At 40.0% G+C, this 144179-nt stretch overlaps 5 protein-coding genes across 15 annotated transcripts; 3 read left to right on the forward strand and 2 right to left on the reverse strand.

Annotated features, from left to right (window-relative positions):
• Positions 1-21214: 21214 nt before the first annotated feature.
• On the forward strand, positions 21215-21973 carry LOC103700644. The gene has a single exon (XM_008782550.3). It carries the CDS (start codon positions 21360-21362, stop codon positions 21732-21734), a length of 375 nt encoding a protein of 124 aa, XP_008780772.1. The 5' UTR covers positions 21215-21359; the 3' UTR covers positions 21735-21973.
• Positions 21974-32736: 10763 nt separating this feature from the next.
• On the forward strand, positions 32737-57206 carry LOC103707766 (protein SEMI-ROLLED LEAF 2-like). 6 transcript variants are annotated; one of them, XM_039128251.1, is made up of 22 exons: positions 32737-32855; positions 32991-33057; positions 33199-33688; positions 35313-35387; positions 38093-38195; positions 38286-38313; positions 41640-41754; positions 42247-42375; positions 42934-42981; positions 45158-45360; positions 45444-45640; positions 45715-46007; positions 46080-46229; positions 46354-46794; positions 46916-47065; positions 48080-48155; positions 54099-54226; positions 54456-54644; positions 54772-54912; positions 55019-55150; positions 55952-56128; positions 56245-57206. In XM_039128251.1, the coding sequence occupies exons 3-22, from the start codon at positions 33554-33556 to the stop codon at positions 56389-56391; spliced, it is 3057 nt and encodes a 1018-aa protein (XP_038984179.1). In that variant the 5' UTR covers positions 32737-32855; positions 32991-33057; positions 33199-33553; the 3' UTR covers positions 56392-57206. The 6 variants fall into 6 exon arrangements, with proteins under 6 accessions (XP_038984179.1, XP_038984175.1, XP_038984178.1 ...); XM_039128247.1 differs by having other exon boundaries at positions 32738-32855; positions 55952-56152; XM_039128250.1 differs by lacking the exon at positions 38286-38313 and having other exon boundaries at positions 32739-32855; positions 38093-38208; positions 55952-56152.
• A 2313-nt stretch (positions 57207-59519) lies between these two features.
• On the forward strand, positions 59520-77070 carry LOC103707768 (ATPase family AAA domain-containing protein At1g05910). Of its 3 annotated transcripts, none has more exons than XM_017842982.3 (11): positions 59520-59642; positions 59885-60137; positions 64123-64227; positions 64371-66167; positions 66250-66438; positions 66529-66671; positions 70507-70752; positions 71499-71685; positions 71920-71985; positions 72083-72332; positions 76605-77070. In XM_017842982.3, exons 2-11 carry the CDS (start codon positions 59928-59930, stop codon positions 77033-77035), a joined length of 3624 nt encoding a protein of 1207 aa, XP_017698471.2. In that variant the 5' UTR covers positions 59520-59642; positions 59885-59927; the 3' UTR covers positions 77036-77070. The 3 variants fall into 3 exon arrangements, with proteins under 3 accessions (XP_017698471.2, XP_038984181.1, XP_038984182.1); XM_039128253.1 differs by having other exon boundaries at positions 76629-77067; XM_039128254.1 differs by lacking the exon at positions 76605-77070 and adding an exon at positions 76469-76591.
• A 1361-nt stretch (positions 77071-78431) lies between these two features.
• LOC103707769 lies at positions 78432-101492 on the reverse strand. 3 transcript variants are annotated; one of them, XM_039128255.1, is made up of 11 exons: positions 101155-101489; positions 89455-89525; positions 86703-87225; positions 83172-83322; positions 82826-82933; positions 82115-82709; positions 81450-81683; positions 81267-81336; positions 80730-80902; positions 80034-80106; positions 78432-78906 (listed from the first exon to the last, which is right to left on the reverse strand). In XM_039128255.1, the coding sequence occupies exons 2-11, from the start codon at positions 89455-89457 to the stop codon at positions 78758-78760; spliced, it is 2079 nt and encodes a 692-aa protein (XP_038984183.1). In that variant the 5' UTR covers positions 89458-89525; positions 101155-101489; the 3' UTR covers positions 78432-78757. The 3 variants fall into 3 exon arrangements, with proteins under 3 accessions (XP_038984183.1, XP_008790625.2, XP_008790624.2); XM_008792403.3 differs by lacking the exon at positions 89455-89525 and having other exon boundaries at positions 78432-78902; positions 101155-101492; XM_008792402.3 differs by lacking the exon at positions 89455-89525 and having other exon boundaries at positions 101155-101492.
• A 25066-nt stretch (positions 101493-126558) lies between these two features.
• LOC103713760 (histidine protein methyltransferase 1 homolog) lies at positions 126559-134230 on the reverse strand. 2 transcript variants are annotated; one of them, XM_008800778.4, is made up of 8 exons: positions 134095-134230; positions 133223-133393; positions 132663-132725; positions 132284-132350; positions 132057-132157; positions 128522-128566; positions 127735-128205; positions 126559-126988 (listed from the first exon to the last, which is right to left on the reverse strand). In XM_008800778.4, exons 2-8 carry the CDS (start codon positions 133355-133357, stop codon positions 126818-126820), a joined length of 1053 nt encoding a protein of 350 aa, XP_008799000.2. In that variant the 5' UTR covers positions 133358-133393; positions 134095-134230; the 3' UTR covers positions 126559-126817. The 2 variants fall into 2 exon arrangements, with proteins under 2 accessions (XP_008799000.2, XP_008798999.2); XM_008800777.4 differs by having other exon boundaries at positions 134006-134151.
• Between the last annotated feature and the right edge of the window lie 9949 nt (positions 134231-144179).

Consider the following 144179-nt stretch of genomic DNA (forward strand, 5'->3'; position numbering starts at 1 on the left):
TCACGAGCAATCAATTCGATTGATATTCAGATGAAGAAGGAACAATGGGAATTGATCAATTGGACTTAAAACACAAATCCTACTTAGAGTAGGATTCCTAGAGTCCTAATTGGATTAGGACTGGGAATCCTATTTAGAGTAGGACTGGATTCCTACTGGAGTAGGATTCCTACAATCCTAATTAGATTAGGATTTTGAATTCATTTTTTGGATTCCTACTTAGAATAGGATTCCTAGAAATCCTAATTGGATTAGGACTTCGGATTCAAATAGAGTCCTAATTGGATTAGGACTAAAATTAAATATGTCCTAATTTGGATTAGGGTTTCTTAAGTCACAATTAATTATTAATCTAATGAATCAATAAGACTCCTAATTAGATTAGGATTGACGAGTTCAATTGAGTCAAAATTGATTTAAGTTCTAATTGGATTAGGACTTACCTAGATTGGATCCAATTTCGTTTCCCCTTGGACTAAGCCTAATTAGATTAGGGCTTAGCCACATTAGGGCAACCAAAACCCTACTTAATGAGGATTAGGGCAACATGAGAGGGAGGGGCTCACGCCCCTCCTCTTTTGATCTCTTGGTGCGGCATGAAGAGAGGGGGCCGGCGCCCCCTCTTTGGAAACTTGTCTAGGGCTCCAAATTTGTAGGAGCCCTAGATGGCTTTATAAGGAGGCATGAGGCCGGCGCCCTAAGAAGAGCTCTCCCTCTCCTTGCAGCCGTGGCCTCCCTCTCCTCCTTCTCCATCTTCAGTCGCAAGCAAGGAATCAAAAAGAAAGTGATTGGCGGCCCTCCTCCATCCTTGCTTTCTTCTTCCAACGCAAGGAAAATAAAAGGGCTGCAGTCAGGCTTTGGTTCTTCTTCAAGATCCATCCTTCTTCTTCCTCCTCTCAAGTACATTCAAGAGTTGAAAGAAAGAGAGGAGATCAGCCATCAAAAGAAGTCTTTGCAAGGGAGCTAGCACCCCGAGAAGACGAGAGAGCTTTGATCGGATCTTTGCTTCGTGTGGATACCTGTAGAGGCCGGACACTTGAACGGCTTCAAGCGAACCCTCTTCCTAAAACCACGAACTCAGATTTGCGGTGATCATCTATCCGCACAAGGTGAAGATCTGATCTTCTTAAAGTTATAAAAAGTTTTTAATTACCTATCTACGAACGGTCATGAAACAATGTTCATGCGATGAACGTCGATCCCGCACATGCCTCTTCCGCTGCCATCTGATTTTGTTTTTGAAATATCAGCGGCATGGGCCGGTTCCCAACAGTGGTATCAGAGCCTAGGCTTCGTAGATTAAGGTAAGAATTAATTATAAATAGGCTTATTAGATCTGAAAATTGAATGATCATGCATGCTGAAAATTTCTGCATGCAGATTTTTGCATAAGGTGCTGATTTTTGCATGTGCTTGGATTAAGAGTTGGTCAAGGATCTAATGAGCAAGAGTTGATGGCGATTGGATTAAGAGTTGGTCAAGGATCGAATCAAGAACGCTTGGAACCAATTCAAGAGTTGAAGACCAGTTGATCGATTGACGTGCATGTGCTTGTAATACGACCTAACTAGAATCCATGATCATCACCTATTTAAAGTTTAGCTTTAATTATTGCTGCGATTATAACTGCCTGCAATGTGCCGTTTGCATGTGATGTGAATGAGAGTCGGGTAGATAGGTTTACATGTGATGTAGCAAACCCAATTGAGACCTAAATTAAAACCTCCTCAATCAAGTCGAGAGTGAACCGACATGAGCAAGTCATATTAGATTAATTGATCTAATTGGTGTCTAGAAAAGCATGAAAGGTGGTTACTTAATTAGGACCTTACTCTCTGAGTAAGATGAGCCTCCCACCTGCTTACCTGGCCAATTGTTCGATTACCTCTTATGAAGATCTCAAGTTGCAAACATTAAGACTTGATTAACCAATATTAAGTCAATAGGTCTTCCACCGTAGTAGAGCTGCTAAGGTCTTTCTGATGTTGATTTGTCTCGGCTGGACACAGTGGGCAAGTTGCATCGGGGGACTGGACCTCTCTATAGACATGAGATGTTGTAGGGTAAAGGTGGGGTTGGGCACCAATAACTGTTAGGTGAGGACCCAATGACGACTTTATTCCTATGGTTATACGGTGGGTCAGACTTAATTAAGAAATGGGACCAATAACTGTTAGGTGAGTCTTCATGGCTTAGAGACCAAGTTGCACTGCAACATGCTTGAGAAGCATTGTACAAGAGTTGTACACTCATCCATCTATGTGTCACCAATAACTGTTAGGTGAGGTGCCATGTAGATTGGTGAGACCGCAGTACCTACTAGAAACCCTAGTCGCGTAGGATTTCCGTTTACTTACCAGGGGAGTGTAAGGAATTCAAGAAAATAGTGGGAGTTACATTTGTTCTAAAAGACCTTAGAACAGATTAATGATCAAGTACAAAAGTCTAACTAGAATCTTTACTCTCTGCAGATACAATGTCAGCTTCAAACCCTTTGACCCGTATTCTTGAGACCAACCGACTGACCGGAACTAATTACAAGGACTGGCTTAGAAACCTCAAAATCGTTTTGGACTGTGAGAAAATAGGTTACATACTCGATTCAGATATCTCCACACTACCAACACGTCCTACTGATGTTCAGCGACAGATGCATCAAAAGTGGATGGATGATGACATTAGAGTTAAATGCTATATGATGGCATCCATGTCAAATGAACTCCAATGCCAGCATTGTTGCCCAGTAGATACAACCCAAAAGGGGGGGTGAATTGGGTCTTTTAAAACTTTTAGACTACTTCTAAAACTTTTTGATTAATTATGCTAAGTTGTATAGATGCACAGTGAAATTTAAACTTAGCAACAGTTTGATGTATAGAATGTGACTTGATTGAATATGCTTGCAACTAAAGGATGCGCGGATAAGAGTTAAGCAAGCAATTTATCTAAGTAAGTAAGTGAGTAAGTTAGACAATGACAAGAGGCATTACAACACAACAAACATATAGTGGTTCGGTGCACCCCAGCACCTACATCCACTCCCCAAGACCTCTTGGGAATTTCACTATAATCCTACAGATTACAGCCGGTTGTTTTACAAGCTCACAACCCAACTTGTTGTTTTATAGGTCACAACGAACTCGGTCGGTTTTTCCAGGCTCACCGACTAGAACCACCCCGATTGTTTTCCCGGGATCACAATCGAACCCTTACACCGTTGGTTTCAACCTAGGCTCACCAACAAACCTATTACCGTTGGTTTTCCCTTTGGCTCACCAACAAACCTTAACCCTTGATTCAATCCCTTGATTGAATCAAGTTACAAGATATTAAAACAAAGGTTTAAAAACAAATCAAAGCTTTTTAAACAAGCAAATATAACAATATAACCAATAGAGTAAAGAGAAGCCCTCAAACGAGTTTGAAGATGAGGGAGCTCGGCTTCTTCTTTACTTGACCCTCTTCTGATTTGGCACGAAGTAGAGGATCACCGAGGCAGCACACGGATGGAGAGGAAGCTTTGGGATTCACTTGGATGCTCTTCTTCTCTCTATTTCACTTTGGATGGCCCTTTTGTGCTTATAGGAGATTTTCCTTGTAATCTCTTTGAGATCTCTTCTCTAAATGTTCTTTCCCACTTCCATACTTTCTTCCCTAGCTCTCCTCTTGATTTATAGCTTTAGATGGCGTGGAAACAAGAATCTAGCCGTTAGAGACAAAAATAGAGCCGTTGGACACAGTCTGTACCTCCTGACAATATTTCCGTTGGGATCGGAGTCGACTCGCGCGATCTGGAGTCGACTCGCCTGTTGCAGGAGTCGACTCGTGCTTGACTGGAGACGACTCGGCCACTGTTCCGAATTTGAATTAATGTGCTCGCTTTGTCCTAGAGTCGACTCGGACCAAACTGGAGTCGACTCGCCAATAGCTGGAGACGACTCGGGCACTTAGGGGTCGGCTCATTCTCAGGAATCCAGAGGACATATTTTCTGATTTTCTTCCTCGAGTCGACTCGGATTCTCTTGGAGTCGACTCGGCTCTCAGAGCCCGAAAACTGATCCTCTGTATTTTGGGGTCGCGCTGCCTTGGAGTCGACTCGAACTGTCTTGGAGTCGACTCGCCTCTCAGAGACGAAAATACCATCTTCTGTCTTTGGGGTTGCGCTGTCTAGGAGTCGACTCGCGTATTGCGGGAGTCGACTCGAATCTCAGAGTCCGAAAAATGTTCTCTGACTTTTTCCTTGTGTTCCTCTGAGAGTCGACTCTCACTTTCTTTGGAGTCGTCTTGCCAACCATCGGAGTCGACTCGCGTTCCACTGGAGTCGACTCGAATCTCAGAACCGAAACTGCTCTCTGACTTTTCTGCCTGTGACTCCTAGGAGTCGACTCATACTACCCTGGAGTCGACTCGGTGAACATCGGAGTCGACTCGCGCTCTTCAGGAGTCGACTCGTTGACAGGTTCTGAGATGAATCTTTCTGTCCGGCTGTCTGTTGCTCCTTGGAGTCGACTCGGAACTGTAGGAGTCGACTCGAGTGCCTTTCCTTTGAATTTTTCCTAAAACTTGCTCTTCTAAATTGAAGCCTTTGAACTTGAATCTTGGGCCAATGAGGTGTGGCTTCTTCTAACTTTTCTTGAGAGCTTTGGAGGCCTTCTGTGTTCTTCCAACTTGCTATGTTCCTTGCAAAATAAGTATCTTTCTCCTTGCAACACAATCATTAGTATTTATACTTCAAGGTTTTGTGATCATCAAAATCAATCTTTAAATCAATCTTTGGGTCAAATGAACTCCAATGCCAGCATGAAATTATAAAGACTGCTAGGGACATACTGGCACACCTGCAAGAGTTGTATGGTGAGCAGAGTCGCACAGCTCGTTTTGAAGTGTCCAAGAGGCTCTTCAAGACAAAGATGCGCGAAGGGCAGTCTGTCCATGATCACGGTCTGACTATGATCAAGGACCTAGAGGAGCTTGAGAAGCTCGGAATGAACATGCACACGGAATTGCAAGTGGATTTGATCCTACAGTCACTTCCTGATTCATTTGGTCAGTTTATAGTTAACTACCACATGAATAAATTGAATGCACTAAAACTGAACTAATAAACATGTTGGTAACTGCTGAGGGAGCCTTGAAAGGTTCAAGGGCAATGTCCTTGCTGCTGAGTTGACTTCTGGTTCCAAGAGAAAGTCTGCTTGAAAGAAAAAGAAGCCTGCTAAGAAGCGGAAGAAAGACAAAAAGCCAAAGAAGAAAGTTCAAAAGAAAAAGGCTAATGACAAAGGAAAATATTTTCACTGCAATGTCGACGGCCACTGGAAGAGAAACTGTCCTTCATACCTCGAGAGCCTGAAGAACAAGAAAGGTGACACACCTTCAGAAGGTATAGACTTGCTCATAATTGAAACTAATCTAACGGTTTCTTCTACTTCTAGTGGGTTATAGATTTTGGTTCTAGTGCTCATCTGTGCACTACCGTGCAGGGTCTAAAGGAAAGTAGAAGGCTGGCAGAAGGTGCAGTAACCCTTCGGGTTGGCAACGGGGCAAAAGTTGCTGCTGTGGCTGTGGGCACCTACCATCTGCAACTACGTCTGGTTTTAGTTTATTACTTAGAGACTGCTATTATGTACCTGCTGCTAGCAGAAATTTGATTTCTGTTTCATGTCTAGCACAGGAAGGTCATGTTTTTACATTTGACAAAGACTGCTGTTCTATTTATTTCAGAATAAAATAGTCGCACGTGATTTTATGATTGACAGTCTCTATCATTTGCATATGGATGTATCTATAAATGTGTCTGAGCAAGAAGTGAGTGCCGAAAGATCCAAAAGATCTAGGAATGAGATAAACCAAAAGTATTTGTGGCACCTCAGACTTGGCCATATTGGAGAGGACAGAATGAACAAAATGGATAAAGATGGGCCTCTTGGCTCATTGACTTCCGAGTTATATCCAGTTTGCGAGTCCTGTCTTCAAGAAAAAATGGCCAGATTGCCCTTTGAAGGACATGGAGAGGACCACTGAAATACTTACCCTGTACATACAGATGTATGCGGCCCATTCGATTGCTAGCCAGGGGACGTTATTCTACTTCAGTACCTTTACCGATGATTATTCACGGTATGGGTATGTGTATCTTATAAGACACAATCTGAATCTTTCGAAAGTTCAAAGAGTTCAGAATAAAGTAGAAAAACAAACTGAAAAATCTCTTAAGGCTCTTCGATCAGATCGAGGAGGAGAATACCTTAGTGGAGAATTCCGGGACTATCTCAAGGACAATGGCATAGTCTCACAATGGACACCTCCTGGTACACCTCACTCAACGGGGTGTCAGAGAGGAAATCGGACTCTATTGGATATGGTCCGATCCATGATGAGCTTCACCGATCTACCGATGTTTCTTTGGGAGATGCCTTACTTACCGCAGTATATCTACTGAATAGGGTTCCCTCTAAATCCGTTCCCACCACACCGTATAAGATATGGCATGGGAAGAAACCAAGTCTTGGTCATCTCAAGATTTGGGGATGTCCGGTCCACGTCAAAAGATTACATGCGGACAAACTAGAGGCTAGGACCATAAGTGCTCGTTTTATAGGATATCCTAAAGAGTCATTAGGATACAATTTTTACATCTCAGAGGATCACAATGTGTTTGTGAGCCGTCATGCCATCTTCTTGGAAAATCAGTTACAGAGGCAGTGGAGGAAAATTGAGCTTGAAGAGAAAGTCTCTGAAAAGCAACGAGTCATGAATCCTATCGAACCCATTCATACAGAGCCAGTACACGATGTCCCTCGACCACCTCGTAGATCTAGTACGGTCTCCCATCCTCCCGATAGATACTTAGGTATACTAGAAGAGGATACCGAGGAAATGTTCCTAGTGGGAGATATGGATCATACACAAGATCCCAAAACCTACGACGAGGCGATATCTGATATCGATTCCGAGAAATGGCTGGAAGCCATGAAGTCAGAGTTAGACTCCATGCATTCCAACCAAGTCTGGACCTTAGTAGACCCACCAGAAGGTATTGCACCTATTGGATACAAATGGATCTACAAAAGGAAAATAGATTCGGATGGAGAGATAGAGACCTATAAGGCAAGGCTTGTGGCGAAAGGGTATAGTCAGCGCGAAGGCATTGACTATCAGGAGACCTTTTCACCTGTAGCCATGCTAAAATCCATCCGAACATTGCTTGCCATTGCAGCATTTCATGATTATGAAATCTGGCAGATGGATGTGAAAACTACTTTCCTAAATGGATATCTTGAAGAAGATATCTATATGGAACAACCTTTGGGTTTCACTTCCAGTGATGGAGATTACAAAGTCTGCAAGCTGTAAAGGTTCATTTATGGACTAAAACAAGCATCTCGGAGTTGGAACACTCGTTTCGATGACGCAATCAAAATGTTTGATTTCATCAAAAATGAAGAAAAACCGTGTGTTTACAAAAAGGTTAGTGGGAGCGCTGTTGTATTTCTCGTACTGTACGTGGACGACATCCTCCTGATAGGAAATGATATTCCCATGCTAATCTCGGTCAAGGTCTGGTTGTCAAAAGAATTCTCCATGAAAGACCTTGGGGAAGCATCCTATATTTTGGGAATTAAGGTCTATAGAGATAGATCTAAAAGGATGCTTGGCCTACACAGAAGATGTACATAGAGGAAGTGCTGAAAAGGTTCAGCATGGAAAACTCTAAAAGGGGTCTCTTACCCCTAAGACATGGAATTCATCTCTCCAAGAAGATGTGCCCCAACGCATCTGAAGAGATTCAACGCATGAGCAAGATCCCTTATGCATCAGCAATAGGGAGCCTCATGTATGCCATGCTATGTACACGACCTGATATAGCTCTTGCTGTGAGTGTCACAAGTAGATATCAGTCGAATCCAGGTGAAGAACACTGGACAGCTGTGAAGAATATTCTTAAGTACTTGAGAAGAACTAAAGATTTATTCTTAGTCTTTGGAGGATCATCAGAGTTAAAGGTAGAAGGGTACACAGATTCAGACTTCATGACTGATGTCGATGATAGGAAGTCAACATCTGGATATGTGTTCTTGTGCAATGGTGGTACGGTGAATTGGAAGAGTTCTAAACAACCGATCATTGCTGATTCTACTATGGAAGCTGAATACATCGCCGCCTCTGAAGTTGCTAAGGAAGGCTTCTGGTTCAAGAAATTTATTGCGGAATTAGATGTAATGTCATCAGATGCCATAACACTCTACTGCGATAATAATGACGCCATAGCTCTTGCTAAGGAGCCAAGGTCTCATCAGAAGTCCAAGCATAGAGCGGCGCTTCCACCTCATACGCGACTATGTGAGAAGAAGTATGTCGAAGTACAGAGAGTAGACTCCGCGGACAACGACCCATTCACTAAACAGCTAAGTCAGCAAAAGACTGAAGCCCACCTTGAGAAGATGGGACTAAGATATATGACTGATTGGCTTTAGTGCAAGTGGGAGATTGTTAGATGTATGCCCTAGAAGCCAATTTTTGGCTGACACATTATTAATTCTGGGACATAATTTGTATTTGACTTTATTATTAAATAAATAAAAGGCATCTTTTTCATTCATATTTTATGTGTCTATGAATCGTCCAAGAATTAATAAGATGATGATGCATATTCTCAAGAGTTGAGAATTTGAGCCATGTATCATTGGTGATTAATTTCTAAATGCTCCTGATCAATGGATCATCACGAGGACGGTGATCGATCGATGAGATCAGTGCACAGATTACTTTCCTTCTGGATGGACGAGACTTGAGTCCACAGTGGGACACTGAAGTGATAGTGCAGGTGCTTGTTAGAGAACAAGGGTACTGAGCGTGACCAATACAAGAAGTCACTTGGATGTCTATCCACTCGTCAGTGACTTGCTTGATGTTGCAGTAGTGTGACTGGTCCTTTGACCTGCGGTGCTTCGGCTACTCACAGTGAGGTTATTGTAGTTTGACTGCACACATACATGGTCTCTAGCCATATGGGTCCATGCAGTGTAGATTGGCTGCAGTAAGTTCACTGTAGGAGTAGGGTATGCACCTATAAGGAATCTATCGACCTTGATAGAAAGGAGTGATCCTATGTGATTTATAAGACTGAGTTCTAAGACCTGGCCGGGCAGTAATATAAAGTGGAGAAAGAGTTTTCCACTATCGAACTCGAGTCGAATAAATCTTGACATATGACAGACGATGGGGTTTGACGAGTTGTCCATGACCTCCGTCCTGTAGGGATCCACGATAGTAGGACTGTATCACATGATAACTGCACCTAGAGGTTCATCATTCTATTCTGCTGGGTAGCCACTACATGCTGCTAGGTGTCACTGGTGGATGGTGGGACTCATAGGGATTATCTCGATGATCGATAAACCCTAATGAGTTGAGTTGGAATCGTTCCAACCCATTGAAAGGAGTTTTCAATGATATTGTGATAGAGATCAAATATATCTCACTACCAGTCAGAATAGAACCTATGGGGTCACACACACTAGAAGTATTGACCGATCCGATGGTTGAAAGTGATTAGGAATCACAAGTAATCAATTCGATTGATAAGTTGAAGAAGGAACAAGGGAATTAATTAATTGGACTTAAACACAAATCCTACTTCGAGTAGGATTCCTAGAGTCCTAATTGGATTAGGACTGGGAATCCTAGTTGGAGTAGGACTGGGATTCCTACTTGGAATAGGATTCCTACAATCCTAATAGATTAGGATTTTGAATTAAATTGGATTCCTACTTGGAGTAGGATTCCTAGAAATCCTAATTGGATTAGGACTTCGGATTCAAATAGAGTCCTAATTGGATTAGGACTAAAATTAAATATGTCCTAATTTGGATTAGGGTTTCTTAAGTCACAATTAATTATTAATCTAATGAATCAATAAGACTCCTAATTGGATTAGGATTGAAGAGTTCAATTGAGTCAAAATTGATTTAAGTTCTAATTGGATTAGGACTTACCTAGATTGGATCCAATTGGTTCACCCTTGGCTAAGCCTAATTGGATTAGGGCTTGACCACATTAGGGCACCAAACCCTACTTAATGAGGATTAGGGCAACCAGAGGAGGGGCTCAGCCCCCCCTTTCCTTGGTGCGGCATGAAGAGAGGGGGCCGGCGCCCCCTCTTGGAAACTGTCTAGGGCTCCTAATTGTAGGAGCCCTAGATGGCTTTAAAAGGAGGCATGAGGCCGGCGCCCTAGAAGACTCTCCTCTCTTGCAGCCGTGGCCCCCTCTCCTCCTCTCCTTGGTTCAGCCGCAAGCAAGGAAAAAAAGAAGGTTGGCGGCCTCCTCCTCCTTCTTCTTCTTCCAACGCAGGAAAAGAAAGGGCTGCAGGGCTTGTTCTTCTTCTTCCATCCTTCTTCTTCCTCCTCTCAAGCACAATCAAGAGTTGAAAGAAAGAGAGGAGATCAGCCATCAAAAGAAGTCTTTGCAAGGGAGCTAGCACCCCGGGAAGACAAGAGAGCTTTGATCGGATCTCTGCTTCGTGTGGATACCCGTAGAGGCCGGACTTGAACGGCTTCAAGCGAACCCTCTTCCTAAAACCACGAACTCAGATTTGCGGTGATCATCTACCCGCACAAGGTGAAGATCTGATCTTCTAAAGTTTAAAAGTTTTTAATTACCTAATCTACGAACGGTTCATGAAACAACGTTCATGCGATGAACGTCGATCCCGCACATGCCTCTTCCGCTGCCATCTGATTTTTTGAAATATCAGCGGCATGGGCCGGTTCCAACAAAAAGCATGTTATCTCTTTTGTAATAAAATATATATGGTGCTCCATTTTCTTAATTGCTAACTTCTATGTTTTATGCATCTTTAATGCTTATACATACTTTATTTTTATTTTTTGAAGAATATGGATTCATTTGGAATCAATGATGGAGATTTGTGTCTGGCAGACAGTGCAACAACACACACCATTCTCAAAAGTAAAGCATATTTTTCTCAGCTAAAACTAGCTGAAGCAAATATTAACACAATATCTGGTATTTCAAATCTAATTGAAGGCTCCGGAAGAGCCTATTTGGTGCTGCCTGGAGCAACAGTATTATCAATAAGCGATGCCTTGTTTTGTAGTAGATCCCAAAGGAACCTTCTAAGTTTAGAGATATACGTCGAAATGGTTATCATATTGAGACCATAAATGAGAATGATAAAGAATATCTCTATATTACATCGCTTATTTCTGGCAAGAAACATATGGCGGAAAAATTGCTATCATTCTCCTCTGGATTATATTATACTTATATCAATCCAATAGAATCCAATGTTGTGATTAATCAGAAGTTAAGCAATCCAAAGACTTTTGTTCTTTAGCATGACCGCTTAGGTCATCCAGGTGCAATAATGATGAGAAGAATTATTGAAAATTCATATGGACACCCATTAAAGAATCAGAAGATTCTTTTATCAAATGAATTATCATGTGCTGCTTGTGCTCAAGGAAAATTGATTGCTAGGCCATCCCCAACTAAAATTGAGATTGAATCTCCTACGTTTTTAGAACGGATTCAAGGGGATATATGTGGGCCTATTATTCCATCATGTGGACCATTTCGATATTTTATGATATTAATAGATGCCTCAACACGTTGGTCACACGTTAGTCTATTATCCACCCGTAACGTGGCATTTGCGAGACTCCTAGCACAAATAATCCGGTTAAGAGCTCAATTTTCGGATTATACAATCAAGAAAATTCGTCTTGATAATGCAGGAGAATTTACATCCCAAGCTTTTAATGATTATTGCATGTCAATTGGGATTACTGTTGAGCATCCTGTGGCCCACACGCATACACAAAATGGTCTGGCAAAATCTCTGATTAAACGCCTGCAGGTAATTGCTAGACCATTACTTATGCGAACAAAGTTGTCTAGTTTTGTTTGGGGACATGCTATATTACATGCTGCAGTACTAATTCGAACTAGGCCAACTGCTCATCATAAATACTCCCCATTACAGCTTGTTTCTGGCAAAGAACCAGATATATCCCATCTAAGAATCTTTGGTTGTGCAGGATACATTCCAATTGCTCCACCACATCGCACAAAGATGGGTCCATAAAGGAGACTGGGAATTTATATTGGATTTGAATCTCCGTCAATTATTAAATATCTTGAACCATTGACTGGAGATCTTTTTACAGCACGTTTTGCTGATTGTCAATTTGATGAAACAATATTCCCCGGATTAGGGGGAGAAAAACAAAGCTGGAAAAATGGAAACTCTCATGGAATGCATCATCAATATTCTCATTTTGATCCTCGTACAAATCAGTCTGAACTGGAAGTTCAGAAAATTATTCATTTACAAAAGGTTGCAAATCAATTACCAGATGCATTCACTGATGCTAAGAAAGTGACCAAGTCACATATACCAGCTGTAAATGCTCCTGCTCGAATTGAAGTTCCAAAAGGAACAACTACTAAACATTAGCAATGAGTCTCTTGCACGCCAGAAGCGTGGTAGACCTCTTGGTTCTAAAGATAAAAATCCAAGAAAGAGACGGGAGCAAAATAAACAAGTTGGCACTACTTTAGTCTTGATCCTCCTGAAGAGGTTATGCACAAAAGCCAGTAGAATACATAACTAAAGAAACAACTCCAGAAGAGTGTCAAGCGCCTGAAAATCATAAAAGAATTGCAAATATGGAGAATGAAGAAATCTCAATAAGTTATGTCACTACAGGAAAAAGATGGAACCGAAATAAAGTTGTGGTTGATGAAATATTTGCATATGCGGTAGCTACTGATTTAATAAAAGAAAGCGAGGATCTTGAACCAAAGTCCATTCAAGAATGTCGATATAGAAATGATTGGCCAAAATGGAAAGATGCAATCCAAGCCGAATTAAATTCGCTTGCAAAGCGAAAGGTATTTGGACCTGTAGTCCAAACGCCTGAAAATGTACAACCTGTTGGCTACAAGTGGGTGTTTGTACAGAAAAGGAATGAGAATAATGAGGTTGTCAGATACAAAGCACGACTTGTAGCACAAGGTTTCTCTCAGAGACCTAGAATTGATTATGAGGAGACATATTCTCCTGTAATGGATGCAACTACATTTAGGTTTTTAATTAGTCTGGCAATTTCTGAAGGACTTCATATGCGTCTTATGGATGTAGTCACAGCTTATTTATATGGATCACTTGATAATGATATTTATATGAAAGTCCCTGAAGGACTAAAAATGCCTGAAGCATGTAGTTCAAAACCCCGAAAAATGTATTCATCAAGATACAAAAATCTTTATATGGATTAAAGCAATCTGGACGAATGTGGTATAATCGTCTTAGTACATACCTCCTGAAGGAAGGATATGTTAACAAAGCTATTAGCCTATGTGTTTTTATAAAGAAAATCAAAATCTGGGTTTGTTATTATTGCAGTGTCATGTTGATGATCTCAACATCATCGGAACTCCTGAAGAGCTTTGCAGAAGCAGTCATGTACTTAAATAGAGAATTTGAGATAAAAGATCTTGGAAAGACAAAATTTGTCTCGACTGCAGATCGAGCATTTATCAGATGGAATATTTGTTCATCAATCTAATTACATAGAAAGGTGTTTATAACATTTTTATATGGATAAGCTCATCCATTAAGTGCCCCAATGGTTGTTCGATCCTATGATATAAAAAAGGACCCTTTTCGTCCTCGAGAAGATAACGAAGAGATTCTTGGCCCTGAAGTGCCGTATCTCTGTGCAATGGTGCACTAATGTAATCTTGCTAACTATACGCGACGACAAGCTTTTCGGTTCAATTTATAGCAAGATATAGTTCGGCACAACACGGAGACATTGGAAGGGTGTTAAACATATATTCGTTATCTTCGAGGAACAACTGATTTGGGATTATTATATTCAAAACAACCAAAATCGGAAAACTGGTTGGATATGCAGATGCTGGATATTTGTCTGACCCACATAAAGGGCGATCACAAACATGATATTTATCACATATGATGGTACTGCTATATCTTGGCGATCTATTAAAGCAAAACTATCACTGTCACTTCTTCCAATCATCGCCGAATACTTGCGCTTCATGAAGCAAGTCGAGAATGTGTGTGGTTGAGATCTTTGCTTCAACATATCTATGAAGAATGTAATCTTCCAACTATCAACGAGAAGTCAACAATAATATATGAGGACAATACTGCATGTATTGCTCAAATAGAAAAAGGATATATTAAAGGTGATAGAAACCAAGCAACATCTCACCAAAATTCTTTTTCACACATGAACTCCAGAAGAAAGGTGAAATAGATGTTCGGCAGATTCGCTCAAGTGAAAAATCTAGCAGACTTATTCACCAAAGCATTGCCTGCAACAATATTTAAGAAACTAGTACAGAAGATGGTATGTGTCAACTCAGAGCCATTTGTTGACATGCTCACATGAGGGGGAGGCTTATATGCACTGTACTCTTTTTTTTTTCCTTCGCCTAGGTTTTGTCCCATTGGGTTTTCCTAGCAGGTTTTTAATGAGACAGTTTGAAAAGCATATAATGAGAATATTGTACTCTTTTTCCTTCACCTAGGATTTTTGTCCCACAGGGTTTTTTTGGTAAGATTTTAATGAGGCATATTTCTTAAGAGATGAATATCCAAGGGGAGTGTTATAAAATCTGACTTTTCATCTTCATCTCTAGATGGATATTCATCTGAATTATCCATGACTATTCATGCTTCTCATAACCCTCCAATTTCATCATTAATGATGAATTAATATATTTGTGGCCTTTAATCTTATGGCCTTTGATCTTTCTCCTTTGGCCTATAAATGGAATGATATGTAAACCTTGTATCGGGAGCTGAAAAGTAAGAAAGAATAAAAGAGCCATTTATATCTCATGCTCTCTTGTGTTTTCTTTCTCTTTATTTCTATTACTTTACTACTTTTACTTTTAGTTTCATACCAAATCTAAATTTTTATATTTTTCATCAAGGAAAATATTTGATCATGGCCTTCTACATTATTTTGCCACAATATTCTTTTGTTTTGCATTGTGAAATATTAGGTTGGCTGATCATGCAGATTAGTTAACTCGATTTACTAATATAAACTAAGATTATTTCTTAACTAGATGGATCTTATAGACTAGATGGCTTTGTGTTACGATATAACGTACATAAAGTACATAACATGTAATATGTGTATAAAAAAGCTCCGTTGATCGAGAAATAGTTCATAAGAAATACAAAATTTATTAGAAAGAAAGATATTTTATAAAAATGACATTTTGATGCCATTGGATTAAAAAACAAGCGAAGAAGAAGAAGAAATAAATAAAAAATGTTAAAATGCATATAAAAAAACTTTTCCCTATGATCCAACAATGAGAAATTCTTGTTCTTTCTGGTTCGAGTTGTACTCTCAAATGGAGAGAACTGAAAATTATTATGTTTTTGAAAAAAAGTAGTTTTTTAATTAAATTGCATTTTCAAATGAAAAGACAGCAGATAAATACAAACAAACTGGTAAAATATATATACATAAAAATGCCCCCACGCAGGATCGAACTACGGACCTTCAGTTTAACAAGACTGACGCTCTAGCCACTGAGCTATAGGGGCTTCGGACAAGTCCATATTGATAATTTAATAAATGTAGTTTACTAATGTCCAAGGTCATAAGCATAGAAGCCTTCCAAAACATTGGCTTGTTGATGAATGATCTATGACTTTTTTTGTATAATGGACCTATGGACCCATATTTGAACCATCACACTCATCCATAGCTGACTATAAAGTAGTGTATAATATGTCTTAACTTGCCCAAACCCAATACGAAGACCTGATCTATTTTTTATTACCCGAACCTAGACTTGACCTAAAACATAGAAATGCTTGCGTTGATGAATAATCTAATGGCTTGTTTGTAAAAGGACATATAGACCCATATTTGAACCATTTCACTCATCGAAAATTGATCATTTTGTGTATAATATATGTTCTAACTTACACAAGCCTGATCCAAAGACCCAATATATTTTTATTACCCGAACTTGAACCATTACCCAAATCCAAACCCAACAGAGTCCTTCAATAGGATGAATATTATTTAGATCCAAATCTCGAACAGGTCTAGGTTTAAGTTTATTGAAACTAAGAACTAATCCAACCAGATGACACCCCTAGCTAGGTCAATCTCCACCATCTTTGGTTGCTTCACCACCTAGCAGCATTTAGCAAAGTCAAAGAGAGAAAAATTTTTTAAAGACTTCTTATCCACAAAAAAAAAGGGCAAGGGGACCGCAAGCTAGATCATCTAATTAAAGAAAGCGTAAGGCTCATTGTGTGAGATCACAACAAATCCCATGTCTTAAAAAAAAAAAGAAGACATGTGTGCCAAGGACCACCAATAACCCTTTATCTCAGTTCTTTCATTGTTGGGAAATAACATATAGGCAACGAGTGGATTAAAAAAATACATAGATTGGGGACCTGAAGGCCTTTTTTTCTCCCAAAAAAATTTCTTTCTTTCCTTCCTTAAAAACCACATCAAAAATTAATAATAGTATATTAGATCTAAAAATTAGAAAAATATATGTTTATCATATTACTAGTAGAGTCGGAGAATTCCTCTCTTGCACGAGTATTACAAGCACTTGATTTAGTGACTTATATACTTAGTTTTGATCATTTGTCTTGACTTTTGGTACTTCCCACGTATTACACATGCATGATTCTAATGGTGATAAACTTATTTTTGGCGGTTTCTGAATTTTAGTTTAGTTGTTCAATATATGGAGACATGAGGATGCAAAGGCACTAGTGCACGAGATATGGTTGCTTTGGAATCCACTTCTTGATAGGTAAGAATGGAAAAAAAAAATGAATCAAATAAACTCACAACTATCAATTAAACTTGTTGACAAAATCACAACCATCAATCTCTTTGTTTTTTAGTTTGTCAATTATTTCCCAAATTATGTATCTTAACAAAAGATCAATAACAAACAACATGATCATATCCATCCATTAGATGTTTTTTGAAGCTGCATGTAATTTTGGGCTGCAGCAAATTCACACCCTTGTGACCATTTTTCTGGCTATACATCTTTATAGGATAGAGAAAAGTAGCATCATATATGCCATATGCCATCCATGGACACCCCATTTCGATACAAACAGATTGACCGGCATCTCAGCTGAGAAGAAACCTTTTTGGACTTGTTTGGTTCAAGGGAAGAGGATGGTGAAAAATATGGTCAAAGAAAAAAATAGAGAAATACATCATATTTAGTAAGAGTTTTCAAGAAAAAAAGAAGAAGACTTTTCCATAGAAATATATTTCTATATTTATGGAAAGAAAATTCATATAGGATATAAAAATTCTAATTCTCGTCAGCTGAAAACTGAAATTTTTTTTTTGCCAGAATGCCTTTAAGCTTTTAGATATAATAGGATAATATTTTTTCTTTATTATACTATACAACTTTTTCATAAACATAAATACTCAACTAAATATAAATTATTGTAAAAATATTATTTTTGATTAATTAAATTATTAAAATTATTTTTTAATATTATATTTCAAAATATAAATATTTTATAAAAAATTCAAATGAAAAAAAATCTTTCTCCGAACCAAACGACTCCAACTCTATTTTTTATATATTGTAGTTCTAATTATATTTCTTCACAGGCACTGATCAGGCCGGTCTCTGCCGAGAAAATCTAGGAGGCGTTTTGATCTCTAGCTGAGGATAAGCTCCGGATCTAGATGACTTTCCTCCAATCTTCTTTAGGAGATATTGTTCATTGATCAGATGGGATGTGGTAGAGACTATTCAGCAGTTTTTCTGCACAGCAGCGATACCTGCGGACTGGAAGAGGAATTTGTCACCCAGATTTCGAAGAGACAGAATGCCACGGAGCCATGCCACTATCAGCCGATCATCTTGTGCATCACTTTGTACAAGGCTATGACGAAGGTATTAGTCGCTAGACTGAGGAGCATCTTACCGAGACTTATTAGCCCGAAGTAAAGAGCCTTGTGGGAGGGCGGAGTATCACCAACAATGTTCTCATCGCCTAGGAGTTCGTGCACGACCTCCAGAGAGCCTTGAGCCGGAGGAGAATAATGGGGGGTCAAGTTGGACATGGAAAGAGCCTACGATAGGATGAGCTAGGATTTCTTGTGGTGCTCGCTAGTGAGTTTTGGATTTTATGAGGATTGGATTGGTTGGGTGCTGGGATGTGTTAGGTCTCCTTTCTTTGCCATATTAGTGACGACTTGCCTACACAATTCTTTGAGTCCTCGATTGGGTTGCAGCAAGCACACCCACCATCTCCAATGCTCTTCATCCTATGTTTGGATGCGCTATCTGGAGCCCTTCGGCGTGCTGCGGAGACCCAGGCCTTGGAGGCTTATAGATCGGTGCCAGCATCTATTCAAATATTGCATCTTCTATTCGCCGATGACTGCATGCTCCCGGTGCGGCTACAAGGCAAGCAACAAGGGTGATAAGAGAATTCTTAAGGATTACTATGCAGCCTTCGGTCCGCGAGTTAATCTTGCCAAGTCTGCCATTAGCTTCAGTCTGAAGACCAAGTCGCAAGTGAAGGCATCTATCAAGGAGATATTGGGTGTGGAAGAGCAGGAGGGCACTATGAGGTATCTGGAAGTCCCCATCACAGGTCGCCGCCTTCGATGCAGAGACTGCTCCGATGTCGAGTTGAATATCAAACATAGGCTTGAGGAGTCGTAGATAGGTGTACTTTCTATGATGGACAGAGTGACCTTAGTTGGTCGGTTCTCAATTCGATCCCGGTCTACCTATTATCGAACACTATTGCACCGGTATCGTTGTTGAGGTCCCTAGAGCAGCTGTTCAGGAACTTCATCTGGGGTAGACGAAAGGGTAGAGGGGCATTCACTTGGTGGCATAGGAGGTGGTCTATCAGCTGATCAGACAGGAGGGTCTGGGGGACCACTCACTAACGACAAGGTGGGAGGTGGTGGTGACAAGATATGTAGCCAAGTACATCCTAAAACCTAATAGCCTGTGGAGTGATCTACTGAGAGCCAAGTACAGAGCTCACACGGCGGCTACAGATTCTAGGCATAGCGCCACTGCTCTTTCACTTGGAGGGAGATCTGCTCTCATCCTTTGTTGGTGCTTACTGTGATCAGATGGGTTATTAGTGATGGTCAGTCCATTGATGTCTTGGAAGATAGCTGGGTGTCCGAGCAGCTGCTCTATCGGGTGCCGACCATGATCGATTCACCGAGGTTGGCGAACTGTAGAGTCAGCAACTTGATCACTCTAGAGAGAGCAGGTGGAACGAGGTACTTATTAGGAAGGCGTTCGGAGAGCAGCTAGTTGATAGGATTCTAGCTATTCCGCTACCTATTGGGGAGATGTTGGACAAACTAATTTGGGCAGTCACAAGAAGGTCCAAGGTGTGGCCCACGGATCTACAGGCGGCGATGGGAGGGGGAGCTGCCTAATAGATGGATGGTGGATGGATTTGAAGGATGCATGTTCACCCCTCGAGAGGCCTTGTTCATACGTAAGGTGGCTTGGGGTTGTCTACCGATCAGGAACGTGTTGGCTGGGAGGGGTGTCAGGATCACCCGACTTGTGGTAGGTGATCTAACATGGAGGAGTTCATTAGCTATATTCTGCTTGGGTGTCCGTGGGCAACACAGATTTGGAGGAGGGCTTCATTTCCTTCGCCTCAGTCCATTTGGTCTGCCGATGATCTGCTACGCCATATTAGGGAAGCCATGTAGAGACCGAGGACGGTAGAGTGGGGTATCACCTGGGCCTATTTGGCGTATCATATATGGTTGGACAGGAATGTCTAGGTCATTGAAGATAAGTAGGCTCTCTCGAGGAGTATAGTAGAGAGAGCTCTTCTCTAGGTTGAGAGCACCCACCCCCGGCCATCTTAAGGTGAACGTCAATGGCAACGCTTCTAGTGACGGAGATAGAGTAGGCATAAACTTTGTGATCAGGAGTCATGACTTAAGGTTGATTGCTGCTGGGGGACGACGCACCGTTGGATCGACAACCATGGGGACAGAGCTCAGGGCAGCATGGCAGGGATCACCTATGCAAGACGGGTACTGAGGGCTGAGCATATCCTCCTAAAATGGGATTCAGCTATGGTGATCGAGTGGATACGAGATGAGGGACGGAGGGGGATGGGGTGGAGGGGAATGTGAACTCTTTGCTCTGTGACATCCGTTGGATGGTGGGGGATTGTAGCTTCTTCCAAGCCGTACATGTGTACAGGGAGGCAAACAAGGCCACCGACTAGGTTGCCTCCTTTGCTACCCAATACCTCGAAGAGATCCTTTGGACATATTAGGGGGCCGCTTCTCCAGTGCTATGTCATCTTCTTTTTCTTAATTCTACTGGCTGTACTTACACTAGATTAGTGTGAGCAGCCGTTGTACTAACAGGAAAAACTATATAACAAGAAATCTGGAAACTTGATACCTCTCCTCCCACTCCCATTCTCGACCATGGGTGCTCGGACTTCGAGGAAAAAAATGTAGCCCTAACCACCCTGAGAGCTTTTGCCGCTACCGAGAGGGAGTAGCTATCAATCATGTTGGGGGAGCCATGTCCGCCCGATTGCTGTGAAGTGTCCTCAAGGAGCAGGAGGACAAGAGTTTGGGGCCGTCCGACCTCAATTTGGAGCTTAGTTTGGATTAGATGTCTTGGATTAGTTTTCTCCGTAATTTTTTTTCTTTTTTTAAAAAATATTGGGTTGAGAACGATACCCACATGCCATTTTTTTTTTTGCATGCATATTTTTCTATAAATTTAAATTTATGTGAATACCCTCTTAAAATATATATCTATTTCTGTACCCTTATAAAATACTGTTTTTGCACAAAAACTTCTAATATAATGGTTCTTCTAACACGGTTAATAAAAATTATATTTATTTTAGCTAAAAACAAAATAAAATAAAATTTTGAAATTATTTTTTTGTCTTTCATTGTGATCATCTTATAAATTATTTTTTTTTTGCATATATACCCATTAAAAGTATTTTAGTCATTTTAATTAGAAATTGTTAATTTTTAATTGTGTTAGATGATGTGGGTAGATATACAAAAATATGGATAAAAAATAATAGAATAGCAATATATATATATATATATATATATTATTTTTATTTTCTTTTACTTAACCAGCTAAGATGCAAGATCACGTGCGCACTCCGCTGACGGGGTGAGAAATCCCTTACGCTCATCGAACGGTGTCGGCAACATTGTCCCAAAGGGAAGGGCGTTCCCGCAAATAACAATCCCTCATCCCGGCCGTCCTCGCTCTCTCCGTCTTTTCCGATGGAGACGCCGTCGCATCTGCTGAGGCTGGTTCTCAGCTGCCGGAAGATAACGGCGCAGGTGACATTCCCGGGGACGGAGACGATCGTGGCGATGGCGTCGTCCGGCGAGCAAGAGTTCGTGGCCCAGCAGCGCGCCCGCCTCGGCCGCTTCCCCCGCTCCCGCAGCGAGTGGGACGCCCGCGTCGCCGCCCGTGTCGGCGAGAAGCTCGGCCTCCGCCTTAAGGAGGTCGGCGTCTCAGCCGTCCAGATCGACCTGGCCGAGGAGCTCTCCCGCCCGCCCCACTACCGTCGCCCCCTCGCCTCCCTTTTCGGTTCCATTCAGCGCGCCGGCGTCCACGTCGCCGATGCCGAGAAATTGCAGTGGCCACGATGATGGTGCACTCACATCGCAAACTTCTTGTTCGTTCTCTTCCCTTCTCTCTATATCGAGTAGGGTTAAGATTAGGGATTGGGAATTGGGATTCCACCGGTGTGTCCGGTTCTGTGCTTTCTTTTTTTTCTTTGTCAATTTTGTTATATACATCAAGTGATCGACTATAGAGACCGATTCTGAAGCGATGATAAATTTCGAACGTTTACAATGAAATTTCTGAAAATGTTAATCTCTTTTTATGATTCTTTTTCCTCTTTATTTTAATTTCAAGGGAAAAACCTGGCCTGTTTTGTTCCCTTTAATATATATATATATATATATATATATATATTATTAGGTATTGCACGAGTAGTGCATCTGATTTATATATTGAAGTTGCAAATAACCAACCTTTTTATTTGAAGGAAAATTCCTGATTTCTTTTGTTGGATGGTTTCATGTAATTGTGAATTAAATTCTCTGCTGTGAACAAGTAATTGTGCTATTTACCGAAGAAGGTGGCATTCTAAAAGATTGAGCTAGGGAACTTGTCTTATAATGTGAGATGCAAGGGATGGTTTGTTTATATATGCACAAGAGGCCTACATATAGCATGAGTTGCATGTAACTACCTCTTTTTTAGACGGGACTCAAGTTAACTAATTCATAATCCAAACTAGTACCATCAGCTATATGAATCCTTTCCCTCTTATTTCACTTTATTTAGGACCATATTTTCTAAAAGATATAGCGATGCAAAATCGTTATTTACTGCTTCATACCTTATAATTTTCAATCTATCTATAGCCCCGTTTCTTGTATCAATCACTTCTTATATTGGTGCATCTCGACCTACATTGTATATATCCAAACTATGTAGGTCGTCTTTCTCTTAATTTGTCCTTGATTGATACTATCTCTATTTTTTTTTACAAACGACTTCATTTTTTATTTTATCTTTTCTTATATCATCATATATCTATCTTAACATTCTTATTTTTACCACTTATTTTATACATGTTGTTTTTTAACCTTCCAGTATTCTATATCATAAAGTATAGTTGGTCATATGGTTGTCCTATAAATATTTCATTCAATTATATAGGTATTTTTACGCTCATAAAATATCCTAATTGCACATGTTTATTTTGTCCACTCTACTTTAATTCTATGAATAACATCTTTTTTTTTTATCTCATATTACTTACAAATAATCAATCTTAAATATCGAAAATGATCACTTTTAGGAACTTTATGATCCTTAATTTTCACTCCATTTTAATCTTTATTTCTAATTTTACTAAAATTATATTTTATGTATTTCGTCTTGCTCTTATTTAACCTGAAATAATTAGATTTTAATGCACTTTTCCATTATTTCAACTGATTATTAGCTCCAACCTTAATTTGATTTCATCCATAACGATCATATTATCCATAAATAGCATGCATCAAAGAATATCATCCTAAATATGTTTAGTAAGTTTATCAATAACTAGTGCATAATAATAATGGTTTAGAGCAAATCCTTGATGTAAATTTACTATGATTGCAAACTCACTATTATTACTATTAGTAATTCTTACATTTGTAATTCTTACATTAGTAGCTGTTCTTGATCATATTAATACAACTACCAGAAACTTTCTTTTCTAACACAAACTATAAGATCTCTCTAATATGCAGATGTTGTTTTTTCTGTATTTTTCCATTTATCTCTAAAGGAAAAAATAACTTCCACAGTTGACTTTCTTGGCACAAAACTAAACTAGTTTCTAATATTTTTTTTATCACACTTCAAGCTATGCTCAATTATCCTCTCTCAAAGTTTTATAGTATGGATTATGACTTTAATACCATGATAGTTAAAATAATTTGAATATTTTCTTCATTCTTATAAATTGTGCTATAAATTTTTTCCTCCGTTCATCAAGCATCTTCTTGGTTTTCAAGATTTTATTAAATAAATTTATCAACTAAATTACTCCTACGTCATTTAAGCACATGCAAACCTCCATATGGATTCTATCATGTCCAACCACTTTTCTATTTTCATCTTTTTCATAGCCTCCTTCATCTCATATACTTTATATATATATATATATATATATATATATATATATATATATATATATATATATATATATATATATATATATATATATATATATATATATATATATATATATATATATATATATATATATAACATCTCTACTCTTAGCGGAACTAATAAGGTGGGCTCAATCGTTTACATGACTTTTATTGAAAATTTTATTAAAATAATTTTTTCCATCTTTCTTTGATCTCGTTCTCAGTCAATTTTTTTATTTTCATCTTTGATATATTTAACCTATGTCAAGTTTCTAGTTTTCTTTTCTTTTGATCTTGCATCTTATAAATATTTTTCTCTCTATCTTTAGTTTCTAATCTGAGAAATAACTTTTTATGCACTTTGAATCTGGTCTCTTATACCGTTTTCTTAACTTCTTTCTCAACTATCTTATAACTTTCATTCACTTCTTTTTTGCTATTTTTAGTAGCTTCTATAGCACTTTCTTACGCCTTGACTCTAAATGAACTTTCTCATTCTATCACCAAGTTTTTTTAATGAGTGATCCTTTTCCTTTTAATTCTCCTAATATACTTGTAGCTACTTTTCAATTCTATTAGCCATATCTTTTTATATGATATTAATTTTACCATCTAGATCCCATTTTTCTTTCTTAATATTTTATTCTTAAAAGCTACTTATTTCTCTTCTTGTAAATTTCACCGCCTAGTCCTTAAGTTCCTATTTTTTTAGTTTTTCTCCTTCATTTCTTAATATATATCCAAAACCAGCAATCCATATTGATTGGTTAGACTCTTACACGGTATAATTTTACAATCTTTATATAAATATGATTAACCATTTTAGTAGGGAAGAAATCTATTTGACTAATATTTTGTTTATTTTTAAAAATTATCAAGCGAGAGTCCTTCTTCCTAAAGCAAGTGTTAGTTAATAGTAGGCCATATGCTATCAAAAACTCCAAAATATCATTTCCTTTCTCATTTCTATGTATCTGTCATGGAATGATGGAAATCATATCCTCTTTGCACCCTTTCAAAACTACATTTTATTTTTTTTTCATGTGGAATCTATTCCTATATTTTTTTTCTTTTCATTAGGAATCTTTTGAATTAATCCATTCTTGTTCTCCTAAAAAGTGTTACTTTGTAGTATCATACAATTCTACTTGAGGACGATAAGCACTAATAATATTAATAGACTCTTCTCCTAACACTAATGTTACCAAGATTATTCTATCTCTCATTCTTTTAATATTATTGGAAAAAATATTAGACACTTCGACCTTGGGCCAGACTTGCCCCTTCGACCCCAGATGTTGATGAAGAAGAACAACCTTAGCCCCAGCCAAGCAGCTGACCAAACGAAGTGAGCGACCTCAACCCCAGTCGAAGAGCCATCAGTCAAGGAGAACAATCAACACATATCGACAAGGATTGACAGTCATACTAATTGATAACTCTGATGGCTAATAGTTGTGGCAGCACCACGACCTGCACCCTATCAGCACTGCTCGCCGCCCACGCGAATTGGCACCCACGCCTTGGCCGCACAACCGCCGTTACTTGACCATCATTGCACGCCATGTCAGGCCAGGTAACGACAAAATGGGCTCTCCAATATAAAGGAGCAGCTCGGAGAATCTTAGGTATGCATTCAATATTACTCATAGAGCCTACACTCAGCTGAAATTCTCTCTTCCACACTATTGCCTCCTAGTTCTGACTTAGGCATCGGAGGGTCTCCCGCTAGAAACTCTCCAGCAAGCGGATCTTTTGTAGGCCACACACAGAGGATAGCCACACCCCATACCTCGGTCAGCCTGCTTAGTTTCATCTCCCGTCGACCTCAGGGTAATCCAAGCTGAGCTTTGACCTCAGCCCAATTTCGATGGCAACAGATTGTCGCTAGAGGAAGGGTCACTAGTCTCCAACAACATTGACATCCATTGAAGGGAGAGACAACCAACATGAAGACATGAGGAGCCCCCGGCGCACCACGTGCTTCACAACGCCGCGCTCTGATTGCAAACCTGGAGCCTACTCCACCAGAATGATCTGTTGCATCTGTGGGTAATGAGCAGTTTCTTCAACAGGTACGGATGCTGGCTGCAGTAGTCCAGGGCTTGCAGTAGGCAGTGGCGTGACCGGAGCCAATCCAACCAGAATCCGGCTGACCCAGTCACCGCTCTCGATCGCTGGTGCATGGCATGCGCTTGGTTAGCTACTGCTCCCAATGTTGATATTCGAAGCATTTTCACCAGAGCCGATATAGTCTGTAGAGCAGTCCTGACCGAAAACAGCATACTCCGAGCCCTCCATTTCAGTGTGAATTGCATCCAGAGCCTCTCACCTGTTTGCCTCATCGAGTCTCTATCTCGACGGGTTCCAACCTCGATTGAATAATCGAAAAAATGGGTTGGCAGATTTAGGCCCTTAGGGGACAGGCTCCGAGAGCCAACAACGATCTTAATTTTTCTTGGAGCCTCCCTTCACCAGGCGGATCATGGAGGAACTGATTCTACCTCGGTTCAAGATGCCCCAAGTAGAGCCATACGACGGCGCCTTGGATCTTTTGGACCACCTTGAGAATTTCAAGGCTCTCGAGGTGAACAACCTGAGCCCACTCAAAATTTCTCTAGGACCACAGCCTAGAGATGCATTAGGGACTATAGTCCAATTCCTCTGGGACCACAATCCAGATATGCCTCTGGGACCATAGTCTAGAGATGAACAAGTCGAGCTGCTTCGAATGCCTTTGGGACTACAGTCCAGAGATGCACCTGGGACCATAGTCCAGAGATGCACATGGGACCATAGTCCAGAGATGAATAAGTCGAGCCTACTTGGAATTCTTCTGGGACCATAGTCCAGAGATACCTCTGGGACCATAGTCCAGAGATGAACAAGTCGAGCTCACTCGGGATCCCTCTGGAGCAAGACTCTAAAGAAGATCAACAGCTAAGGAAACACCCCAATCCGACATAGGACCTCCTTTAGCTGAGCTCACTCGAGATTCCTTGGGTGCCAAACTTTAGGAAGATCGATGAGGAGCCCAAGACAAGCTAAAGTTTTATAAGGAGAAGAGTTCAGTGCGACAACCTAAGCTCAAGCCAAGAGATGAACAACACAAGTAAAGGCTGAAGTCAAGAACTTTGGAAAATTCTTTACTTTTCATTATCTTTTAGGATATACATTAAACTCGGTAGGGCCCGAGTGAAGAAAGCTATAACCAAAGGTCGAAGCTTGGGGCGACGACTTGAAATCAAACAAAAAACAAGCAGCAAGAACAAAAGCCAAAGTCATGTACTTTAGAAAATTTTATACTTTCATTAGTTTTGATATTTTACACTAACCTCAGTAGAGGTAAAATGAAAAAAAAGTACGTTGAGCTTGGTAAAACAAGCAAAGAGATAGAAAAGCGGGACTTCATTCCTCGCCTTTACTGTTGTCACTTGCCGAGGTACCCAATTTTCTTCGGTTGAAAAGAAGAGTTTCCGATCTGGCCTTGCAAGATGCAGATCTTCGTGAAGACCCTCACCAACAGAACCATCACCATGGAGGTCAAGTCCTCGCATATGATCTGCAACATCAAGGCAAAGATCAAGGATGAGGAGGGCATCCCCCAGATCGACTCCTTCTCCCTCCTCGGTGCCTTCGCCTGTTGTCGCCTCCACCAACCTCGCCCTCTTCACTGATGCCGAGGTCGTTGCCTCCGCCATCGACATCGCCGCCTTTGCCACCCTCACCTTTGCCGTTGGTTCCATTGTCGTCGTCGTCATTAAGGCTAGAGAAGTCTAACCCCGAGAAAAGCTGCTGGGCCCGAGCTCGGCATTCCTTGAAGCCCTTTCCAAAGGTGTCAGTCATGTTCTCCAAAGTCTCCTCTCAGAACTCCTCCAAGGAGCGGTACTCCTCAACCGCTCTGGTTGATTTATGCTCGGCTTGGGTGACGAGCTTCCTGGCCTCGGTGACTTTTTCCTCATACTTGGCCTCACCCGAAGGTGACAGCTCCTGAGCTCGAGAAGAGCGGCCGGATGATCGACTCCCCTCTGAGGTGTTAACCTCACTATTGCTCATGGAGGGAAAGCTGAAGAAGGAGAAGAGACGAGGAAACAAGAAAAAAGACAAAGGGATGTAGTTGAGCAGCCAAGAAATAAAAATCCATCGGAAATGGAGAAGCATAGAGGATGCCAGTGCCGGAGGGACGGAGATTTGCCGAAGCACCACTTGGGAGCCTAAACACTTGAGCGCGTGGGCGGAGCAAATGAAGCAAGAAGTATAATCTGAAGGAAGGGGCCACCCTTATATAAAGATGCGGATGACTCCGATCGAAGCGTCGGTCTGGCAGCCTGGGCTGACGATCCATGTGTTAGCCAAAGGTACAACATGAGCAATTGCCGAATTGCTGCATTAATGGCGCATCGGAGTCATCCCACAATGATGATGCCATGGGATAGCCTCGCAATGATGACATCTTGAGATGGCCTGAACTCGGTGATGTTTTGGAAAAACTAATCGACGCATTTATTGCCCCTTGACAACGACTCTGTCCTCGATTGAGATGACGACTTGACTTCCATTGTACAAACCGGAATGCAGTTGGGCCTCGAAAGTGGGGGGCAATTGATGAGAGAAATATTGGACACTCGACCTCGGACAAGACCGAACTCTCCATGACCTCAGCATAAGCTGACCTCAGATAACTTCGACCCTAACCGAGGAGCCGATCAACCGAGGTAAACAACTTCGCCTCCAACTAAGGAGCCCATCAACATATCCTGACAAGGACTGATAGTCCTAGCAACCGACAGCTCTGGCAACCTGCAGTCGTGGTAGCATCGTAGTTTGCGCTTGACAGTGCTACATGTTGCCCAGGTGGACTAACTCCTGCATTGTTTCCATACAATCGACCGTTATCTGGCCATCAATGCACGCCACATCAGCTTAGGTAACGACAAAATCGATTCCCCTATATAAAAGGGCAGTTCAGGGGATCTCAGGTACGTGATAACATGCACTACATGATATTCATTCCTCATAAAGAACTACATTCTACGAAATCTTTCTTTTCACACTGTTGCCTCTCTATTCTGACTTAGGCATCTGAGGGTTTTTCACCGGAAATTCTCCGGCAAGTGGACTTCTTGCAGGCTGTCTTCGGAGGAGACCAATGCCCGACACCGCAATCAGTCTGCTTAGCTCGTCTCCAGCCAACCTCAGAGTCGTCTGAGCTGCCCTCCGACCTCGGTTTAGATTCGGCAGTAGCAGTATCGGAGGGCCCAACTGAAGTCAATCCAGTAAGCCTTTATTTTTGTATACAAAGCGGCATCTCTCCGCGAATCGACTAGCACACTCCAAACCTCTATAGTCGGAGAGAATTTTGGCATCAACAATTCCTACTCCATCTTTATTCCTATCTTTTCTAATATATCAAAGTTTACAAACCATCTTACCAACTTTCTTTGCCTTTTATTTTACCAACTTAGTCTTTTGCCAGTAAGCTACGTCATTTCTTCTCCTTATTATTATAATATAATATTATAATATCTATAATATGATAAGATACTATAATAACATCAGTGGAGGGTTATCGTACTATCTCCATGTTAAACAACGAAATATATGAACTGCAATTGCAGCTTTTATATACGAGCAGGTATAGAGTTAGTATTTTGTAGTTGTAGCTACATCTAGAAACGTTGGCATCTAGAAATATAAGCATCCAAACAGCCCAACCATTTTAACTCGTTCAAACCAACAAATCACATGAAATACGTCAAATCACATGGGATACGTCTCATGGTATTGTTTTAATTTTCTTAATATATAAGACAAATCTGACATTCAGGAACGCCAGGGAATGGAGAGGACGGAGTCGTCGTTGGAACCCCGCAAAAGGACAGACATTAACTGTTAATTCCAGTACCGAAAGGTCGACAGCCACCTGCCCGCCTCACGCACGCCTGCCCACCTCACCGATTTTCAAATAAATGTATTTATTGGGTTCAACCGGAAAGTGGACCATAATATTAATGATCCAACCAAACTTTAGGTATAGCAAATTACAAAATAGTCATATAGTTCTACTTCTAACTACTAAGTTGATCCAAATTAGTGCACGCTAGGGCAAGACAGCATAACTTTGTGAGCTAGAACAAGTTCCTTTCTTTCTTTGCAGCAGTATACTGCTGCAGATCATCTATATGTAAGCCGAGGATTGGTGCAAATATATATGTAAGTCATAGTTAATTTCATCGGTCCTATATGTAAGTCGAGGATCGGTGCAAATATATGGGGATACGAAGGTTTAAAGTAGTTTTGAGAAGAAAAAATTTGAATCAAAAGAAAATGATCTATTTGAGATTTTCAGGTTTCTTTTGTTTGGGAATGAAATGAAAAATCGTATTGTATGTTGCATCTTTTTAACAAATCAACTTTTGTCTCCTCTCTTTTCTATATTGAATTGACTTAGTAAGGATCCAAGTGTCGTTCTACAAATCACTAACTACCACATAAGATCGGTGGCCTAAACAGTGCCACCAATAAGTTTGAATCTTGGATCTCCTTTAAGAATAGACTTGGTATAGAGGTACTCAAGGATTTGAGCTAATAGTTATTGGCTCCCAAACATTGAAAATGAAATGGTCGTTATGTTTTAAGACTAATGAGCTAGGCTTGGCCAAGGGGTTGTTGGTACCTCATTCTCATTGAAAGAGGTCTGCAGTCTGAGGCTTGGAAAAATGAGAATTATGCATATATGACACTTGGAAAAATGAGAATATATGACACAGATGTGGAAGATTTGGTTCTTAGCAAGACTTACTTTGATGGTTGAGGAATAAACATGATAGAGTTGGATTCAATAATAGGTGGTGTGATTCATCTTGGTTAGCTCCAATAACTAAAATTTAGGAAATAAATATTTGCATCCTCCATGTATGATTAACAAGATGATTAAATGGAATTTTAGCCTAGGTACCAAACTTTACTTTTAACCATGTGGGTTTTGAAGGAAAAAACCTACATTATTTTTGATCTTTTCCAAAAATGAATCATTATTCATTTATTTTATTATTTTTTATTCATGCAAGCCCAACACTTTTTTTTTTTGCTAAAAAAAGCCTAGCACTTCAAAAAAATACTATTGCCCCAATTCTCAAATGCACGCACATATTTAACTCGATTAATACAAATAATCGACAATGGATACCTATCTAAAAATATTTTTTACAATAGTCATGAGAGCAGGGATACAATTTCAACAAGGTCCAAAATAGATTGATTCATGCAAAGAAATAAATTTCACTTTTGCAAAAAAAAAAAGATTTAAATGCATACATGCATGCTTACACACACACACACACACACACACACACACACACATATATATATATATATATATATATATATATATATATATATATATATATATATATATATATATATATATATATATATATATATATATAGATAGATAGATAGATAGATGGATAGATAGATAGATTAAAAATTCTTCGACCAAAACATAATTAGTGTAATGAGGTCTTTCTTGGTTAGCATACCAGAGACTGTAAGATTTGATTGACTGAAAACTTGGGTATATTGATTCCATTCATTTTCAAAGGTTCATGGCTGACCAGGGGTGGAGGATGATACAAACGGGAGAAGAGGTCAAATGTTTTGAAGGAAGAAAACTTATAGCCATAACAAGGAGATGCAGTTCGTTCACTTCAGAAAACATGAAGAGTGGATTGAACGTTCTGAAATGAAAGAAACATATTTGACATTAGATCCCACCATATAGACTTCATTACCAAAGTTCCTTAATTGGAAAATCCAACTAAACAAATCTGCATTGAATCCAGTCACGCAATTCGTGAAGAAGACGGTAGGTTGTTCAAGTCATATGACCATCCTCCCTCCTAGCTTTAACTGATATTAATTGCAGCAAGAGTCTCCATTGAGACCAAGACACTACAGAATTCAAGTGTCCGGCTCCTCCTGCCCAAGTCATGACTCTTGGTTGTCTACTGTGAATTTTATCACTATATATTTCTTCAAAAATGTTACTCCATAAAAATCCATTTATGAATTTTATATAAAAAATATTTTTAATTATAGAGAAAAGTCAATTTCTTTTTCAATATATATTATTAGTATTGTACCAAAATTGTGACGATTCTGGACCACACTTAAAATGCTAGCTCGAAGGTATTATTTGAATTCGTTCACCTATATAAATATCCTGTATTATTGAAACTAAACACACGTCCATGACTCCATGTTACAAAGCAAGCAATACTTATTTATTGAAATATTAGATATATATACATATATAGTCTATCATTTAGGCCACGTCTCCTGTGCACAGTTTTGCAATAAAAATATATTCCACTCTTTCTTATAAAATTGATAATTAAATAGATTTTTTTATACAGAATACCTAATTGAGTAATTTAGCAATTAGTTAATTGATAATTGAGGATCTATTAGAAATTTTGTTAGTTAACTTTTCGATATATCGGTTCCGGATGCGGAGCTGAGAGCCTCTTGAGCGGGTCTTTATCACGTCCGGTATGTTTTACAGTCCAGTTCCATCATCTTAGAGGGAAACTAGGCTACGGTCATCAGTTGGATCCGGGCGGTCCAAGGAGTAATGGTTACATCCACCTTTTGCTCCGAAATATCTGAGCAACAGTGAGGGATGGAGGATCTTCCAAGCTAAGCATGTTTTTCGTGAAGCTAATGGGCCAGTCACTCCAGTAGTACCCCATGGGTTGGCGATGAAGAATTGCTCTTGGCACTCCGAAGTATTTTATTTTTTAATTTTATTAGGTGTATCTGTATTCATCACGTATGAATGTATGATCTATCCGTCTTAGGAAAAAAAAAAAAAAACTGACCTAACCAGAAAATTACTCACCACCCGCCGGCGCTCTCCACCCTCTCTCACCACACAACAACAACCAAAAAAAATCAGGATATCAAGTCGCGCCTCCTTGTCCCATGGACCATCTCCTTCGGCTGGAGGGTGGCCGGGAGCCTGAGACATTGTGTCGGTCGCCCCAGGTAAGAAAATTGGGAATTTAATCCCCACTTTATTTGCTCAATAATAATCCTATATTTTTAATAAACTAACTTATAACCGTTGCATTTATTATTCTTCTCTACTTATATTATATACATGTGTACGTACATATCCAGATAATGAATGACAATAGAATATAAACGTTGAGGGAGATCTCCTTCTGGAGGCAGTCAAGTATCCCAGGCGAGTCCCATCGATCGCTGCTTTTTGATTTCAATTCCTTTTCCCCCCCTCCCCTTCTCAGCCATAATCAAATCGCGGTCGGGAAAGGAAAAAGCACTCGACTTTTATTTTTTTTAACAAACTTTGCTCATCTGATTGCAGGCTGTGATTCTGTAAATTTCAATTGCAGGCCGATCCCGATCGTCAAAAGAAGAGTTTATTTTGATATCTGAGTTCTTGGATTTTGTTATATGTTGAGAATTTCTTCCTCAGTTTTGTTAGATTTTTTTTTGTTTTTTGTTTCAATTTTATATAGAAGAAAAAAGTGATGGGCATTGATTGGGTTTTTTGAAAATCTGGGAAATTCCTTGAATCCGACTTTGAGGAACTCTTGTCTGATAAAATTGCTATAAGAATTTTGGGATTTCTTCAGTATTTTTTGATTCAAAAGTTTGATTCGATAACATTGAGGAAGGGGAAATAAAAGGGTGGGTGGAAAGGGAAAGGAAGAAAGAAAATGGGGGTTATGTCGAGGCGGGTGTTGCCTGCCTGTGCAAGTCTCTGTTGCTTTTGCCCTTCGCTTCGGGCACGGTCCCGACTACCGGTTAAACGCTACAAGAAGCTCCTAGCCAATATCCTCCCTCAGTTTCTGGTGAAGTTCTTAACTTTTCTGACTTATTTAGTATTTTTTAATAATTATCGATCAATATAACTGATTTAATTGATTGGAAGCTCAGTTGGCTTTGCTTTTTTTTTTTTTCCCTGTACATATTGGATTTGCTTAAGTAAGTTGGTGATACTTGTGCATTGTTCTTTTTTTTTGCTTTTTCGATTCTAGTAGTCTTATTCTTACTTAAGAAGTCCTTTTAGAGCTTCACGGTGAAAACTTGTAGCATACTGAAGACCAAGATGAGCCGCAGTGTTTATGTAGGTGATTCTTTTGTTATAGTCTTGTCTTGCGTCATGCATGTATGTCTTGGATTTTTTTTCAGTTCTATTCTTAATTTTATGCTCATTTTGAAGCATAACACAATTGAGATATAAAGCGGTGCATATTTAGACATGCCATAAGAATGACATTAGTTGATTCAAATCTGCAAAGAATCTTGGTGCGACATCTTGAATCAGTCCTTAATTGCAGCCTCTGTTTAGCATGCTAGCCTAGAATCCTCGTGTTTGCTGTCCCATCTATGATGGCAAAAGCATATCCAAATGAGCACCTGTGTTTCTTGACAATCACTTATACAGCAATGCCATGAGGACTCCCCCTTATGAGCAGATTTATTAATTAGCATTATAAACCTGATGACATGCAAGCCCCATGCAATAAGCTTTGGTCCATGACGCATCTTTCAGAATCTAATTAATTCATGAATAAATGTTGTCATCAAAGATTTCCTAGAAAGATACATTTTATGCTGTCTTCTTGTACTTGCTATCCTTGAGTCAATTAATGACGCTGCATTAATCTCTCACAACCCATATTTGTCTCATCCGAAAGATTCTGAATTTCTGATAGTAAAGACCCGAATCAAAGTGTCGTAACTTCTACTATGTTACAAAGCCTCCTTTTCTTGGGCTTGTATGCTGTAACTATAAAGGAAAAACCCTATCTTCTCCTCCTTGAAAAATGTCTAACGAGAGTTACCACTCAAATCCCATCGAAATGTCACTTTAAATGTTCAAGTGTTTAATACAGTTTTATGAGAATGGCCTGTTTCTTGCAATTTGTTCATGGTTGATTTTGCTTGACATCTTTTAAAACAAGTAAGCAATGTTGGTCTCGGTTCTCTCTGTGTTTGCCACTAAAAATTACATAAATCTCTGTTCTCGTGTGTATATTCATGAGTTTCACCCATTTGTTATCCAATTGGGTTAATTTCTGAATACTAGAACTGTCAAAATACTCCTGTCATTCTTTGTCTAATAAAAGTTAACTGCTTCCAATACAGTGAGAATTTGTAAATCTAGCAAATCTGTATCTATATTTTTATCTTGTTCAAACATTCAACTTTTAACTCCATATTCTTTATAACCTATTACTAGTTTTTTTAGGAATAACAAGTAGTTATTCTTTTTCCAATAATAATATGTTAAATACTCGCCAAGGTCAAAATTTGGTTTTTCCATGTAAAATTTCTTTCCTTTGAAGCTCAAGAAGTAGTCTCCTTCAAAAAATTAATCCTATTATTGTTTGCATGTGTGTTGGGAGTGAGATAACTATCACATTTACTTCACTCATACTTGCTGATTAAGTTTCCTCTATAAATTTGTAGGATGGAGAACCAAATGATAGGATGATTAGCAAGCTTTGTGAATATACTTCAAAAAATCCAATGCGGATACCAAAGGTATTTCCTATGCCTATTGCATTATACTTTTGTGCTCTCTTGTTTTGAATTGATGTGTCAAATTTAAGTCCTGGATAATCATTGAAATATTGACATAACTTTTTAATTACTAATGTGCTTTGAGTTCAACTTTCAATCTGCTGTCTTATCAGGAGCTATGCCAGGAAATGTTACCTGGACACTTTATTTTTGTCTACTATAATGACTTTCTGCACACCAGATGTGCATGGTGTAAGATGGAGTTCCCTAAAAAAATCTTAGCAGATCTTTTTGAATGTTGTGTTCAAACAATGTGGAGTGTTAGATACTCATAATTCTCTGGCAAATAAGTGACTATCACTTAAAAGTTTGTTGGTATTATTAAGCAAAATATTGCGGCATAATAATTTTCTGTTTAACAAATCAGTAGTTTTTACTAGTAAAATTGATTAATAAGTTAATACGCTTGCTTCTTAGTAGGCTGAAAATCATGGCCAAACAAATTCAGCAACTTTAACTGTATTATTAAGAATTTTCCTTTTCAATCATTTAAATAACATGATTGAGCATCCAATATAGAGAAATTTAACCACATAATTATCCACCATGATCACATCAATTAAGCACACCTATATTTAATCAATTTGTCCCCAAAATAATATAAATTGCAAGGTCCTTTATACAGATCCTTCATTTTGGTTCAAGCCTATCTGATCTTCTTTGTAATTCTTTTCTCTTTTAATTTCTCTCTTATTGCTTAATTCACGTCCATTATTGATGACCTTTCCTTAAAGATTTCCTCCCTTTTCATCGGTTTTTCTAGTTTCTCTGACAACTCTATACTGGTATACCCTGCCAATTTTTCTCTTGAATCAATATTAACTATGGAGCTCCATCAATTGTACACACATTTAAGGCTGGCATTACTTAGTATGGCCTACTATTTTCTTCTTTGCTATGATCATCCTATGTTTATCCATCACCTTTATTATGCAACTTACACAACACTGCCAAGACTATTAATGTTGAATAGATATTACCCTTTGGTCTCATTCACAGCCAACGCTAAGCCAATAAATACATAATGCACTTTGTCTCCCAGCCATAAGTTATCTGTGGTATAACTCTATATAAGTCAATCCATCCTTGTGATTATAGTTTCAAACTTACTTGTCAATACCTCTAAGGCCCTCTATGGCTTGTGAATAAGAAATAACTGAATATTTTTCTCCCCTCTGCATTCTTGTTGTATTCTACTTTTCCTGATTTTCCAGGAAGAACTCTGAAATTGCATTTGGATGGGAACCTGGGATAAACTGAATTGTTGCAAATGCTGTTTGGTTGGATAGACAGGAATGAGGGACTGATGGTTTAGAAATCAAGAGGAATAAAACTTTTCCTCCAATTGACCCCCACCCCAGAATAGTTTTATTTGGCTTAAAGTGATTATATCCCATTGAACAAATAAAACAATGTGGGCTAAATAAGAATATATTTTTGGCATTTGGCTGAATAAGCCCCTTATTTGGCACTCACGGTTTATTGATTTATTCACTAAGCAAACAGGGCCCAACATGGTCTACCGTTCCGGTCCGGCCTGGGACCGGTACCGGATCATCGTGGAATCCGATACCGGTAGTTTATCGTTGGAGAACCGGTATGGGCTGGTACAGACCGGTATGGAGCCGGTATGGGACTGGTACGTACCGGTCCGGACCGCCACCGGTACACCGACTGGTACCGGTACGGCGGATTTTGGGGCCAGGATACTTATAGTGCATCAATTGCCACAGCAATTTGCTTTGCAAATCCATAGAAATCTCATTCCATCTACTTTTGCTTCAGTTCGATTAGTATTACTGAACACTTATCCACTGTAGCTCTCCTTCACAATAGCATTCATGCCAGCCCATGTTCCATTAATCAGGAGAAAAAAAATCATCTGCAGATAGTGCACATCATGGGCTAACTTGTAGAACTAGAACTCCTAGTCCCATCATCAATAATTGCCTGAAGATAATGGGCCTTAGTATGTAAGTTTTAGTTGGATCTAGTCAGGATATTCATTAATCATCCGAAGCAATTTTTCAGAAGCAATTATCAAATCCATGTTATGTACCACCTTGACAATAATAAAAGTTATATTATGATAATTGTAAATGTAATCATCAAACCATGTCCTGACTACTTGATGTTGGTTTTATCTCATGAATGCTCATTCATCAAATCACTTTTGTTAGTGGTTTCATAGTTTGAGCTTATTATTATCAGCCTAACTTTAACCCTCCAGCCTTTTGCTTCTAGGATAAGAGAAATAGGGTTTTTAACTTGAAGTTGATTTTTTCGCCCACATTTTGCCTAATAATGTGGGACCAAGTTGTTAAAGTAGGACCTTAGCCCAGCTATGTTTGGCACAGTATTCCTCCCCTTGTTAGACTCAGCTATCATAATAAGTTTCCTCTATTTTGGTTGAACAATACTGGCATTTAAGTTTTACGCTTTTCAAAATTCGAGGTCCCACTAGAGCATAATTAGTATTCTGCTGATTGCTTTGGGGCATTACTTGTAAAATTGTGCAAGGCATGTGAAATTTAGTCTACCATGTATATTGTGTTGATTTAGATGACATTAAGCTTCACAAAATTTGTGCTATATGTTTAATTTTAAGGAAGAATAAAAGCCTCAAAAATATTAATTTTTAGTCATTTATGTTACTTTCCCTGCAGATTACAAAGTGCTTAGAGCAAAGATTTTATAAAGAATTGCGGAATGAACACTTCTGTCTTGCAAAAGCTGTGCCGTGCATATATAGGAGACTTTTAGCTTCATGTAAGGAGCAGATGTAAGTTTAAGGCATGTTTTATATACAGAAAGGTGCTTTAACGCATATTTTGATTAACAATGCATTTTTATTTGCAGTACCTTTGCCGGCAGGATTATTGATTGTGTATGTTTTCATCTATTAGTTATTTTTTGAGTTCATATTGTCAGAACTTGCTTAATTCTGCCGTCAATAGTTTTAAATAATGTACTCCAATAAATACTATTTTCTGGTTCTGCTTTTAGAGGCATTTGGACGCATGCTTTTATTTCCACATAGATTTTTAATAGGACCAAACAATCAGCTTACTAATGTGTTTAAAAAGTTTGGACTTTGTCTTGCAGTAACTAACAAATTCAGGATGATTTCAGACTTTTAATACTGATATACAGAGACTGGCTTTATCATCTGTTATGCATATATTCATTTCCTCCATTCGTATTTACCTTATTTCTTGTGTTTATCCATTCTAATATATTTTATCTTTCCACTTATAAGTGCCAGATCCATGTAGGCGATAAGGTGATTTTGGTGCAGATAGTCTTGATTGTTGGACTCCAGTTTTGAGGATTGAGTACACTGGCACAATGTTTAATGGATAACCCATATAGTGGCATTAGTATGCATAGATTTTTATGTATAGCAACAGTTGACTAAGTGTGCCTTATCAAAATGCAGATATTTTGATTCCTATTTAACAGATGTAGTGCCAGTGAATTTTGTGATCACTACTGCTAGTTACCTTAGCTGAAAAACTGTTTTTACTATGTGATGTAGATTGTAGACCATCCCTGCCTGCAGACCATAACCATTGAAGACCTCAACTTTAGCTGTATCACAAACAAGTTGCTGTCAAAGGATATGATATGGTGAACAGCACACTGAGTCAACTAGTAACCAATCTTGGGAAAGTATTAGGCATGACAAGACGGGTTTATATGTATGCATAGTTTATATAGAATGGTAGTTCTGAAGGATCATCTCTTCATGTATGCATAGTTTATATAGAATGGTAATTCTGAAGGGTCATCTCTTACTGATAAGGCTGTAAGAGATACATTTATGAAAAAATTTCCTACTTACGCTTTAAATCTTCATTCTATCAGAGGATATGTGACGAGTAGTTTGCATTAGGTGGTTGGATTACAGTAAGGAGTTAGATATTTCAAGGTTGTGCATTGGGTAGTTTGTATTATGTGGTTGGGTCACATAAGGAGTTAGATATTTCAAGATTGTGCATCGGGCAGGGTACCATGGTGTAAACAATTATAATTTATGATGAAAAATCATGGTTTCAGTAACTTCGATATAATCGCAAACTCAAATTTTTGGTCCACCTCAAAGTTAGGGTCCCAGGACAGCAACTGTTAGGCTATCCTGCTAAGGTGGTTTAGGTATAACCAGCGCTTATAGTGTCTCTTCCAAAGAGTGGCTGTGGTTTAACTTTCATGGTAAACCTTCATTGACAGTCCATATTACACAACTTAGTGGATTCCTTGTGATCAAGGATCTGGGCTTGGAACTTTAGAGTTATTTTTTTTTTTTTTTTTGGTGGAGTTCTATGATAACGATGATGATGGTGACTGTTGCATCTGCGCATTTTGCTGTTGACTGAACTTATCAGGTGGTGGTCTACTTTCGGCCTTTTTTTTTCCTGGTTTACTATAACCTGGTGGGAGTGGGAACAAATGATGGAATTTAGGGCAATATTTAGCATGATGCCTGGTAAACTAACTATGTCTGCTTTATCCATTTTGATGCATTGGATGTTGTCTGAAGGTTCATTAATAGGTGTAGTTTATTTGCAGAATATTTAGCTTACTTGATTTGGGTTAAGGGTTATTATAAAGTTTTGATTCTCTTGATTTGCTTAGATGGGTTTTGGTTTTCGGTTATACTTACAATGGATTTGGAGCTAATGACAATCCATATTTGGATTCCTTTTTCTTTCTTTTTTTTTTATGTGTTTTGGGGGGGGGAAGGGGGGGTTTCATGGTTGGCGGGTAACGGACCTGCCGGTGATGCGAGTATAAGAGCCAAACATATGCTTTTAGGTTCTAAAGACTCTTGATCTAATAAATTTTAAAAATTGCTTAGTCCAAAGCAGGTGAGGATTTTCTACCATATCTTTGTTCATGTATGGCATATCTTTTATTTTTTTTAATATTCTTTCTTTTTTTATAAATATGGTGGTACGGCATAATATAGTAAAGCAAGGAATGCTGAACCAGCCCGTATCGGCCGGTTCAGCCCGTATCGGCTGATTCAGCCCGTACCGAACTGGCCTGGTTTCTAACCGGGTTGGTTCGGCTGCAAAAAATGGTTCCGGTCCCAAGGGCCAGATACTGGCCGGTACAAGGCCAAACCGGACGGAACCCGACCGGCTTCGTTCGATTCGGCTAGGACTCATTACGAATCGGCACCGAGTCCGGTTTGATCTGTGGCATTTAATGCCACAGCCTGGCCACAGTGTGCCGTGCGTGCTGGTCTTTTTGGTCACAGCATGGCGTGCGTCTTTTTGACCGGTTCGGTACCGGTCCGAAATGGACCGGACTGGTACCGAACTGGTCTCGTGGCCAACCGGTACCGGTTCGGCGATCCTTGTAGTAAAGTACTTTTTATGGACAATCTGAAATTATTCATGATAGTTCACAAGTTAGATTTTCTTTATTTTAATAAGCAATTATATCCTTTTATTCATCCCACTAAGTTTGACCTGCTATTTTGAACGAAGACATGGCTGCATCAGCATCATTCTTGAATTGGTCACTTAGTACTTGATACCCTTGAAATATTTGAATCTGTCCATAGCTACATATTTGGATTACACATATCAAGCTTTTCTAGATATACTTAAGAAATATTTTATTTATTATCATCTGCTTATCCAACTCATTCATGATACATGTATAATCTAGATGATTGGTATTTATTAGATATTAGATAGACCGTGCTTATGTTTCCTTTTAGAGTGCTTGGTGTGCTGCAGCTTATGTCAATTTTGTTGTAGGGAGATAGAGCTCCCTTGAATTTATTAGTAAGTTCTTTAACTATATGAACAAGCATTGTTAGACTGCGATGATGAGAAGCCACACTTATACTTTGTGATATGTATAAAAGCTTGCACATTAAAGTGGAACTTCATGCTGAAGATTGTTAACCTATTACAAAGTTCTTTTTTATCTTTAAGCAGAATAAATTTTTCTCTATGATGTACATAATTAGAACTCTAAAGTAACCTGAAGATGCAACTGTTTTTCTCAATGTGTTAGAAATTTGGATGATCCATATTCAGTAACAGTACTGGTAAGGTCTCAGTTTGTTCAAGTGCATAACTGAATTTGGAGGCAGCATGTATTTGCTACTCTTGAAATCATTATTATTATAGTGCTTCAATGGTTCTTTGTTTATTTTGTAATTTCTATACATCTTACATCTATTTGTGTATTCAGGTCATTGTTTGCTCCTAGCTTATTGGGCATTGTACGAACACTTCTTGATCAAACACAAGAAGATGACATGTGTATTCTGGGTTGTCTTATGCTTGTTGACTTTCTTAACAGTCAGGTAAGTTGTATGGTCATCTATATGAGTCTCCATTAGTTTTAATATCATAATGATTACTATCATTAAGTTAAAGAGATATTGTGGTACATAGATGTATAAATAAATGCCTACATACATGAACACAGTTATGTATAGCCAGAAGGGCTGTCAATGGGTTGACTGGAAGGTTGTTATTGTTATTCCATAATCCATATACACATTAATGGACAGGCATTAAATTTAGGAGAGCCTTAGTTTCCTTTTTGGGTTAAGATAATTTAGGTCCTCACATATAATGGATAAATCTTGTTGATTTGGTTTCATTTACTAAAAGAACTCTCAGCAGAGAATGCCAAGGGTATGCTTTCCATGAAACCTCATAATATACAATCTCCTCTCACTTAGAATGCTTTCAGTGAAACTTTATAATAAATTTTAAATTTGTTTCTGACCATCTATATCGCATTTGCTTGATGTAAGTTGCCTAATAACTTTGGCATGTTCTTGTAACAGGTGGATGGCACTTACATGGCCAACGTAGAAGGACTCATACCCAAACTTTGTCATCTTGGTCAAAATGTAGGGAGAGATGTTGGGGGACTCCGAGTGCGCTCTGCAGTGTTGCAAGCTCTTGCTTCTGTGGTACTGTAATTTGATAGATTAGAGTTCTTGCCTCAAAATATTTGTTCTGTAATGTTGACATAGTCTAAATAGCAACTTCTAATTCTCATATTTTGTCACCAGTACTCCTTTGGTACATGATCATATCAGTATCAATGGAAGATAGTTTAATTTAACACTCTTACTGCAATATAAAATTGGCCCAGAAAAATTACTATCCGGAATTTACTTTTCTGTACTGTTCAGTATTTTTGGAAAAGATGCCTATATTTCACGCATATTCATCATTCTTTGTAGTGATATCTCATTTGTATACCATAACTTGCTTGGAAGTTATATTAACACATGGCATTTGAAGCAGAATGAGCAAACATGTAATTATGCGAGCTTTCATTGTGGCATTATTCAATAACTGGTCTTTCTTAAACTTAGTCAAGATTAGGGACTTACGAGTTTCTTCTTCTCCGTCCATTTGAAGAACTATAATTCAGATATTCCTAAGTAGTTTTTGTCGTGTACGAATATCTCAGATGCCATTTCCTTGATGATTTTCTTATCTTCTTTGTATTTTATATCCAGGTGCAATTCATGGGCGAGTACTCCCATATCTCAACAGACTTTGATGATGTAAGTTAATTTATTCCTTATATATCTTTTACATGTTTCACATCAAAACTAGATTTTCCTCATTTCTTCTGTTAAAAAGTAGGTTTTTAGATGCAGTGCTGACGAGAAGGTACTTATGTGTTATCAACTCCTAACTACAGTAGATGGAACCCTCCCCCCCCCCCACCACCTTATGAAATTTGCGGAGTAGACGCTCTAATTATAATGATAAGGACAGTTAAAAATTTATGCATAGATGAAAAGAGTGGTGGTTTTCCATCATTTGTCATAAAAAAAAAGATGCACAGAAAAATGTGAAAGAAGGCGACATTGAGTTCTTAATCACCTGCAAACCAAAAATGATAATAGGACACAGAAAAGTGGAAACCTTAAGGGGCTTCCTTTCATTAAAGCATTATTCAACTAACATGCCTATTGCAGAGGGGGTCTTCCACTAAATTTGTTAATATGGGCCATTTTTCTAAAATGAAATGTGATGCCAATTGGATATATCAATGTCACGAAAACCAAAAGATATCTTAATTTCCAAGTCTGCAAATTAATGGATCAGAAAGAGGAAGGTGGATGATTTGCTTAATAACTTTTGTCCTAAATATTTTAGATTGTCTAAATAATTGCTGGAAAAAAGAAGCCAAAACATGTTAAACCTCTCAAAAGAGGGATAAAAAACCACCCATCTATGAGCACCTAATGAAGTAATATAGAACCAGTATAAGTCAGATAACCAAATAGATAAAAACAGGAGTTTTACAAGTCATAATTGGAAAGAAATTAATATAATTTAGGAAGCACAACAATGGAAACATCTTGCTGATCATGATTCTGTAAAAATCTTGTCATGTACTATTTACCATTAAAAATTGATGATATTTGATGGATTAAGCAATTCTCGAACTCTACTGTGTAACTTATCTTGGGATCTGAAAGTATCACCACCAAGAGACAAGACTTGATAAAGAAACACCATGGGATTCAAGGATAAATAGACCTGCTCATCAAACTTTTTTTTTTAGACAAGGACCTATTTGGTGCACTCATGGTCTCAATGGGCCAACATATGCTGGCTTGTGCTGGTTGCAATGTACCTTTCTGGGCCTATGTAGGCTCCTGGATATGGGTTATCATGGCATGTATCAAGTCATTTTATAAAGTTTGCTGTTTTAAAATGATTTTTATCTTCTCTTTTATCTTTTCTTTTTTCAACAGCGTGGCTCATACCTTGGCATGGCATGGGACTCCTACAGACCTAGTAGAATTCATGCAGATTCTTAGACATTTTGTGATGAAAACTGGCTGACCAAACAACCTATCAGAATTTGTATGTCAAAGATAACAAAGATTGGTTGACTTTATGACCTGATTAGTCGAGCTACCTGTTTGAGTTGGGTTTGCATGGTAGTTTTTTAGTTTGATATTAGTTTGTCTTGACTTTTCAACACAGATTCTAAATGGGTCATGAGGGATTTGGGGGGTTGTTTGATCATGTCTTTCATGGGCTAACTTTTAGTTCTTAGAATCAATAATAGAGGTTCAATTCTGTTTCTACTAAAATTCGAATTGGATTCTATCAATACTGAGTATCAAAACCCTGTTATAAGCAGCCCTTATAGTCCACTCTCTACCACCGTGACTACCTCTTTCTTCTCTGGCTTGTGACCCCATCTCCTCCCCTTTGGCATGCATTGCCTTCTCTTTCTCTCTTCTAATCTTCTTCTTTCAGCCATGTGCGCTTGTCATGTGGCTATGCTTCTTCTCAGTTTGCTACAGAGCTTCAGCTCCTCCACAGCCCTGGTCTTGTTATGCAGCAAGCATGAATCTGGTTTTCTCTCTCTAGTTTGATATCTAATAATGACTGTGTTCTTGTGCTTGCATGCATGGAGGACTTGTGATTTTTCCTGCCCTTACATTGCTAAAACAGTGAAGCCATTCTTGGCCATGATTGATTCTCCTTAAGTTTCCGATGCTTCGATAAGAGGAGCTGCTTTTGAGCACTCACTGGCATCTTTTTAAACTTGAACCTTCTCTTAAATATTCCTTGAAATTAAGACCTTATCTCAATTAATTCAATTTCAGATTCTTTTTCTTGTTTCTATTTATGCTGCAATAAGCATTAGGCAGTTGGTTTTGCTCCATAGTTTGTTAATCTCTGTTTCTTCTTTTGTGTTGGTTGAAACAGATTGTCTCAGTAACCTTGGAAAATTATAAGGCTCATCAAATGGGCTCAGAAAATCATAAGCAAGATTTGCAATACATTCAACCTCCGAATCACTGCATGGAAGAAGGTATCAGAATTGAAGATGACGTTTCTTCCTTCCAGGATTCCTGGAAGAAGGTTCTGTTAGTACATAACAGTGTAAAAGTTGAACCGGGTACCACAGTGTGAGGATTCATCTTTTAGATGATTTTCTTTATCGGATTTTCACACTACTTTTATCATTTTAAACAGCTTCATTGGTTAACAGGGATATTTCCAAAAGCCTTATATACTGGTCTAGAGTTTGCTTGCACAATATGGCCAATCTTGCTAAGGAGGCAACTACTGTGAGGCGTGTTTTAGAACCCCTATTTCGTAACTTCGACAGTGAAAATTATTGGTCTCCTGAGAAAGGAGTTGCTTGTTCTGTTTTAACTGAAATGTGGGCTCTATTGGAGAAGTCAGGTGAAGCACTTCTCTGTGGCTTTCTTGTTCCCTGCATATACCATGGAATTTAAACTTATTTTTTTGGTCTTCAGGACAAAACAGCCATTTGCTATTATCTATCATAATCAAGCACTTAGATCACAAGAATGTCGCCAAGCAGCCTCTTATGCAGATTAGTATTGTCAATGTGGTGACACATCTTGCACGGCATGCAAAGTCGCAGGCTTCAGTAGCTATAATTACTGCAATCAGCGACTTGATGAGACATTTGCGCAAATGCATGCAATGTTCAATCGAAGCATCAAACTTGGGTGTTGATGTCGATGACTGGAACTCTATTCTTCATTTTGCCTTAGAAGAGTGTCTTGTGCAACTGACAAACAAGGTTATTTACTTCGTAAACATACAAGTTATATCTCACTTTGTTAAATTCACTTGATAGATCTTTGATGAACAGGTAGGGGATGTTGGACCTATTCTTGATATGATGGCTGTCGTGCTGGACAATCTCTCTTCTACTGCTATTGTTGCAAAAACTACAATTTCTTCTGTTTATCGTCTTGCACAGATAATAGCTTCTATCCCTAACTTATCATATCGCAAGAAGGCAAGTTTCTATTAGTCCTCGCCACCACGTCCGCTGTAAGAGAGTGAACATGCATATGTTCGAGTATTTTGATGCTAGAAACTTGGTAATAGATGGTTAATTCTGTCTTTAACACATATTTCAGGCTTTTCCAGAAGCTTTATTTCACCAGCTTCTCTTAGCAATGGCACACCCAGACCATGAAACAAGAGTTGGCTCCCATCGTGTTTTTTCTGCCATTCTTGGGCCCTCAATTATTTGTCCTTGGTTAATTTCATGTATTCCAGTTACATTGAAGGGATATGATCCACAAGGTACACTTTTGGTAGCTCTCTCAGGTTTTTGTTCTTCAAGGGGTATATTGAAGAAGTTGGGGAAAGAAACTACTGTTAAGAATGAACGCCTAGAAAAGATGGGGAAGATGAATGCGGCAGTGGAACGTACACTGAAGGATAGATACCAACAGATGAATGCAGACATAAGCCAGTGTACAGTTTACCCCTCCCAGAATGATCCTCATAGCATCAACTTCTCTCCCTCCCTTTCTCTGTCTAATGGGAGAGCTGTTACTAAAACTAGACAAGAAGTATGAATTTCTTAATTTCTACGTGCATTGATAGTGTAATATGCTTCTTGTTCTTTCCGAGATCTTAGCTGCAAAGTGATTTACAATTTCATTATCATGTTCTTTCTGTCTATTTGTCTAGGAGCCAACATTTATGAGATTGAGAAATCACCAAGTGGGTCTTCTGCTCTCATCAATATGGGCTCAGGCAACATCACAATATAATATGCCTGCAAATTATGAAGCAATGGCACACAGTTACAACCTTGCTTTATTATTTTCTCAATCGAAAGTGAGTTCCTTGTGGGCAACATCCTACTGTTAATGCCTGATAATCTAAAAGTTGTACCTTTAATGTTTACCTTGTTCCATTATTTCCAAGTGTGTGCAGAGCATCTGATGGCATTGAGTTATGCCTATGCCTTTTTTATGTATTGTACATACAGATCCTTGTTAGACAGTTCGCTAGATAAATTTTGCCTTGTGCTTTCTTGATACCCTCATCATCTTTCTCCTCTTTTGTTTTTTCTTTTTTACTTTCTACCTTTCGATACTGTTGAGGAGCTGACTGCATTTTTTTAAAATCGGGATTCAATGTGCACATGGGACCTAAATGTTACCTTGTTTTCAGATTCATAACATGTAATACATGTACAAATCAGAATGAGCACATATATCTGTGATCTTGTTGGATCCTATCTTTTGAATTAGGATCTTGCCCTTGTGAAGCCATTCCAGACTGGCACTAGTACCAATATTGAAAAAATGTGGACATGAATATATGACATGCCCATACCATACCATCTATTCCAATAATAGGATATAATTTGTCATACAGTTGTCAAGGCATCTAGCAAAGAAACATTGTGCTTGTAAAAGCACCCTGTTTTCACAGCATAAAACTTAGAAACTTTAGAAGCAAGGGTTTTCATTTTAGCATAATGCCAATAAGGGGGATGGTGGAATACACATTTATCAGATTATTTGTCAAGAGAATCTATAAGCATACACCGTATATGCTAGACAAATGGTACTCTAACATAATCGGTAACATGTAGAATCAAGTTTGTCCTTTTGCTTTGTAGCTTAATATGTTTATTATGTTCAATGTGAACATTATGCCTTGGATAAATGTAGTTTAATAACCAAAATGTTGCATCTTAAAACCTATTGGTGCCTTACGTCTTCTGAGTCTGGATTTTGATTTTTCTAAGATTATTTTATAAGCAAATTTCTACATCTTTCTGATTATTTTCTGGAAATCTATGTAAAGTATTTGCTTATCTGTTTGAAATGTTCCTGACAGAACTCTAGTCATGTGGCTCTAGTTCGTGGTTTTCAGTTAGCATTTTCACTGAGGAGGATCTCCCTTGACCATGAAAGTAAGTTGCTTGACCATGACATGAGAGTATCATCCTCCAAAGGATACAATGAAGCATGACATTAATAAAAAGCTGGCAAGTCATTTTTTATTCCTGAAATTCTTGGCATAAAACTTTGGAGGTATGACTGTTTTTAGGAAAATGTATAAATGCATATTTCAAAAGTTTGGAACCTATGGACCTTCACATTTGAATGTTGACGCCCTTGTTCCTGTTATATTCCCCATATACAGAAGTTTCTCCCTCCTTTTTTGATTAGTGATTCTTTTATCGCATTATGAAGGAAATGAAATGATAGGTATTCAAAATTAGATTGCTATTATGGAGGAACAACTTATCATTTTTGAGGTTTTTTTCTAACTGAATACCAATCGTTGGAAAACCTCTAATTTAGTCTGCTTCAGCCACCAAAAAATGTGGCTCGGATATGTTGAATCGGAGAAGTTCTGCTCTGTCGCCTAATTTGGAACAAGGCATAACACCCGCCATCCGTTCATTTACTCATTGAGTAAAATATGTTCACAAATATTTTCACCAGTGGTGCAAAGAACATTATTTTATTGCACAGCCAGATGATTGGTGAATAGGAATTCATAAAGCCAACAACAAATAGTTAGATAATGCAACCAGGTGATCAAACAGGATGCCAATGGGTTGGATGCCTGGATCACAGTTGGGTCTTGTTGAACCAACCTACTTTCATTGTTCGTAAACTACAATTTGGACTTTACTTTACCAGACCATATTATTTGGACTTGTTTGAGCTAACCTACTATGGCGAGGGGGTGAAAAGGAGTGGAGAAGCCTAAGATATGATAAGTAAGGTGTGATGTATTAGTTTAATTGCAACTTGCTGACTGTTCAGTTATTCATCTTCCATGAATGCTCCAAACCAAACAGTAGTGCATTTAAACAAGAAAATCCTATCTTATAATCTGCTTTGATTAGCCATGGACCTAACTTAATAATGTTAGAAGAGCTAGCCTGGTCAAATGGTTCTCACCTTCTGACTCTGCTGGATACATTGATGAGATCAGCTTGTGAGCTGATATGTCAAACTGCATATTAATTTTTAGTGATTAAGCATGGCTGACTTAAGCAGAGTATTTTAAAGCCAAGTAGGCAACAATAGGGCCATTGATGTTGTATGTTTTAATGTTATTGAATAAATAAGGTCCAAGCGTGCTAACTTATGTTGTAGATGAAGATGTTGATGTGGATGCATTTTAAAACATTAAAAAATGGTGAAGAATGCAAACAGGGGAAGCTAGGACTTGCACCAATCAAGGAAAAGTTTAGGGAATCTACTGAGATAGTATAAGCAAATTAAACAGAAACAGGGGCTTAGAATGCGTTGGATGGGTACAAAAGAGAAGGAAAAGACCATAATATAACATTGATGGAAGTTACATGGTTAATTTGCGAAAGCCTGAAGTCACTGTTTAATAGAGTTTGTTATGGAATTGATTGGTAAAGAAGACTTCACCAAGATTTACCCATATAGCTGAGAACTTGAGATCAAGGTTTTTGTTGCCGACCTCTACTTGCTAGTATGGGGCATATATCATATTGACCCGGAATGGTACTTGGCAAGGTACGTCGAACCGGTACTGGGACCTGTATCGGTCGGCAGACGGGTCGGTACGGTACAGTACCGACACACGGTATGGTAAGGCGTGCCGATCCCGTACTGGCATGCTCATTTTTTTTGAAGTTTTTCAAGTTGATTTAGTTGGCCCAGGGCCGGCTCGAGCCTTAGGCGACTGAGGCGGTCGCCTAAGGCCCCCGGCTCGAAGAAGGCCCCGCTATGTCGTTGCCCAGTGCTCATCCCACCGCTGCACCGCAGTTTTCACATCCGTAGGCAGTAGGCGGCGACGACGAGGCCTGGCTACGCCGCTGCAGTGCCTTCCGCCCTTTCCAACACGTTACAGGTTAGGGCCTACAGGCTACAGGTGAGGGAGATGGTTACGACAACTGACAACTTGGCTACAGGTGAGGGAGATGGTCAGTGACAAGCAACGGTCAATGGACAAGTCTTCCCCCCCTCTATCCCTCTTCTCTGCCACTGCCAGGGCTTTTTTTTTTTTTTTTTTTTGCCGAACCCTTCTCGGCTTCTTCTTGAGTTCTCTCCCCGAGTCCCCACTCCCCAAACTGGCAAACCCCCTTCGGAGTTCGGCCCTTCCCTTCTCGGCTCAAAGGCTAACGGCTTCTCAGCCTTCTCTTCGAGTCCGAGACTCCGACTTCCTTCTCGGCTTCTCATCCCAAGCGGCGGCGACGGGCGATCGAATCTACCATTCCACCCTTCGCTCCTTCGCCTTCGGACTTTGAAGAGAAGCCGATTGATTAATAGATCAAGTCCTCCTCTCCTCGACTCCTCTGCTCTAATCCTTCTAGCTTCTGGTTCCGAAGTTCCGGTTCTGAACCTTGACGGCAGCCACCTCCCGGCTCCCGCCTCCCAGTCGACTGGACCACAGCCACAGGAGACAGCTGGTAAGCCCTAAGGCCCGCCCCCTTCTCCTTTTGGTTCTGGACTAGAGGCCTTCTTCGGTTCTTCCCCGGTTGGGCCAATTCTCTTAAAGCCCTAAGGCCCTGACCCTCCACTTCTTCTGAATTTTCGACTTGTGATTGGCCTTAATCCCTAGATTAATTTGTCATCTCTGGTTTGGAGTGATAGTTGGGAATAGTCTGTTGGAGATGAGTCATGGACCTTATGGTTTGGTCTCACATTGGGTCAAGTTGGAATGCTTAATTCTTATGTCTTTGTGCATATTAGTCTACCCGCAACTAAACTTATGAATTTCTAGTCAGTAAATGTCATCTATAGTATGGTACCTGAATTATTGGCTATGTTTGGTGCAAATGTCATCTATGATAGCTTAATCTTTTAGTTGGTTTTCTTTATGAAATTCTCTTTCTTGATGAGCTTAATCTTAAGTACAAAAGTTTGATTAGTAATTTTATATCTAAAAAAGCTAGACGGATTATTTTTAAATAAATTTTTAAAGTATTTTATACTTATTAAAAATTTATTATTATTATTATTATTATTATTATTATTATTATTATTATTATTATTATTTAAAAGGCCTCTCTTAGTGAATTCGCCTTAGGCCCCCAAATGCATTGGGCCGCCCCTGAGTTGGCCATCAATCTTTTTGAGCTTTTTTAATAATTTTAAGTGTAATTTGATATATTTTTGATGTCTTTTATGCTTCTATGGTCCCAGTTTAATCTAAATGATGCATCTTATTGTCTTACAATGATACAAAATATAAAATAATTTGTGAGATATTGTATGCTACAAGAAGCAACATGAAATATCCTCAAATCAAGTAGTGAGGTGAAAAATATAAAATAATATAATCAATTACATATATTTAAAGTACAACATATATATCAATATCTAAAATCTTGCCGAGTGGCGATACTCTCGTAGATATTCAGATCATCAGCATAGTCAGAAGGCACATCAGCCCACCCCTCTAACTAAGCGGCGTTGTAATCTTCTATGTTTATCCTTTAAGGAACACACTCTGGGTTATAAGCACTCTCGGATCTCTCATTGAAACTCTAGCTCTGAGAGGTGTCCTTTGGCTGGTAAACTAGTTAATAAAATGGCTGTAAAGGAGCCCATCCGAATAAGCCGACAGCATAATCCAACCTGTAAGATGCTCCTGGCTGCGTAGGGTAGTAGCCATTGGAAGATGTCTCAGACGCACCATATTCATATCCTTATTCGAATGGGTCATAGGCTGCCTGTGGTTGTGAGTAATAAGATCCAGTATACGACTCGGAACTTGATATGTCTATGGATCCTACTCCATATGCGAGGCATGATCTCTTCTTATTTTGCAATTTTCGAGCTATTTTTTCAAAATTTCCTCCAAAAAATGAGAGAATGAGATAGGAGAGAGGAAGCACACCTTATTTAGGCTTGGATCTTTCTTCTAAAGTGCTGAATCAGTGTGATTTTTACCATGAGAAAAAGAGAGATGCAAATAGCTCTCAACCGCTTAGAAATGATATTGGGAAGACTCATTTTATCACCAGTACAAAGGAGATGGAGAGGTTCGCATCGAGTTCGAACGGAATCGGCCGGTTCCGAATGGTTTCGGCTGGTACAGTCTAGTTCAAAATCGGTTTCGGTCGATTCGGAACCGGTTTCGTTCGGCTCGAGGCCATAATCGACTCCAATGGACGAACCGACTCAATTTTCCATCGGGTCGGCTTGGTTCGGACCAAATCGGGCAGTTCGGTCTAGTTTGGCCATTCTTGGTACATGGGGCTTGGTATGCCCTTGTACTGACACATGGTACAATTGTTTTTCCAACTCTAGTAGCATACTATGTGTTGGTACGGGAGTGAATCATACCAACTTGACTAGTACAAGATCTAATACCGAGATCGAAAACCTTGATTGAAATTATGTTCGATGGTTATGATTTAGAGAAAATGATATTGTACAAATTTTTTTCTAAATTGATGTAGATGATTACCTTGAATTTCTATTATAAAGAGGTATTCTCTTAATTTCAAAAATTTGTTTTATAGACGTCTTGATGAGGAAAACTTTAGTCATATCATAACTCTAAACCAGGCTGCAAAGTCTGCCAAACCGGTATGGACCAGTCCGGCTTGGGACCGGTACCGAATCAACGTGGAATCCGGTGCTGGTAGCTTATCGTTGGAAAGCTGGTACGGGACCGGTACGAGATCGGTACGGGATCAGCGAGGAATCCAGAACCGATACGGGACCGGTCCAGGCCGCCACCAGTACGCCAACCGGTACCGATACGGCGGACGTTGCCAGGCTGAGTTTCCACCCTCTCTCTTTGTTTTTTTATTTTTATTTTTATAAAGTACTGTCGGATTTGCAAACAACTTGAGCAGAGAGGCATATCAGAACTCTCTAGAAAACTAGGCTCATTTTTAAGTTTGTAATATATATATATGTATGTATGTATGTATGTATGTATTGTTAATGTAGTCACATACTACTTATGTGTACACTACTGTTTCATATCTAACTTAATGCCAGTTTTCCCCTCTTGTTAAATTTCTTGAAAATCAATTTCGTTGCTAACCTGAAACTCAAAAGTTACTGCTGATAGGTGCTTGTATGTCATGAAACTAATAGTACATGTGACAGAATTGTTGATTCTTACTTGGAAAGGGTTCATCCAATTTGGCATATTCTATCAACCGTCATTACATAAGTTCCTGCCTATGTGCGACAATCCAAGCCAAGATTTGATGCCACTTGCTATTATGTCCAGTTAAAATTGTCTTATGACTTGATTGTTGAGTTAATTTCTATAGGCTTTATATGTTGATTCATGATTTAATCCATAATCTTTTTGTAGCACAATTGTTTTACTGGAACCCTCTATTATAATTTAAAAGTGAAAGTTGCAAAAGAAGTCCAGGATCTGTACTTCATCAAAAGGGTCATATCAGCTACAATTATTGAGAAAACTTCTAACGAAATTGACAGTATCCATGGCTGTGGAGGATCTGGTGTTTTAACTGCACAAATGATGTAAGCCTTTAGGAAAGTGGAGAATATTTCAGTAGAATAGATGATCAATTGTGGGTTCAGCAACCACCGAAGATGTCCATTAGTTCTCAAGCAACCCTTTCTGGTATTGCAAAAGATTGCCAATAACATCTTTTGCATGGATGCATTCACGTCATGTTCTGAGTTTTTAATTAATTTTCTACAAAATAAAGAACCACTTTGTGTATATTTTTCTCAAAATATAATAACTGAAATCACTTTGTAGTCAGTGGGGTCTACTTTTATGTGTAAAAGTGATGCATACTGGTTTCTACCAAGAATAATGCTGTGATAATCTGCACTTTTTAGAGGTGGAAAAAAGTTGCCTGCCTTAAGGGCCTTGTTGCTATGATTGTTGCTCTTCTGACTTGTCATCATAAATGAAGATCGTTTGCAGCCATCTCGCAGAAGGTCCCTATGTACCTTGGCATCATCCATGCTTCTATTTTCAGCAAAGGCCTGTGATCTTGCAGTCTTAGTTCCTTCCATGAAGGCGACCATCACAGAGAAAATGGTTTGTGGCTTATTAACTTGTTCCTGTTTGAATATATGCTTATGCCATGGAAGAGTTTTCTGTTAGGCTGATGAGTATCGCACTACATAGTATTGAATCTATTGATACTCATGTTTTAGAAGAATCACAGCATCAAATTCCTTTTTCTAATAGACCTTGTTTTCTCTTCATTTGCTAGTATTGGTTCTTTCCAAGTTATTTCCTCTTATATATGTAGATCATGCTACAGGTCGATCCTCATCTTCATCTGATTGATGATAGCAGATTGCAAGAATCTCCTATCAATAAGGCAGTTTATGGGTCTGAGGAAGATGAAGTTGCTGCATTGAAATTCCTTGTAGTAATAGAAAATAATGATAAGCAACTAAAAGAGACTGTGATATCCCATTTACTAAAGAAGTTTGAAAACTTGCCAGAGGTAACATATCTACATATATGTATTGAGACTTGACCATGTTTTAAGTATTCGTAAGATCTTAAATATCCTAAATTAATTTGTATTGTTATCTTGGTTACAAAACATTGTTTTTGAAATTAAATTTCAGGAAAAGTTAATGGACATAAAAGAGCAGCTCTTACAGGAATTCTCACCTGATGATGCCTTTCCACTTGGTGGTCCCTTGTTCATGGAGACACCGCATCCATGTTCACCATTCGAACAATGGGAATGCCAATCTTTCGACATGGTCTACCACTTTATCTTTCACTCTACGCTTTGACATTTTAATTGGCTATCAAAATTTATACCACATAAATAAATTTTATCTAGCATTTTGGAGGCTTTTGTTTCAGGTCAATGATGCTTCTGCACTTTCGGATGAGGAAAATCTACTTTTAGACACGTGCGGAAGTCAGTCAGATAGGAAAACATCAGAATCCATAAATGCATATGATGTTTTAAGTGTTAATCAATTGATAGAATCGGTATGTATCATTTTTTTAAACCCAAAGCTGGCGACATAATGAATCAACAATGACCAAACCTTACATGATCAGTTTAAATTGGTTTTTATTGCATCTTTTCATTAAACTTTTTGTAAAATGATTAAATTTTAGTGCTTCTTACCTGTGTTCAACAAGATGCTACAGAAGATTAGATATCTGAAACATAAGTATCGCATGCAAAACATTAACCTAAAAATAGCTCAGCAATTGTTTATTTCTTACAGTTTTCTTTTATTACTGTTGAAACATCCTTTGCATTTATGTGAATTGTAGCCTTAAGTTTGCAAGCAAGGTTCACCGTCTCGGTACCGGATTCCGTACCGGTGCCATACTAGCACAATATCGGTACGGTGCTGTATAAAATTTTTTTTTGGCATACTGAGTGTCAGTACGCTATCCGTACCGGATATCGGTACCGAACCGGTACAATATGGTATGCCAGTACCGCCTGGTTCGGGCTGGTATGGCGTACCTTGTTTGCAAATATGGAATGTCTAATTGGTGTCCAAATCACCTTAGAGTAAAACACTGCCATGCATGTGTTGGGTTCACGGCATGAAACATATTGGGTACTGTTTACATTCTTCTACGTATTCTGCCACCATGAGCCATTTCAAATGTAGTATCTATTTAACACTGTGCCTGTTTATTGTTATATAAATGCAATCTTCACAACTTGTGTTTCTCTAGTTCTAGGTAATTGGGGGTTAGCATGGTTTCTTCTTGTGATCTGTAGCCATTTATGTTTCATTGCCTTATTTCACTGAACTATTCTTCCAGGTTCTCGAAACAGCACGACAAGTTACTATCGTACCAGTTACTTCCACCCCTGTGCCATATGACCAAATGAAAAGACAGTGTGAAGCCCTTGTCATGGGTAAGCAACAAAAGATGTCAGTGCTTCAAAGTTTCAAGCACCAGCAAGAAGGATCAAAGGACCTGATAGAAGAGAATGAGGTCAATTCCTTGGATAGTTACAAGGCAAGCTTGTCTATACATGCATCTAAATTAGGTTATATCTTGTGTCTAAAGTGTTATATCCCTCTCTATTTCACTCCACTTCCTCTTTGCAGTTAGTGCATTATCCCGAGGGAGAGACGAAATCAATTGGCAAGGAGCAAATTTGGGGCGGTGATTCAGCATCTAGTGGGTCCAAGGAGTCCTTACGGTTACCACCTTCAAGTCCGTATGACAAATTTCTAAAAGCTGCTGGATCTTGAAAAAAGATCCATAGCATCGTACATGTTGTAACTAGATTCAGACATTTTGATGATACAATGTATCATAGATCTGTTCTTTTGTTTCCTGTTCCCAGACTCCTTTTCTTTCTTTTTATTCTTCTAGGATATAGGACTTTCCTATTAGAACAGGTTGTTCAAAAGGATCCCCTGTTCTTCCATCAAATATTCTGCTTTTTCCTGGATACTCGGGTTCAAATACCCATGGATTTTTTGTTTGCTTACAGGCTTCATATAATTCAGAAAACACTAGTTTTCTTGAAGCCTCTTGTTCATATCTCTCATCAAAAGGTGCTATTCTATAATGTTTCTTTAGCAGATCCCCCGCTAATCCGAGCGAGCATTCAAATATCTGTCCCACATTCATTCGTGAGGGTACTCCTAATGGGTTGAAGATCATATCAACAGGTGTCCCATCTTGCAAATAGGGCATATCTTGTCTAGGCAAAATTTTTGAAATGATACCTTTATTCCCATGTCTTCCGGCTACTTTATCACCTACTTTGATTTCACGTTTCTGTGAAATATATACACGAATCATTTCTGGATTATAACTGGAACCCTCCTTTTTCTGAATCCATCTCACATCAATAACGCGACCCCTTCCACCTATAGGTAGTTTTAGAGAAGTTTCTTTTGCAGTGGAGACCTGAATGCCAAGTATGACTCGTAATAATCTATCCTCCGGGGAATACGGACTTCTCATGTGCAAATTCCCAGCTGGAGAAGTCTAAAGTAGAAACTAGGCATTAAGAGTAATTTTATTCTATTTGAATATAGCAACAACATTCATGGAATTTTATAGTTGATATCTGCAAGATTGCTCTTGTTTACAATTAATACAAGTTTGCGAGTGGGAGATGCTGTTAACCAGAAACAATCTTATCAGGGTGATAAGTTGTGACTCGTATAGCAGCACTACAAAGAAAAGTTGGCATTTGAGGTTGCTGATAAGGCCTTACAGTGGCGGTTTATTTCACCACTGCAACTGCATATTTGTAGACCTTTGCTAAAAGTTTTTAGCGATGACGCAAATATATATATATATATATATATATATATATATATATATATATATATATATATATATATATATATATATTTATTTATTTATTTATTTATTTATTTTTGTTACTGGCTGTGCAAAAAAAAAAAAATGGTACATTTTTGGCTGCTGATAAACTTTATTGGGGTGCTGATACGTACAAATTTTATAAAGCATAACACTAAGTGTAGGACGCTATTCCGAGTGGTTATGGCCATGGATGGGAATTTCTATTAAGGTGGTCGATTTGTTGCACTTGTTGCAATGGTTTCGGGAAAGCAACCAAATCACACACCTGACAAGAAATTCCTTTGCTCGCACGAGCCTGTCTCCTCCCAATTTGGTTTTATGTGGAGAGATGCAGCATTTCTCATAAAGACGCTACTTTCTTTTTTCCTTTTGGCATTATTGGTAGGCATGATACAAGAAGAGGATAAAAAACATGGGTATCAGTTGTATGAAGGCTAATAACACACCCTCTAAAGTCTAATGATTAAAGACTCCAAATCAAAAGTTGAGCAGATGCGGCACTTGTAGTAAATTGATAGGTAAGTGAAGTCACCAAAGTCTTGCAAGGCTCCGAGCTGATCCATGGAAGTTAGATCTTGGTTAGAATTTGTATATTTAGTGCTAACTTCCTTTTATTCCATTCCTCATTTTCCTTGTATTTTATTGACTGTTGAAGATATTGGCATATACTTTGACATATAGTCAAAATTCAATGTCATACTTGTCAAGTTCAATGAAGAATATTTTCATCTTGGACGTGGATGCAGTCGGTGAGATATGGCTTAGAGGAATTTCAAAAGGAAATGTTTAAAAATATTGGCCTATTAGTACTTTTGACATGTTGAATATAGGTTCCTACAAAGATTATTGGAAAGATTCTTCACAATAAACATACGGCAGTATAAAGTTTAACTTAGTTTTGAGGATAATACAGAGTGTATACTAGCTTCTATTATGATGAGGTCAATTTAGCCCATCGTTCAGTCATAGCCATGTCCACTGAGGCATTTTTTTAAAAAAGGAAGAAGTTATGGAAGTTACAACTCTTTAAGAAAGACATAAGCAAATGTATCTATTTTATAATATCATGCAACTCCTTTAGAACAGAGGAACCCCACTTACAAATACCTATATTAGTGGATCGAAAATAAGCCATCTAATCGGCTGCATGGTTTACTTCCGATATATAAGATCCTATCCTCAAGGAGATATAGCATAGCCCGGATATCCGTGAAACAAGGATGGTAGTCCATAGAGGTAGATGGGAAGTGATAGACTCTATGCATAGTTGTCGGAGAATCTCATTCTAATCGTGCATTCATGGAAGGAAATGCTAAGGTGGTGAGGTGCAGTCCCATATAGATAGCAAAGCTTGTTCTACCAAGTAATTATTTATCTTGAAAGTGCCCATATTCTTGTGCGAGCAATGATCCAAATGTCTCGCATTTAATTGAATGGCGACAAATTTGTGAAGCCTAAAATACATTGTTTGCCAATTACTTAAACATGATAGCAGAGCTCAGGTTTGTTAGAGGTCGTAAAATTTAGCGTTGTATACTTTGATATCTCTATGATTTTGCTGACATGGTCTCTACCTATTGGTCTCATTTGCTATGAGCTGTAGAATTTGCATCATTAGGCCCTACTTACTTGAGGTTAATTCTTTAGCAAATTTATCTCCAAAATATTTGTAAGATAAAGCTAAAATCCATATAACGGTCAAAACGGTCGAAACGGGACATGGACCAATTCTCCATTGGTTCCTCAGGCCTTTACGACAGCTTGCGTCCGCATTACCCTTTAGTAACTGATAAGGGTCTCCTATTTGGGTCCAAAATCCAAGAGAGACGCCAATTAGAACACAATTTTATAAAATCACAACCGTCCAATCGAAATCTCACGGCCAGAGACGTCCCATTGCATTACTGTTCGCCAAAGAGCACCCGTGGTCCGTGGAGAAAAGGCGTACCGCGACGTCCCTTTTTGGTAATTTTACTAGAAGCGCACGTGCCAATGACACGTGCCGTCACAGAAGGGTTTCTTTCCTTCGGGGCGAGGTAAGAAAGAGCCCTCGTCGCCCCCTGCCCCAAAGCAGAGCTCTCTCTCTGTCTCTCTCTCTATCTCTCTCTCTCTCGCGGAGAAGAAGACGATATCCGGTCGCTAATGGAAGAGATTTGAGGTTAGGTTTTCAATTTTCTCTTCTCGTGATTTTATGTTTTCCATATCCGTTCGCTTTCTCTGATTCCGAGGCTGGGAAATAGCGGTCTTTTTTGATCATCGGAATCAGAAAAAAGCAGCGATCTTGGGTGCTTCATGGGGCATTATACTCGAATGGTTTAGGGTTTATCTGAGGATTTGATTCTAGGGTTCGGAAGGTTGTCCTCCTTTTGGGTTTTAATTCGCTTTTGATCTCGCTGGCAGTTGGGCTTGCAATGCTGGGATTGAGTCAGGGAGCTAGCGTTTGATGGATTCGAAAAGAGATGGAGAGGAGGTCAGGCCGTTGCGGACCAGCGATAGGCTCCGGCAGCGGCCGAAGTATTTTGGCCGTGCCTATCTGTATTTTAAGCCTCCGATAAGGAAGAAGATGAAGACCAAGAAGAGGACTGCGGCGTCGCAGATTGCAAAGAAGCTACTGCGGCCGAGGAATCGGCCGTCCCAGGCTCCCCCCTCTGATGTAAGAGATTCGACATTGCCAATTAGCTCTAGATGGTTCTTTTTTAATTATATGATGGTAGTTAGAAAATTTGTGCGAAAGCTAATTTGGCGCTAATTCTGAAATCATTGGCTTTTAGTTTAAATGGTTGTCTTCCAGTTACAATTTCATTTTTGTTATGGTCTCTACTTATCTACACATCAAGGAATAATGATCGAGGCATATAGGTAGTCTGTATTGCATTGCTATTAGGAGGGGGCAATAATACATCATGAATAGGATATGCATGGGCGTGCAGATACACCATCGACATTGTCTCTGGTCAAGTAAACTGCTGCACGTGGAAGGAGCCAATCTGATACATGGGCAGCAGCTACGGACATTAGAAAGAAAAAGGGGGCGTGGGGGAAGACAGTGCTCACTGAGCTTCAGCATGCATCCTAAGTGGGAGATGGCATTGCCCTTTGATGGGATTAACTGCGAAGGGTTGATATTTAATAATAATTAATGAGTGAAAATCTTCCTTTTGCTCTGCATTACCATTTCTTAATTCAAGTGCAGATGCTGTCACTTTAAAATAAGATAATATTCTACAAACTGCGGGTCCAAGTGAAACTAATATGAAGATTGAACTTGTAGAGAAACATTTGTCTTCATTTCCTGAAGCACCTAACAAGTTTTCATTAGTCTGCTCATAGATAGAGCCAAGACACAAAACTATGTTTGCCCAACAAATATAAATCAATTACAAAATGTAATTCCAAATGTCTCCACACAGTGTAACTCAACTAAAGTGGATTTTTAATGATTATGAATTAGGAAAGCAGATAATTTTAGCACCTTTTTTTAACTGGAAGTTCCATATATAATTGAATTTTCATGGTTGATCATCTGTCACCAAAGATACCTTTAATAATTGACATTCATGAGAACATTATTCAGTTTCTTTTATTAAATCTTGTTCTTGGAAAAATTGACTTTTTATCCAGCCTAAAGAAATAAGTTTTAGAAATTGGCCCTTTTCTTGTACATTATACATGTACTATAGGTGCACTGCAATCATGCATGCATGTGAAAGCAACATGCAGGCACGTGTCCTTCCACTTTTGCGTAGAGGCAACCAAAAACCTGTAAGTGTGCATGAGATTCATCTCATCAAGGTGTTCTTCATTATTAAGGACTTCCATCATAAGGATTAAATGACTTAGATATCACACTCGGGATTGTTGCTCAAATTCAAGAAAGTTAAACTTGATGGTGTTTTAGTTTGTACCTCCATGCTTTATGGTTCCTCTGGATACATACACATACAGATTTATGTTAATAGAGATAAAGATAAATTGGTTGAAGCTGGCCTTATTGACATATTAGCTTAGTTTATTGGCATTGTAAGTTAGCTCCACATTTGCTCCATATACCTTTAAAGTTAGGTTATGCTTATTGTGGTTAATTCAGAAATTTTATTGAATCATTTGCATATTACGCTTGCATTAGTGAATCAAACATATTACGCTTCTTTCATATATTTCTCCAAGTAATATGGAATTAGAATCGCTTTGGTGCATTTATGTTGTATCTTTTATGCTTGATATGCTCATTTCATCCTATTATTTGTGCTTGTGTGATGTAACATAAATATTAAATGGGTCTAGTAATAGTTATTTTTTTTCTCTATTTTGAATTTTTGAACTATTTTATGGTTAATCTTAAGGATGTCCTATGTGTCAGATTAATTGTTGAAAGCATAATTTCACAGCCAGAGATCTATCTTTTTAGAAAACATTTTCTTACCTTTCCTCTTTATTCATTTCTCTTTTATGTGTATTAAATGCTGGGCTTTTCATCACTTCAAATTGCAGATATATCTTGTTTTTCAAAAATTTGATCGATAAGGATCCATTTTTAAATAGGAAAGTTTATGGATCATATTGATTGTTTTCTCCTTTTGATTCTGAACTTGGCTAAAACACTGATCCTCTCTCTGCGTCTCTTGCTCAAATCTGATTCGAGATCACATTTGCCTTTCATGTATATCTGATATCATACTAGTTGTACTTGAGCAAGTTAGTCTCATACCATGGATGTCGGTTTCAGAGCTTGGGAAGCTGTAAGGACAATATATAATGAATGATGCCTAGTGAAGATCTTAGGTGAGAGAAATTCTGATGAAGCTAGTTTGGTGGATGAGGGGATCGACAAGCAACATTCTATTGTAGAAGTTCAATTTTGTAAATTTTCTAAAGAAGCAACACTAAGGGTTTAAGATCATGAGAATCCTGCAAAGAAGAATGAGAAAATTCATAGATACGATTCATCACAAAAGTTTAACTGGCGAAAGCACTATAGAATTGCTGCTTCTTATTACATGTTAATTGTATGATGATCCATTCACTTTTGATGACATGAATTTATTATTTTCTTTATCCCATAATGGTCTGATGCATTAACAGCATGATTGAGATCAAAAGACACGATTGTCTAAAGTTACCGCATGTCTATTATAAAGTGAATTTATGAACTTTGGATATGATTGAAGGCTAGGAGTGATTCTTGCTATCTTAGTGTTGTACTGTGGAAGTATTTATAGGCATATCTGCCAGAAAGTTATGAGGTAGATTGGTTGCCAAACATTTAATTTAAAGCTAAGAGATTTGACAATTGCTATAACCGTTGAGCCTTGTCTATATGTGGTTGATTACTTGATACTATGGATCAATTTATATAATATCTTTAATTTTTTCAAAATTTAATTCACTTCATTACTCTGGTTGCATTTGATCTTTCTCTTTGGGGTTTAGATAGATCAAGGAAAAAGAAGAATCATACCAGTTGTCCATGATAGCTTTTGGAAGCTGTTACTTTTGTAATTATCTAAGAGCTTTAGATAGAAGTTTATTCTTCTTCGTTAAACATGTGAGGTTTCATGTAATTATCTTCCTTTTACCAACCAAAATCCCTATCCTCTTTCTTTTTCCCTCCTAAGATCTGATTTACACTAAAATTTAGTGTTCATGTGAAGAAGATAAGCAAATTATTGTTACTTTTTTCTATCATTGTTGGTTTGTCCAATTGTTTGGTTGAACAATTGCCTTATTTTTTTGAATTTTAGGAATTATGCGGTTCTTATCGAGATCAGCCTGGGGTTGTAATGGGATAGAATTGTTGGGGGAACCCTTTACCAAGTATAGCAACCAATCAGAATTAGCTATTTTTTGCAAAGCTTAAAAACATTTATGCTGAAACATTTTTTTTTTCCAAAAAAACACCAACATTTTGGATGAAGCACTAAAGTCTTCTCAGGTAACAAATGTGAACTCGATTGCTTGTATGATTGACTTTATACTGCACGTACATTATTATGAGATAATCACTGACCATCCTTGGGCCTCATTTAGTGGAGTATTTTCTACAGAAGTTTGTGAGCAAGGTTTGCCATACTGATCGATACCGTACTATACTGGGCATACCGTATTGTATCGATACCGAAACGGTATGAACTCTCATACCGTACCAACAATCAGTACACCTTGCCGTCTTGTAACGTACCACGTAACAACACTGTAATAGGATAGTACTGGTATAGGTTCCGGTATTGAGATGGTGAACTTTATCTATAAGGAACCCTTTTTTCTGCGTTTTAGCCATATATTTTCTCCTCCTGTTATGCTAATTCTTATCTTGTCAGATTTTCCCCCTTCATGGGCATAAGATGGAGCTTTGGTAAAGTTTGCATCTTAAACTTAGTCTCATCAACGTTGTTGGTGGAATTCATGCTGTATGAGTCTTACATCAGATGAAAATTTTGAAACTTCTTGTGCTTTATAGTTCAGCTTATGTAGACTTTGGACAAGTATCTTCTGCCGTTGCTTACTTTTCAAATATGACATATGCACCTGCTGCTTCTACATGCTTACTACGTTTAAACTTTGCTTCATTCTGTTATTTTCTTATTATGTAAGACTTAGCACCTTTCAGCTTCTAATATCTGCTATTCTTCTTTCAACAGTCTATTGCTGCAAATCTTCGCCGTTCAACAAGAAAAAGAAAGATTTCTATAAATCTGGAAGATTATGAAACAGACAGTTCCCGAACAGATGATGATGATTTAATGGTGAGATTTTTAACTCTCCCATGCCTGGAATGTTTGTAGAGGTCAGTTATTAGCTTGGTGTCTTAGGAGCTTGAAATGTGAAAATCTTCTTGCTGTTTTGGCTAACTAATTGTTCACAACTGCTGGTTCTGATTCTCATACAGGCACCCAGATATCGCTCTTCTAAAAATAAGGTAGAAAACAATGCAAGTCATGATGAAGTATCAGCCTCTCCAAGGAACAGAAAGATCCCAAATACTAAATCCCTTCCCCGCCGTGAAGGTTTACGGCCTAGAAGATCACTGAGGAGAACAAGAATGCGACCATATCAAGAATCAGAAGATGAACAGGAAAGCTCTGAAGCGCAAGCTGCACAGGATGAGACAGAAAATGGAAATGATGTTGAGGAGGATGGTGGAAATGAAGAGGAAGGTGACGGGGAGGATGAAGCAGAGGAAGATGGGGATGATGAAGATGGTGAGGAAGAACAGGAAGGTAGGAGGAGATATGACCTACGGAACCGTGCAGAGGTTCGCAGACTTACTCCTGAGAAAGAGGGGAAACAGCGACCACGGTCCCCTCGCAGAGTACTGCATCATGGAATGGGCTCCAAAAACCCTAAGTATCTAAGAAAAGGTGGATCTCGAGTTCATAAGCGACATCGTTTGTCATTACCTGATGATTCTGACGATTCTCTTCTTGTGGATGAAATGGATCAAGGTCCAGCTATTCCATGGATGAGAAGTGGTAGTAGAGGTGGGACGCCATGGCTTTTGGGGGGTTTAGATATGCACAGTTCAACAACATGGGGACTGAATGTAGCTGCATCTGGGTGGAGTCACCAAGGTGACAATATTGCTTCTCTTACTACCGGTGTTCAAACTGCTGGACCGAGCTCAAAGGGAGGGGCAGACATTCAGCCTTTACAAGTTGATGAAAGTGTGAGTTTTGATGACATAGGGGGTTTGTCAGAATATATTGATGCATTAAAGGAAATGGTATTCTTTCCCCTACTATATCCCGATTTCTTTGCAAATTATCACATCACTCCTCCAAGGGGAGTACTGCTGTGTGGTCCTCCTGGCACAGGAAAAACACTAATTGCTAGAGCATTAGCTTGTGCTGCCTCAAAGGCTGGTCAGAAGGTTAGTTTTTACATGCGCAAGGGAGCTGATGTTCTCAGCAAATGGGTAGGAGAGGCAGAGCGACAACTGAAATTGCTCTTTGAAGAAGCTCAAAGGAATCAGCCATCCATTATTTTTTTTGATGAAATAGATGGCCTTGCTCCTGTTAGATCAAGCAAACAAGAACAGATTCACAATTCTATTGTTTCGACTTTACTTGCTTTGATGGATGGTCTTGATTCCCGTGGGCAAGTTGTTTTGATAGGAGCAACCAATAGAATTGATGCTATTGATGGCGCTTTGCGCCGCCCTGGTCGCTTTGACCGTGAATTTATTTTTCCTTTACCTGGGTATGAAGCACGTGCTGAAATATTAGATATTCATACACGCAAATGGAAGGAACCCCCGTCGAGGGAGTTGAGGATGGAACTTGCTGCTAGTTGTGTTGGATATTGTGGAGCAGATTTGAAAGCTCTATGCACAGAAGCTGCCATCCGGGCATTTCGTGAGAAGTATCCTCAAGTGTATACTAGTGATGACAAGTTTGTCATAGATGTTGATTCCATTAGGGTGGAAAAATATCATTTCTTAGAAGCCATGTCTACAATCACACCTGCTGCTCACAGAGGATCCATTGTGCACTCCAGGCCGCTGTCTTCAGTTGTTGCTCCATGTCTGAAAAGACATCTCCAAAGGATCATGGAACACATGTCTGATATTTTTCCGTGTCTTTCAGCTTTTGATGTGAGCAAGCTGTCTATTCTTTCTTATGGTTCGGTGCTTTCTCTTGTTTATAAGCCTCGCCTTTTGATATGCGGTGACGAAAGTGTCGGGCTGGTAATGATCTTGAAACTTATTTAATAAGCAAATTTGTTAGTTATTATTAATGCAACAGTCTAAGAACTTTTCAGTTTAACAGGATCATGTTGGGCCAGCCATCTTGCATGAATTGGAGAAATTTCCTGTTCACCCTCTTGGGCTTCCTTCTCTTCTTTCTGATCCAAGTGCAAAGACTCCAGAAGAGGCTCTGGTACATATATTTGGTGAAGCAAGGCGAACAACACCTTCTATACTTTACTTACCACAATTTCATATTTGGTGGGAAACTGTGAGTATGCAAATTCAGTAGGTAACTTTTAAATGATGAATTTCTGATTAATAATATATTTTTCCTGATTGTTATATGTATATATTTCAGGCACATGAGCAGCTTAAGGCTGTCTTGATGACCCTTTTGGAGGAACTGCCATCCAATCTTCCCATTTTATTACTTGGAACATCTTCAGTGCCCTTAAGCGAACTTGATGAGGAGTGTATTTCCATATTTGGTCTTCGTAATGTGTATGCATTTCTTAACCTAATATGTTATTCATTGTCTATAACTCCCAACTTTCTCAAACTAATCATTCTTGCCATCAGTTATCCATAATTAAGATAATTTAGATTCTCTGATGTCTTCTATGACCATATCTGTTTATCTTCTTAATAATTCATGTGAAACTGGTCCTTTTTTTTAGTACAGATGTGAAAGCTGGTCTTTACTGTGAGTCAAGCATTACTAATCTTGTGGATGAGATACCAATTTGTTTATCAAGTTAGCAAAATTATGAAAATCATAATCATTACCTTACTGAAATTTAATTAGAGCCCAAAATCGTAGAGGTTTTTATGCATTTAGAATAATGATTGAGAAACTTTATGAGTGATGGTGGATGGTGTATTAAGAAAGATATAATACAGCTAAAGCTTTTTACTGGAAGCTGACATCCAATGAGGCTCTGTTTGGTTTTCCGAAAGATGCGAGAGAAACCCTGTAATAACAGGATGGTGATTCTCATAGATGTTTTCCTACTTTATTAGGTTATACACAGAAAAGATTCAAAATTTACTACGATTCAAACATGTTGGGCTTTATGTGAATAAACTCCAGATTGATGTAGAACAAGAAAGTTGTAACATCTCTCAGGTAGAAAATTTGGAAATTCAGATCTCCCAGAGGATAATATCAATTAGGTCATGAATGGGAAATAGGCCTCGATCATGAGCTTTGCTGATCTCAAGGATTATGAGAATTCTTTCATGAAACATGAAATGTGGACTAGATGCGTTGATGTTGGAAGTACTAGAAGAAGGATAATGAGTACCTTGGAAAATATATAAGCATATTATAAATGTATTTATGTAAGGAGGATATAAGTTGATGCAAGTGAAATTTGGTGAAGGGCTCTTAGGAATTAGACCAAAGAGCTTGATTTCAATCAAGAAGTGCTTGCAAAAGACTAAAGAAAACTTAAAAGACTCTTTCAACATCCATTGAATAACTTCGCTTGCATATTCTTTATGCTGTGATGCTCAAACAGCATGGTTTAGAGGAAAGAGCCATGAATTTGTAAACATATTAACTTGGACTTCTTTTAAGTTATTTAGAAGATAATGGTCTCTGGAAAGTAATGGATCTTGCGCATTTATGATCTTGTTGCTTTAGCTCGTTTCTCTGCTTCTGTTAAAGTGTTCCTCAATGGGTTTATTTGTTCATGGGAGATGCTAAAACAAAGGCAACCTGGCTTATTTGTATAATATGTCTGAAGACACAAATAGGTCACTCTTGACTTGCCTTTGTACGGGTGCAAATGGTTCAGGTCGGGTCGGCTCATGAGTGACCTCGACCCAATCTGGTTTTTTGTTCGGATCCTAATTTTGGACCCAGGCCCGACCCGATAGAAGATTGGGTCGGATCGGGTCGGGTCCACCGCTACAATTTTTGACCCAACGGGTCATTCGGGTCGGGTCGGGTCCATGTATAACCCGGACCCAACCTAAAAAAATTGGGTTTGGTTTGGGTCTGGGACCCATCCATGGCTTCAGAACTTGTGTTTGCACCCCATGGGATGCAGCCCGTGGGTCCGAATAATTATACAGATTTGGGTCAAGTCAGGTCATAGGATTGAAAACCCAAAATTATTTAAATTTCAAATGGGTTGGGTTGGGTCGGGTCTAAGCGGGTTCGGGTCACGGGTCAACTCGACCCATTTGCAGCGTTATGCCTCAGTTACTAATTCTTGTGGTCATCCAAATATAGGTAGACGAGCAGGTCAAAAGGACCGAAGTTGTTGGGTATCCTGGTCTTAAGAATTAATTTATGGTGCTCATTTATGGGCATTAACATAATGGGGCTATGGTCAAAATAGAAATGATTGGTGTATGATGGAGATTAGGGCCCTTAGGTTTCAATTCTAATTGGAGGAAGATTGATGAAAATTATTAATTCAAAGGAAAAGGTTGTCTGTAGGACAATAAAGATGAATAATTGTGGTCAGGCTTGCTTTTCGATCTGGATATAAACAGCAATTTGGAAGAATAACAGAGAGGAAAAGGTATATGACGAGATTCTAGTGATGCAATCATTGAATCCATCTGGCAAGCAACAAGTCATCGGGCATTTAGAAAGGCCTCAGCAGAGTCTCTGGATATAATTGCCATTAGAACTCTATTATAACTGTGTTTAGATTTGTTACAAGTTGACTCAGGTAATTAATGGTAGAGTAAGTCGGAGAGCAAACGAAGAAAAAAAGAAATGAGAAAAGAAAGAATGGGAATGTCATTTGCATGTCTTTTTCCACCTTTAAATGACCTGCTTATTCTTCAGCAGGTTCTCTCTGTTATTATTTCTTAAGACTAAGGGGTTGGCAAACTATTAGATTGAGTTCAGATAGAAGTCTTATGTCAAAGGAATTAAAATGATCAAGGGCCAAAATATGTATTTCTCAAAACTTGTCCAGATCTTGATTTTTTTTTGAAAAGTATGATTCTGTAATAGCTAGCTGAAAATCCTTGATTCTTGTATGTAAAATCTTGATTATTCTACCCTTACTGGGTTGTGCTCTATAAAAAAAAACAAACAAACAATAGTCCTATTTTTTTATCTATGTAGGGCTGATAACAGCATGATTTTGCAAATAGATCGAAATTACTATAGATTGCGACAATAATGATGTAAAGAATCAATGTGCTGTTGTTCTGTGATCAAACAACTTGAGTCAGGGTTATTAGAGGAAATGACTGGTGTACAACAGAATTTAGGGTTCAAAAATAGGGAATTGGATCAATGAGGATTACAAATTGCAAGGAAAAAGTTTTGGTAACTGTTCTGTAGAATGAAAGGCAACTTGGAACGTTGTGCTGAGATCTGCTTCAGAATCTTAACATAAATCGGTAATTGGGAAGAAGAATAAGAGCTAAGAAAAATGGTAAATTTAAGGTTGTAACCCTCTGGGGTTATATGCAACAATAGGCTATTAGGTGTCATATTCTCTCTGCATAGTTTGTGGGACTTGGCAGCTAGATCTAGTCTCAGCTTTATTGCATGTCAGTGCAGGTAAATGATAACATAGCAGAAAGTAGAGTGGAAAAGAACTTACCAACCTTTGTCTTTTTGTTGTTATGCTCTCTTCCATAAGAGCTGCTCTTTCTCCCGATCTTGTCCATTATTTTGTAAGGAGGTGACTGACTAAGCAACTAATTGAGTCAATTTAGAAAATATATAAAGCTTATGTAGCCTCTCTTAAATCTGGCAAAATCCGGATAACAGGAAAAATGTAGACTTCCTATTAGCTAGCTGGAAATCCCTGATATCTCCAAACACCTCAATGGGCATTCGCATAATTCGCTGACAGCAAGCCATATCTTTTGATTTTGGGACATAGGGGACCTAGAATGGACCCAACTGGACCCTTCTTGCCCTTCATTTTAATCATCTGCATCACATCATCTATATATATCCATCTTTTTTGCTTTGAAGCTTGTCCCTTACTTTTCTTTAAAAGGTTGCTGAATTTGCACATTTAGTGGGTTGATGTCATGGATTCTTTTGTACAAGTCTGTCAGATATTTTGTTGCGTAATAAGGTGAATGAAGTCAAATCTTACTCTTTCGCCTAAACTTAAGGGGTCCTTTAACTAATTTTCTTAGTTTTAAGTATGTCACTTTAAAAAGAAACTCTTGGGTATTGTTTGTTGAGTGAAGATTTTGGTATCAGAATTGTATAAAGAAAAATCATCTTTGTGCATCTTACCAGTATTCATTTATTAAAAAAGAAACATTTTCTTTTTCTTTCACCACATTAAAGGAAATTTTTTCAAGTAAGAATATCAACTTATTCTAAATTTCCATTTTATAGGTATCAAGTGGATAGACCAACGACAGATGACAGGGCTAGATTTTTCGAGCAACTGCTCGAAGCTTTGCTCTCTATTTCACAGGAAGAGTCAATGGGAAAATCAAAAGAACCAAAATCTCTTCCGGAACTCCCCAGAGCACCAAAAGAAGTGAGTGGTCCAAAGGCTTCAGAGCTAAGAGCCAAGGCAGAAGCTGAGCAACATGCCCTTCGCCGTCTGCGGATGTGTCTCCGAGATGTTTGCAATCGGTCTGTTTATTCATTCCATACCATGAAGAACTTGTGTGTAAAAAATTGATATTATTGCTAACAAAAAAGGAAATTGCTTATTGAACTTGGCCCTGTTATTTGCGAGCTTAAGGTTAGATTAAATCCAACTTCAGGTTCAAAAAAATAAAGCTTATCTGTAATCTGCATCAGCATGGTTATTGCTAACAGAGGTTAGAGAAAGCAACCACATAATGAATCAGTTTCTCATAATTCACACAATATTAGTCAATTATTTTGGTCATTTGAGCATTAGGTACATGCCACTAAAAACATTTGATCTCTACTTGTATTTGGAAGTTATTTGGTGTGTTAGCTAACTACATTATGAGATCCTTCTAGTAAAACACTGGCATTGTTTTTGTTAAAAAAAAATTATTCTTTTCATGATTTAATAGATCATCATGATTCTTGATTGTCCAATAATGGAATATTTGTAAAGCTTGGTACTTTGGTTAGTGTATCGTCAAAGTCGAGAGTTTATTGGTCATTCAGAAGTAAATCATTTCATGATTCATGACTCATAAATTCTTTAATATTTCTGAGAAGATAATACCAAAGCTAGTCTTTATCTGCGCGAAACTTTTTGGACCTCTTCATATTATTACTTCTAGGAAATCTGTTTCCCATCTTAAATCTCTGGAGTAGGTACATTTTTGACTTCACGAGAAATGAGTTTGCATGATCTTGTAATGACATCATCTATTCCCTGCTTTCCTTGCTTGCAGAATTCTCTATGACAAACGGTTCAGTGTATTTCATTATCCAGTCATGGATGAGGATGCGCCAGATTATCGTTCAATTGTTCATAATCCTATGGATATGGCTACTCTGTTGCAGCGAGTGGATTGTGGACATTATCTCACACGTGCAGCATTTCTGCTAGATGTTGACCTCATTGTGGCAAATGCAAAGGTATGATCTTGTCTGGTAGAATATTTTCCTATCATGCCTACTTTGAGTTTATTTTTTTCCTCAAGTATCTGGTTAAAAATCAAAAATCTTCAAATTCATGACCCATTAGACTTGAAGTTTTGAGTTATACTATGGATATTAATTTGCGAGCAAGTATTCTCCACTGTGCTAAGATTGGACTTTCTGTGGAAAGATTTTTGGCTTCTTCAGTTGATTTTTGGAGCAATTTCACAGGTATATAATGGAGATGACTACAATGGAACTAGGATTGTAAGCAGAGCTTATGAGCTTCGAGATGCGGTATTTCCTGTGTTCATTTAATATTGATTGTAGTCAGGAATCACATAAATTGATAACTTGATGTTAATTTTTATTTAAATTCTTGTTTTTCTTACAGGTGCAAGGTATGTTGTCCCAAATGGACCCAGCTTTGGTTTCATTTTGTGACAAGATTGCAGCACAGGGGGGCCCTTTGCATGTGGTGGATGACACAGATGGCTTGGGTCTTCCAGCAGCACCTGTTGTTCAATTAGCTGCTGTTACTAGAACAAGTGCCCGACTTCGTAATGTTCAGCCAGAGGTAAAGCTGTCACAAAGTTATGAAGCATTAAAGCGGACCAAGAAAAACACCGACAATGAAAATACAGGTAATTGCTTGTTAGATCTTTTTTCTTAATTGATGGAAAAATAATACTTAATTCTTTTCTGTGCCATGATGTGATTAGGATTAACAATGAGATCTGGTTTCATGGATGAAAATAGTAACCATTCAGTATTTAGCTCTATAAATATAGGATCATATGCTGTATTTACTCATGTCAAATTCTGAATATCCCATCCTTGGGAAAATTCAGGCTATATTGTATAACAAAAACTTGATATACAACAAAGTTGTTGTTTGGTATGTTCTTAACATGTTAAAGGGCACGGACCTGTTTTACATTTCTTGGATGGGGTAGCATTATACTTGGGAGAAAAAATGTCTTTACTAATTCCTGATAATAAGAGCTTCCAACATTAGTAGAATCAATAGGTGGCTTTGGTAGAAACAAGAAGATCTAGCTTTTGCCTTGTGCTCAAATAAGTTGGTGTTTCTATGCAGACTTTTGGTTTTCGTCTCATTCTACCTAACAGTGCATGTGAGTTGGGTTGTTCGGGCTCGACTGATCTAAGCATGAAATTGGAGATTCAATCAAGCACAAGGATTCAAGTCTCGGAGGGACGTCCCACTGTATACCGGGACGGGGTACCATCCCATGTATAGGGATAGGACTGTTCTACCATTGTCCTAGCATCTCTATCGGCATTTCTTGGGACATCTCCTGTCCCAAGAAATCGGGACTGGGTGGGACGGCGGTGCGTCCTATTCCCTTGGAAAATCGAGACAGCTCCGTCCTACAGAATTTAAAACCTTGATCAAGCTGGTTACTTTGTAGTCCTAATACTAGACACAAGACCTTGACAAGTTGCTCAAAGTCTAGCAAAGTGGTCCTACATGACGTGAAACATGACGTGAAGATCCAACCAACATGTGACTTGACCCATTTGTCACCCAATCCTCTCTCCCTGCTTAGCTCACCAAATTATGCTTTTACAGCATGTGGTTGCCAAAGTCCAAGCATTTATAGAAGCGCTTTCCTGAAGGCATCTACGACACTATTTCTTGAAGAGCAAGAAGCAGAAGTTCCTGTTATTGCTAATAATGTTCTTATTTAATAACAGTAATAAATAATACTTATGCACTTTGTAGCATTTAGATCTATCTTGATAAAATTACTCATTCTTGTATGCTTGTCTGTCCATATCAAGAAAAAACTAGAACTATTTTTCGTTTCATAATTGTGCAAAGTATTGTTTATGTTGTTTGTTTGGGATGTTTTAGTTGTTGCATCTAACACTTTGTTGTGGGTGAAAATCTTTCTTGCTTATTTCCATTTTTTCCTTCATCCAGTAGATGAAGGCTTTTTTAGTTTGCAGAAAGATAAGTGCAGGAGGAAAGTTAATTTAAGGAGCTATAAGCACATAAGACACTCCCAAGACTCTTAAGTAGGATAGTTTGCCTGCTAATTTGAACTCACATTTTAAAATATGGCCTTGCCTAGAGACACGATCCATCATTCTGTAAAAGCTAGGTGGAACTTTGAACCTTCCATGATGCATATCCTCCCAACTCTCTACTGAAAGTGTTTTCAGTCTCACCTTTCCAAATGGGTAGGATGACTTCTTGAAGGGTGTGGCCTTACTAGAAAACATGATTTGTTACTCTTTTGGATGTCATTCTTCTAGTTGTCGTGGAGCAAATATATAGCTAATTTGCCTAGTTGCGTCTTATCCTTTCTCCCATCAGCCTCACCACTCCTTACTGTTACTTTCAAATATGGGCTAATTTTTAAATGAACTCCAACAAGGTTTAACTGTTTAAGTCCATTTCTGATTCATGGAGAGAAAGTTGACTACAATCTTCTGTCAGCACCTCTACTCAATGATAATAAGGAATCGAATCCTAAAAAGGAATTAAGGTAGCTAAATGTAGTATTGGCCTATCTCATTTCAAGAGCCTTCATTGTCATAAGCTCCTTTTCTCCAAAGATACCAATATTACTTCAACATATAAGTGTCAATTGTCCAAGCATCCAAAAGAATCCAGTACATGAACCTTTAAGAAATTCAACATGGGGACATGTCCATGTACTGTAAAGCACATTTAATTGAACCAGATGTTTAGAGAATTTGTAAAATTGATATAGACTTTGCTAATTGTTATGTTGGACTTGACAACTTCTATAAAATATTATTAAGCATGTAATGATCATGACATTTTGACTTAGTGATTTGAAGTTCCAAGGAGTGTCATTAAGTGTTCCAAGTGTCCTAGTCTTTTGACATCTTGAAATCCAAAACTTGGAGTTTCTGGGTAACTTTGCCTAATACCTTTAGACATACAAGGGAGTTGCTTCGGAAACTAATAATGTGATTTGCTCATTCTGCCACATCTTCCATGCCACTGAAATATGATCAATTTTAAAGTGTTTGGCATCACCCAAAATGCTTCTCGTCAAATCATGGCTAGCTAAAAAGGGCTTAGAGTAACCATAACTGTATTATTGAACCTTATTCTAACTTTTTAGAGTTGGCTCTATGTAACATTAGTTGCTTGGTATTCCTATGGAGGTCCTCCACAGAGCTAAAGTTAAACGAGAAATAATGGTATGATATAAATTCAAAATACAACTATTGAGAGAGACTTATTATGAACCTGTTCACGAGCTGGGTGACCCACCAGGCCTGCTCGGCCCCAAAACCTTTTTGGTGGGCTCAGGCCAAAGGTTTCGGCCCGCCAGCCCGAGCTTGGACTTTGGGATAAAAGCCTAGTCCAGCTCAAATTTTTTATTTTCTTGTGTTATTTGTTTATGAAATTATGATTGATGTGTATATATTCTAAATTGACAATTGTTGTTATATATGAACTTAATGGGATAATAGACATGATATAGGTTGTTGGCAATATTTAATTATTCATAATTTAGCATTTTTTAAATATTTTAAAGCATTTTTAGTACTTTTTTGGGGGGGAAAAATGATCATGAAGCCCAAGGACCATTCCGAAGCCTGAAGCTCAAGTAAGAGCTGGGCTCGGGCCTAGAAGGTAGGCCCAAAGACTAGACCAAGTTGGGCTCCGGCTTAAGACAATTGTGCTGATCTTTGGGCAAAGCCAGGCCGAGCCTGGCTTATTTTTGGCCCATGAACAGGTCTACTTCATTGCAGTATGGTATTATTGGAAGACAAAAGAACGAAATGACTCTAAGATTCATATCTAGGATAGGAGAAGTTTGAATGGGTTAGGGAAATATTAAGTTAATGATAATCTATTTTAATTCGAATCCTGCCTTGTAAGGTCAAGTTTAGTTGGAAAGATGAGAACAATAAATGGCTTTAGGTCTTGTAAAAGGGATATGAGGAGAGTTCTAAATGAAAAAAAAGAAGTTATTATTGACCCAGTAATAATCTGTTCAAGCAGAATATTCTGTTCTTCAGACTGATTTGGGAGCATCCTCTCACCCTACGGTTTTACCTAAGTGATCTGTGTGGTTGCGCATGGTTTTCTTTGAGGGTCAACCTATAAATTGTTGGAACTAGAACTGAACCAATCACTACCGAAATGAAAACAAACTGACTCAACCACAACATCGCATTGGTTCGGGTCAGTTCTTAGGTCTCCAGAATTTTAAAAGAAAATGGCAAAATGGTCTATTGATAAATCTTGAGTAAAACATATTATGACAACAAAATCTGATATACTGTTCAGAAAAATTAACATAAAAAATGAACCTATGGGAAAATAATGGGATTTTCGCATATATATTCTTAAAAAAGTGCATATTTGCTTTTATTGCTCAAAAAGAAAAGGTCTATGTATAACCCTTTAGAGTCCTACGATTATTCCTACACTTAGGAAATAGAAGGTGAAGAGAAAATAGATTGAAATTTAGGACAGAGGTTAAGTGCTCTGGTTTCAGTGCACTTCAAGCTTTCTATTGTTATCCTTCTTGTCTCTGTTGGTGCCTAAGTGTGATCTTTTGGGCTGCTTGCAAGTTTGATTTATGATTTCCCATGTTAGCTCTCTTCCTATATGGTCTCAATGGGTACGTGAAAACTAAATAAACTTGAGTGCCTATGATTCTTTTGTTTATTTTAAATATTTGTATTTCGTGTCACAACAATTTACATGCAATACAGTTTACTGCTTGTTTTATTCATGCTGATCGTGTTTGTTATCAAACAGATGTAGGGATTCTGCTTAGTTATAGCAGTTCTTGTTTTGCATCGTAAATGAGTGCCCCACCTAGTGTATGAACGGCAACTAAAGGCAGCTTTTATAATTTAAAACTCTTGACAACATGAACTTATACAGATTATAGAGGTATTATGTCACATGATTTCAGGCTCGAGCCGAGAAGACAGAGCTGCTGCTGAACCTGATTCACTGAAACTGAGTTCCTCTCAACCAGGACCATTTGAAGAACCAGAAATGAATGGGACATCAAAAAGACCAGAAAACCCTGTTAATAATGAACTTCCAGAGGCATCTGTAGTGGCTAGCAGCCCCCTGGCTAGTGAGAACTCCCAAGATGTGGTAATGACCGATGTAGAAATTTCTGAACAAATTGACACCGTGAAGCAGCTTCTTATGGAACGCACTGAAGGCTATGGTGTGCCACAGCTTGAGAGGCTTTACACCCGTGTAATAAAAAGCGTGATAGCAGTGACAAGTAAAGAAGGTAGAGAGGATCATAAGCTGTTAATCTTGAGGCATCTGTTGAAATTTGTTGAGGATGATGAAAATTTTTAACCGTTCCGGAAATAAATTCCTTTTTTAGTTTTGTACATTGTCACAGCAAACATTCATCATTTTTCTGTTCGTTCATCCTTCAATATCCAGTGTTGACATTGGCTTGTGAGTTACTGTCCAGTACGTAATTACCTACGTGTTAGCTGGGCCCTGATCCGCGTAGACCAAGGGCGAACGCTCATCGTTTACGGCATGGACTACCAGGGTATCTAATCTTAGTCGCTCCCCATGCTTTCACACCCGTGTCGATCGGGGTTTTTGGCGTTTCTAAGTAGATCTATGGATTTAACCTCTGCGCATGAAATTCCACTCTTCTCGGTCTATGGAAATCCCAATGCATGAAATTCCACTCTCCTCTGTCTCACTCAAGTGAATTGGTTTCGAGAGCATTCTGCCAGTTTTTGGTAAACTACAGCTGACCAGGTGGCAATTCCTGTTTTCCTGATTTCATTTTCAGGAATTTCTGCAGGAAGTGCAGATGGTGGATCTTTAATAATCCAAATGCACTAAACCTCTCTCACCCCTGAATCTTTATTCATGCTAGTGAGTTCTTGTTTAATACTAGTTAAGTTTGTAGTGAAATGTCTGCACCCCCCCCCCCCCCCCCCCCCCCCCCTCTCTATAACCAGTTATGCTTTGACCATTCTGCAACTTTCTCTGGATGTTATTAAGCATGGTTCCGAGAATAGAGAAGCTGTGCAAAGCAAAAGCTGAGAAATGCTAACAAATGTACAACGATCAAGGAAGTAGTAATTTTAACAATAATCAATGCATAGTAGCTGTTATGCCTGATGACTGTGCACTAGCTTAAACAACTCGATTAATCTGGTGGATTTATCACATGTCCAGTTCTCTCAAAAGCAGAATGCTGGGTGATTTCTCAGTACTGCTTTAGAGCCACTTGAACGTCATGCATTACTGCATCATCATCCAGATAAATTTTGCCATCCCCTGATTCCAGTCCAGGGCTCATTTCTGGGTGCATATAACCTCGGAGATGGAAAAGACGATGATTTTGTTGTGGACTTAGCTGAAAGAAGAGATTGGTGATAGCAGGACGCTCGTTGTTTGAAAGAGTGCATCCTTTAAAAAAAAAGACATGAACAAATCATGGTACTTTTAAACCTCTGATTGCCGCGAATCACATAATTTTTCCCCGATCATGATCGTGACTGTAACGCAAACCTTCAAAGGTGTGCTTATCTATTTTCCTAGTTTGATCATCCTGACTATGTTGGTATTAATTTTGTTGATCAAATATTCTGTCAGTGCTCGCATATCCAATCATGGCTCAAATTTGACGGTTCTTTTGCTCAGCAAAACCACCATGATTTTGCACCTCAATTACTTTGTTGATCAACCTCATCCACTTGAGACCACATGCTCGGTTCACAACTCAATCATAAAACTACCCACGCTGCTTGATTTTGCTCCAAGGCTAGAAAGTAAATCATGTTTACTCAACCATGGCCATTACATCAGACCGAGACATGGATATGTCAGGCATACAACAGATGTTGATCATGAAATGTCACATGGATGTTTACTGATGTTGGATGAATATGTCAAGCTTTCTGGATGATCTATAATCAATATTCTTTTAATGCTGCCTCACTTGGCATGAATTTTACCTACAACACCAGAAAAACACTTCGTTTCTCTAGCTCTGCAGAGGTTTACAAATAGAGATGAAGCTGAGTAGGAGACCCTTCGGCCTACTAATTACTGTGCTTGGCCTGCCATGATGCGAAGTTTGCTTAACATGTTGGTAGCTGCAGATTCCCGTGCTTCACGAGGATTGCTCATCAAATCACCATCAACCGTGCATTCAAAGTCCATCCCTTTAACTGCAACACTGGCCTGGAACCTTCCTGCAGAAGGCATTGTCAATACCTCATTGAGGTGCAGACAAACATAAGTCTTTCGGGGAGCAACTGAGCGAAAGAAGCTAAAAGTACTAACAGACTATTCCACAGTTTAAATAAAGGCCACCATGTTTAAATAAGATTTCACACACCTGTCCTATCAAAAGTATTAACAATGTCATCCATAGTTTAGATAAGGACCATCATGTGAATTGGGAATATAAAAATGGTCACCCTCTGCTTAGCACCCAAGCAAGGTTTGTAGTACTAGTCTGTACCGGTATATACCGACCATACCGTACCATCAGTATCGAATCGATATGCGGGTATGAGGAGCATACTGAGACTGGTATGCCAAACTGGCCTCCGTACCAGAAGTACGGATACTGTAATAGAATGATACAGGTATGGGATCTGGTACCGAAATGGCGTACCTTGCAACTAAAGTTTTTAGGTTGCGACATCTCGAGTGTGCATTCCCAAAACTTCCAAGTACGTGGAGTGGATAATTATAGAACGCATGGTTCTCTCTCTCTCCAAAAAAGAAAGAAAGAAAGAAAGAAAAGGGCCACATAATTCTATTATTGCCACTATAACAGTCTTGGAGGTGTTGATTTGATTTAAATCAATACTTGTTTGAATGCCCATCTTAGTTCAAAAAAATAATATTTTATTATGTGACTAATGACAATCAAATAATGCCATTGTTTTACCCATTTGTCTATTATTTCCTGTTGCAATAGTTAAATGTGACCAGTATAGCAGCCGTTATTTTATCTCCCAAAAAAAGTCCTAGGCTAAACAAGGAAAATTATGGATGCTATTGCGTTACAACAACACACAATGGATGTGGAGGGTGTCCATCACCTGGGCATATCAGTGTAGAGTAATCCAACGATACCTTCTATCCCATACCCACAAATAAGAGAATTGCAAGCAGCACTTGTTTTTCATTGTGCTCAGAAAATCATAGCAGATTTCAGGAGATATAATAATATGTATAACGAATTATAGTCATGCCTCTTCATCTAACAGACCTCTTGAGATAATTTAATATGGTAGGTCCCTTCATACTGACCATCAACTTTTTGATGCAATAATCTATAATAAGAAAAAAGAAGTATTGATCCTACCATCTGAAATGGATGGAAGCACACTATATCTGGGTAATATCCAGCTGTTCTCACAGCATATGTCATCCAATTCCTGCAGAATAGATGAGATCCCATAAGCTTACAATCTTCTGTAATACTGGAAAGGATTTCAAGTAGCATTTAGTAAGTATTTTAAGTGTCTTCAGCCAGTATACTTCGAATGCAAAGAGGAGAAAAAAAGGACTTAGCCCCTTTTGGCTTGGTATCGAGTGGTGCAGACCCCATGTCAGGTGCCCTTTACTGGCTGAGCACCTTACATGCTGGCCAGCATGCGCTGGTACGTATATCCATGGCATTTAGTTATTCACAGTTATTTAGTTATCTTGACTGCATAAAAAAAACTTGTATTTGGTTCTCTTGGGAAATAGACATAAAAATGAGAATTGACCTAAGATCTTTGCATGCAATGTAAAATTTCTAAGTCTGCTCTCTGTTAACAAAGACAGCTCGGCATTGAGTATTGACAAACACTTGCTACATGTCAAGAAAAATAGGAAGTATATGAACAAAAGAATCCCTGTTTGCTGCATATTAAACAGTTCTCTAGATTCTCAAAGTCGCTTCCTTAGCATATATTTAGCTGGAAAAGAGAAATTTAGAATAGCTAGCTTGCATTCAAAATAGAAGGCAGAGAAGGTAGATAAAGATATGCCATCCAAGCATCATATGACTTGCCTGGCATGAGCTCTGTAACTTGAGAACTGCCTCCACCAATCTCTTCCTTTTGATTTTTTGAGTTTGTCCCCCTTTAGAACACAAAGATGTAGCCACATGCATTTGACTTGAGCATAAAGCATTACATGCTGCTAGTATTGATTCAACTTTTGGCTTCGAGTTCTCTTCTCCTTCTGTAAGATCAATACACTGTGTTATGCTCTATCTAACTGCTGCTTTTTACTAGTTTAATTTTTCCACTTAATGCTTTTAACACTATGATAAATGAAGCTTATTCTAATACAGTAAAATAAATCCCTGATTTGATATGAAACAAATCAAGACAATTAGAGTTTACTAAGGACTTGATTAATGACACAATATGGAAACTGTTATCTGATGAAAGGAAGACCCCATCATTGAGCCTTTAGTTGGTTGGCAGTTTTTGTATTTTGACATAAAAGCAAGCAAGCATTTCAACGTGTTCGTCGCATGCATCTTTCCAGATAAAAATGGTGAAAATAACTAAATAGATGATCGGCACAGAAAAAATTTTACCACTTAAAATTGTTTGGATGTTCATTTCACATCGAGCAATTTCATCTTCAAGGAGGCGCTGTTGCTGACACTACAAAATAGCAAAACAATTATTGCAACTGACCATCAAATGCATTTTGTCAATCAAGTTCCAACAGAATGGAGGCAAGAATTCTTTTTTGATATCAAAGAGAAGGCGCATACCAAATCATCCCGTCTTTTCTGAAGAACTAGTAAGGAAGCCTGTAGCAGATCATCTTTCTTTGATGTGACAAGTTGAAATGCATCTTGGTTTTCCATATTAACTTGCAAAGGAACAAGTGGAAGATCAAAGGTAGCTTTTCCACATTGAACAGAATCGCCTGTATCTGGTTTGCCCAGGAGTTCTCTGTATATGCCTTTTGTTGTGCATGGCTCAGCTGAATCTGCCATACTTGCCTGTCAAAGTTTTAAAAAAAATGCTTGATGTAGGAGGCCGGTAAAAAAAAGCATCCGATATGCATTACAGTTCTAGAAGGTATGACAAAGATTGTCAACTCATGAATAATATCCATGGGCTGTTGAAAGCAATACTGCAGCCTGCAAGTATGTGATTTAGCACTCAAAATAATATGTTTGCCTAGTATGATAAACTTTAACCCATTAGTTTGGATCATGGGTTCTAACAACTGTGTTTTCTGAAAAACTGACAAATCACACAAGTCCTACCCATACAAAATTGATCCAGGACAACGTGAGCACATGATAAACTGGAATCTAGATGTACATATGGGTTGACATAATAGTGCAGTACATAAAATAGATGACTATGAAAAATGTGCAGATTTTCCAAATGAAGAGATGTTAACAGGATAGATTGTATGGCATACCTTCTCATTACAGCCATGCAGAGTGACATCGGTATCCTGAATATTATTCTTTTTCCTCTTAATGGTGGGACTATATAAAATATCATTTTCCCTCCACATATCCTCCTCATTAACCGATGGTTGCTGATACTGATTCAAGGATGAATTAATGGCCTCGTTATGAGGTCTACACACAAGTGTGAATGACCCACTCATATTTGGTCCATCAGTTGCTACACTGTTTGTAACTGCCGTTCTTATCCTGCTCTTGTGACTCAACACATCCACAGTTTGTTCATTCTGAAAAGATTCACTCACCACCTCATCTTCCATTGTGGATGATTTGTCTGGTTCCACGGACAAAATGTGATCATTGACTTTTGGTCTACAAGCAGCTCTTATTGACCCACTCTTAGAAGACATGCTATTTGTGTTCTTTGTTATAGTTTCATTTTTAGTGTTGCTCATCTTGTCCACTGTTTGCTCATCCCAATCGGATTTATTGTCGGTTTTAGGATCTTCCACAATGGATGCTCTGTCTGACAACAATGGGCATTTCTTGTTTACATCTGCGTGCAGCGCTGGCAAATGCAGCGAACCATCATAAAGTGCTTCCCTGAGAAATGCAATTGATCATTTGGGAGAAAAGTGGATGCAGCATGGGAATTCCATGCTTCTTAATGGCCTAGATTCCAAATGGTAGTAATGAAATTATAACTAATTAGTCGCTACCTTTTCAGCCAATCAGATAAAATGTCAACGTATGGCAAGAGATTATAGTGCTCAACAACAGGTGTTACTTCAGGAGTGAAAGCCTTCCTGACTAGAGGGCCTCTCAAACTGAAATAAAAAAATATAGAAAAAGAAGCTTACTTGCAGTCAAACTCAGATGCTTGTGCATGCATGACAGTTACTCTAATATCGTGCATGAATAGCAAGTCTACTAATCTTCATGTGCACATGCAAATTGCCTATGTCAAGATACCCAATTTTAAGTAACAAATGCTAAACAGGAAAGTCCACCAGATGATGAAACTACAGACAGCCAAAATAGACTTTACTCACAAGGATAACAAACCTGCTAATGACATCCTTGATATTAACTTCACTGAGTTCCTCACTAACTGTTTCTGTATACTTCATTATATATAACCTAGTAGTTGTCTTCTCTTGACTTAATGAATACGCCAAATGATGTTCCAGAATACAACAATTTGCATGATTAATACCTGTTCCATAAGGTATCAACCTTTTTTTCAGTTTACAGAATAGAAACAAGAATATAACAAAACTGAAGTTATTTGCTAAATAAAAGGCTGAATCTCTAGTGCACCAAATCCATAATTAGTAAAGTTAAATTATCTGGTCCTGCATATAGATTACATATCAAAAAGAATCATGGGGAACAATTTTAAGTGTATCATGATTCCCACTATCAGGACAGTTTGCCGTTGACTTGAAAAGACACAATTATAGAAACTTAAACCATGTAAAATTGTATATTCTTTCACACGATTTAACATGTTCTAGCAAAGCTATTAAGCATAGAGCATAAATTCCATATAATGCAATTCTCAAATTTTGATAGGATGTTAAAAAAACAACACTAATATAACAAGACTATAAAAGATATCTTAAGCATGACCAACAAAGGATGAAAAATGGTTGTGTAATCTGGTAAGTAATGTAGCACATATCAATAAGGTGTTTCCAACAAGAGAGTTCTTGTAGTGTTATTAACTTAACAAAGTTATGTCAGTAATATAAGAAAAAAGAACGAAATGAGAATCAATCAATAGAAGGATGTTTCACAAGTCGATGAAAACAGATGCGGTTTGTTGACTTCATCACTTAATGTGAACTATTACAGTTAGGTGAGTTTTTTCTGTTATTATGTTCTCATACATTCCTCCACTACAAGGCTAAAACAATCCCATTACAGCATATAACATGACTTACATGTGTCCAGGGATATTGCTTATGGAAAAATGCATTTTATTATTTAATCAATCTAACACAAAATATAAAGAAATCAACCAACATTATTATTCACATTACCATAAGATATCTGGCTACAATTATTCAACAAAAGCAACATTTATTACACTTGATGCACTTTTACGGAATAGAAAAAACCCATAACCACTTAATGCTAGAGGCAAGGTTTGCCAACCGTGCCAAACTGGCTGGTCTGGGGCGTATCAAACCGAAATGATCTGGGACTATTGCGGTTCTGGTTATTAAATTGGTTTAGTTAAATAAACCTCTCTCATGCTATTAAACCACCATGGACCCTGCACACGACTCGATTCCACACACCCCTACACTCACGAACAACCCCCCTCTAGCTGCTTGTGATGCCCCCCCCCCCCCGGCCCTTTGTCGCTCGCATTATGGTAAGTCCCTCCCACCGTCTCCCTCTCCCTTCCTCCCTCTCTCGAGGTTGGATTAGGGTTAGGGTTTCCCTTGCTCTCCCCCTTTCTCCCTCACTTCCTCTCTCTCTCTCTCTCTCTTTCTCTCTCTCGGGGTTGGGTTAGGATTTTCCTCACCCTCCCTCCCTTTCCTCCTTTCCTCTCCCTCCCCCTCTCCCTCTTCCTCTTTTCTTTTCTCCCTCTCCCACTCCCTCTTCGGCTCTCCCTATGTTGATATGCCCTGGAATTGCGTGGTATGGAACCAATACCGTGCCGAATCAGTTGCCGGCCAATACCTCCTCTGGTATCGGCTCGACGAACTTTAGTTGGAGCCTGGAGGGCATCATATTCTAACTGTGTGGCCAACGTCAATTCTAAATAAAAAAATGTTATTAAGGAGACTAAAAAGAGAGAGAAAAAACTAAGAGTAAGAAAAATTGACATCAATTGTATCAGAAAATAAACTCCTTCAAATTATAAAGTTATTGAAAGAACAACGGAAACAACTCCAATGAAACAAAATCGAGCACCAATCTATCACCATAAAGCTTCATTTAATGGATTAGGATTTTCCTCACCCTCCCCTCTCCCCTTTTCTCCCTCTCCCTCCCCCTCTCTCTTCCTCTCCCCTTTTCTCCCTCTCCCACTCCCTCTTCGGCTCTCCTTATGTCGATATGCCCTGGAACAGCATGGTATGGAACCAATACTATGCCGGATCGGTTGCCGGCTGATACCTCCTCTGGTATCGGCTCGATGAACTTTAGTTGGAGCCTGGAGGGCATCATATTCTAACTGTGTGGCCAATATCAATCCTAAATAAGAAAATTGTTATTAAGGAGACTAAAAAGAGATAGAAAAACCTAAGAGTAAGAAAAATTGACATCAGTTGTATCTAAAAATAAACCCCTTCAAATTATAGTCATTGAAAGAACAACGGAAACAACTCCAATGAAACAAAATCAAGCACCAATCTATCACCATAAAGCTTCATTTGAATGGGGTAGGATTTTCCTCACCCTCCCCTTTCCTCCTTTCCTCTTCCTCTCCCTCCCACTCCCTCTCTTCCTCTCTCCTTTTCTCCCTCTCCCACTCCCTCTTCGGCTCTCCCTATGTCGATATGCCTCGGAACTGCATGGTATGCAACCAATACCGTGCCGAATCGGTTGCCAGCCGATACCTCCTCTGGTACCGACTCGACGAACTTTAGTTGGAGCCTGGAGGGCATCATATTCTAACTGTGTAGCCAATGTCAATCCTAAATAAAAAATTGTTATTAAGGAGACTAAAAAGGGATAGAAAAAACTAAGAGTAAGAAAAATTGACATCAATTGTATCTGAAAATAAACCCTTTCAAATTATAGAGTCATTGAAAGAACAACAGAAACAACTCCAACGAAACAAAATCAAGCACCAATCTATCACCATAAAGCTTCATTTGAACGGGTTAGAATTTTCCTCACCCTCCCCTTTCCTCCTTTCCTCTCCCTCTCCCTCCCCCTCTCTCTCTTCCTCTCTCCTTTTCTCCCTCTCCCACTCCCCCTTTGTCTCTCCCTATGCCCTGGAATTGCATGGTATGGAACCAATACCATGCCGAATCGGTTGCCGGCCGATACCTCCTCTGATACCGGCTTGACGAACTTTAGTTGGAGCCTGGAGGGCATCATATTCTAACTGTGTGGCCAATGTCAATCCTAAATAGAAAATTGTTATTAAGGAGACTAAAAAGGGATAGAAAAAAAACAAAGAGTAAGAAAAATTGACATCAATTGTATCTAAAAATAAACCCCTTCAAATTATAGAGTCATTGAAAGAACAATGGAAACAACTCCAATGAAACAAAATCAAGCACCAATCTATCACCATAAAGCTTCATTTGAACCATGATCCACAGGAGCTCTCTGGCCTTTTTCTTTTCTTGTTTCTTTAGATAATAGGAAATAAATATTAAAGACAATATGCAACCCACTCTTTTCATTATTTGTATTCTAGTGGTCATCCACTATCATTTAATGAGTCATGAACTTCTCAAGCTAAATAATAAGAGGATGAAATAAGAGGAAGTGAAATTTTATCCAAGTTTAGTTGCTGGATAGGATTTTTAACTCTTAGGCACAACTAAACACAATAAACACAAGGGATAAAGGTGGTGACATTTTAGCCAAAAAAAAAAAGGTGGTGACAGGTGAAGCTAAGGTCACCTGCTTTTTGCTCCAGGATAGAAAATGCAAGTTGCTGAAGCACATAATCATTTTCAGAAGATCCATCTGAACACCCACTTGCAATCCTTTTGTTTTTTGATTCATTCTTGTTCATTTGGGTGCCACCTCCCTGATTATCAATAGGTTCTACAAGTTCTTGCTCCAGCAATGACCAGACCCCTTGAGTTAAGGATCCAAACTGAAGCAAACATCTTTCTTTCATATGATTGATTAAAAAAACAGCAACTTTGGAAATTGGCCAACCCTCCATGTTTGGAGCATTATTTGATGCATCTAATGCCTCAGAAATATTACAGGCATCCATGATCTTTTTCTCTGTGATTGACATCTGTTTGTGGAGATCTCCTGATCCATCATCATATTTATGCATGTATTTCAAGTATGTCAACAAAGTTGGTATAGCTATAGAAGCAGCTTTGCAGAAAGATTCAAAAGCAAGAAACTCTAGTTGTGGGAACAACTTCCGGTGGTAATAATTATAGAGCAGCACAACTGCATGAATCTGAAGTAGCAGAACACAGAATAACAAATTAAACAACCATTATAAAATTCCAAGGATATGAAGAAATAAGAAAACACATTTTGAAGCCATTCAGAGGAACCCAGAACCAAAACCAAAAAAGTGCAGCTCCTAATATTAACATGAACTTCAGATGCCCAAGACAGTTGTGTCCATATAAGTGTAGCACATCAAAAATTTACTATTTCCTGTACAAAGCTCTAGGATCGTTTAGGTCCAAAATGAGTTTAGACAATTAGCCAAAAGTGTGACATTAATCATAGTGTTATTTGTTTTCAGTAATATATTGTTCATAATTAACCTCACAAATCACTGGGAACACACATAATTCTGAGAAATGGTAATATAAATTAAGCAAAATCTGATGAAAAATACTGACCCACATATGTTATTAGGCTTGAACTATGCAAACGCTTCACATACTCAAGCTTGCTGACCTGCCTGCAAGCATGCAGCAGCACATACATCTCCATTCTTTATTAAATAGAAAAAGTTTTTATCCCTCAATATAATTCATTTCCAGTACTGTCACCTGGACATGGGGAATGGGTGTTGAGCGTCCAGTAGTGTCACCTGGACATAGGGAGATGGGTGTAATGTTACCTGGACAAGGGACATGGGTGTTGAGTGTCCAAAACTCCAAATACATACATACATACATGATACATGCATACAAACGTACATATGCAGTATATATATATATATATATATATATATATATATATATATATATATATATACTATATTAACCAGGGTCTGCCATACTGGCCGGTACAGGCCGGTACGTATCGGTACCGCCCTGAACCGATACCGGATCAGCGTGGAATCCGGTACCGGGTTGATTTTTTTGGAGAACCGACCGGTATAGACCGGTCGGTACCGGCCATGTACCGGTGAAAAAATCGCCGGAACCTAAAACCTGGCCATTCAACCGAGACCGGTATGGAACCGGTACGAGTCCGGTACGTACCGCTCCGGGCCGCCACCGGTACGCCGACCGGTACCGGTACGGCGGACCTTACTATTAATGGTTACATACTAATTAGAATCTAAGCATTGAACAGAAGGTGAAGGCTAGAGCTCCAATGAATTGAATCTTAAATCAATGAATCATGTATAAATTTATAGTTAGTTGGGGGAGAAACTTGATATTTGGGTAAAATCGGAGAAACCAGCCAAAGCAGTGACAGTGCACCTCCTGTTAAGTTTTTGGCCGACAGTGTTACATAGCAGTTGTTTTAAGTACAAAATGATTATATTACCGTTTTGCATATGTGAAAATACGGCTCTCTGCAATACAAATTAAAGGTTAAATTTTTTAACGAATATTAATGCAAAAGAATACTTTTGTTATTTTACACTTAGAACAAACACTGATTAATGCTATCAATAACAAATGAGGGGATATATGTGAGTAGCAATTTTTAAAGGCTAAATGTGCAGGCAATAAGCCATATTTGCAGAAGTATATGTTTAGGATTTATCCCTTTTATATATTATTGAACTACATATTTTGCTGCTCCTTTTTATTGTAATCACCATTTGCCACACGAACAAGCTTTGGAACAGGCCAAAACATGATTAGAGTTTAGTGAACATAGAAGCCTTTTACAAACCCCTGATTAGAGACATTAGGATGATACTTCAGGAATAGTCTTACCATTTTACTAGTTACAGATTTAAAAATGTTGTTCCATTGACTGTGAAAACTGTAGAACCTAGAGGAATTAAAACATAAAGGACCCAAAGAATAATATAACTATTCAGCTGTTTATCATGGCTTTGTATTGATCAAATCAAGAACTGGAAATGCAATCTTATCTTAGAATCTTATCAACAATTTTTTGCTTTGAGGTGGCAATGTTAAAAATGCCAAACAGAAGGCTAAGTTGAACTTAGTAGCCAACTTCCACTTTTCCCCCTGAATGAATGTTTTGAAAACTTTCAGCTAGAAGGATACCTCGCCATTTGGTTCCATATTCTAGTATTAGAATTCAAATTGAAACCAGATTCCTTTTATATAACTAAGGTATAGAAACAGAACTAAAATGAAGGCAAACTAAAATAAGTAGAAGAAGCATAATTGAAACAAAAATCCAGGATTCTAGATCCAATGCTAATAAGAGAAAACCGATTATGTAAGATCTACAATATGCCAAAAACTAAGAGAAAGAAACTTTAATATTTTTGAGAAAGATGACAATGAAACACCATTCAGGCTTTTTTCCAACTAGATGATAGAAACGAAGGAAGCCTCCTGCCCCCCCTCCATGGAGCAAAACCTGACAAAACAAAGATGGCACAACACGGTACATGATAGGAGTAAAGTCTAAGACATATTATAGAACTTCTAAAATGAGAAGCATGAAACCCTCAATCATGGCTGCTTTTTTTGTTGTGTGTAGTGTGTGACTGTGTGGGTAGGGGAGGGGAAAAACACAGAGAGAGAGAGAGAGAGAGAGAGAGAGAGAGAGAGAGAGAGAGAGAGCTTGATGCTTAGAGTTGTTTGGATGCAACTTTGTCATCGGCATCGTTTGCAATAAATTGTAGCAAGAAGAAGAGAGGGTGTGGAAGGGAGGAGATGTGAGAAGGGGCACGAACAGCATAAATAGGCATCAGTAGTACCGGGGTTGAGTTTTTTTTTAAAAAAAAATGCTAGTCTTTCTATTCCTTATGTTTAGCTGCACAAAATGATACCCAACCCCTCCTATAGGTATTGTTTTAAGTTTTAACTCTTTTATAAGAATCTGATATTACTTAAAATGTTTATAGTTCATTACTTAGAAACTACCAGATAGTGGGAACTAGCCCATCCGCGTGGGAAACAATTCCCATTCAAAGCACACAAACCCACCAAAAATGATCCAAGTGTTGACAATGTGGCATAAAAAAGAGATGTGTGCAAATCATAGAATTAAGTAGGAGCAAAATTGTTGGTGTGCTGCCTCGACCCGGTTCTAAACCGAGCCCCTCCCTTCGTCTTTGTCTAGTGTTAAAATATTGTTGGAAAGGCCCGAGAAGGCTTTTCCAACAATATTTGTAAGAGGCGGTCACCATTCAGCCTTTTCCCCTTTCCACCGAGTCAAAAATCACACCGATTCAGCACTTCAAAAAAAAGATCCAAGCCTAAATAAGGTGTGCTTCCTCTCTCCTATCTTATTTCCTCATTTTTTGGGAGCTTGAAAAAATAGCTCAAAAATTGCAAAATAAGGGAAGATCATGCCAAAATTCTTGATTTGGGATTGATTTGATTATTATAGATCTATAGATGATATACACGATGACTTACAAATTTTTTAATTTTCCGATTATATATCATTTTTAAAAATTAAAAATATATTTTTGGATTAAAAAATAAAAAAATATTTAAAAAAGTAAAATTAAAAAAATGTAAATCAGAAGCATATTTAGAGGCATGCAAGCTACTCTCTAGCAAAATTTGATATCAATTCATTCAAGTTTTGATGCGATCATGTGCATAGTGACTTAGATCTAAATTTTAAAAAAATTAAAAAATAAGTAGCTTTTGATGCATGCCCAAAGATCTAGAAAAATCTATGTAGCATCTATTGTTGAGATCTACATGAATTTGAGCTGAAATCAATTTTTTGAAATAATAATATTTAAAAATTATTTGTAAATTTGAAAAATAATTAAAATATATAAATAATATCAAAAGGCACAAAAAATTAGTAGTACATATTACATAATTCAGAAGTAATTTCTGAAGTAGAAAACATATTTTTCTGAATTTAGGATATTTAAATATATTTTTAAATTTAAAAATTATTAATAATGTAAAGCAAATAAAAAATATGAAAAATTAGTATTATGTACAAGATAAATCAAATATATTTTCTGATGTAAAAAAAATATCTTCATCGTACATTAATTTTGCTATTTTTAAAGAATTAATAAACTGATATAGTTGAGGAAGTACATTTAGGAGGAAGTGGAGCTAAAGTACATAAATCTAATCTATAGTGCTTTTGTTGATGATGAGAATGATCCTATAATCGGATGACTTGTAGGCCAGCAATAGGAGCCAGAGCTTGATAAGCGAGGATCGCCTCCACGACCAGCCAGCGAGGCTAGAGTCGATGCAGGGCAATGGGCAGAGAGCAATATTCCACGTATCCTTTTAGTTGATCAGCCACAACCATTTGGTAACCGGTCACAACATAACTCTTTATCCAAGACATCCTCTTAGAAATATGAACGAGAGATGCTTAGACGAGGCCACTACACTACTCGGTCGACTCGGTCAGGAGGACGACATATATCCTCTCAACATAGCCAGGTAGAAAGGGGCACGAAGGTAAGCAGGTAATAAGTGGCACAAAGAATAAGAAGAAAACTGCCCAGCACACCAAAAAAGAAAAACAAAAGGCATTTGCAGCTCCAATAGAGAGTGTTGAGGAGGAGTCGGTTCACTCAGATTCAGAGATCAGAAGTAGCAGTTCTGATGGTTATGGATCTATTGGCCAGAGGAGTGAAGGACATGAGACCACTGCTTACGAGACACGGTCGCAAGGTAGTCTTTGATTCATCGGTGAGTTCTGATTTATGCATGCTACATAGGATAGGGACCATAGTGCATGATCTGGTGGAGCCCGCTAGAATTCGATTGCATATAGAAAACAGACTCCTCGAGGTCATTTAAAAGGACACGATGCAGCTGTAGATGACCTCACATATGGAGTAAGATCTTTAGACATATCAAGTTCTGAGTTGTATACTAATCATATTATCCGCATCCACAGACAACCTATGACCCATACGGATATGTAAATGGATATGACACGTCTGAAGCATTTCTCGGTGATTACTATCCTATGCAGCCCGAAGCATCTTACGGATTGGATTTTGCTGTCGATTTATTCAGATGGGCCTCTTTACAGTCATTTTATCAGCTAGTTTATCAGCCAGAGCTTCAGCTAGAGATCCGAGATTGCTTATAATTCGGAGCGCGTTCTTTATAGGATGAACATATAAGACTACAACGCTGCTTGGTTAGAGGAGTGGGCTGATGTGCCTCCGGATTATGCTAATGATCCGGATATCTACGAGAGACATCGCCACTCGATCCGATTTTAGAAATCGGTATGTATGTTGTACTTTAAATGTATGTAATTGATTGTATTATTTTATAATTTTTACCTTACTACTTGATTTGAGGATATTTCATGTTGATCCTTGTAGCATGCAACATCTCACTAATCATTTTATAATTTATATCATGTTAAAACAATCAAATGCATCATTTAGGTTAAACCAGAATTATAAAAATATCAAAAAAAACAAAAAATATCAAAAAACATAAAAAAATCAAGAAAACATCAAATTAGACTTAAAATTATTGAAAAAATTCAAAAAAAGTAATATCTCATTCCCTCAACTTGAAATACTCCAAAAAATGGGTGTGTTAATTACGGGCACGCCCTACCGTACCATGTGTCGGTATGTTACCAAACCGATACTGTACCGAACCGTCTGCCGTTCGGTACAGATCCTAGTACCAGTTCGGCAGACCTTAGTTTTGATGGTCTTTAACCTATGCATCAAGTGAGCAAAAGTGAATAGTTAAAATGATAATGAGATCATATTTTAGTAATCATCCAAACATTAAAACCTATTAATTCTCAACATGTTTTAATATGTGTAGATCATGATCAAAAAGGTGAATTCTCAATATGAATGTTTTATCATATATTTTAGAAATGGAAACCGTCAATATTTGTGTCCACATGATACATAGATTATAGACCACCAAAACATGTGATTTCTTATTAATGATGGTATTCTAGCTTTCTTCTTCCTCTATGTATTTATGTACAAATATACATTTATATATGCATGCACACATAGTACATACATACAAACACACACATATACATACATACATATATATGTGTATGTGTTTGTTTATATAGACTATTGTCTTCTTAAGAGAAGAGGGTATTTATTGATCATGATTGATACCACCAAAAATGCCTAAAAATCAAAAACCATGCGTTTTGATGGTCTCTAACCTATAGATCAAGTGAGCAAAAATGAATAGTTAAAATGATAATGAGATCATATTTTACTAATGATCTAAACTTCAAAATCTATTTCAACATGTTGTAGTATGTGTAGATCATGATAAAAAAAGGTGAATTCTCAATATAAATGCTTTATCATATATTTTAGCATACTAGCATAATAGAACCGCTCATCTTTGTGTCCCAATAATACACAGATTAGAGACCACCAAAATATGTGATTTTAATTTCTTGGTGCTTTCAGTGGTATAGATTATGCGAATGGTGTGGATATTCAATTTAGATGCTCCATTATTGATTTTTGATATCAAAAGTAGATACCCTCTCCTCTTGAGAGGAAAGCATGTTTATCTCGTGTGTGTATATGTATATATGTGTGTGTGTGCATGTGTATAAATATATGTATATATGTGTGTGTGTGTATGTGTGTGTATATATATATACGTATATATATGTGTGTGTGTATGTATATGCTTATTTTATCATGTATTTTTTAGCACATTAACAAAATACAAACCATCTATTTCTATGTCCACATGATACGTGGATTCGAGACCACCAAAAGATATGATTTTTGATTTCTACATATTTTAAATGGTATAAATCATGATCAAGAGTGTGGATCTTTAATTTGGATGCCCTATTATCAATTTTAGAATTGAGAGGAGTACATACATATGAGATGGGCATGCACGCATGTCTATGCATGTCATATGTAATTATGTATCTATATGTATGTCTATCTTTATGCAACAAAGTTGCTATCACTATCCAGGTGGAAGAGGGGTGATTAGTGCACTTTTAATAGCCAAAAGAAGACAAGTGGGAAATATTGGGCACAAGGTCTGCCGTACCGGTACCAGTCGGCGTACCGGTACGGTACCGGTCCGGTCCGGTACGTACCGGCCGGTACCGGTACGGTACGCGGTGGTTTCAAAAACCACAGCACGCGGCGCTGTGGTTCTTAAAAAAAAAAAATCGTACCGGTGCGAACCGGCCGGTTCGCACCGGTACGAGGCCGGTACGGGCTCCGAACCGGCTGGTACGGGCTCCGAACCGGAAAATACCGGTTTTTTTGCCGTTCCGGTACCGGTTTAGGACCGGACCGGTACGTACCAGCCCGTACCGGCCGGTACGGCATTCCATGATTGGGCATAACAATAGTCATGCCCCAAGATTCTCTCCAAGATAGTAAATGCTCCAAGATATGCATATGCATCTTTAGTCGTACATGTTGCAGTTGCTTATAACCAAAGTTTTAATTCATTCAAACCAAACTGTTTTGGCCAAGAGAACCCAAACTAATCCACGATACTGGGATTCAATCAATTTCATCAATTTCAATTAGTTTCAAATGCAATTGATCAGTTTCAAACTATTGTTAAGTGGTTTTAGCTAGTTTTGGCCGAAACTAACCAAAACTAGATATATAGTGCCCTTTGAAGTTTTATTTTGGTATTTGCTATCATATTGAGGTCATTTCTTAATTTGTCTAAGTATAAAAGCTATTTGGTGTCGGTCTTCAATGATTTTTCTTTCTCTTTTTTGAGTTAAAAGAGGTAATTGATAATAAACATAACCTTTGAGCTAGAACTCAAAACTCCAGTAGTTTACAAAGACTACTATGAACAACTAAACACAAAGCATGTCACAAGAATAACACCCTTTTTTATATAAAATAAGTATAGCCTTCTACAACTACATGCATTTGATCAAATAACAATTTAATCCAAAAAATATGAAAAAGAAATGTCCAAACTCATTAGATTTGATTTGAATGCACTAGGCCCAAAAAAGCTTCAAAATTGCTAAATAGAAAAAAAACGAATAATTGAAGTTCAAAAGGCAAATAATCTATATTTGTTTGCAGTAAGAAATATTGATATACTTGAACCTATATAAAATGTTAGATTCAGCCTAAAATTGTCAAAATGACACAAATAAAAAACTTAAATAACACAAAATACTCTGAAAAGTTGTGTATTAACTTTTCTTAGATTCTTTTATTTTTTTTTCAACCTTTTCAAACTTTTTTGATTTTTTTCTTTTGTTGATCAAAACCCCAATGCTTAGGGCAAAACTTCCAAACAACCAAAATTACTGAAATTGAAACTCCAAAAAGACAGCTTGAACTGAATGGAAACTAACTTTTCAAACTTTGCATGTTACCCACCATAATAACAAAGCTTAGATGGAAATAACACAGCTAAGACCATAGAGACATAGATGTATGATTGGATTACATTGATGAATATTACAAAACAATAAATGTATTTATCTGTCAAATAAGAAAACAAAAACAATAGTTTTTGTCTGTTTCAGCCAAAACTGCAGAAACCAATTGAAACTGGCTGAAATTTACCAAAACCAGAAATTTTGTTTAGTTTCAGATTGGTATCACTGAAAACCAATCTGTTTTAGGCTTTAGCTGAAACGGATGGTTTTCAGCCAAAACTTTAAACCTTAGCCTACATTTGTATGTATTCATGTATCTATGAGTATATTTATATGGAAGTGGGTAAGCATGTGTATATGATGTGTGTATATGAGTACATATGCATGCTTAGATACATGTGCATGCAGCTAACAGCCTTACCAATTAATTCCAAACCAACTAGTGGCAAACAATCTACGTTCAGAGCAGGGGCGGCCCAAGCCCTAGGCGACCGAGGCGGTCGCCTAAGGCCTCGGCCTCAAGGAAGGCCTCGGGCCTTCCACTCTCCTGCTAGGGCATCGCGATTTTGGGATTGGGATCGCCATTCGCCGCCGAAAAAGAAGTCGGAAGAGTCACGGAAGGAAGCTACGAGCCTTAGCTGCCTGCCTGCTAAGCCAACGCGGCAACGCCCAACGGGCAATGGACAGCGGGGCTATGGCCTATGGAGGGCCCTATGCCCCTACGATCCTCATTCCTCCATAGCCCGTCTTCTCCATCCGCCGGCCGTAGTCACCAGAATCGCAGTCTTGGCAGAATCCCAGGTAAGTAGATAACCAGAGAGAGTCCTTCTCCAGTTCTTCTAAACTCTTCTTCAATCTTCCGTTCTTCCTTCCCTAATCCCCAGCCCTAGTTGATTCAATCTTCGGTTCTTCCGAGTTCCGACTTCCGAGACTCCGACTCTCCCAGTTCCGACTTCCGAGTTCCGTCCTTCGCTCGTTCGCCGTCCTCAGCTCGGTTCTTCCGACTTCCGAGACTCCGACTTCCGAGTTCCGTCCTTCGCTTGTTCGCCGTCCTCGGCTCGATTCTTCCGACTTCTGAGTTCTATCCTCGGTCCTTTGCCCGTCTCTTCTCCTTCTCGACCCAGCCCTCCGTCCTCGCCGCCGTCGCCGGAGCCCGGAGGTGAGCTTCCGCCTTCCGAGAACGGGTTTAGGCCCTTTAGCCTTTAGGGTGTTCAGTGTTCTGTTTGTTTGTTGGGTTACCACTTACTTGGGTAATGGGTTATTGGGTAATGGTAGTTAACTAGTTATTACTTACTTATTTTTGTTATTATATACTCATAATCATATTGCAGGTTATTGGGTGATTGAATAATATAAAGTTTTAACATATTTCCCTTCTTTCCCTAAATTCCCTGTCAGTGAAAATTCCTGGAGCACCTATTTGAAAGAATGGAATATACGATGTAAATATGTAATGACTTGTGAATGCAGTTTTCCAAAAGTTGATTGAGAATTTTCATCTAGTTCACCTGCTAAATCATCCAATGATCTGATCCCAAAACCATACATCTGTCTCAGTTTTCCTACACGCCCTTGGAGCTCTTTACTCTTTAGTCTTTAGTAGCCTATAAAATAAAGCATTTAAGGTCAATTCCTATACAAAAGCTGAATTAGTTGTTTCAAGACATTTCCATTGATATACCTTGGCCTTTTTAGAGACAAATAACACCCTTGGGCCGCCCCTGAGTAGTGTCACTGTGTCATCTGAGAACTCTTACTATTAAAAGAAAGATCCTTTCAAGAGGGGGAGGGGGAAAAAAGAAAAAAAAAATTACTTTTCGATTATTCATCTTTTTCCTCTTTTATGCATATTTTATTGTCTATTGCTTTAAAATTGACAGTAGCTTTTCATGTTTAGGGTCCCCATTAAATTGACAGTAGCTCCGGCACCACTTCTCGCCATTGAGCTTGGAACCGCTTGTCGGGACTTGAGTTCGTCGTCGAATCCAGGCCGTCCGACACTGCTTCTGTTGACATTTCGAGTTTTATCATTTTTAACTCTGTTATATTTTAATTTGTTTGTAGTGATTGTCTTAATTGTTTTGTTTGATAATATTATTTTTAAATTCAAATGTCTAATAAAATTTGAATGTGGATATGAAAAACTCAAAAAGAAAAAAAAATCGAAAAACTTATTCAATCTCAAAAAGGTACTTTAGATAGATTTATTGTTACAAATAAACAAAATACTACATCAAGTTCATCTCAGAATGAAATAGAGTTTGAAGATGACATAAAAAGAACGAAACAAAATGAGATTGACAATCAGATTCATAATAGTATTCAAACATCTAATGAACCAATCTCTAATGAAGAACACAATGAAAAATTAGATGGAGATAGGATAAATAAGGATAGTATATAGTTTAATGAAACTAGTTCTAATCCTACAAATATATATGATCCTGGTCAATGAAAAAATATTGATACAAAGTTGAGAGATCTATTAGTGGAAAGAGGTCCAATTAGAGACTATGATCTTTACTTTCCTAGGGATGAAAATAATAGATACTTTTCTACTATACATTACATTCGTAAGTTACCTAATGGTGAAAAATATGATAGAAAATGGTTAGTGTATTCGAAGGATTTAGATAGAGTATATTGTTTTTGTTGTAAATTATTTGATTCAACATATAGCACGACTCATTTAGTCAATGAAGGATATAGGGACTGGAAAAATCTAGGTATTAAGCTCAAAAATTATGAAACAACTAATGAACATATTACTAGCATGAATAAATGGATTGATTTAGAAGTAAGATTGTTGGAATACAAGACAATTGATAAAAGTCTCCAAGAACAAATAAACCAAGAGAAGGACCATTGGAAAAAAGTACTATTGAGAATTATTGCTGTTGTGAAAAATCTTGCAAAAAATAATTTAGCATTTCGGAGAAAGAATGAAAAGATATAGCAAAGCAATAATGAAAATTTTTTAAGTTTTATTGAAACAATTGCAGAATTTGATCCAATAATGCAAGAGCATGTTCGACGTATTCAACAAGGTGAGATTCACAATCATTATTTAGGTCATAAGATTCAAAATGAATTAATTCAAATGTTAGCATCTGAAATTAAAACTATAATAATTAAAAAGATTAAAGAAGTAAAATACTTTTCTGTAATACTTGATTGCACTCCTGATGCAAGCCATCAAGAACAAATGACTCTAGTTTTAAGATGTGTAGATACTACAACAAGTCCAGTAAAAGTAGAAGAATATTTTTTAGAATTTTTAGAAGTAGATGATACATCTGGAAAAGGTCTTTTTAGTGAACTTATAAATATACTAGAAAAACATAAACTTGAAGTTAATGATATAAGAGGACAAGGGTATGACAATGGGTTTAATATGAAAGAAAAACATCAAGGTGTACAAAGAAGATTATTAGATTTAAATCCTAGAGCGTTTTACACACCATGTGGATGTCATAACTTAAATTTAGTATTATGTGATACCGCTAACTCATGTCCTAAGGCTATATCTTTTTTTGGAGTGATACAACGAATTTATACCTTATTTTCTTCTTCTGCAAAACGATGAAAAATTTTACAAAATAATGTATCCACATTAACTCTTAAACCCTTGTCACAAACGCGTTGGGAAAGTCGTATTGAAAGTGTCAAAGCAATTAAAAACCAAGCTCCTAAAATAAGAGATACCTTAATTCAATTAGCAGAAACTAGTGAAGATCCTAAAACAAAGAGTGAAGCCATATGTTTAGCTACATATGAGATTGAAAATTTTGAATTCTTATTAGGCATGAATATTTGGTATGATATATTGTTTGCTGTTAATTCAGTTAGTAAAAACTTACAATCTGAAGACATGCATATTGATGTTGCTATAAATCAACTAAAAGATCTTTCTTATTTGAAAAATTATAGAAAAAATGGATTCATGACTGCTTTGATTTCATCTAAAGAAACTGCAATTGAAATGAAAATAGAACCTACATTTCGTGAAAAACGTGTGATCTGTAGGAAAAAAACAATTTGATGAAAATAGTGATGATGAGATAGAAAGATCAGCCGAAGAATCTTTTAGAATTGATGACATTTTATATATAGCAGATCAAGCTATTTCTTCAATTCAAAATAGGTTTGAACAATTCACCATATATGAAGATATTTTTAGTTTTTTGTTTAATTTTAGAAAGTTTAAATCTTTGAATGAAGAGGAGTTGAAAAAGTATTGTCTTAATCTTGAAAACTTTTTAAAGCATGGTGAAAATTCTGATATTGATGGTCTTGATTTGTTTTCAGAGTTAAAAATTTTAAAAGAAGTTTTACAAATAGAAACTAGTACCCCTATTGATATTTTAAGTTTTTTTAAAAAAATAGATTCTTTTCCAAATGCATGCATTGCTTACAGGATATTGTTAACAATACCTATAACAGTTGCTTCTGCCGAAAGAAGTTTTTCAAAATTAAAGTTGATAAAATCTTATTTATGGTCAACTATGTCGCAAGAAAGATTAAATGGATTAGCTATATTATCGATTGAAAATAGTATTTTAATGAATCTTGAGTAAAAAAGTTTGATTAGTAATTTTGCATCTCAAAAAGCTAGACGAATTATTTTTAAATAAAATTTTAAAATATTTTATATTTATTAAAAAAATATTATTATTTTTTAAAAAGGCCTCTCTTAGTGAATTCGCCTTAGGCCTCCAAATGTATTGGACCGCCCCTGGTTCAGAGTAAAAGTATTCAGGTCATACTGTTGTCAGGCTATAATCAACCTACACTAAACCAAAAAAAGAATGTAACAGTTCTCATTTAACATTATTCAACTGACTAGAATGTTTTGGTCCAGATAATTAGCCAAAACACCAGAGAAGAGGACAATATGTGAGCTTGCTGGCCGTTGAAAGTGAGGTTACTAGTGGTTGAAAGCTTTTACTCCGAGAAGATTGTTGGACAAATGCATGCTAAGGTGAACACTATCAATGCAATCTCAGATTGGCGTTGCACATTCCCAATCAAAGGCAGTTGATATAAGAACTTTTCATTATCTTGTGCCTCATATGTCATTTTAAGATTTTTTTCCATATTATGTTTCAGGAAGGCAATAGAAAGTTCATAACTGCATTTTGATCCAATAATTAAATATAAATCAGTCATCTCCTTTATTAATTTCTGCTACTCCAATTGCAGGAACCACAACTTATCCCATACAGGAAACAAAAAGACCAATTCAAAATATGTAAATATACATAAAAGCTAGATGTATCCATCCAACCCCAGAACCCCTTTCTCAACCCCTGCCACAAAAATTAGAAAGATGCTACATTAATTGGCAATATGCTACACTAATTGGCGATAGCGTCCTCAACTCTTTTACCATTTATCTAAAACCTTCTCAAACTGCTTTCCCCTGCCAAATACACCAACAAGCTACAAAAACTTGGGAAGCCAACTTCTCTAATGCGCTCCCATTACCACAACGGACTCTCTTTTTAGTTTCATCATGTCCAGAATCGAAACTTTGGAAATAATTAAGAAAGAAAAGACAGATTAAAAGCTTTATTTCGTAATCAAAACCGTATAGCGTCCTCCCTCCCACTGTAAATGACCTGATTTCCCACCAAGCCTCAAACGCTCAGAATCCAAAATTTTAACCAAAAAAAATCCAGAGAGATCATACCTGTCTTGCCACAGCCTCCTGCTGATCGTCGGTAGGGGCCTCCTGCAAAGAGATCCTCAAGGGGAGGAGAGGAGCAACGAGGTAGCTCATTAGGGCATCGATGGTGTCCTCCGTCGGGACTACCGAAGCCGCCATCGCTCCGGGAGCCCCTCCTCCTCCTGCTCCCGCCATCAAAGAGAGGAGAGCAGGGAAGAGAGGAGAAGAAGAGGGATTAGGGTTTCAGGGATCTAGAGCTAGGGTTTTTATCGGGTCGAGACGAGGGATTTCGGGAGATCGGCTCGGTGGTGTGGAATGGATTACTTTAGATAGGAAAAGGCGCGAAGATGGGTGAGAGTACGGTTATGGAAGCTATTTAGTTATTTATACAGGCCGGATCAGCTGTTCAGCTTCCAATAGCAAAGTCTTCACTGTCCAACTCTCTTAATTAAAGAACTCATTAACATCAATTTATTATGGGTGCCAGCTGGTTCAGCGGAAAAGATGATTGGAGTTATTATCAATGGCCTGTGCTCATCTTATTAAGCATAATTACAGTATTTTCTAAATTATTGAAAAAAATTTGAGTTATTCTCAATTTTTTTTGTTGATTGAATGATTCTCCAATTATTCTCCAAAAATAAACTGACTTAAAACTTTTTAATTATTCTCAAATTGTATACAAATTTTATGACTCAGTCAAAAATTATTAATAACTAAATTAAAAAAAAATTTGTTTGCCATAAATTAATGATACCATATATCATTGCTGGGCTGATTTTCTTCTATAATTTGTTACTTTTGCCTATACTTACCTTTAAGTGAATAATCTTTAAATGTTTTTAGAAAGATCTATATTTTAATTTTAGTCTTTTTCTGATTCTTTGTTATCCGAACTCATTTCGAATTTCTGATGAATTTTTCAGATTTTTTTCTGAATTCCACATCATTTTGTCAAATCCGAAGTGTTCCCGAATCCCAAACTTGTGACTTTGCTTATGAGGATTTCAGGTGGTGGGTTTACAGCTGTGCAAGGATGAGCTAAAGGATAGATTGAGAGGAGCATAAATATATTGCGTGAATAATGAAGCCCTTCCAATCAGGGTGAGAATGGGAGAAGCCTTAATTGTTTCATGCTTATGTTTTGTAATTTAGGAAAGAACGAATATATTTAGAGACACAACCTAATAGATAGGGTTGACAATAGATTGCTTTGGGGTACCCAGATACAAACCTGATGGGAGAAATACTAGACACCTCAACCTCGGGCCTGACTGACCTCCCTATCCCCGGATGTAAATCAAGGCAAATGACTTCGGCTCCGACTGAGGAGTCACCAACAACAGAGAACAATCGACATGCGTTGATAAGGATTGACAGCCCTAATAACCGATAGTCGTAGCAATCTGCAGTCACAGTGGCATCATATTTGACGTCCCACTAGTGCACTCTGCCACCCACGTAGACTGGCACCCACTCCATGGTTGTACCACCGCCCACTGCTTGGCCATCATTGCACGCCAGGTAACGACAAACTGATTTTTCTATATAAGGGGAGTAACTTGAGGGACCTTAACTATGCAATATATATGCAATATGCTGCTCTTCTCACAGAGTCCTCACTCTGTTAATATCTTTTTTCTTCCATACTGTTGTCTCATTGTTCTGACTCAGAATCCTCCAGCAAATGGACTTCTTGCAGGCTACCTAGTAGAGGAGTCCAGCGCCCAATGCCTCAACCAGCCTACTTAGCCTGTCTCCGCTGACCTCAGGGCTGTTTGAGCTATGCTCTTGCCTCGGTTTGGATACGACGGCAATAGATTAGTGATAAAAGAAGGGTCAGCCCCCATTGACATCAACTTCAATCAAAGGGAGAAACAACCAGCATGAAGTCGTGAAGAACCTATGGCCCGTCGTGTGCTTCGCAACGTCGTGTTCCAACCTTCCAAGGGCCATTGTAGAGCTCCGAACCTGCTCCACCGGAGCGGCCCACCATACTTGTAGACAATGAGCAGTTCAACCTGCTCATTCAATAGATGTAGGCGTTAACCGCGACGTTCCAGGGCCTGCAGCAAACAATAGCGTAGCTAGCCCAACTGGAACCCGGCCAACATAGCCCCCATTCTCAGTCACCAGCGCACCACATGCCCCAAGACAGCCACCGTTCTCAGGATTGGGATCTTGACAGTTGTGTTAGAGTCGGGACATCCAGCGGAGCGACTCCGCCCGGAATGGGAGACGACGTGCACTCCAAGCCCCCATTTCGGCGAGGACTTCGTCTAGAGCCTCTCGCATGTTCAACTCGTAGATCTCTTGCATCAGCAGGGTGTCGACCTCGATAGGAGAATCAAGAAAATAGGCCGCCAAATTCAGGCCCTCAAAGGGCAGGCTCCAATGGCAGGTAACGACCTCAACTTTTTTTTGAAGCCCCCTGTTGCTGGAAATTGAACCCGGGGGCTGCCGCGAACCGAGAGGGGAGGAGCTCCGCTGTCGGGACGGTGGGTGGCGGTGCGTCGACTGGTGGCGTCCTCCTAGAGAATCCTGCAAGAAAGCCGGTGGCTGGGCTTTCCGGCGCCGGCCCTCCGAAGCTTAAGTCAGAGGGGGTTAATATGTGGGGAGTAAAGGAGGAGAATGTTTGTTCTCTCTTTTTTGCGTATATCTGTGTCCGTCTGTCTCCTTTTCCCCCCAGGTTCTCTTTTATAGGAAGATATTATGTTACCTGGGAGGTGACAGGAGAATTTGTCTTCTTTTGTAATAATTGGGCACGATCACGCTCATTAATGGCGTTGTGGAGAATAAGGCCGGATCAGACCGGAGTCAGGGAGTTGTCACGGTTGATCGGACCCGTTGGGGTGGTTGAACCGCCAGCCGTGGTGGGCCTGGGGTTCGTAGATAGCAAGTGCATTGATTGCTGAGTGAACCGGTGGTCAGGGAGAGCCATATGCTTTGATGGTTCAGTGATTCGGAGATCATCTTGAGCCGTGTTCATTTAATGGCCGAGTGCATCGGAGGCCTGAGGGGGGTCTCATGCATTAATGATAGGGCGTGCCGAATGCCGGCGGAGATCACGTGCCTTGATGACCTAGGAATGGTGGCAAATTGTAGTGGAGTCATGTATTTAGTTGTCAGATCCTTTAGAGGATTAGGTGGAGATTGGATATTTGGCTAAGGTACGGGCCCGGCTCGGGTGCTGAGCCGAGCCGATTGCTTAGCGGAGTGTCCTGTGGCGGGGTTGCTTCTCTTGGTCGGCGCCCTTTGGTCGAGCGCCTCTCTGGTCGGCGCCCTTTGGTCGAGCGCCTTCAGACTGGCACGACTTGGGTTTTTCCCCCAACACTACCCCCCGACTTCCGAGTTCTAGCTGGCCACCAGCTTGAGCGCGGGAAGTAGTTTTAGTCGGGCCATTATGAGTTAAAAGGGAATTTTGAATTATCGCGCGTTTCGAATTATCGGGCGCTTCGAGGTGCCTCTAATGGGCGGCGTCTCTTCTTTCCCGAAAATGCCTCATTATTGGGACGCCTTCTCCGAAGCGTCCTCGCGTCGTGGGCTCATGATGGGGCCGCATGATCCGATGGGGCGCTTCTGTGTTCGAAGCGTCAACCCGAATTAAATGTGGCGCTCCGTCTTTTGGGTCGACACGCGTCGTGATCCGAACGGGGAGCAGCGTTTTTTCTCGCTGATCTGGGCCGTTGGAGGGATTTATATAAATCCTCACCTGGCCTCCTGCTGCTTTCTTATTGTCTCCTTCCTCCAGCTTTTCTCAGTCCGAAGTTTCCTTTCTCCGGTATCCTTTACAGGTCCCTTTTCCTCTCGAACCTTTTCTCTTCCTTCCTCCTAATGGGTTCTGGTCCGAATGAAGTCGAGTCCACCATGGGTGTACTGGAGGTCGAAATGACCGAGGAATGGTTTTTTTCCTCTACAAGGGTTCCGTTTGGAGCCCGCCAGGCGGGGGGATCGGGTAACCAGTCCTCCGGTAGGCCGGATTGGAGTGTACTTGGAGGCACTCTGGGCCGGCCTACGATTTCCTCTTTATGGGTTCGTGAACGAGTTGCTGATGGAATACCAGTTGGTTCCGGCGCAGCTCGCTCCGAATGCCTGGAGGACAGTGGTCGGTTTCCTGTCGCTGTGTTTAGCGTACGGGATTCTGACTTCTGTCAACGTTTTCCGGCGACTTTTTATGTTGAAGTCGAATCCGGGAGACGGAGAGTGGCTCTACATCGCCCTTCGGGCGGGTCGGCCACTCTTTCAGGGCGCTCCTTCATCCATTCATGACTGGAAGAAGAAGTTCTTCTTTCTAGGTTCTGAACGGACATGGGGGTTTGATCCTAGGTGGGGGCCGACCCAGCTCAGGTCCGTCAACAAAGTCCCCAAGCTTTCTCCGCGCGAGCAGGGGATCATTGACACCATCCGTAGCCTTGGGGACGGTATTTTACTGAGCGGCCTCATAAGTGAGGACGCTCTAGTGAACGTTGGCCTGAGCTCGGCGCGTCCTCAGGGTAAGGGTAACAGTAGGGTGTCTTTTCCATTTTGTTACAGTTCTAAATTCTAATCCTGCTCGTCCTTGCAGATATCGCAAAGATGGTGACCAAGAGCGAGGTTCTATACGCGCGGTTCCAGAAGAGGGCGGCCGAACTCTCGGGAGAACCGACCGAGCCGAGAAAGAAAGCGAAGGTCTCGGCGACCGCAGCGGTCGAGGCGGGCGCTCCTCGCCCCGCGCACTCCGAAGCTGGTCGGGGGGAGGGCGCGGGCTCTAGTGGAGCTACGGTGGCGCTCCCATGCCCGGCGCCAATTTCACGGATCCCTGGTCGGCAGGAAGCCCCAATCGCCGACCAGGGGGGAAGTTCAGCGGGTTTGGCGCTCGCGCGCCCCGCTCCGGTTTTGCGGCAGTCAGATCGGCCGCCTGTCCGACCCCAGCCCTCCAGTTCCGAGCCGGGGAGCAGCCAAGGAGCTGCGGGGTCGGCTCTGCCCAGGTCAGCTGAAGTCGGCCTTCCGGACCCGTCGGGCTCACGGGAGCGGGTGCCTTACGCTCCCGTCTGGTCGGTCTTCGAGGGCGATTCGGCCCCCGATGATCCCGAAGTGGCGCGCGAAGTATTCCGGATCGCACTACTTCCGGCCGACCAGGCCAAAATACGGTCCATGAACTACGGCGCCTTCATGGACTCCACTCTTTGCTCTGCCGTCCGGGTAAGTTGGTCTTTCTGTTTGTACAGTTATGCAAGTTTTATTTTTAGTTTCTCATGTTTCTCACGTCTCTTTTACAGCATCTGCACGAGACGGAGACGCTGATGCACATAGTGCAAGACTACCGGGAGCGGGCCCGGAGGCATCAGCGGGGGCACGAGGAGGCTGAGGCAAAGTGCCAGGCGTCCGAGGCCGAGCGGCAGGTGCTCCAAGTAAGGGTGGGAGCGGTCGAGGACGAGGTTCGAGCTCTGACTGCCGAGCTCGAAGAGGAGAAGGGCGCGCACACTCTGGCCAGATCTGAAGTGCGCGCCACTGAGGCTCGTCTGGCTGAGGCCGAGCTGGTGCTGGCTACCCGCGAGCAGGAGGTGGGGAACGCCCGCCTTAAAACCTTAGAGCTCGAGCGAAAAATAAAAAACCTCGAGCGGAAAGCCGCGTACCACGAGGCTCGGGAGTTAGAGGCTCGGGAGCAGGCCCAAGACGCGGTTAGGCTCTTCCGCGAGTCGGAGGAGTTCCGTGACCTTCTGGAAGAGGAAGGCGTGAACGGGCTGATCCAAGGCTTCAAGGACTTCCGCAACCAACTGCGGTGGCTCCTTCCTGACTTTGACCTGAACCTGCTCAGACCAGGAGCAGGGGTCGAAAGGTCGGAGGCGGAGGCAGAAACTCCGGAGGCCGACCAGGGAGGTCTGGCCGAGGCGGCCGAGGCTGTCCCCAAGGTCACCGAATGGCCTCCGAGGCTGTTCCTGGCGCTGCCGAGGAAGAGGCTTTGATCGCAGAGCCGGCCATTCCTGAAGTCGCCGAGCCCAAGCCTTAGTATAGTTTGTTTTTTTTTTTTTGTGTAAGTCGGGATGGCCCCCACACTTGTTAAGGCCGAGCCCGAGCTTTGTACTTAGCCTTCGGGCTTTTTGAAATGAATATACATATTTGTTACAACTTGTAGCTTGACTTGTGCTTTGGTTGACTTAGATTTCTTTCACTTGGATCCATTTTTAGGCTCCAAGGGATTGGGCTCTACGGCCCTAACTTCGTTCGCCACATAGTTGGACTTGCGTTTAGGCTCGGCACAGCCGAGCTTAGGTCCGAGTTTCCGTTGCTCGGTCCTAAGATCAGTAATATAGCGACGCTTATGTCTAGGATGCGCTTGGGCTCGGGGGGTCTTTTCGAGCTTAGCTCAGAATTCGACCGAGCCCTAGGACTATGGTCACTAGATTTAAAATTCCTAGTAAACTTTGGGCCCGGATCTCGGGTTGCCGAGGCGAATGATCGGATTTTTTCCGACATACGAGTTAAACGCCTGTCAGCTTGAGATGGGAATTCATCGAGCTGACGGCACAGACTATGCTTGCCATTGAACGGTGTACGTAGGAGGGGTGAGGTCGAGCGATGATTGGCCCGGCCAGGTACCTCGACGATGGTCGGGGGTTCATTCAGGTAGTTAATTAACCAAGAATGAAAATAAATGAGAATGTAAAGACATTAATTGAATGGGTACCTGGTACCGTGAGCGTTCTTACGCCGAGGCTGTGAACTTCGCCTGGCGACTGAAGACGCTCCTCCGCTCGGAGTCCGTTCTTTGAGGACGCCGGCAAGATAGAGGAATCCAAGAACGAAAATAACCGAGATTATGTAAAGAAATTGAATGGGTACCTGGTACTGTGAGCGTTCTTACGTCGAGGCTGTGAACTTCGCCTGGCGACTGAAGACGCTCCTCTGCTCGGAGTCCGTTCTTTGAGGACGCCGGCAAGATAGAAGAATCCAAGAACGAAAATAACCGAGATTATGTAAAGACATTAATTGAATGGGTACCTGGTACCGTGAGCATTCTTACGCCGAGGCTGTGAACTTCGCCTGGCGACTGAAGACGCTCCTCCGCTCGGAGTTCGTTCTTTGAGGACGCCGGCAAGATAGAAGAATTCAAGAACGAAAATAATCGAGATTATGTAAAGACATTAATTGAATGGGTACCTGGTACCGTGAGCGTTCTTACGCCGAGGCTGTGAACTTCGCCTGGCGACTGAAGATGCTCCTCTGCTCGGAGTCCATTCTTTGAGGACGCCGGCAAGATAGAAGAATCCAAGAACGAAAATAACCGAGATTATGTAAAGACATTAATTGAATGGGTACCTGGTACCGTGAGCGTTCTTACGCCGAGGCTGTGAACTTCGCCTGGCGACTGAAGACGCTCCTCTGCTCGGAGTCCGTTCTTTGAGGACGCCGGCAAGATAGAAGAATCCGGTTTGTTGTCAATCACGGACAATTCGTTGATCACGAACAGGAGATTGAGTCGAGCTCCGTGATCGATGGAGAACGAGCCGGGCTCGTTGGTTGATGGAGTCCGCATCCCGAAGTATCGGGGCATCCCGACCGTGGTCGGGGTAGGAGAACGAGCCGAGCTCGTTGGCCGATAGAGAACGAGCCGAGCTCGTTGGTTGATGGAGAACGAGCCGAGCTCGTTGGCCGGTGGAGACCGCATCCCGAAGTATCGGGGCATCCCGACCGTGGTCGGGGTAGGAGAACGAGCCGAGCTCGTTGGCCGATGGAGAACGAGCCGAGCTCGTTGGTTGATGGAGAACAAGCCGAGCTCGTTGGTCGATGAAGACCGCATCCCGAAGTATCGGGGCATCCCGACCGTGGTCGGGGTAGGAGAACGAGCCGAGCTCGTTGGCCGATGGAGAACGAGCCGAGCTCGTTGGTCGGTGGAGGCCGCATCATGAACTCACGAACATCTTCAGGGAGTCCACGTAGGTACTCCGTCATCCCGAAATATCGGGGCATCCCGACCGTGGTCAGGGTAGGAGAACGAGCCGAGCTCGTTGGCTGATGGAGAACGAGCCGAGCTCGTTGGCCGATGGAGAACGAGCCGAGCTCGTTGGCCGATGGAGAACGAGCCGAGCTCGTTGGTCGATGGAGACCGCATCCCGAAGTATCAGGGCATCCCGACCGTGGTCGGGTTAGGAGAACGAGCCGAGCTCGTTAGCCGATGGAGAACGAGCCGAGCTCGTTGGTCGATGGAGACCGCATCCCGAAGTATCGGGGCATCTCGACCGTGGTCGGGGTAGGAGAACGAGCCGAGCTCGTTGGCCGATGGAGAACGAGCCGAGCTCGTTGGTCGATGGAGACCGAGCCTGGTACCATGAGACAATTTAGGAGAATTGGTGAGTTTGAACGAGTGCACAAGCCGTCATAAAATGAAATTTATGGTTAAATAGTAGGGGACCCCTCGGGGTTCTACTGGTAGTACACGCGGAGATTTTCAGAACTCCAGCTTCGTGGAATGGGAGTCCCATCTAGAGACTCTAGCTTGTAAGTTCCGGGCCGGCGGATGCGCGTGACTCGGTAAGGCCCTTCCCAATTTGGAGCCAGTTTCCCTTGCTCGGTTGGTCGGGAGGCCTCGGCTCTTCTGAGGACAAAGTCCCCTGCTTTGAAGGATTTGACTTTGACCCTGGCGTTGTAGTACTGTGCTGTCTTTTGCTGGTACCTCGCCATGCGAACTCGAGCGGCCTCCTTTGTTTCCTCGATCAGGTCAAGGTTGTTCCTAAGCTGTGAGGAGTTGGAGCCGGCATCATGGAGTTCTACCCTCGGAGAAGGGAGCCCAATCTCCAACGGGATGACAGCTTCCGTTCCATACATTAGATTGAAGGGAGTCTCGCCGGTGGGGACACGGAATGTAGTCCGGTAAGCCCACAGGACATTGTATAGGTCTTCGACCCATTGTCCTTTGGATTTGTCGAGCCTGGCTTTGAGCCCCTGCAAAATAGTACGGTTTGTTACCTCGGTTTCTCCATTCGTCTGAGGGTGCGCGACCGAGGTGAAGCGGTGGTCGATGCCAAGCTCGGAGCAGAATTCTCTGAAATGGAGGTTGTCGAACTGGCGGCCGTTGTCGGATATGAGGATACGGGGGAGCCCGAATCTGCAAATTATTGACTTCCAGACAAAATCCCGCATCTTCTGCTCGGTGATCCGGGCAAGGGGCTCGGCTTCTACCCACTTTGTGAAATAGTCGATGGAGACAACCAGAAATTTTCTTTGTCCGGTAGCCATAGAAAATGGTCCTAGAATGTCAATTCCCCACTGGACAAAAGGCCAAGGGGAGCTGATAGAAGTTAAGGGAGCCGAGGGTCGGCGTTGGACATTGGCGTTTCTTTGGCATCGGTCGCATCTTCGGACGAAGTCCACAGCATTCTTCTGGAGTGTCGGCCAATAGTATCCTTGGCGCAAAATTTTATGGGCCAATGCTCGTCCTTCCAGATGATTTCCGCAAATCCCTTCATGGACTTCGCGCATTGCATAATCAGCCTCTGTTGGGCGGAGACATCTAAGGAGGGGAGAGGTGAAAGATCTCCGATAGAGCTTTCCCTCATGCAATATGTACCAGGTGGCGGAGCGCTTTATTCGGCGAGCCTCTCGTTCATCACTGGGAAGGACTTCGTCTTGCAGATAGCTGATGAGCTCGTCCATCCAGCTTGGCTCAGACTCAATACAAAGGGCCTGCTCGGGCTCCTCCGTACTGGGTTTTTGGAGGTACTCCAGTGCCGCCGTTTTGGGGAGCTCACTCATGCGAGAGGACGCCAGCTTTGACAGCTGGTCGGCCCTAAGATTCTCCGACCTGGCAATATGCTGGATGTGGAAAGAATTCAAGGTCGAGGCGAGATCCCGTACCTTCTGAAGATATTTCTGCATTGTGGGGTCTCTGGCTTCGAAGTCACCCAGAATTTGGTTGAAGACGAGCTGAGAATCGCTGAAGGCCTTCAGGTCCTTCACCTCTAGCTTTCTGGCTAGCTTAAGCCCGGCAACGAGCGCTTCGTATTCCGCCATGTTGTTGGAAGCAGGAAACTCGAGGCACAAGGCTTGTTCAGCGACCACCCCTTCTGGGCTGGTGAGGACGAGACCTGCTCCGCTACCCCCCGAGTTTGAAGAGCCATCGACATGCAAAGTCCATGCCAAACTCGGGGTCTGCTCCGTTGGTATAGGCTCAGGTTCAGGCTTGACCTCGTCCGGTATGGTGCACTCGACTATGAAGTCGGCGAGTGCTTGCGCTTTGATCGCCGGTCTGGGTCGATACTCGAGGTCAAATTTCTCGAGCTCGATGGCCCATTTAGTAATCCGGCCTGCGCGGTCTGATCTTTGCAGGATCTGCTTTACTGGCTGGTCGGTCAACACGGCCATTGTGTGGGCTTGGAAATAAGGCCGGAGCCTCCGAGCTGAAATGACCAAGGCATAGACAGTCTTTTCCAGCTTGGAGTATCGGGTCTCAGCATCCCTCAAGACCCGGCTGGTGTAATATACTGGTTTTTGGAGCTTGCCCTCCTCTCGGACCAGGACCGAGCTTACTGCTACAGGGGAAACAGCTAAATACAGGTAGAGGAGTTCACCCTGTTGAGGCTTTGTGAGCAGGAGAGAGGAGGCCAGAAGGTGCTTGAGCTCTTCAAAAGACTGCTGGCACTCGTCCGACCATAGGAAGTTTTTCGGCTTCTTAAGAGCCGCAAAGAATGGAAGGCAGCGCTCGGCTGAGCGGGAGATGAATCTCCCGAGGGCTGCAACTCGGCCCGTAAGCCGTTGTACCTCCTTGACTGTCCTCGGAGGCGTCATCTCCTGGAGTGCTCGGATCTTTTCAGGATTGGCCTCGATTCCCCGTTGTGTAATGATGAAGCCGAGGAATTTGCCGGAGGTGATTCCGAATGCGCATTTGGCTGGGTTGAGCTTCATTTGGTACCTTCGGAGTGTGGAGAATGCTTCATCAAGGTCGGCCACATGGTCTTGCGCCGCCTTGCTTTTCACCAGCATGTCATCAACATAGACCTCCATGTTTCGGCCTATTTGGTCTTTAAAGATCCAGCTGACCAGTCTTTGATAAGTTGCCCCGGCATTCTTTAAGCCGAATGGCATTACTTTGTAGCAGTAGGTACCCCCGTCGGTGATGAAGGCCGTTTTTTCTTCATCTTCTGGCACCATGCGGATCTGGTTGTATCCAGAGAAGGCGTCCATGAATGCTAACAGCTCGTGCCCCGAGGTGGAGTCCACGAGCTGGTCGATGCTGGGTAGTAGGAAGGTGTCCTTTGGGCAGGCTTTATTCAGGTCGGTGTAGTCCACGCACATGCGCCATTTCCCGCTGGCTTTTTTGATGAGGACCACATTGGCGAGCCACTCCGGGTGGGATATCTCCCGGATGAAGCCAGCTTCGAGGAGTTTGTCAACCTCCTCGGCTGCTGCTCGTTGTCGTTCAGGGACGGCGCCTCGCTTCTTTTGTCGCACAGGCTTACAGGTTGGCTTTACTTGGAGCCGGTGGACCATGATCTCTGGATCTATCCCCGACATATCCGCGGGCGACCAGGCGAAGACGTCCATGTTGTCTCGCAAGAAGTTGACGAAGCGATCCCTTTCGCACTCATTGAGGCCAGAGCCGACCTGCACGGTTAGCTCGGAAAAGTTTTCGCGCAAAGGAACTTGGATTAGTAACTCACCAGGCTCTACCCGCTATTTCTGAGGGTTGACCCGTGCCTCCAGAGTTTGTTGAAGGCTGGTCGGTTGCTGGGACAGGCACCTCAGCTGGTCGTTTCGCCTCGTGGGTCGCCATGTAGCATCGTCTCGCTACCGTTTGGTCCCCACGAACTTCGCCAACTCCTTGGCTGGTGGGGAATCGCATGAGCAGGTGGCGAGTCGAGACTACCGCTCGGAGGGCGTTGAGACCTGGTCTTCCGAGAATGGCATTGTAGACCGAGGGCAGGCGTATCACAAGAAAGCTCATCCCCACGGTACTTTCACGGGGGGCGAGCCCGACCGTGACCAGGAGGTCGACCTCGCCTTCTATTGGGACTGAATCCCCAGTAAATCCGACCAACGGAGCATTCATCCTCCGTAGTTGCTCTGCTGTCATCCCCATTTTACCGTAGGCATCAAAATACAAAACATTCGCCGAGCTTCCATTATCGATCAAGATGCGTTTTACATCAAATCTATTTATGATCATGGAAATGACCACAGCATCATCGTGGGGAGTTTCAACTCCCTCCAGATCATCGTCTGAGAAAGAGATGGCTTCCGAGGCGCGTAGGCGCTTCGAGGAGGTTCCTTCTCCTGAAGCTTCTCCAATCGAGGCCCCGCCTCGGATGGTGTTGATGGTACCGGCGATGGGCCTGTTGGCATTTGAACCTTCAGGCTGTGCGGCTCCTTCGGCTGGCTTCTTTTCTTCGCGCCGGCCTCGCACGAATTGATCGAGCACCCCTCGGCGGATGAGCGCTTCGATCTCGTTCCGGAGCTGATAGCAGTCCTCAGTGTCATGGCCGTGATCCCGATGGAAACGGCAATATTTTCGAGGATCACGCCGAGCTCCGGAATCTCGTTTCGGAGGTGGGAGCCGGATGCAATCCCGACCCTCAATCTCTATGAGGATTTCGGCCCGAGGAGCGGTGAGGGGAGTGTAGTTTTCATACCTCCCTTCGGGTGCACGGGCCCGTGGTGGAAACCTCGGGCGGAATGGTGACCTCTACTGAGGCGGTCCCCGTAGTCGGGGTGGACTCTTTAGGTGGGGCGGATTTTTGACTCGGTGCGGGGACGGGCTTCTGGGTTGGCCACACTCCTCGCGGCGTCTTTTCTGTTTCTTGGAGGTCTGTTCAGCCCCGCTCCGCCTAACAGCCACGGCTTCCTCAGCCTTGGCGTACTTCCGCGCCCGTACAAGCATTTCGGTGAGGTCCGCAGGGAAATTCTTCTCGATAGAGAAGAGGAACCTGTAAGACCGGGCTCCAGTCTTCAGTGCTGACATGGCGATCGACTGGTCAAGCTCCCGGACTTCCCATGTTGCGGCGGTAAACCGGTCCAAATACTCCTTGAGGGACTCTTCCTCCATTTGTTTGATGTCAAGGAGGGAGTCCGATGTCCGTCGCTGGGGCTGGCTGGCGGCAAAATTACTGGCAAACTGCCTGCCGAGCTGCTCAAAGGAGGAGACAGTACTCGGCTTCAGCCCGGTAAAGCAAAGCCGGGCCGGTCCTCGGAGTGTCGCTGGAAAAGCTTTGCACATCATGGCCTCCGAGGCTCCTTGTAGGGCCATTAAGACCCGATAACTATCCAGGTGGTCAAGGGGGTCGGCCCTGCCGTTGTAAGGCTCCACCTGGGGCATCTTGAACCGCGGCAAGACCGGCTCGTCTTCAATCTCCTGGGAGAAGGGGGACTTTGTGGTGAACTCGAAGTCACCATCATGTCCCGATTTCCTTCCGTGGAGTGCCTGGATCTGGCGTTCCAGCTTCTCGACCTTCTTGTCGAGTTCATCATTCTGGGGGATCGTTGCAGCGGTTCGTTCTGGTGCAAGTTGCCCTGGAACCGACTCAGCCTCCGAGGGTTGTGGCCAGCCACCAGGGCCTCTAACTGGATGTTCTCTCCAGAGGGAGGCCTGGACTTGAGAGTCCTGACCTTGAAGGGGAAGTCCGCTTGTAGGAGGCTCCGATTGAACTGGAGCCGGAGGGAGCGGTGCCGTCGGGATGCCCCTGGGTTGCAAGCCTTGGACAGCGGTGGCCAAGGTCTGCACCTGTTACACCAGGGCATCAAACTGCTCCGGCTGAACTTGAGGAGTTGATTCGGCCGGAGGCGGCGAGTTTTGGACAGAGTGTCCAGGACTAGGTGGAGGACGTCGAGAGGCATTGGAAGCCCCCTTACTTCTTAGTTTCATGGCAGCAACTCGGTCCCTTCCTCTAGCGCCAACTGTTACTGAAAATTGGACCCAGGGGCTGTCGCGAACCGAGAGGGGAGGAGCTCCGCTGCCGGGACGGTGGGTGGCAGTGCGTCGACTGGTGGCGTCCTCCTGGAGAATCCTGCAAGAAAGCCGGTGGCCGGACTTTCCGGCGCCGGCCCTCCGAAGCTTAAGTCAGAGGGGGTTAATATGTGGGGAGTAAAGGAGGAGAATGTTTGTTCTCTCTTTTTTGCGTATATCTGTGTCCGTCTGTCTCCTTTTCCCCCAAGGTTCTCTTTTATAGGAAGATATTATGTTACCTGGGAGGTGACAGGGGAATTTGTCTTCTTTTGTGATAATTGGGCACGATCACGCTCATTAATGGCGTTGTGGAGAATAAGGCCGGATCAGGCCAGAGTCAGGGAGTTGTCACGGTTGATCGGACCCGTTGGGGTGGTTGAACCGCCGGCCGTGGTGGGCCTGGGGTTTGTAGATAGCAAGTGCATTGATTGCTGAGTGAACCGGTGGTCAGGGAGAGCCATATGCTTTGATGGTTCAGTGATTCGGAAATCATCTTGAGCCGTGTTTATTTAATGGCCGAGTGCATCGGAGGCCTGAGGGGGTCTCATGCATTAATGATAGGGCGTGCCGAATGCCGGCGGAGATCACGTGCCTTGATGACCTAGGAATGGTGGCAGATTGTAGTGGAGTCATGTATTTAGTTGTCAGATCCTTTGGAGGATTAGGTGGAGATTGGATATTTGGCTAAGGTACGGGCCCGGCTCAGGTGCTGAGCCGAGCCGGTTGCTTAGCGGAGTGTCCTGTGGCGGGGTTGCTTCTCTTGGTCGGCGCTCTTTGGTCGAGCGCCTCTCTGGTCGGCGCCCTTTGGTCGAGCGCCTCTCTGGTCGGCGCCCTTTGGCCGAGCGCCTTCAGACTGGCACGACTTGGGTTTTTCCCCCAACACCCCCCTTCTTTCGGCAGATCATGGAGGACCTGATCCCACATCGGTTCAAGATGCCTCAAGTGGAGCCATACAGTGGCACCTTGGATCTCTTGGACCACCTTAAGAGCTTCAAAGCTCTCATGATGCTACACGGAGCTACCGATATCGTATTTTGTAAGGCGTTCCTTGCGACCCTTTGCAAGGTAGCTCGATTCTAGTTCTCTGGGCTTCGGCCCGAGTTTATCCACTCCTTTGGACAGCTCACCCGCCTCTTCGCGGCGCACTTCATCTCCAACCAAAAATGACACCACGACACACTGCTCGGCATCAGGCAGAGGGAGAGAGCATCGCTCAGAGAATATGTTATCGCTTTAATACGACGATGCTGGAAGTTTGCGACTTAGATTAGTTGGTCGCGATGTCTGTAATGAAGAGTAGCCTGCGGCCATCGAGCTATCTAGACTCCTAGATCCTTATGGAAATTGAAGGTCGAGGCTGCCTACACCCCCCTCGTCGAATGAAGGTTACGATGTTCAACAGAGACAAGAAGAAGTACTATCATTTCCACTAGGACCATGGCCATGACACCGAGGATTGTCTCTAGCCCAAAGACGAGATTGAGGTGCTCATCTAGCATAGGTGGTAGGTTAGTACATCCATGTTGGGCATGGCTGAGAAGCGCTGCTTTCTCCTTTGGTCTGCCATCCTCGGAGCCGATTAACAATCGCCCGATAGCAGACGTCATCAACACCACCGCAGGTGGGCTTGCTGAGGCCCTCAAGTGTTTCGGATAGCTGAAGTCCTCAAAAAAAGATGACCACAGAAGCACCATAAATTGTGTATGTGGATAGGCCATTGAGCCCAAGGGGCACCAAAGCCGGTCCCATGCTCACCGACCCTAGCAAAGTGTGCCCTTTGGTTTGAATCCTCCACTTTAGTAGCGAAGCTAAGTGCAAAGCGCTCATCGCCAGACTCAAGCCTTTGAAGAACCTCGAAATCCAGCAACTGAGGATCTTCGGTGTACAAGTTAGGAGACCTCGACAGTGCCTAGATCGCATGGGCTTAGGACTACGACAACCTCCGCGCCTGTTATTAGTAAGGCTCAGGGAGCGTACTCACGAGATGAGAAGACCGAGCCCACTATTTTTTTTTTTGATAGTCAAACCCAAAGATGCCCTTGGGAGCATACTCTGAAGATGAACGGAGGTGTCAACCTCCCAAAGATTGAGCATACTCGAATTTTCTTTAGTAGCTGAACCCAGAGATGCCTTTAAGAGTATACTCTGAAGATGAATGGAGGTTCCGACCTCCCAAAGATTGAGCCTACCCAGATTTTCTCTGGTAGCCAAACCCAGAGATGCCTCCAGAAGCATACTCTAGAGATGAACGGAGGTGCCAACCTCTCGACGACGGAACCTACTCGGATTTTTTCTAGTAGCCAATCCTAGAGATGCCTTGGGAAGCATACTTTCGAGATAGAAAGACCGACCGCCGCGTCGAAGGCTTGACGAGTTAAGCAACCTCTTTAGATCCATAATGCCCATGTAGGAGAACTGACCGCCGTTCCAAAGGCTTGGCGAGTCAAACACCTCTTCAGGCTCATAATGACCCCTATGCCGAAGGCTCGAGGAGTCAAGCAACCTCTTCAAGTCCATAATGACCCGAGTAGGAGAAGTTGCTGCCGCGCTGAAGTCTCGGCAAGTCTATTGGCCTCTTCAAATCAGTAATGGCCCAAATAGGAGAAACAACCGCTATGTCAAAGACTAGACAATAAGCAAAAATCGAAGCGAGTACTTTGAAAAATTCCTCTGTTTTCATTATCTTCTGGTACATAAAGTAATCTCAGCAGAAACTGAGCAAAAAGAGCTACAACAAAAGGTTGAAGCTTGAGATGACGACCTGGGCTCAAACAAAGAGCAAATAATAACATGATGCGAATCAAGATCAAAATCAGGTACTTAGAAAACTTCTTTCTTTCATTAAAGTTTTATTCTTTTACCTTGATCCTAGCAGAGGTCAAACAAAAAGAAGGCACATGGAGCTCGGATCACTCGAGCAAAAAGAAAAACAAGCAAAAATAACGAGGCGGAAGACTTCATTCTTCGCCCTTGCCCCCATTGGAGCCTTCATTATGGCCAACATCCCCGCATTCACCATTGTCAGGGTCGCCACTTTCACCAGTGTCGCCATCATCGTCATCAAGGATGAAGAAGTCCATCCCTGAGAAAAGTTGCTAAGCTTGAGCTCAGTATTCTTCAAAGCCCTTCCAAAAGGTGTCAGCTATAGTCTCCAAGGCCTTCTCTCGGAACTCCTCCGAGGCACGGTACTCTTCGACCACTCCCACGACCTTCACCTCGGTGCGAAGGGCCTACTCCCTGGCCTCAGCAACCCATCAGTCAGACTCATTGACCTGCTAGCAGTGCCGGCTCGAGCCTTAGGCGACCGAGGCGGTCGCCTAAGGCCCCCAGCCCAGGGAAGGCCCCCACCCAGCCACGGTTTTTTCTTTTTTTTAATTGCTCCATAATGGCGCTATGGCAGACGGGGAGTGGGTTTGGGCAGTAGTTAGGCGGCGACGGATGTGAAGCGTCTGCAGTCTGGCAGATGGACTGGCGACGAGCGACGGCTACCGGGCTCCGCCCGTACGCCGCTACAAGCCAACAGCCTGCAGTGCGTCCCTTTGGCCAACGTCGAGTCGTCGACAAGCAACGGGCGGGCAACCGGCAACGTCGAGGCGTCGAGCGGTCGAGTCGTCGACAAGCAACGGGCAACGCAACGGCCAAGTCCAACGGGCATTTCCTCCCCGGCTCCTCCCTTCTCTCCCCCCTTCTCTGCCCATCTGCCGCCTGTGGCCTGCCTTTTTAATGCCGAAACCTTCTCCGGTTCTCGGCAGAATCGGCTTGCAGAGCGGCGAGCGCAAAACGGAAAAAAACCTTCTCAGTCCTCTTCAGCTCTCCTCGCCGACGTCGCCGTCCTCGACTCCGAGCCTCCGAGCTCCGGCCTTCGAGCTCTGGTCCACCGTGCGTCCGTGCAGTCCGTGCAGCCTCCTCCTCGGCTCCGAGCTTCGGCCTCCTCAGCTCCGAGCCTTCGACCTCCCGTCCTCTCCTCGTCCACTCCGAGTCGCCGTCCTCGGCTCCTCCGACCTCCGGGCTCTGCGGCAACCGAGGTGGCGAGGCCTCCCGACCTCCGAGTTCCGACTCCGAGTCTCCGACTTCCTCCTCGGCTCTTCCGACTTCCGAGTCTCCGACCTCCTTCCAAGTCCCGACTCCTGAGTCCCGACCCAGGGAGGGCCCCCACCCACGATCCTCCGCAGCTCCGAGCCTCTGACCTCCTCCCGTGACCCCGTCCTCTCCTCAACTCCTCCGCCGCTCCGGCCTCCTCGGGGTTCCCAACCTCCTGCCACGGTCCCACCTCCCGACCTCCTCCCCTGTTCCCACTGATCCCGGTTCCCACTGATCCCGGACCCCCGGTTCGGCGAATCGCGGTTCACTGTGAGTGTGAGCCTGTGAGGCAGGTGAGTTAGTAAGTAACTGTATTACTTAGTTTATTAATTAATTTTTTGTCTAATTAGTTTTTATTTAGTCAAGTAATTAATTTAGAATTGGTTATTTTTTGGTCCAATTGTAGATTGGTTGTGACTTCACTACTTCAGCGGTTCGGTACTATTCAGCCTCTTCTCACCGTCGAGTTCGGAACTATTCCACCTCTTCTCGACACAATTAAGTTCGGCTCTACTTGTCGGGACCCGAGTTTGTTTTTCTTGATACAATTAAGTTTTATCATTTTTAACTTTTTTATATTTTGATTTGTTTGTGGTATTTTTTTAATTGCTTAGTTTGATAATATTATTTATAGATTAAAATGTCTAATAGAAAATATGACTGTGAGTATGAAAAACTCAAAAAAAAAAGAAAAATCGATAAACTCATACAATCTCAAAAAGGAGCTCTAGATAGATTTGTTGTTACAAACAAACATAACACTACATCAAATTTAACTCAAGAATTAGCAATAGAATAGGCACCCGAAATAGAGTTAAAAAATGAGATTGCTAGTGAAACAATATCTAGTGAAGAACACAATGGAGAATCAGATGGAGATCGGATAAACAAGGAAAAAGATTGTGAAACTAATTCTATTCCTACAAATTTATATGATCCTGGTCAATGGAAAATGAGTGATACAAAATTTAGAGATCTAATAGTGAAAAGAGGTTCAATTAGGAATTATGATTTTCATTTTCCTAAGGATGAAAACAATAGACACTTTTCTACGATATATTATATTCGTAAGTTACCTAATGGTGAAAAACATGATAGAAAATGGTTAGTGTATTCGAAAGATTTGGATAGAGTATATTATTTTTGCTGTAAATTATTTGATTCAAAGCCTAGCACGAGTCAATTAGTCAATGAAGGAAGTAGGGATTGGAAAAATCTACGTATCATGCTTAAAAGTCATGAAACAACTAATGAACATATCATTAGCATGAATAGGTGGATTGATTTAGAAGTGAGATTGCTAAAAAATAATACAATTGATAAAAGTCTCCAAGAACAAATAAACCAAGAGAAGGATCATTGGAAAAAAGTTCTATTTAGAATTATTGCTGTCGTAAAAAATCTTGCAAAAAATAATTTAGCATTTCGAGGAAAGAATGAAAAGATCTATCAAAGCAATAACGGAAATTTTCTAAGTTTTATTGAAACGATTGCAGAATTTGATCCAATAATGCAAGAACATATTCGACACATTCAACATGGTGAAATTCACAATCATTATTTAGGTCATAATATTCAAAATGAATTGATTCAAATGTTAGCATCTGAAATTAAAGCTATAATACTTAAAAAGATTAAAGAAGCAAAATATTTTTCTGTAATACTTGATTGCACTCCTGATGCAAGCCATCAGGAACAAATAACCCTAGTTTTTAGAAGTAGAAGAATATTTTCTAGAATTTTTAGAAGTAGATGATACGTCTGGAAAGGGCCTTTTTAATGAACTTATAAATATAATAGAAAAATATAAACTTGAGGTTAATGATATAAGAGGATAAGGGTACGACAACGGATCTAATATGAAAGAAAGACATCAAGGTGTATAAAAAAGATTATTAGATATAAATCCTAGAGCATTTTACACACCATGTGGATATTATAACTTGAATTTAATATTATGTGATACTGCTAACTCGTGTCCTAAGGCTATATCTTTTTTTGGAGTGATACAACGAATTTATACCTTATTTTCTTCTTCTACAAAATGATGGAAAATTTTATAAGATAATATATCCACATTAACTCTTAAACCCTTGTCACAAATACGTTGGAAAAGTCGTATTGAAAGTGTCAAAGCAATTAAAAACCAAGCTCTTAAAATAAGAGATGCTTTAGTTTAATTAGCGAAAACTAGTGAAGATCCTAAAATAAAGAGTGAAGCCACATGTTTAGCTACATATGAGATTGAAAATTTTGAATTTTTATTAGGCATGAATATTTGGCACGATATATTGTTTGCTGTTAACTCAGTTAGTAAGATTTTACAATCTGAAGACATGCATATTGATGTTGCTATAGATCAATTAAAAAGTCTTCTTTTTTATTTGAAAAGTTATAGGAAAAATGGATTCATGAATGCTTTGAATTCATCTAAAGAAATTGCAAATGAAATGGAAATAGAACCTATATTTCGTGAAAAATGTGTGATCTGTAGAAAAAAATATTTTGATGAAAATAATGATGATGAGATAACAAGATCAGCTGAAGAATCTTTTAGAATTGATTACTTTTTATATATAGTAGATCAAGCTATTTTTTCAATTCAAAATAGGTTTGAACAATTTACCGTATATAAAAATGTTTTTGGTTTTTTGTTTAATTTTAGAAAGTTAAAATCTTTGAATGAAGATGATTTGAAAAAGTGTTGTCTTAATCATGAAAACTTTTTAAAGCATGGTGAATATTCTGATATTGATGGTATTGATCTGTTTTCAGAGTTAAAAATTTTAAAAGAATTTTTACAAACAGAAACTAGTACCCCTATTGATATTTTAAGTTTTATAAAAAAAATAGATTCTTTTCCAAATGCATGCATTGCATATAGGATATTATTAACAATACCTATAACAGTTGCTTCTGCTGAAAGAAGTTTTTCAAAATTAAAATTGATAAAATCTTATTTGCGATCAATTATGTCACAAGAAAGATTAAATGGATTAGCTATATTATCGATTGAAAATAGTATTTTAATGGATCTTGAGTATAAAAGTTTAATTAGTAATTTTGCTTCTCAAAAAGCTAGACGAATTATTTTTAAATAAAAATTTTAAAATATTTTTATACTTATTAAAAAAATTTATTATTTAAATAATAATTAAAAAAAAGGCCTCTTCTAATGAGTTCGCCTAAGGCCCCCAAATGTATTGGGCCGCCCCTGCCTGCTAGTTAGCCTCCTCGACCTATTGCCCGATCTCGTCAGCTTATTACTTGGATTTAGCGGCCTGCTGTTCAGCCTCTCGGACCCTCTGTTCGGCTTGGGCCAGCTCTATGAAAAAGTCCGCCGCTCTCTAATTGACAGCTTTAAGGGCCTTCCTAGTCATGGACAACTGGGCCTCCTTCAACCCCGCCTGGGTCCGTGCAGTCAAAATGCGGGCTTCTGCCAACTTGGACTACTCTTGGCCAACTTAGCCTTCACCTCGGCTGCCATGGTCTTTGCCTTGCACAGCTAGGCCCGCTCAAAGGCCGCTTTCCATTTCTCTTTGAGCATCGAAATATGCTTCGTGGACCTCTTGGCCAGACGCTATATCTTGCTGACCACATGGGCATGCTGAAAAGGGGAACAAGAGTCGGTATCCAAAGTGAAGGACTACATGAAGGTTTCACCATCAATCGAGGTAACTATTCAACTTCCATCGCCCAAACTAGAGTACTGTTCAGCATCGAAACTGGAGGGCAAGTGATGGTGGAAATACTGGACATCTCGACCTCGGGCCTGACTGACCTCTCCATCCTCGGACATAAACTGAGGTAAACAACTTTGGCTCCAATCGAGGAGTCACCAGCCATGGAGAACAATCGGCACGCATCAACAAGGACTGACAGCCCCAACAACCAACAGCCCTAGCAGTCCGCAGTCGCGGCGACATCACATCTGGCGCCCTATTAGTGCACTCTATCGCTCATGTGGACTGGCACCCATGCCGCGGTTGTACCATTGAATACTGTCTAGCCATCATTGCACACCACGTCGACCTAGGTAACAACAAACTAGCTTCTCTATATAAGGAGAGCAACCTGGAGGACCATAGGTATGCAATATACACGCAATACGCTACCCTTCTCACAGAGCCTTTACTCTGCTAAATCTCTCCCTTCCATACTTTTGCCTCGTTCTAACTTAGGCATTGGATGGTCTCCCACTAAAAATCTTCTGATAAGTGGACTTCTTGCAGACCACCTAACGGAGAAGTCTAGCGCCCAATACCTCACCCAGCTTGCTCAGCCCATCTCCAGCTGACTTTAAGGCTATCCGAGCTGTGCTCCTACCTCGGTCCGGATACGGCAGCAACAAAACCTATACTATATGATGTAGATCTAAATCTAAACACAACTCAATTCACAGCCCTTCACCCATGCTCAACAGTAGATTTAGAATTACAAAAAATCAAGTATTATTTGGGTTATGTTGTTATGGAGTATTTTGTGCTATTTTGGATCCTATTACAGTTACAAGGTGAGGTGAAAGAGCAAGGTTAGGGCTGGAGCAATAGAAAGATATGATAGAAGAAGGGAGAAGAAGTCACCGCTGCTACTTGCAGTCTTCTTTTTAATCATTCCAATGCTCATCGATACTACTGTCACCACTTTCTCCATTGGAAAAAAGGAAGAAGAGCCGCTGGGCATTATCAAAAGAGAAAGGGGGATGGAAAATAATTTTTAGTCCAAGTAATTGAATGTGAACAAAAAAGACACGCATATGATATGATCATGTAGGGTTTGAAGTTTCAGCTGTGGTTTAACCTACGAGGTCTCTTTCTCAAGGCCTCCAAGCCTATCAGCAGCTCAAAGTGATATGAAGTAATATCACTTAAACCAACTAATTACATCTAATTTAAGATGTATCTAAGTGGAAAGAAACTCTTAATCACATCTTAAAGCAGCAATCCCATAGGTTATTAAATTTGGCAACTCTCAAAAGTATTAGGATCCTAGTTTGTCAAATTTTGAAGAACTCCCAAGCACAGGCACTATGATGGAAGACTAAAACCTTGTTCGACTTAAATCTTTCCATTTTATGCATGTTCACCAGTATATGCTTAAAATACTCGATTAGAAAAAAAAAATCTCTTGCACAGTTTTTACGCGGAGGAAAGATGAATTTGTTGGCCGGCTTTGTTGGAGAAAAATAGAAAGCCAATACAGCTTGCTGTTATAACTTGGGTCTATAATGCAACCAGAAATTAATTTTAAGACTAATACATCAATTCATGTCAAGGTGATGATTTAAGACAAATGAAATAGCATTGAGTGGTAGAGACACTGGATATAGCTAACAACAAATAATTTGTTCAGTAGATCATTTGGTCACAACTGAATAAGTGTTGTAGCACCTTACATTAGCCTGCAAATGAGTCCAGATCATCTTAAAGTCATAATATCTGGTTCAGTTTTTTTCCTCAAAGCCTCAGTTACCGTTTTGAGTTTATCAGAAGGTTGGAAACCATAACAAAGAAGATCCAAGAGCAGGCTCAAATTCAATCGGTCTTCAAGACCTTCAGGCATACCTCAGAGACTTGGTTGTCACTTACCAACAGGTTAGTATCACCATTGTATAAACCTCGGAGGTACCTCCAAGGGTTCTCATTCTGAGGGTAAGCTAGGATGGCTTCGATTGTGTAACTTTCTTCAGAGGCTCGCATTGCTTGCAGGACCCCAAGAAGTGGAGATTTTTGTGATGACAAAAGTATACCTGCTGAAGAACAGCTGATACTAATTGGCATTGATATGTTCTCCACATACAAAAAGGAGTAAGTGGGAGATCGTATTTTAAAATCATTAGACACAATCAAACCCAGTAACTTGAATGCACTAACATCAGCATGCCTGCAATATACATGCTTTCGCAGCCTGTCCTACACTTCTTGGAAGCTAAATTACATATAGGGGCTATTTAGTTTGGGGTGATCACCCTAAGATCAAGCATAATATAGGTGAAAGTAATGAGATCATTGTGTTCGGTTCCATCGTCGTGATCTTTATGTCGTAGTGTTCCCAAATCACCATCCAACCTGGTGATAGAAAATTCATCCTTGAGAACGGATATCCAAGATCACCATAGAGCAATGATCTTAGTCATATCCCTCAATTCAATAGAAAAAATTGGTATCTTAATATACCATTAATATATTATATCAATACTATATATATTATATTATATTGATGTTACATATATAGTATTTTTTTTTTTTTTTTGCTTAAGAAAAGGGGTAGGGGGGAGGAAGGGACAAGCCCACCCCCGCGTAGCAGCCCCCACTGGGCCCCCGCCCCGCCAGGAGAATGTTCGATGCGGGCAGAAATGGCCGTGTGTTGGGCACCCCGACCGGTTTTACTCATACCCTCCCCACCCGTAGGCCCGGCTCAGCTACTCCTTTGAGCTCTGACTCGAGTCCCACGTGTGAGTACGTCACACCCGGCACCACCCCGGCTACTAGCGGTTCAAGAGCGGTCCTACACCACAAGTCCAAGTAGTGGCCAAAGTAGTGAGCTCCGGTCCACAATTTAATCGTCGCCGCAGCGATTCGAACTTGGAACCTAATGGTTAGAATTGCTGCCCAGTACCACTAGGCTACCACCTTGGTGGCTACATATATAGTATTCATGATATATTACATTATACTAAATCATCAATTGTATTATTATCATATTATTATTCAGTTATGCTTTTATTATTATAATAAAAATATATTATTGTATTTTGTATTTATATAATAAATTTATTTAATATATTACTTCTATTTACCTTATTTTTCCAATCAAAATAGATATTAGTGTTAAAATAATAATATATGATAAGTATAAACAAAAATCTTAATTTATTTTAATAAATAATATATTTTTATAGAATTAATAAATATATTTTTATAAAATATATCAAAGATAATTTTGATATTATATGATCAGTGATCTTGAATTTCTAATGATATACTAAACATATTACTCATGAAATGGAGAGCTTCATGTTACGATGCTGAACATGCAAAATTGTTGCCAAACATGTAGCGTAGAGAGACTACGCAAGAACCCTAAATTTTTGAGATGGCTGATATGGCAGGGATCCAAGCATGCCCCCGCTCTATGTAGTGCAAAAGATATACCACAGAGGATCAAGAGTTACAGCTGGTGAAACCCACACCGGTAGCAAAATCAAGTACATTTAACCTAGATATGGTCTCAAAAATTTAAGATCCTACCTGGGCAAATTGGAAACAGGCCTAACCTTTGAATACAGCAATTTAATCAATATGAGAACATTAAGTGGTTATATTCAATGAAGTGACGGGTCACGTAAGTATTAAATCAGAATCCAACTTCCTAATAACTGGAGGCATCAGCTAGTACAAGTGAAAAACAATATCGTGTTGCGTATGCACTGGAGATAAAAAATTCTATAATGAAGATTCTACAAAAATATTGTTCTGGTGCACATATCATTATATATATAAAAAAGGACAAGATTTACGAAATATTAGCAGTGACACAAATCTGCATGCCTGTGGATCATGTGATCCAGGAAATCATTATTAAGCAAACAAAAATGTTTGTGCTAACACTATATATACAGACTTGGTTCTTCGTAGATAATTGCAGAATTATGAAGCCAGGAGTATAATTTCCTCCTCTTTGCACCCCAAATTACTTGAAAAAAATTTTCCAGATTTCTCTGTCTGAAAGTTCAGCAACAACATGGATACCAAAATTGCCTTCCTCATCCACTAGGGCTTTCAGCTGCCGAGCTCCACCATTCGAACCAATATAGTTCTTCTTCGCAGCCAAATACAACACTCCATAAGGTGGCCGTAGGCACTGCATCAATAAGATTTATGAACAAGTGTTGTGATGTCAAATTATGACTGCATGATATACCATAAAATGCTTTTCCAAATTTCAAGAGCCTGAGTTCAGCTGGCCTATGGCTCAGCAGTTGCACCCCTTCTTCATTTGGAGAACGTTTCAGGTTCAGCCCTTGGAGGTGTTTCTCAAGTGTTTGACATGGGTAATTCTCATATGGTCTTTTCAAGAAATGATTTTGATGCCTCCACTGTTATTTTCCCCTCAAAAGAAAAAAAAATTTCAAGACAATAGGATACGAAAGGTATTGCTTCCACTGACTGCTCTTCACATCTTAATAAGAAAGCATTCCTACTTTGGTCTCTAGATGATTGGCTAGAGATAATTTAGCCATTTGAGGGTCTATAGCAAATTTTCCTTTTCTGTTTTACAACTGCGAAATGCCTGAAGGCATCTGACCAACATTGACACAATAAGATGAAAGAAAATAAAGAATTAGTTGCTGCCTCTCCAGAATCAGTAAAATGTTATGTAGAGTCATAACCATCATAGAAGATGGTTAACCTAATTAATGACATTCATCTTACACACACCCTGCTATGACCGATCAGAATCTATTATGCCGATCGATTGGTACATAACACTGGTGAGTCAATTTATTAGAATTTCAACCAGTGGCTATCATGGTTTCTGTTCAAGTCAGGAGCGGAAAGACTGAAGCCTGAGAACTGGAAGGAGGTGAAACATAAAGAGAAACTAACCTTTTTTATGAGAGCATATAGCTTCCGCAAAGAGCTTGTCGAGTAAGGGATCTCAGTAATTAATATAATGTCATATCCACCATCACCAGGATCTGTCTCATTTGCCCTCTCCCATGCGCGGCTTCCAGAGAGTTTCCTTGACCGCCTAGAGGAGGTTTCATGACCAATGATGCTCCCATCCTGACTGCTACACCCATCCATGAAATCATCCTCCGAGAAACCGAGGCCCAATCCAGGTGCCAGCTCAAACCCATCACCCTGCACCACTGACAGGACCGTGTGGAGCTCTTCCCAATCCCCAGCATAGAAATGAACATCATGAGCCAACTGTTGTCGAGATGGAGTAAGGGGGCTTTCTGGTTGGCGGCTCTGCCTATCCTTTGCCTGCTCAAGATTTGCAAGGACATTCGGTATAGTCTTGCATCTTATGGTTTCTGCACTAGGATCTTGAAAATGCACGGTGGAAGCACCCTAAAATAGTTAAAAAAGAAACTTCAGATACTAGATGTCACATACAATATTACAGTGGCAAGACATCAAACGGAAGGTATTTATGCCATGGAAGCAAGACTTGTCCTAAATGGTGCCTAACATAACTATTTAAACTGCACAGTCCCACCTAACAACTATGCGGAAGCCGCATGCCACATTGGTAGCAGTGCAGGACATATTGCATGGATGTTTAATTCACCTTCACCTAGTTGTGTGCAGAATTAGGTCAAACAAGCATGTAGTTCAACAACTTGAAGAGGGAACTAGGCTTAAGTCAAGCAGGGTGAAAAGATACCTTCAGGCAAGCAAAAGTCCCAGGAAGCCCATAACCACAACCAAGCTGCAGCAAAAACCAGTAAGAAATTTTAGATACAATTTATGACAAAATAGATAATACAATAGTTTGCAAATATCATATGCAGCAAAAGAACACTCTGCATCATGTTCTTTCATTGAGAAATAAGAGGGTCACTATGTATTTAGTTTTGATTTTGATTGGAGCTTTTCAGTGATAGATCAAATATTGATGCTCTTCTTTCCCAATTAAGTCAATAATTTAATTTATTTAGTATTGCTGATTGGTGGGTTTCTCACTGGCCCTTGCAACGCAACTTCTGAAGTTGAGCTGTCTCTGGATAATAGTCCAAGGACTCCATTTATTCCAACGATGAGCATTCAATACATAACAAGCTTTACAAGATTTTTGCTAAAACAAAGAAGAAAACAAAAATGAGGGGCGAATTTGTTGCCCACCTGAAAGGAAAGGGAAGTTTGTGTTCTAAAGTTACAGCAACAAGTCTTACTACACCAAACAGGCTAATAGAAGAATTCTTACTACAACAAAAAGGCTAATAGGAACAATTCTTACTATACAAAACAGGCAAGTAGTTATATCTGTACAACAGTGCAACACCTATACTAGAAATAATTTATGAGCTATACTAAAGTTATGGAAGGAGATGGTAAAGTAAAGACTGAGAATTTGTTCAGAATGAAGAAAAATGGAAAGGACTTAGTTATACTTAACCAATTTGGATTTACATTAGGAAGGTCGATCAGTGAGATTGTTTTTCATTAAGGCAACTATGTAAGATTTGGGTGCAGCTCTTCTATCAAACGGGAGGAGGTGATAGAAGTTTACTGGATATGAATAGATGAGTTTCAGAAAGTCTGGCATACTAGACTAGAAGTGGTACTTGAGACAAGCTTGCTTTCAAGTTGGTGGTCCTATAGTAGAGCTTGACCTCACACACAATCTAATTTATATAAGCTGGCTCTTGATTTTCAGGATGCCCAGGTTAACACATGTATAGTGCTAAAAGGATAAGTAGGCAGATGCAAATATTCTATTAGGCATGAAAATTTTGAAGGATAAAAGCACATTAGTCAAGGAAACCAAGATATTAGGGTGCCACTGGCTACTTGATCTGAATCCTACTGGAAATTGGCCCTCTATCATAGAACACTCAATAGATCAGGCCTATATCCAAAGATGGACCAAATGCTTTCCATCTTAGGTATGGATCAGTCAGAATATGCCTTCACTTGAACCAAGAGTGACAATTAGTATAGACATTTCTGTTACAACTTGACCAAATCTGGACATGAACTGTTCACCTGAGTTTTAATTTTACTACATGCTAAAAAATTTTACTTTGCAGATGAAAATCAGCTAAACCTGAAGAAAGCAGGGATGCTGTGGAATGGGGAGCACCAACATCACTAAAAGTCTTAGATGATAATCATACACTGTGATTTAGGTTGAAACCATAGCTTTCCTTATCACTGGATGTATGAATATGCTTTGTATGTGGCAAGCATGACCTTGCAACCTTACTGTACTAAAATCTAAATTTGTGAAGGGATCACCCACATCCCCCCATCTCAGACCCCACCCCCTAAAAAAAACTGAGGAAAAGCAATAAAACACATGCACATGCTCAGACACACACACACACACACACAAACACACGAGAGAGAGAGGAGGGAGGGAGAGGGTTATAGAGTCCATGAAATAATGGCAATTTTGTGGAGTAAAAAGACCTTATCAATAGATGGGTCATTGGCGCTGTTGGTCTGAATAAAGGCTTCTTTTGCACTTTTTATGTGATGACACTATATTTATGAGAACTAGGGTCTTCTATGGTGTTATGTCACAAGGGGCAAATAGCCGGCGAGGACACGTAAAGCTGAGAAGATGTAAAAACACCAGCCTTATAACTGGTGTATTACATATTAGAATAGAAATATTTCTTTCTTCTTTTTCTTTTTGCTAAAAACGGGCATTTCATACTACATGGGTACAAATACACCCAGCGGAATCTGCAAACAAAAGGTCTCAAAATGCATCGGGCAAGTCATCCTCACCAACCCATAGGGTGCCTCCTGAGTGGCTCGCAACATCCGCCGCCCCGTTTGCCTCACGATATACATACATAGCCAAAGTAAACCCCTCCCTCACCATCAACCATATATCACGGAGCAAAGGATGAACTCCTCCATCGCTGTGAGGGCCTCTCTGGACCCAGCTGATCACCGTAGCCGAGTCATCCTCCAGGAGGATGGAGCTCGCTTGAAGTACATGTCGTGCATACCGTAATTGCATCCAAGCCGCCCGCAGCTCTGCCCCTGGGACCGAGGTGTCGAAGATTTGACAACCCCCGGCTGCCACCATGCTGGAGCTCGGACCCCTGATAACAAAACCTACTCTTCCCCTCCTGCCTCCGTCTAGGACTGAGCCATCAAAATTGACCTTGAGGAAGCTTGGGGGTGGGGGCCCCCAGGTGAAAAACACCGTATGAGAAGCTGCCGAAGCAGTATGGGGGCCCCAGGTGTCCCGAGCTGTCAAAGGTCTATAATCGAATCTGCATGAAGGAACTCTGCTGCCTGTGCCCGAGCCCGCTCCATCACGAACCGTTGGGACAAGCTAGGCTCGTCGAAAACTCGGGCGTTCCTGGCCATCAATACCTGGTAAGCTATGCAGGACACCCTAATAGCTATAGAACTCATCTGGGGGGAAATGGACCAACGCCAGACCTCCTCCAGAAAATAATCCCTCCGGCTCCAAACTACCTCCGGAATCCCGGACAACCTTCAAGCCCCCCTCGCCCAGACACACTGGAATAGTGCATGATTTTACTGACTCGTCTACCTCACAATACTGACACAAAGGATGAATGCTAACTCCACGTCGGCTCAGCGCCAAGCTCGTTGGCAGACAGTCCCAGGCTACCTTCCAGAGGAATAATGTAACCCTCTGGTGTAGAAGTAGAATAGAAATATTTCTTTATTGAGTGAATGGTTTGTGATCTAGATCATGTTTATATGTTAGTGTCAGCTGCATTACATCAGCCCAAGCAACTTATAGTTAATATTGGTTTTACACTCTAGTTTAAATTGTATCACATTCACAGCTCTACAAGTTTGGTACATGAAGACGAATGATTTGAAAAGGCTTTTATTGACACGAATTTTTCCGTTTTGTAAGAGGAAATTATGAATTAAATTTTACAACCCACTTCATATACATGAGAGCATGGCTAAGAACATGATACCATGGCCACTGTTATTAATCAACTTAGCTTATTCTTTTAGCATCACAGTAACCTAATTAACAGTAAACATGACAAAAACTGAATTAACAAGCAACTGTATAAGTCTGCTGATTGTAGAAAAACCATAAATTTGATATGAGCTTTGAGTATTCAGTTATCCTTGCAATATCCTGTTCTTCTCCAAAGCAACGGTAAACTGAACCATGCGAAGATAGAAAGGTCCTCAAATGAGAAAAATTTAATTGAATGACCGATTAAGAGATTGTAGAGAAATACCTCTAGAATCCGTTTGCCTCTAAAGTTCAATTGCCCATCACGAATCTCATGCTTGAGAATATTTACAAGATCAATCGAACTCTCCCAGGATTTCAGAGAACCTGCAACAACAGAATTTAACATAGGGGTAAATCACATCTTCTGCCAGCCCAACAATTATCATTTCATTATAATTAATAACTAACTAAATGTTCTGTAATTCTGATCGCCAGAACCAGTGCACTCACCTTCAGTTTTTGAAGATAATGTCTCAGAACTAGAGAGACCTAAAATATCAGGCACACTAACTCTGCCCTGAAACACATACAAAACACATTCAGCTTTCATCATAAACTCCTATTTGGCACAGATCTGATGTAAACTTGTAGCACCAGTTTAATTTCTTAACAAACAGTATAGTGGAATTTTTTCACCATGGAAATTTTTAATGACAATTAAATCCTATTCGGTTGAGTCATGTATAATAAGTTAGCATAGGCTGTCCAACCAGGATGGGAGATATTCATGATAAAGAACTTGATCCTCATCGGCGGATATCAGCAAAATAGGATTTAAGACAAACATGCCTGGAAAGATAAGAGACTAAATTTGAGGCATGAGACATACCTTGAAGACATTGAGGCCTTGCAAATCAACATTCTCTCCAGCATACTTGTAGGGGTGAGCATGCTGTGAGATAGCAAATGAAAAGTATTTACTCAATTGCAAGGAGAAACAAATGGACTTGTACTTACTCAGCCTAATTATCCTTCATTAGGTTTGGAACAACAAATGGTATGTATGAAATGCAAAGAAACTGAAGACACCTAAAATATCAATTGATAGCACTTGCCAATGACAGCTTGCACTAAATTAATAATTCATACACCAAAAGAAAGGACCAAAGGCTCCAGTTATAGTTCTTCCACTTTAAAGTCAATCATCGTTTCTTCTCTATTTCAACCACCATGCGTTATTTACAGAACCATAATTAACAGTTTTTTGTGGTTGAGAAGAATTCAAAAGCTAGCACATCTATCATGGATATTGAACTCCATCTTTATAACATCATATATCTTTGTGGACCAATAAAAAGCTCAGATTAACTCTGAATGAAAACACCAATGATAAAGTGGCAAGATAGACAACAGAAATCATAGAAATATATTCACCAAAGGGAAAGATACCTTTGAAGGAAGAATCTCAACTGCTGGAGAAGGAAGATGTATGTCTCTTTCACAAATTAGATTAGCACCATGGCTTTCCCTGTCATGTAGTAACAACCCTGACCAGCACTGTGCCAGGATTGATGGTGCCCGCATTGCTTTTCTTCGATCTTCTTACACTTAGAAGCTAACCTGCCAACATCACCAAATCGAAGTAAAGCATGCATGCAAATGCTGACAAGATTCAAGGCGTAAAAAAACCTCTAACAAACTTTATGAGAAAAAATACTCAGTAAAAGATAGGTTTCATCTAAATTGCATGAAATTCTTCTGTTTTCCTAACTTAATCCCAGAGCAAGTTAAGTAGCATTTGATAATTAAGACAAATACAAAAAATAAAAGCTTATCGATTCAATTAAAAAAACCATATTCTAAAGAATATCGTAAGAAGGTCGATTCAATTTATCAATAAGTAAATGCTGCTCTTTTTACAGTAGTCCAATAAATCATAGATATTCCATCATACATTACAAATTAGAGTGCACAAAATAAAATCTTGATCCAGAAACCAAAGATAACTAAGTAAACTAATAAATTAACAAAAATTAGCTTCCAAATTCACAAATAATAAAAAAGCTAGGGAAATCTCCAAAGCAAGGTCCTTTCGAGAGAATTTGAACTCAATTCTTCAAACACCAAGTTTTTTAACCTCCAGTGTCAAAAATATAACTGAAACCATCAATAAACAGCTAAAGAAGCATGCGGTACTGAAATCTCGAGACGGTCTTGAGGAAAAAGCGCTACCTTTCGACAGGCAATGCTGTCAAGAGTAGATCCTTCGAATCCAATTAGTGCAGCAAAAGAGCCCAAAGAAACCTAAACCTAATCCTTACCTTAACTCGGACCTCCAAAGTCCGCGATGAAAGCCCGAGGTCAATGTCGAGAAGAAAGAGGAACGAAGCAAGGGGAAAAAAAGGTCAATCAGTGCTTACTGCGAAAGCCACCGAAGTTCCGGAGGTGCCCCCGGATTTTACCGATACCATCCAAAATACCCCTCCACCCCACACGCAGGGCGAAACGCGATTCCCGCCTCGGACGAAGGCAACGGCGGCGCCGCATACTTGGAGATCGACGCAATGGCATTTTTGTAGTTTTTCTCTATTTTGGGGCGCGTTTGTTCATCATCTTCCGCAGTCCAGCAACGGTTTGATTTATTTACGAGAAATCATTTGATAAATTAAATTACTTGAAGGTTGTTGATAAACCAGATCTTAGGTTTAAATTATTATTATGTATTTATATTATTATTTGGACACAATGCGGAGGAGAGCTTCTAATCATGAGGAAATGAAATACCACTAACGCAAGCAAGGGAAAAAAAATAAAGAACAGATAAGAGAGTTCGGTTTGCATCTTTTGTACACATAATTATTGATTTTTTTGCGACATCGACTGTTGAATTGCATCTTACACTGATCATGAAGCACTCCGAACTTCTTCATTCCTTCATTTGCGTAGATCTCAAAGCAAATGTTGTACAATCAAATGGTCAATCTATGCGAAAAAAGGTGAATCTTTTTAAGAAAAAAACAACATCGCCGAAGCTAGGGTGGAGGACCTCCCAATGAACAAGGTGGTTGTTTGAATCATTCACATTAGACTAACAGGTGGGGGAAACTTTAGATGGCAAGTGTGAAACTTTGCCGAGTCCATAAATTCAGCAGCAAGAGCATTTTGCTCCACAGAGAATAACTGTAGGTTGGAAAGATTGTCCATCGATCAGAGGATGTAGCTGAGGTCAGTTTTACTATTGCTTGAGGATTGATAGTTCGAGTTGCAAGCAAGTCCATACACTCTTCCACGAGTTGAGATGCAGCACCATATTAGATAGAGATGAAGGCCCAAACCATGGCTCATTCATGGTCTCAATGGATCTACCATTTGGGCTTGAACTGTAAAAAATTATTTAATTTCATAAAGATAATTTCTCTAAAGTGGTCTACATTATCACATTTATTTTAGCTATTTAAAAAATTCTTATTATGCTATTAAAGATTTGATAAATATTCCTTTATGGAGTTAATGTGGATTTAAGTATATATTTAATTCTGTATAGAAACATTTCATATTCCTTGATGGATGAAATATGTAAGGATTATTCTAGAAAGTGAAGGGTTCCTAGTCTTACCTATTATATACAACGGCCTGTGCATTTTCATTATACATTACAATCTAGAAAAAGACAAAAGACAAGAAATTTTTCTCGTAGTCAAAAAGTTTTTTCTTTCACTACCTTATCTTCTTGTGGGTAGATTTGAAATCAGTAGACATCATGGCGGAGGTAAATAAATCGTTTTCACTGTCTCTATGAATTTATATATATATTGTATGGCTATCATTTCTTTCATCTGGTATCACAGCGTGTCCTCTATGTCTCTATTTGATGTTTACAAAGTTATGAAAATTTCAAATCTGTTCGTAGTTTCTATAGATTTTTTAATTGCTTGTTTGTTTGAGAAAGGTTATATATATTAAAGATCCACATTGGTAGAATACTCATTGAATATGTAGAATACCCACTGTCATCCTTGTTTTCTTTCTTATTAAAACTCCATTGATGTATTTATTAAAAAAAAAAAGGAGACATGGGGCGCATACTTGGGACTTGAATCTAGGAACTGGCTTTTAGGCACACAACAACTTATGTCCATCGAGATGACCACTTAGCCCCAACAATTATTTTTATACTTTATATCTGTTCAATTTCTTTTGAATGTTAAAGTTTAGATACCATGAAGTAGTGATTTTTTTCAGATTTCTTTTGGATTAGCCACAGCTTGCTAATTAAATTTGAAAATCACATCTAGTTGAACTTCATAAGGATTTAGTATCTATGTTGTAATTAAATCATAAATTTTAATAATTTTACCCCATAGGGAAATTATTAAATTTTGTAATTAATTAGAATAGAAAAGAAAAATTACAATAAAGTTATCCTCTTGCCTACAGGTGTGGATAATTTTTATTTGTTAGTTTTTGTCCTATTACTAAAGTAAAGTGAATTCATGCTTGTTGCAACCTTTGCCTACAGGTAGGTTAGAATTTACTTTGATTTGTATTATAGCACTAAAGTTTTATATTTGATCATTACAGCTGGTTCAAAATTGTTTCTTGAAAGTGCCGAATATATTCCATTGGTCACAATTTTTCTGACTGGGAAGATGCTTTTGAATTTACCTCTGGGTACAGAGACATTGATCTTGCACCCTGTGAGGACGAACCACCCGTTCCTATGGATAAAGATACGCAAGACGTCATTGATAAGTACCATAAGTGGGAGCCAAGTAATCTCTTGGGACTACTACTCATAAAGTCTCGAGTTAGTAGGAGTATTAGAGATGCTATCGATGATTGTACTGCACTCAAAGATTTTATGAAGGCTGTTGAAGAACAATTTGTTCGTTCAAATAAAGCTTTGGCTAGTACCCTAATGAAGAAATTCACAGCTAAAGTATTTGACAGTTCGAAGGGTGTGCATGAGCACATCATGAAAATGAGAGACTTAGTTGCACAACTTAAGTCTTTAAAGATAAAGATATCTGAGTCATTTTTTGTTCATTTCATCTGGAACTCCTTACCATCTGAGTATGGACCGTTCAAGATCTCTTATAACACACATAAGGAAGACTGGTCTATAAATGAACTATTGGATATATGTGTTCAGGAAGAGGAAAGGATGCAGCATGATCAACCAGAAAGTGCTCACATGGTTGTTCATGATAAAGGAAAAGCCAAGAAAAGTAGGAATGGCCCACCTACAAAGAGGGAGCATAAAGTGCTACCAAAATTTGATGGCAATAAAGTAAGCTGCTTCTTTTGTAAGAAAAAGGGTTATGTGAAGAAAGACGGCCAAAAGTATCTCAAATGGCTCGAAAAGAAAGATAATCTTATATCTCTTGTGTGTCATGAATCCTTCTTTTATTGATTCTCCTAAGAATTCTTAGTGGGTTGACTCTAGTTCTTCAATCCACATTGTGAATACTATGTAGGGATTTCTTAACAGAAGGAAGCCAATAACAAGTGAACAATGGGTCTACTCAGGAAATAAAGGATGTTCACGAGTTGTGGCAGTTGGAACTTTTAGAATAATTCTGCAATCAGAATATGCTTTAGATTTATTTAATATCTTTTATATTCTAGATTTTAGTAGGAATTTAGTTTCTATTTTTAGACTGGTTGTAAAAGGATAAGGTTTTCTTTTTGAAAATGAAATGACACTTTTCAAAAATAAAATTCCTATTGGTTCTAGTACTATGGTTGATAATTTATTCAAAATTGATTTAGATCCCGATTTTGAGTAGAATTATTTATCTATGCATACAATTGGTAATCAAAGGAACCTTATAGATGAAAATTCTTCTCTGTTATAGCATAAGAGATTGGGATACGTCTCTATGGAGAGGATAAAGAGGTTAGTGAAAGAAGGAGTCTTGCAGACACTCGATTTCACTGACTTCAAAGGTTGTTTGGACTGCATAAAAGGAAAGCAGACCAACAAATCATCTAAAGGTTCCAAAAGGAGCTCAGAAATTTTTGAGTTTGTGCACATAGATATCTGTGGACCTTTTCTACTCTCTGTTTGAATGGTCAGATATATTTTATCTATTCATTGATGACCATTCAAGATACACGTATCTCTATCTTATGGATGAAAAGGCCGAAGCACTAGATGCTTTCAAGACCTATAAGATAGAAGTAGAGAATCAAAGTGAAAAAAAGAAATCAAGATCATAAGATCTGATAGAGATGGACAGTACTATGGTAGGTACATAGAAAAGGGACAAATGATGGGTCCATTTGCAAAGTTTTTTGAAAGTAAAGGCATCATTGCACAATAACTATGTCTGGTGCACCACAACAAAATGGTGTTGCAAAAAGAAGGAATCAGATGCTTATGGATATGGTAAGGAATATGATTAATAATTCTAGTCTGCCATTGTCCTTATGGAGTGAAGTTTTGAAAATTGTAGTATACATACTAAACAGGGTCCCATCCAAGGCTGTGTCCAAGACACCTTTTGAACTATGGACAGGATAGAAACTTAGTTTAAGTCATGTACATGTATGGGGTTGTCCAGCTAAAGTGAGGATTTACAATCCTTACATAAAGAAATTAGATTCAAGGACAACTAGTGGTTTTTTTATTGACTCTCTAGTAAACTCCAAAGGATATAGATTTTATTGTCCCTCTCATAGCTCTAGAATTGTTGAATCAATGAATGCAAGGTTTCCTGAGGATCTTGAACCTAGTGGGAGTGTTTATCCTCATAGGATTGAATTTGAGGAAATACGAGAACAAGTTGTACTACCTCCTATTAGAGAGCATTTGGTTGTAATAAGGGAAAATAGATCTAATGATCATGAGGTACAACCCAATTTAGTACAACATGTTCATCAAGAAGGGGTTCAACCTGATATAAACCAGCCATTACAGTCTGAGCCAATTGAGTCATCTCAAAGTGATGAAGATGTGGCTTTAAGAAGGTCCTCAAGAATAAGAAAACATGCTATTATTGATGATTACATAATATACCTCATAGAGTCTGATTTTGATGTCGGACCTAAAAAAGTCCAATTACGTTTTTACAAGCCATGAATGGAGAACAGTCCACACTTTGGTTAGATGCCATGATGGATGAGTTAAAATCTATGGCTAGTAATAAAGTCTGGGATCTCATCGAATTACTTGAAGGGGCAGTGGCAAATGGCTGCAAATGGGTGTATAAAACCAAAAGAGATACTTCAAGTAAGGTCGAGCGATTTAAGGCCAGGTTTGTAACTAAGGGTTTTACTCAAAAAGAAGGCATCGATTATCATGAAACTCTCTCTTTGGTTTCAAAAAAAGATTCTTTAAGGATAATCATGGCTTTAGTAGCTCATTTTGATCTAGAGCTACATTAAATGGATGTGCAAATGACTTTTCTAAATATTGATCTTGGAGAGCAGGTGTACATAGGCAACCTGAGAGTTTTGATGATGGCAGACAGAAGGATTGCAAGTTGAAGAAGTCTATATAAGGATTATGTTGCCCAAGGTGACAACCCAAGAGGGGGGGTGAATTGGGTTTTTCTAAATTTTTAGTGCTTTAAAAACATCCTTAGTTGAGTGCGGTGAATGCTTTCTTAAATTACTTCAATGAATTAAACTATAGCAAAGATGAAAGATAATGCAAGAATAATCACAAGTGAATCCACAACACAAACACCACGATGTATAGTGGTTCGGTGCACCCCAAGGCACCTACGTCCACTCCCCAAGCGTCCCCTTGGAAATTTTACTATAATCCCTCAGATTACAGTGGGATTGTTTTTCGGGCTCACAATCCAAAACCTTTACAATTTGGTTTTTCGGGATTACCAATAACCTACGTTGGTTTTGCGGGCTCACCAACAACCTAATGTTGGTTTTACGGGCTTACCAACAACCTACGTTGGTTTTGCGGGCTCACCAACAACCTATACCGTTGGTTTTACGGGCGCACCAACAAACCTATACCGTTGGTTTGACGGGCTCACCAACAAACCTGTACCGTTGGTTTTACGGGCTCACCAACAAACTTATAATATTGGTTTTACGGGCTTACCAACAAACCTTACAACAAGAATAAAGAACAAGAAACTAAGGCTCCTAAATAGAGTTGGGCATCGGGCCGTGCCGGGCCGGCCAGCTTATGAAGCGGGCTGTGCCGGGCACGGCCCGTTCAGCACGGAACAGTAGCCCGGGCCGGCCCCAGGCCCGTCTATTGGCGGGCCGGGCCGGGCACGGCACGAGACGGGCCGTGCCTGGCACGGCCCGCAACGGTTCCAAACGGGCCGTGCCAGGCACGGCTCGCAACGGGTCCAAACGGGCCGTGCCTGGCACGGCCCGTCTGGAGAGGGGGGAGAAAAATAGCCGTTTCCAACGGCTATTTTGAGAAAATTCCAATTTTGCCCCTCCCAACAGTCCAAAAACGGCTAAATTGAGGGGTATTTTGGGGAAAAAATTTTTTGGGCTTCTATAAATAGCCCTTTCCTCCCTCATTCTCACCACACCAAACCAACTATTCTCTCCTTCTCTACTACTATTATTTCTCTTTTCTAAAGTGCTCTTCTAGCAATTTAATTTTTAGTTTGCATTTAGCAAGTGTTCAAGTGCTACACAAGAGGAGGTTCCTGTTGAGAAGAGAATGTCACTCCTGTTGAGAGCACAAGAGGAAGCTCAGAATCTCGGCTCTGCCTCTGCCCTCCGACCCTCTACTCAATTCCTTCTTGTGGTTAGTTTTTATTTTTTGAATTCATCAATTTAGATATGTCATCTTTTGAGAAAAGTCAGTTTGGCATTCCTCCTGTTTCTAAGGGAGAAGAAACTAATCCCCAACCCCATGTTCCTAGTTCCTCTAGAACTAGTGAACCGAGTGGAGATCAAACCTCTTCTCGTAAGAGGACTAGTGCTGTATGGAATGAATTTGATAGAGTTATGGTTGATGGAGTCTGGAAAGCTAAATGTAAAAAATGTGCCAAACTTTATAGTTGTAGTAGTAGTGGGGGAACAGGGCATTTAAAAAGACATCAAGAGAGTCATAGGATGCATGATTCTCATGCTCAAACTCAAAGTACCCTTAATATACAAGGGGGATTACTTGTAGGTAATTTTGCATATAATCATGAAAATCAAAGAAAAGCACTTGTAAAATGGATAGTTAAGGATGAATTACCTTTTAGTTTATGTGAATCTTTTAATTTTGAAGAATATGTTCAATTAAACCTACAACCTGCTTACAAAAGAACTAGTAGGCGTACATTTAGAAGAGTAGCTATGACTAACTTTTTAGCAATGAAACAAAGTTTAATTGAAACACTTTCTACTTTAAATGTAAAAATTTCATTAACTTCTGATATTTGGTCAGCATCTGTAGGTAGTAATTGTTTTATTGCCATTACTGCTCATTATATTGATAATGATTGGCAATTAAATAAACGTATTCTTGCTTTTCGTGCTTTTGATTTTTCACATTCTGGGCAACAAATTTCAAATGTCATTTATCAAACTGCATGTTCATATAATATTAATGATAAAATTATGTCTATTACTTTTGATAATGCATCTAATAATAATTCTGCTGTTGCATTATTAAAAGACTCATTGCATCCCATGTTAGATGGAAATTTATTGCATATTAGATGTACATGTCATATCTTAAATCTTTCTGTTCAAGCTGGCATGGGCATGATTCAAGATGTGATTTCAAAAATTAGAAATGCAGTTTCTTTTATTCATGCTTCAAGATCAAGACTTCAAAAATTTAAGGATCTATGTATAAATCATGGTAAACGTTTTAAAAAATTTAAACTTGATGTAATTACTCGTTGGAACTCAACATATAGCATGATACATGATGCATACCCATATAAAAACTTATTAAGTGCATATATTAATGATCGTGGATTAGGCTTTACATTGACTGAAACTGATTGGAATAAAGGAAAAATTTTGGAAGATTTTTTGCTTAGTTTTTATAATGCTACCAATGTTCTTTCTGGTATTTATTATCCAACTTCATGTTCATTTTTACAACAAGCATATATAATTAGTCAAAAATTTGCAGAACATAGATATGATGATGTTTTAATGCCTATTATTGACCTAATGGAATCTAAATGGAATGAGTATTGGGACAAGATATGTCCTATGCATAACTTAGCTGCTGTATTTGATCCTAGAGTTAAATTAAATGGCGTGCTAATTTTATTTGATGCATACTGTGAAAATATGAATCAAGATCCTGAACCTGCTAAAAATGAGGTAAAACAACTTCTTTATGATATTTATGCTATATATGATGAAAAAATTCGTGGATCTAGATTTTCCGTACAAACCTCTATTTCTTCTTCTAGTAGTTCTCGTTCGTCATCTATTTTTTCATTCATTGCACAGAGAAAACACACACATGCTTCAAGTTTATCTTCATCTTCTTCATCTTTAAGTAGTGAACTAGAATTTTATTTACGAAATGATCTTCAGTCTGCATATGATGAAAATCAAATAGAGAATCTAGATGTATTATCTTAGTGAAAGAGTGTTAGAAATCAATATCCTGTTATGTCTGCAATTGCACGCGATATTTTAGCTGTGCCGATGTCCACGGTAGCATCGGAATCCGCTTTTAGTGCAGGTCGGCGTGTTCTTGACGAAAAGAGAAGTAGGATGACGGGCGAAATGGTGGAGATGCTTTTAATTTGCAGAACATAGATATGATGATGTTTTAATGCCTATTATTGACCTAATGGAATCTAAATGGAATGAGTATTGGGACAAGATATGTCCTATGCATAACTTAGCTGCTGTATTTGATCCTAGAGTTAAATTAAATGGCGTGCTAATTTTACTTGATGCATACTGTGAAAATATGAATCAAGATCCTGAACCTGCTAAAAATGAGGTAAAACAACTTCTTTATGATATTTATGCTATATATGATGAAAAAATTCGTGGATCTAGATTTTCCGTACAAACCTCTATTTCTTCTTCTAGTAGTTCTCGTTCGTCATCTATTTTTTCATTCATTGCACAGAGAAAACACACACATGCTTCAAGTTTATCTTCATCTTCTTCATCTTTAAGTAGTGAACTAGAATTTTATTTACGAAATGATCTTCAGTCTGCATATGATGAAAATCAAATAGAGAATCTAGATGTATTATCTTAGTGAAAGAGTGTTAGAAATCAATATCCTGTTATGTCTGCAATTGCACGCGATATTTTAGCTGTGCCGATGTCCACGGTAGCATCGGAATCCGCTTTTAGTGCAGGTCGGCGTGTTCTTGACGAAAAGAGAAGTAGGATGACGGGCGAAATGGTGGAGATGCTTTTCTGCTTCAAAGATTGGTTGGATGCTGAGGCAAGACTTCAAGATAAAGGTGGACATAATACAACATCCTCTGATGATGATGATACAAACACTACTGAAGAGTGAATACTGATTCACTGAATCACTGATGATTAGTAAGATTTCTTAATTTTTTATAATTGTACATTTTTATTGTATTCTGGAGGTCAGACCAAGGTCCAAACCTCGGCCCTTTCTTATTGTATTCTGGAGGTCAGACCAAGGTCCAAACCTCCCTTCATGTACCATTTTGATTTAAATTAATAAACTGGTAGGGGTCTATGCCAAACCCCCCACCATTAAGGTGGCTTTATATTAATAAATCCTTAGTTTTCAATATGTATTAATTTATTAAAAAAATTTATGAAGCATTAATTTTTATGGAGACGGGCCGTGCCTGGCCCGGCCCAGGCCTGGACCGGGCCAGGCCCGCGGGCCAGCCCGGCCCGGTCCAGGCCCTTATGGGCCGTGCCGGGCTGGCCCGCGGGCCGTGCCGTGCTTGGCCCGCGGGCCAAGAGCGGGCCGTGCCGAGCTCGGCCCGCGGGCCAGAAAACCGTGACCCAGCACGGCCCCCTTAATTGGGCCGTGCCAGGCATGGCCCGGTACTGTAGCTAGCGGGCCGTGCCAGGCACGGCCCGCTTCGTGCCGGGCCGTGCCGGGCCGTGCCGGGCCGTGGGCGGCCCGGCCCAGTGCCCAACTCTACTCCTAAATGAGCAAATAAAACAATTATGAGCTACAAAGAAGAGTTTAGAATATAGTTATCCCTTTAATAAGGCTCTTCTCTTCTTTGTCAAGATTGCTTCACTCTTCAAGGGTTGGTGGAGCTCTTAATGTCTCTTGGAATCTGCTCAACCACTTCCTTTTGACTCTTTGAATGAAGCAATTGAATGAAGCTTGCCTTGCTAGGGTTTTCTCTTGAATGCACTTGATGTATTTTCAAAAGCTTGCTTCCTCTGATGAATACTCTCTCTTAAATACTTCTCCAACCTCCAAATAGTCCTTCCTGACCGTTGGATTGAAGAAACTAGTCGTTTATAGCCGTTGGGAGTCCAA

The sequence above is a fragment of the Phoenix dactylifera genome, chromosome 7 (assembly GCF_009389715.1).
Source record: "Phoenix dactylifera cultivar Barhee BC4 chromosome 7, palm_55x_up_171113_PBpolish2nd_filt_p, whole genome shotgun sequence".
Lineage (NCBI taxonomy): Eukaryota > Viridiplantae > Streptophyta > Magnoliopsida > Arecales > Arecaceae > Phoenix > Phoenix dactylifera.

Bases quoted from the DNA above. Each gene is read 5' to 3' on its own strand.
- LOC103700644 (XM_008782550.3), top strand. From the start codon at position 21,360: ATGGAGACGCCGTCGCATCTGCTGAGGCTGGTTCTCAGCTGCCGGAAG.
- LOC103707766 (XM_039128247.1), top strand. From the start codon at position 33,554: ATGGGGGTTATGTCGAGGCGGGTGTTGCCTGCCTGTGCAAGTCTCTGT. The intron at 33,689-35,312 runs GTGAAGTTCTTA...ATAAATTTGTAG, and splicing joins ATATCCTCCCTCAGTTTCTG to GATGGAGAACCAAATGATAG. The intron at 46,795-46,915 runs GTATGAATTTCT...CTATTTGTCTAG, and splicing joins TTACTAAAACTAGACAAGAA to GAGCCAACATTTATGAGATT.
- LOC103707768 (XM_017842982.3), top strand. From the start codon at position 59,928: ATGGATTCGAAAAGAGATGGAGAGGAGGTCAGGCCGTTGCGGACCAGC. The intron at 64,228-64,370 runs GTGAGATTTTTA...ATTCTCATACAG, and splicing joins CAGATGATGATGATTTAATG to GCACCCAGATATCGCTCTTC. The intron at 72,333-76,604 runs GTAATTGCTTGT...TACAGATTATAG, and splicing joins CACCGACAATGAAAATACAG to AGGTATTATGTCACATGATT.
- LOC103707769 (XM_008792402.3), bottom strand. From the start codon at position 101,325: ATGGCGGGAGCAGGAGGAGGAGGGGCTCCCGGAGCGATGGCGGCTTCG. The intron at 80,903-81,266 runs GTAAAATTTTTT...TTGATCTTACAG, and splicing joins CATCCAAACAATTTTAAGTG to AAGGAGAAGAGAACTCGAAG. The intron at 80,107-80,729 runs GCAAGTCATATG...TCTATTCTGCAG, and splicing joins AGTTACAGAGCTCATGCCAG to GAATTGGATGACATATGCTG.
- LOC103713760 (XM_008800778.4), bottom strand. From the start codon at position 133,357: ATGCGGGCACCATCAATCCTGGCACAGTGCTGGTCAGGGTTGTTACTA. The intron at 132,351-132,662 runs GTATGTCTCATG...TATGTGTTTCAG, and splicing joins AAGGCCTCAATGTCTTCAAG to GGCAGAGTTAGTGTGCCTGA. The intron at 128,567-132,056 runs GTATTTCTCTAC...TTTTTGCTGCAG, and splicing joins GAGGCAAACGGATTCTAGAG to CTTGGTTGTGGTTATGGGCT.